General features: G+C 39.4%; 1 protein-coding gene across 1 annotated transcript; it reads left to right on the top strand.

Annotated features, from left to right (window-relative positions):
- The first annotated feature begins 25,153 nt into the window (after nt 1-25,153).
- On the top strand, nt 25,154-103,180 carry LOC103176418 (myosin light chain kinase, smooth muscle). The gene is made up of 32 exons (XM_007889937.2): nt 25,154-25,216; nt 33,925-34,104; nt 45,993-46,203; nt 49,256-49,304; nt 49,975-50,137; nt 50,664-50,829; nt 53,143-53,164; nt 53,299-54,125; nt 54,727-54,930; nt 56,032-56,172; nt 61,718-61,870; nt 67,856-67,993; nt 71,264-71,461; nt 72,758-73,004; nt 74,349-74,429; nt 74,778-75,562; nt 76,004-76,120; nt 76,719-76,808; nt 84,117-84,167; nt 84,755-84,882; nt 85,675-85,828; nt 90,944-91,243; nt 91,897-91,929; nt 92,024-92,117; nt 92,600-92,803; nt 93,888-94,105; nt 95,005-95,128; nt 97,587-97,739; nt 98,029-98,152; nt 98,415-98,544; nt 98,888-99,019; nt 100,059-103,180. The coding sequence occupies exons 2-32, from the start codon at nt 33,940-33,942 to the stop codon at nt 100,283-100,285; spliced, it is 5,829 nt and encodes a 1,942-aa protein (XP_007888128.2). The 5' UTR covers nt 25,154-25,216; nt 33,925-33,939; the 3' UTR covers nt 100,286-103,180.
- The last annotated feature ends 10,951 nt before the right edge of the window (nt 103,181-114,131 follow it).

Here is a 114,131-nt window from a genome sequence, read left to right on the forward strand (position 1 = left end):
TGAAATAAAAGAAGTGAGGGAGAGGTTTCTGTCCGACGAGAACTTTAGCAGGGAATTGTTCGAAACAAAGTGACTGTGACCTGAAAGAATCTTGAGAAAATGATGTCTTTAATCTGAAAACTATATCTCGGTTTCTGTACAGAGAGAGAGGGAGAACAGGAAGAAGCACTGAACTGTAGCATGATTTTACATTTTATTGCGATTACTCATTGGAAGTTATCTGATCTCCAAGCTATTTGCAAAACAAGATTGCTGTGTTTACAAAATGCAGTTGGAAATTTCCTCCAAAGCAGTACAGTGATCAGTCGAGGGCTGTACTTAGTTGTCTAAACCACCTTTTCCATTGGTTTGTCTAATATATAGCTCTGAAACGCTTCTTTAGGAAGATCCACAAAGCAGCATTAAAAAAATACAAGGACTTGCATTTATATCGCGCCCTTCACACAGAGCTTCACATTGCCAGAGCTTGACGCCAAGCCGAGGGGCGGGAGGAGTGACTGTCATCTAAACCATCAAACAGGATCTCTACTGCTCTGTATTTTTGGTGGAAGCTGCTTTCTCGTACCCACCACTCGCTGAGAATTTTTAAATCTCTACTCCTTTACAGATTAACTGTGATTTTTTTTCACATTTTAAGACTATGACTTGCAACTTTGCTCTTATGGTGAATGTTACGTTGCCTGGTGACATTGCCCTTTGAGGTTACCTGAAGGTGCATATTGTATAATTTGGCTTCTTTGTTAATCTAGTGTATATAACCTAAATAAAACATAACCAAAGCTCACCTTCATAACACCTCTAATGGTGAGGAAAATTCCACGTGGAATGTTATTCGCAAAGGAATGCTGTTTTCTGTTGTAAGTACAATCATTGTTTACCTGTCCAGGTGTAAATCATGAAAGAGAAAATTGAACGTAGCACATTCTGTTGAACTTTTTTATGACCAGAGAGAAACCAAATCAAGTTTTAGGTTGTTTTAATTTGATGATTTAATAAATACAGATGCACTCATTTGCAGCATAATATAGAAAGAGTAATTGTGGACAATAAATTCTAATTATAAGTCCTTATACTTGTGGTTTTCTTGCCTTGCCAAGACTTACGGCCATAGAGCCATCCATCTATTCATAGTTTTGTGCATCTAGTACACACATAGGGATCAACAGATGGTTAAATGAAGAGAAAGGCACAATTACCTTAACACAGCTAAAATAAGCCTTAGGAAAACATGTCACTTGGAATAGATGGAGAAAATTATGAGGTTTGGAGAGCCAGAACTAATATTTGGCCCTGGATTACACAGAGCTGCCCATCCTTCTGACAATCTACTTAAAACCTTCCAAATATGAGCATTCAGGACTCCAGTGTTCAAGCTTGACTGAAACATTTTGTACTCGTGGATTTCCATTTTTAAAAAAAAAAAAAAATCCATATAAAGACAATGGAATAAACATTGCCATTAAGAAATCGCTTGCTGCAAATTTCACCCTAGAAAAGGTGCATTTAATATTTATATTAAAAAAAACTGATTGAAAGTTAATTATTGAGTTCACTGTCCTTTATTTGACCTTTACAGTCAGCAAATTCCAGAATATTGTCCTTAACATCACAGGTTCACAGAAAAAATCTATATTAACACAGAAAAATATTTTCCCATCTGCCTTGTGTTAATGACGCAGAATAAATATTATGATGCGGTAAGAATGCTTTTGTAGTTAATCTGTGAGGACTTGAAAAGAGATTTGTAGGCTATGATCAAATGATTTTTAATTGCATTTAAAAGATGGATATTATAATTAGCCCATTGGAAACATTTTTCGCAGCACATCGCAAAGGTTAATATCCCTTGAGTTACATTCGCCATTGCAGCAAGCCAGGGCAAGAAATGGCTCATTTCCTAGAGGAGATTGTTGCTTTTGCTCTCTTGTTCCATCCCACAAATCTAAGGTTTGTTTGACCAACATAGCCTCACTCTCTCTGCCAATCCATGATAGGATCTGCATTTGAGATGTTGTGAACCAACAAAATGCTTTGCCTGGGAAACCTTCCAAATACTGATCCAAGGCTTTAAGATGGATCTCATCATCCATATCCTTTCAAACCCAAATGGGCTTTCTTTTATAATGCATTTCTGTTGGCTTTATAATATTGTTGCTTGAATACTAACATAATTGGGTGAGTGGGATGAACGACTAACTGAACCTAAAAAGTGTGGACTAGCAGAACCAACACTCCTTTACGTTGTATTACCAAATAAATGAGCTCAATGCATCATTTGAACATTGTAATGAATCAATTTAGGGATTAAAGGGGAGGGGTGGGGGTGGGGAGAAGATTCTGGTGATGTCTCCCTTTGCAGGACTTCCCTCAAACCTTCCTCAAAAGCTGCCAGATGTTTTGAAAATTGTCAAGTGTAGCTATGTAGACATTATAGCATGGAACTGCTCTAATGTATCTACGCCAATCCATGTGCTCAAAAGCGTGGCTGTCATTTCTCACTTAGCCTCTCCTTCAAATACTTATTTATTCCAAATTTTCACTGGCTGTTTGATTTAAGAAAAGGAGCTTCAGTTGGTCTGAATATATTATTACAGCGCAGAGGTTTCTCTTCGATAAAGAAATTAAGAATAAGTTTCTTTTTAAGAACAATTTCTTATCCACATTTCAGAAGCTCAGCATGATCTTGTTCACCTTGGGGTTCCTCAGAAGTTCTAGAGCGGCTGAATGGCCTACTCCTGTTCCTATACTTCCCCATCCTAAGAAGTGCAATTGTTGCATCCTACTCAACTGAGATAAGCTAAATCAATAAAGAATACGGATCAAACCTCTGTTCTTTCTTGTCTGTAGGACCGCACCACTTGGTGCATTTATCCACTGAGCCGTTGAGGCGATTTCTGCGAGATTCTTCACAACGAATTTGTTTGCACTTGTAGTTCAGTGAAAAACCACTTGATGTCCTCCTAAAAAAGCGTGTTGCAGAAGAGGACAAAGCATGATACACTATTCCCATCTCTCTCACTCTGCCTCTCTCTCTCATCCCTATCAAACTATCCTCTTTACTTCTATTTCTGGGATGCAATCTGAAAAGATGATTTTCGTTCACTTGCACAGTACATAATGTTTCTTTTTATCTCCAGATTGCCTTTATGATTACTTCCTTGTGGGTATAACAGTAGACAGAGCCTGTAAAACCTGCCTGTATTTGCTTTGGCAGGAGAGGTAGAATAAATCTATTTAAATTCAGAGGTAGAGAGAAAGATCAGACCAAAGCCAAGACGACAGATTGACTTTAAGCAATTCAATAAGAGCTCGATCTGGAATCTATTCCAGCCGGGTGCTAATCTTAATGGCGCTTCATTGCTTACTGTTTTCATATCCTCAACTTGTTGCTTGCTTTCACTGTACTAAACTCACCTGCAGCTGTACTATATATTTTATTTATTTCATTTGCGGTCTGTTCTCCTTGGCTATCTTTTCTATCTCACATTCTCTGAATCAGATTCCAGAAATTCCTGCTTTAAACATTTGAAACTGAGCAGATGTGCTCCTGAACAACTTTTTCCATACTTTTATTTGTTTTCATTCCATATTTGTGCCACTACCATTCAGATGATCGCGGCGATTTTTAAATTTAAAATTCCTTTGGTCAGGCAGGATCTGAAGGTGAAATTCCTCTTGGGAAAATTAATTCTTAGCAGCAAAATATGGCAGATCTTCAAATATACTGCATTTGATTTGGTGTTTTACCACTCAATTAGTTTATTTAGATTGAGAGGAAATTCTGAGCACAATCCTTTAACAAACATCTGGTCATTCCCCCTTGTCATTCTGTACTGTACTTGCGTTCAAATTAATTGATAAAACTTTTTTGTGAAGAACATCCATCCAGAAAAATACTGTATGCTGAAAAATGTGTTCCATATTTATGAAGAGAGCTGCAATCACCAATCAAAACCTCTTCAACTGCTCCAGGAGGGCTATAAACAAACTCCACTTTACAGTAAAATCCTGTGAAGCGTTGTGGGATGTCCTCCTGATGTGAAAGGTGGTATAACAAATGCAAGGATTATTAAGTGGACATTTAAATAGACTTTAAGAATCGCTTGGCTCTTTTTCTTGTGTGTAAGGACAGAGAAAAGTCTTGTATATTGTTTGTCATGATATAACTCATTGCATTTCAACATGCTTTCAAGTATAGTGTCGTGTGTTTAGTGAAGAAAGTTTTCATGAAGAGGGTGCCCTTTAAGTACACATGGAATATGTGCTGCAATAATAATAATAATCCTTGCATTTGATATAGCGCTTTTCACGTCGGGAGGACGTCCCAAAGCGCTTCACTGTAAAGTGAATTGACTGTATATTTGTGGGCAAACGCGGCAGCCAATTGCGCACAGCGATGTCCCACAAACAGTCGTAGATTGAAAATGACCAATTTATTATTGTTTTTTTTTTTGGAGGGATTATTATTAGGCTCTGTGTGGAGTAAGGAAACTTGCCCGAGGTTTCACCCTCTGCCTGGAATTGAACTCAGGTCTCTCGCTTGCAAAGCGAGTGCTCTAACCACTGAGCTACAGGACTCCACGAAGGCATATTCACTCCTGGGAAACTACACAGTACAATGTGATCATATTGTAGCTTGTGCCCTATGAATAATAAACCAAGCCATGTGTAGTGTGAATCTGGAATTTCCTTTCTATGTTATCTGGCTTAGACGGGAACTCCTTTATGGGAGAAACTTTCTGGGATTTCCTATGCTTCTGATTAACTTTATATTTGTTGTCATGTTGCCATCTGTGAAATGAATGGTTGCGAAAGGAAATGCTCTTCAACAATAATTTATTGATTAATAAAAAGTCAGACTGTTCCTCGTCTGATATCCAGTAAAATACAACAGTGACCCTATCTTGACTGTTCAGTATTGATCTATACGATCTGTTTTTCTGAGCTTGCCTCTTTCTTTCTGTTCTGTTTCTTTAGCTCTTATCTCATTTTGCCAGTGTCCACTCTCGGTGCAGTAACAATCTGCTTATCCCTTTCAGAATATTCATCAGCTCATTTGTTCTCTTTTTGATCTCCCAGCTCGTCTCTCCGCAGATCTCTCTCAATCTCCATGCCTCGTTGCCAGAGATTGCGTTGAAATGTGGAAGAAAATGGGGCCGTTCCTCAGTCACTGAGCCCAGGATGGTCCAACTGGCGGCTCGTGGCTGATTTCATCTGGCCCACTCATAACTCCTAAATGCTATGTTTCTGGAAGGGAAACACAACAATATTGTTTGTGTGGCTTATGGATGTTGCTCAAATAGGGCATCTGGTCCTCAGCAGTTAAAAGGTTGGACCACCCTGACTTAGCCAATTAAACTCCCATTCTTCTCCACTATGACAAACCAGAATTGTGAACAGTATACGTCTTACCCTTTTCAAAAGAAATAAATGAAAACCACTTGTAAACCAGTGATTCGAGTTTGTAATATTGAGTTTGTAACAGCAGTAAACTATCGAATGAACTTTGGGAATTTTTATTGTGGTTTATGAAGCCATTGGAAAGTATCTAAGCTCTTTTGAGGTTTTGTTCTGCGTCGAACATGGTTTCAGGTAATTATCGAGCGTGGAATCTATATGATTGGCTTCTTATTTTCCATCTGTGTTTTTAGCTGATTTCTTCAGATATATCCTGTAATTTTGTTTACTTTTTGGACCATGGCATAGGTGAGAGGTAGGGTGGGAGTATACACTGGCACGAGAATGTTTTCTTTTGATAGGGATAGATGCTTGTGCACACAGGCCTTCTGCAGGAGACGCTGGATAATAATCAACAACAACAAATTATATTTATACAGTGCCTTTCATGTCAGGAGGACGTCCCAAGGCGCTGGACAGTCAGGGATTTGGACCCGGACTGGGGGGGGGTGCGGAGTTGGGAATCGGGAAAGGGGTGGAGGGTACGGGGAAGGAGAGTGATCGAAGAGGAGGGTCGTGAGAGAAGTCATTCGTGCTTCAGGACATTGAGGTCAAGTCTGAGTGTTGCCACGCCTGAAATCAGTGAACTGAGCACGGGCCAAGGATAGTGATTCCCTATCTATGCGACTCGGCTAATTACCGATCAACTTGGCTGATCTACTGAGCAGCTTTTATTTTTTTTAAATATACAGATAAGTTAAACTGCTTACAATGTTTGTACTGCAGATAGCACATCGGTGGGAATAAAAACATACTTCAGACTCCAATATTTTGTAGTTCAGTTTCCAGAGCAGTGTGTTCCTCAAACATCCTGTAAAATGACCAAAAAATACAAGATTGCTCCTTTTGAAAGAAAACAAAAACCTTTATATTTTTGATGCACATTGCCTGATTTTTGTTTTCCTTTGCCTTTTTAGTCTGTGTGTCTCTCCTCCCCGGCCCACCCCACCCTCCCTCTGTGTTGTATACCATTTTCTGAGAGAAAGATGATCAATGCAGGCAGTCAGGAAATACTGAAAAGAGCTGGGCAGACCAAAAGGAGAGAATAAAGAACTTCACACAGGAGATAAGTGGAAAGGTTAGAGTTCAGTGAAGGAGTGGAGAGGTCGCTTGTACTCTGGAATACCAGGTTTGGCAAGTTTACTGATTGTGTCATGTCTTGCAAGCGCTGTGCTCTCATTTCTGCAGCACTACTCTGTTTTCTATGGTGTGTGTGTGTGCATGTTGATCAGTCTTCTGTTATCTTGATCTTTATCCACGATGTCAATTTTTAGTGGTTTACTTCAATGGCAAGTGACCTTTCGTCCATATTCTATAGTTAATTAAATTCTATAGTGAGTTAATCCTTCTTTAACCCTACCGTCCCGCCCGCTCACTTTGCTTCACATCCCCCACCCCCTCCTTTCAGCCTATCTGCTCCCTACTTTATGAAACTCCATACCAAAGTCCCTTTTCTCGCTTCCTTCAATGTCCATCTCAGGACCTTCCACTTTAACTGTGCTTTCAGTTGTCTTCCCTCCTCCCACCCCTGCAACCCTCTTGGCCGCAACCCTCCCACTAATCCAACCCCCGGTTCGGGAGTTGGATTCGATTAAATGATCCATTTAATCCATTCAGACAGACTTTAAAAATCCCCATGACACTATTCAAAAAGAGAAGGGAGTTTTTCCTTTGACACTTTCCCACTCCCCCCTACTATACTGGAGTGTCAGCCTGGACTATGCACTCAAGTGCCAGCGAGGGCTTGAACCCACAACCTTCAGATCAACAGGTGCAAGTGATAACAGTTCTGGCCAACAGACCTTCAGATTAATTGTTTATTCATCTCACGGTTGTTTGTGGCAATTTGTTAGTGTGAACGGTTACCGCATTTGCCATTAAAAACAATTGCTGCTGTTGACAGTAATTGTTGAGCACACCTCTTTGTGTTGAGGTGCTGTAAAAAAAAAAGTTGTTCATCCAGTTTTACTCTTGGAAAATTGTGTCTTCTCAGTCTCACGCATCAGGCTCGAATGTGTGTCTTATGATGCAATTTGTGATCATGTTTATTGTCAATAATCATTTGCACCGACTCTGAATGGATGGACGAACTTTGAAAGGATATTAGATGCAACAGTAGAGTTCTGTATTGTATTGTCTGTTTTGTACTGGGTGTACTGCTAATAATACGGTCTTACAAAGTAATTGGAGTTGCATGATCTTGATCAGTGTTCAGTATTGTAGTCCATGTTACATGGATTTGCTATCAATGCTGTGGATGTTGATTCCCTGGTTGAGTTCTGGCTGCTGCTCATGGTGTTCATCGTGGAGTCCTGTAGAGTATTGGTTAGAGCACGTGCCTCTGCGAACGAGAGAACATGAGCTCGATTCCTGGGCGGGGCGAAACCTTTGGCAAGTTTCCTTATTTCACACGCCTTTGTTTACCTAGTAGTAAGTGAGGAACCCAGTTGATTGGTGGATTGCTTTCTGAGGGTAATAATCCCTTCTAAATATATAAATAAAAATGACGATAATTTGGTCACTTCAATCCATGGCTGTTTGTGGGACACTGCAGTGTGCCATTGGCTGCCCGCAAAATACAGTCAATTAACTTTACCGTATACCGTCTGTGAAACACGAAGACGTCTCAACGACATGATAAGGCGTCGTATCAAATGCAAGGCTTACGATCCGTATTATCGTGAATAAATTGGGAGTTGCATGATCTTGCTGAACGTTCAGCGTTGTAGGGGTTTGCTCTCGGTGCTGCGGAGGTCATTCCCTGGTTGTGTTCTGGGTGCTGTGCATGGTGTTCAGTTGTCATGATGTGGGTGCTGTGGAGGGTGTCAGTGGTTGTGGTGTAGGGGTTGTACATGGTGTTGCACTCTGCAGTGTTCAGTGTTCTCCAGAGAAATCCAACCCTGTGTGGCTTCTGCCAAACTGCCCAGCGCCTGCTGATAGGACAGCACTTTGTTGTCAAATTTGTTTTAGTGTAAGCTGTTCTGAAAAGTTTCTCCAGGAAGATGAAAACATTTCCTAATAAGGTTGAGGGGAGTTTAAAAACTCAGAGGCAGTCCCAGAAACATGTGCCTGGTGCCACTTCTCATTAAGGTGCGATTCATCTTATTTATGTTGCATTTAAACTCGAAAATTTGGTTGATTCAGTTGATGCTTCCTTGTGACTCCAGCAAGAAATCAACAAAGTGTGAGGTTTCTTCACTTGAACTAATAGTGCTCTCTCTCTCTCTCTCTGTGTGTGAGTAGAAATCTCTTATTGGCTTCTAGTTTTGCAATAATAACAGTGTTTGGTTTCAGGGGTGGAAAAAATCTCACAATTTAGCAAATTATGGTAAATCATTTGATGATGATGATGACATTTTAAAATATTTCTTGCTATCTCTCAGGTCCACAAAGATCAGACAGGGTGGAGTGAGTGTGTGTGTTTGTGTCGTAATATAATTTGTGATTATGTTTCATTGTCAATGAATCATTCGCAATGATGGAGTGTGAGTGAGTGAGTGAATGAATGGAGGGGCTTTTTTTTCCCCTTACCTTTGAAAGACTGCTGTACAAACTCACAACAGACGCCAGGTTTAATCATTCCTAAAGTTTCTCTCGAGGGAGAGAAGTGTGTTGGAAAGTTGGGAGGTGGTGGTGTTGGGGGGAGAAGAGGGAACAAAGTTCTGTTCCAGATTCTTGCAACTCAGGGAAGTGAAAAATTTAGCCTGGTTTACACTGACATTTAGTGTTGTGTGTGTGTGTGTGTGAGTGCCTGGGGGGGGGGAAAGACATGAAAACTCCCAGTTCAGTCAGATCAAACCTTTTTATTTATTTTCTTTGCATTTATTGAATGTAATGTGGTGATAGTGGTGGTGCTTGGAATTAGTATCAGGCTGATTCCTCTAAGGTAACCAGTTGCAACTCCTCTCTCTCTCTCTCTCTCTCTCTCTCTATATATATATATATATATATATATATATATAAAAAAAGGAAGAACCAAACTATGCATCTTGTTCCATTCAGAATATTACTAGAGACCGAAAGGGAAGAGAAACTATCCAGTGGTAAACAGGAGGCGAACTGTATCACATTCCTTTAAGCACAAGTGGGTGGGAGCTGCTGCACTCTCGTTCTGCACTACTGCAGCTGATAACGTGTGCTCTTTGGAACACAGTTTTGGTGAAACACATTGGAGTTTTGTTTTTACAACGATGTGTGTGTATGTGTGTGTGTGTGTATATATACATATATGTGTGTGTGTGTTTCTGAGTGTTGCCCTCTCTCTCTCTCTCTGTGTGTGTAGGTGCTGAATATCAGCCACTTTTACTTCCCAGAGTTTTTATTGAAGGAAATCTGTGATTTGATTTGATTCTCCCTCTGTTGCTCCACTCACAACTCGACTCTTATAAGTTTCCCCCCCACCACCACCCCCTGTACTTACAACCTGCACTGAAAACTGGCGAGAGAGAGAGAGACAGAGAACTGCTGGATTCACTGACCACTGATTTTTTTTTCTTTCATTCCAGAAAGTTGGTGAATTTGGACAATGTTAACTGCACTTACTCACTCCCTTGGCTCCTGCTGCTCAGAAGAATAAACGTTCCAGTATTTGTGAGTCTCTCTTCAGGGAGATCTGCACTTGTGGTTTAAGCCTGGGTGAGTGTACCTACAGTAACTATTATTTATTAACTGTTATGTAGGAGTGCAAATCAATTCTGCTCTGTTGAGTACTTTTTTTTCATGTCACCACTTTTTTTNATATATAGTAGAGTTGAGGTGTTTTCTTAAGCTATTTGTTTTTTTATAACAAAAAAAATAAAATTTCTTCACAGGAGAAGTAAAGAGTCAAGTAATTTCTTTTCAATGTAGTGATAGGTGCAAACTTGAAGTCCTGGGTGTGATGTAACAGCATATCATCATCGCTTTGTAGAACTGTAAACACAACTTTTTCAGTCAATACTAATCCATGATTTCAGGATTATTCTTGCCTGTAATGTCCCTTTAAAAAGATTGCTTTATGTTTAGGGGGAATGTGATATTTGATCCAGCAGGCACTTAATCCAGCACAAACAAACCTGGCTTCACTTCTGATCAGCTAACTGTTGGTGTGTGTTATTTCCACTTGTACTGTACTGTCTGGGAAACAGAAGATACTGTGGGTGAATGGAAAAGCTCATTTGTCAACAGAACTGTTCCAGGTAGGTGAAGGGAAACCTTCAGCACTCGAGAGGTGGTGACTGTCTGCTTGAAAAACGATCTTAATAAGTGGATGAGTAACTGGATTAAGAGATTCTGTCAAGGGGTTGATGGAGCCAGGTGGGGCACTAAACTGTCTATCATTTTAATAATAATAATAATTAGAATCCTTGCATTTAATATAGCGCCTGATCAGGTCGTTGAGACGTCTCGGAGCACTTCACAGAATATACTTTAAAGTGCAGTGACTGTCGATTGCTCTCAGCAGTGACTCACAAACAGTTGCGGATTGAGTGACCAGTTTATTATTGTTTAAGCGTGCAATAATCACACATTCGAGTGGTTTTGAAAGGATGAGCTTCTGCATGAAACTAGAACAGTTGCAGTGACTGAACTCTCATTTTAGAATGTTTTCCCATTTTCCTCTCTCTCGTTTGCTTAAGCTCTAGCACATGCTGGGGTTTAATCCTGTGTGCATCAGCCATTCTCTGTTAACTGGCTTCCAAGTGGCCACGTGTTTAACCCAAACAGTGAGTGCTGCCAGGCTGGCTATTCCACTATGGGCAGTAGTAGCTCAGCCTGGTCCTAACCTCATCCAATGACCATCAATATTCTTTTCAGGAGTTTGAGTGCTTAGCAATTAGCCTCGGTTTGCATTTTTAAAGAACCTTTCGCATTTATAATAATAATAATAATTATCCTTGCGTTTGGTTATAATGATAATAATCCTTGCATTTGATATAGCGCCTCAGCAGGTCATTGAGACGTCGCAAAGTGCTTCACAGGAGTACACTGTTAAGCGAATTGACTGTATTTTGTGGGCAAAACGTGGCAGCCAATTGCACATAGCAGCGTCCACAAACAGTCGTGGATTGAGTGACCAATTTCTTTTTAGGTTTCACCTGATTCTGGCAGTCAGTACAGCCAAGTAAATACATCTCCAGCTTTTAATGCTTGCCTGCAGTTAGTGTATGGAAATGGAAAATAATAGTTTTGGATGTGTGCTTTCTCAAGCTATCATTTTTTTTGTTGGAAAAACTTCATTCCTGGCGTTGAGATCAGAAACTGGCTGTGTGGTGGTCTCATAGAACTGATGTGCACAAATGAGGAAGGTTTGAGGTTTCAACCCCTGGAGTTAGCTGATCCCAGCCTGAGAAAAGTAGAGGCTCAAGATAGTTTGTGTCTGGTCAAGGGAGGACAAAATCAGATGGGGCTTCCCTCGTGATTACCCAGTGATGCTTAATGGGAAGCAGCATGCCTATTATCAGATCCACACAGTATTTTGCAGTACCAGTCTTGCTCATTTGTATAATTAAGGCTCATTATGCCAATGGTGAATTAAAATGCATTTGTCTCAAGACCCTCTTCTTCGACCGCACTTTCAGTCATCCTCCTACCCCTGCCCTCCAACCTTCCTGATCCCAACCCCCAGCTCTGGTCCAAATCCTTGACTGTCCAGCGAATCGGGACTTCCTCCCGATGTGAAAGGCGCTGTGTAAAATCTAATTTGTTTTTGTTTCCACATTGGTAGCGTTAAATATCTATTTTCTTGAATTCAAAAGTGACACTGAGTGCTCAGTATGTAAAGAGATGTTTTGAATCATTCGAATTCTGTGCAGTTATTTTTTTCAGTGCTTTAGCTGCTCTGTCATTGTGGATTATATTCACATCTTCAGTTCTGCTTGGAACATATAGTACCTTGCCTTTAAAAGGATTTCAGTTCCACATTTCGGGTGAAACCACCTGAGCTCTCAATGAATTATCTAATTGAAGATGTCAAAATTATAGCCACAGCTCAATATTAAGGTCTTACCATTGTTGATGTTACCAAAGCATTCTGCTTTCTCTTTGGCTAGTGCACGTTTGAGCAAGCTCAAATCAGGAATTTCTCATACCACGATTGCCAGGAATGTGGCATTTCCTTGATGTAGGATAACGGCTACCTGGAAATGTTTTGACATGCGGGAACGAATTGAAGTACTGTTAATGATGTGATTGTGAAAATCTGTGTTTTTGGCAGACTCCTAATCATCATCTGAACTATCCCTTGATAAGTATGTGTTTTGGTGAGGAGCAATGGACAGTCTTGGAGGTATTGGTAAAATATCCACTAGACTGAATCATCCACCCCTCACACTTAGGCCGAAACTGTTTTGTGTCTAACTGATGAGATTAATGGGTTGATCCAGTGGGGGAACTTAGCCACATTATCCACTACAACTAAAACCTTCTGTTGTGTCTGACACTTAAGAACAAAAGTAGGTTCTAAAGATGACATCTATGCGTATGGGGAAACAGCAGGTGAATGTGACAGCAGCTCAAGTGGGAGAGATAATGTTACCACAGTAGACTGAATTGCTTTCCTCTTGTGCTGTAAACTTTCTCTGATTCCACGTCTGTAGGGTGGAACAAAAATGAAAAACGTATCTCCTTCACTTTCACAAATGCAAGAAGTTGCTTTCTATAGTACCTGGGGGTGGGACTTGCCAATCATACAGATGAGGATTGCTTTTCAAATCTGCCACTCCTTAGTTGAACAAAGATCAATGAGAGCTCAGGGCGCTGAGGTGGTTTTGATGATGTATAGACTGGCTTCCACCAAATACTCTGTGATAGTGAACATTTGACACAGGTTGGTTGGCTCATGGAGACTCAAATTGATTTTTACTTACCTTTCTTTTCACAGATAGCCTAACAGGAGTGTGTGTCTTTTGAACCTGATTTTTTTTTTCACGTATCTTTGAAACTGATCTTGAAAGTAGTGCTTCCTCTTGAAGTTTTGCTTTTGGTCAGTGTTTCTGCTTATCAGCAATGTGAAGTAGCACTGTACTCTCTTAGTTTCACATTCTAGATTGTTCTGACAAACGTACTGTAGCTTTAAACCACAGTTAAGTCTTTTTTGTTAACTGGATGCTTGTGGCTTGCTTTGTGCTGGGTAATTAATTTCCGCATACTATATGGCAAAGATTAGAGAGGGTTTAGAAATCCTGAGACTCAGCTGTGGTGTTATAGACAATAGTCATTGAATATTTATGGCTGAACATTTCTCCAAAATGTATTTCAATTCTTTTTGGTGTCAATTGCCCTCCTCGTCAGTCTCCCCAGCTCCACCATCCACAAAATCCGGTTTATCTGAAACTCCATCACCCACATGCTCACCTGCGCTAAACTCCGTACCCCTATCACGCCAATCCTCACGAGGCTCCACTGGCTCCCTATCACCAAACAGATCGATTGCAAGATCCTCACACTCATCTTCAAAAACTTCAGGATTTTCATCACTGTAGCAAAAAAAAATTGCAATCAAGAGGCTGCCCTTTAATCCCTAACTGGTCCTTCTACCAAACATATGTAACAGCACTTGATTTGACTATGGGAGAAAGGCACCTTTATACACAATACAGCTTCTCAGTTCCCATTATTTGGATTACCTGCTGGCAGGGAGCAGATTAGTTGGCTGTGTCTCAGTGAAAAATGACCCTCTGTTACTAAATTTCACTGACGTGTGTGGTGTCTGTCTTGTCTGTGGTGTTCCTTTATGAGATAAATGATGGGTAATTGGCTGTGCTGACCAGAATTAGCTGTTGCTGTTTCAGTATTTAACGCTCATTTCTAGTGATTTTATTGGCAACACAATTCACTAATAATTCTTCTTTGAGTTTCTGTGTCCAGATTTTTTGGTGGTTCTCTTGGTCCTTGTTCTGTGACAGTCTTTTCCTTTACCCTGCTCTTCATACTCTAGCTTAATGCTGCACTGCCAGTTTTCTTTATGAACTTTATATTCAGAAGATCTCAAATTCATCACACAGGCAAGGAGCCCAGATATAAGAACAATTGTCTTTAAATTCTCAACCTTGGCAGTAGACAATTATGTGTCCTAGTTCTGGGATTGGAACTAGGACACATACTTGTCTGCTGCCAAGACCTCTCGAAGACGTATTAAGGCTCTGTATCAAATGCAAGGATTATTATTTATATTATTATATTTGTGTAATTTAATTGAAACCAATTTCTCTTCAATTTCGGTGACTCCAGCCTGTCAATCACAATAGCCTTGCTCTGCACATCACGGTTTAGTATTATGGGCCAATACAGAATCTCAACAACTCCAGGCAAAAAAAAAAATCCAACCTTGTGAAATTGGATAGAAGATGAGTGTTTTGGCATTGGTTGTTGCAAAACTCTATCAAAGCAGAGCATTTAGTATCAGTTTCAATGAAAGTGAATGTTGTTCGACTTGTACTTAATAGTAGTACATCTCCTGCTGGTTACAACTCAGCTCTTAATCTGTCTTTCTAATTCACTGAAAAGCTTCTTGCATGCACCATGAACTGAATCTCTTATGTATAAGTGTTTCACCCACAAATATACAGTCAATTCACTTTACAGTATATTCTGTGAAGCACTTTCAGGGCTTATTATAAAGTGGCTTGGATTAGTGAAGTTGGGTAAGGGTTAAAACCTAAAGCTAAATAAAAGAACCTTTTTCAGCAGTTTTGGAGCTCAAGGTGTTTTAAACCTACAAATGGTTGTACGCTTGTATCCCAGATCCGATGGGCACAAATTATTGTTGTTTCTAGGGGTAAGTGTTTAATTTGAGGAATTAAGTTGAGGTATAGATCAGCCATGATATAACAGAATATAACAGGCTTGAGAGGCCTAATGGCCTACCTCTGTTTCTATATTCCTGTATTTGGATAGAATCAGATAGATCAAATGCCTCCTCTCCCAGAATTTTGAGTAATCATAAACTAGTCTGTTTCCAAAATGCTGTTAAGATGTGATAGAGCTCCACAAATAGAGCCAATAAAAATCTCTGAGCTGAGCAGCAGGGCACAAAACCTGTTTTTTCCAACTAAGAAAAAATCCTTTTTTGTTGTATTACTACAATTTCCATATCAGATCAAGCATGCAGAAACTGCTAGATCACCAATGGACAATTGGAAGAAATGGCCTGAAATTGGCTGATATATATTTGGAAACTTGATACTGCATACAGCTGAAAATTGTGTATGCTGGAAATAAAAAATAATAGTCTTCACGTTCATAAATGTACACTTGATGGATGGCATTAATACTTGCCTTGCTAAAGTCTTATTAAATGTACTGTGTCTGCACAGCAATAGAAATAGATTCACAGAACTAAAGATTGACATCTTAGGCATTCCTAACAGCAGGTTCCTGGAATGAGACTATAAACTGCCTCTTTCTATATTTCAAGCAATGACAGCAACTATTTAGCTCAATTCAGTAATGTCTTGGAAAAGGGAAATGTCTGAATTTTTTAAAAACTTTTTTTGCTGATTTATTTTTACTCAACCTAGTGATTTTTCAATTATTTAGCACATGCAAACTGCATTTGCAGGAACACTGATCAGAAAGCTACTTAGGTTTACAGTAATGGAGAAATTGTGACAGTGGGAACACAATTTAATTTACCTACTGAACACTAAACACGATGGGCAATTGTTTTCACATTGTTTGGCATTGATGCTATTCAGTGGCAATTAGACAGCGCCATATGGAGTCTCCAGTTAATGATGTTGAATGATTTCTATGCTTTCTGTATCAATTGTGGGGGTGGGGAGGCAGTGAAACATTCTTTGATGTGCCAGAAACAGCAGCTTTACTATTTTTGACAGCAAGCTGGTGGCACTGCAGTTAACATCATTTTTATAATTATTTTTCACCCACAAAATACAGTCAATCCACTTTGCGATAGATTCTGTGAAGCGCTTTGAGAAATCTCAACGATGTGATAAGGTCTACATCCTATGTTATTATTATTACCATTGCTGTTCTTTATTTTATTATATGCCTACAATTCAAATTGCCTGCTCTGTGCTGACACTTGACCTCATCCAGTGAGGTAGTGGCACTACTACCAATTGGCTTAAGCATTGTTATGCAAGGAGGGGATAAATGATATGAGGCAGCATTTGATGGATCCTGCCTTTATGTATGTGTGCCTCTTTTGAAAGGATCGGTCTTGCCTGTGATACCACCCCCCCCACTTCTCCTCCCTCCAACGCAAATGGTTCTTGCCCAGACATACACTTGGTGAATGGCTTCTTGTGGGTGAGGTCTAAGAGGTACCTGTGGATGCACATCCCAGTAAGAGATAGTGCTTTCCTTTCGGGGTGGGGTTAGGGGGGTGAAATAATACATTAAATTGTTCATTGAGATTTAATTCTCTCATATGGAATTGAGGCAATGGTTTTGACAAGACCATAATTATAAACATGCCTTATTGTAACACTAAACAAAAGTGACTCATATAAACAACAATAACAACAAATTACATTTGTATAGACCCCTTCATGTCAGGAGGACGCCACAAGGCACTGGACAGTTAGTAATTTTGGATAGGGATAAACAGGGGAAAAAAAAGCAAAACATAACCATTGAGGTTTCAAGACTGCAAATGCTATGAAATGGAGATTTAGGTAGGAGATCCTGTAATTGTACCTCCTGTTTAGGTGGAGAGAAGCATTTTCCTAGAGGTTTACCTAAACTTGCATTGCAGACAATAAAACTTTTTTTATTAAACCACACTTCAATTTGCTTTTTTTGTTTTGCCAAAGACACAGTAGGGGGTGTGCAAGAGGATTAGCCTTGCAAACCGTGAACAAGGTGAGCCATTGATTTCACTGTTTTTTAACTTCACAGCATTTAAAGGAATTACAGCACCATGGGAACATAAACACACCACAAACTAACCGTGTGCTTTTCATTTGAAGGACAGCACTCCAGCCTGTTATCTAACAATAATGCTGCAACAAGATTCAGGAGAGTATTAAAATCAGTCAGGAGCTCTTTGAAAACCACAAAAGCTTTTATTTAAGAATGCAATCTCACCAAGCAACAGGTGGAAAGATCAGCGGGAATAATTCATTTAATGCACTGTACTAATTTACACTGCGGGTATTTTATTGCATTAAATGGTGATGGAAGTAAATGCTAAAATATTATATTTGTAATTATGGGTAATCTGATATCTTTCTGTCATGGATTGGTTTCCCCCCTCCCCTCTTGTGAGAATGTGGGTGTAACTGCCAATATGTCTCTGTAGCCTAAGCCTTTCCTATGAAATTGGAAATGCTTGCTATTGTTATTGATGAACCATGCCAGAAAATCCAAGAGGCTCTTAAAGCAAAATACCCTTAGTTAAGAAATCTCTCGTTGCATCCCATCAGGTAGGTGGGAGCAAAAAAACCCATCTTTCTTAACAAATTTCTATCCCCAAATGAGAATGAACAAAAGGAACAGTTTTCCTCCCTTGGGATTATTTTCCAACCAAAGGGTTTCTGCTTGGAAAAACAACTATTTCTGTGGTACTTTGTTGGTAAGAACAAAGGATTAAACTTTGCAATTCCATTTCATTAGCATTTGGAGACTGAGGGCAAGCAAACACACTCACAAATTGAGGTTCTTTTCCACAATAAGTCTAAAAGCACTTAGCAGAATTTATAATGTAAAGTGTAGGGACCAGCTGTCCGAGATGCTATCCTGAATGAAGTAAGTTGTTCTTGAGTGTAGGTGATAGCAGCAGCTAATTTGTGAATAGTAATATAACCACAAATTTATCTAAGGGACCATTGGCCAGGTGATGAGTTCACTAATGAACAACTCCAGAATAAAGACTGGAAAAATCTTATGACTGTTTTAACACACACATAATAAACATGTTGTTTATTATGTAAAGAGCTGATGAAGCATATGCTTTGGGTGTGTGCGTGCTTTCTGATTGACTAACATTTGAGTGGTTCATTAAGCCACCACATTGAAGCTGATTGTTTCTTGTAATGTGCTTAATAATATAATCTAGTGTTTTTTTTAAAAACAATTTTACATTTAAGTGAGTTGAGGTATTTACTAGATTTGAAATGAACCCATTTAGGTGTAAAGATCTGTTACATGAGCAGAGGGGTGTTTGGAAGTTTCTTGATCGCCCACAGAGATATTCATCAGTTTAGTATAAGCACAAGTTTTCGAGAGGTGCATTTTGAAGGTTTGCTTTCAAGATCATAATACCTAGGCAAAAACTGTCAAATGATTAAACCCAGCTGTGTCTGGATTGAAGCAGGGAAATGTCATGGGTTCAATCTAATAAAGATGTGAAGATTTATACATTTGATGTGTTCCCAAAGCTTTCCTCACACATGAATGTATTTTTCCTTCGATTATGGGGATATGTGTTACCTGTGGAACCAGAGGATTGCGTTTTGATAGGTATACATACATATAGCCACAAACTGAATTCTACTGTACTGAAGATAAAGCTTATGATGTGAAATGATGTGGCATTGCTTCAGTTATGGTTATAGCTAGGACAGAATCTGATTGTTAGTACTTTACTAGTCTTTGAGATCTATGTGTGTGTATTTCTTGAGTAAGTGATTGAAATGCGTGACCTAAAATCACTGATGTATGAATTATGATGGGTCTGGTATTGGTTATGATTCTTGTAGACTAGTCAAGGTGGTGGTGGAAGCAAAAAGCCAATAATAAAAATAGCCAGAGCTCTAGATCCCTGTACATACACTCTTGCATAAAGGTGCACATGTGTAGATGTCTGAAGAGATTGAGGTTGTCTTCTCACCCCCCCCAGCACCTCTCATGGTTGAATAGATCATGAGACATTTTAGATGAAGATGTTTGTGTCATCTTATCCCAGCATTCAGGAAAACGAGTCAAAAACTTTGAAGTGGAAGGAAGAAAATCCTATTAGAAACCTCAGTTGAAGGAGGTGGAAAAAGGACATTACTTATCATAGAATCATGCATTGACATTTTCCTATGTATGGTATGAAGATTCGGGAAACATCTTTCGCTGTTATTTTCGAAAAGAGATTATTTGAAATAGTTTAATTAAAAATTGTGTCCATTTGATGACTACAGACATGGAAACATCGTTGTTCAAACGTAGTGAAATAATATTTCTTCAGGAGAACGTTTAGCAAATCAAACTGGAACAATGTGAGGCCATGAGATTTATTTTTGCAAGTGCTTATGCTTGGTTTAGATGACAATGTAGACTTGAGTGATTGGAGCTGGAATTGTTTGTGTTATTATCTGAATCCAGAGAGTTGGCAGCTACCAAGTGCACTCAGTCATCTGGTATTATTTAGAATGAGTGGTGGATATTGATTTTTTTCATTTAATATGGAGTTTTTGGGGATTTTTGTTGGCATCAGCTCATTTTTTTTATGTTGGTGGCTCTGAAGATGAAACATTACATGGTGCAAAACCCAACATTTTTCTCTTATTTCCACTTTGTTTTGATTCAATAACTCCTTTCAACGCATTGCCCGTGCGGGGGAGAGAGAAGATACCAGCGATTGTACATTGGTGTGGGGATGTATGTGTTGGTCTTGCCCCTCCAAAAGGAAGAAAATATGATTCTGAGTGGCCCTTAATTAAGATATTCATTCCTTGTTTTACATCTGACCTTTGTTCCAATTAAGAAGCTTTAGTTTTCTAGATTCTTCACTATTTTAAACAGAGTGCAAGAGAAATTTTGGCTTTGATCCACTGAGGTTGGCAGCAACATCTGAAAGTTCCTAAAGACCCTTACTTCAGGTTCACCGCTTGGTTTTATTCAGAATAAATTCGCCACTTTTAATAAATAATTAGAAATGTCCTTATTCTGGTTTGCCATTGGATCGAATAAGTTTGAGATTATTCTGATGTGATTCAGCACCTTGTTCTCATTACGCCCCATAATAGAAAGTCAAATTTTTTTAAAAAAAAATTGGTGTCAATTATTGTTTCTCTACAAATGAGAGGCACCTTCACTGCTGAAAGCGCTTCCTCAATTCTCGTGGGTCGTAAACCAAAAACTGGAGCAAATAACATGTTAAAAGAAATATTCTCAAGCATGTCTACTCTGTCATTTACAGTAGTTACAATCTCTCGCCACTATGTGTGGGTTTAAGTGCTCTGCCAACTCCACATTCCAACCGCTCAACACCAGCCATGATAATGACCTAAAAGTTTCCTCTTATTTAGAGATATATATATATTTGTAACTTTTTATTCTATATACAGATCAGTTAACAGAACCTCTATCAAGTTTCCCCCCCCCTTAGAAATGTAACAACAGGTCACTGAAATCTATACACTGCATGATGTCAATCGTAATTACATCATGGGGTGTGTGTGTGTGTGGGGGGGGGGGTTGCCTGCATGAGGTGGGGGGTGGGATATGGACTGTTTCTCTTCTGTTCTCGTTATTTACATTCGTAATTTATACCCTGTGCTTTTTCTCTCTTTCTGCATATCTCACGCCTTTCTTGTTTTATAGCTTATTGTTTGGTCTGATACCTCTTTCGGTTTTGTTCCAGACATTTATTTTTGTTCCATTGTTCTGCCTCCAGCTGCCTAATCCCTACATTTTCCATATTTTGGACCTTGTGTGGTTTAGGATGAATGTGAAACTTAGCACAAAACCCCACATTTGCTGGGGTTTGATCTTATTGCTCCTTTTAGCCAAATAACTTACAATTTTGCAATTTTTTGTTGAACATAACATAAACTGACACGTGTTCAGTTGGAATTCCACTTCTCTTATGAGATTACATTCCTGATGTGATTATCTCTGAAATCAACAATGTGATATCTTTGAAGTCACGCCGCTGATTAGGGTATAGAAAATTCACTTGGTTTGAAGAATAGTGATCCAAAAGTTGCTAACATATTGGCCATGTGTTTACTACTGTTGTTGAGTGGAAACTCCTGGAGTCATTGACCTGAATTGTTTATTGAGAATACCTCACCTCAGGATTACTACACTGGACACTCAGTCAATGGCATATGTCACTTGTGTTCCAATAACAGGACAGTAGTGAAGTCTTTTTGATCTGATCCAAATGTATTGTTTTATTGATTTGAAACACTGCAGCTTCAGTCTGTCAGTGAGTGACTAGAATGTACTGCTTGCAAACATTTTCTTTTGTGCAGCAACAAATTGTTGTGATGATGGTAAATGGGTATCAGCTGTAGAATCTGCAGTGTGGCACAAGCAATTACTCACAGAGTGAAGGCAGGAACGCTTTGTTTAAACTGTCACATCTGCTTTCCAAAGCATGTGAAATTTCTGCCCTAAACAACAGTAGCTACAGCAGAGATACAGGGAAAACTTCAGATGTTGGAAATCTGCAATGAGATGCAAACAATTGTGGAAACGTACTGTAGGGCGTTAGCATCTGAACAGCATGTTAATGTTTTGCTCTGACCTTTCATCAGAACTAATGTTGAATTTGCTATAGGTGTCCAGCAATAGCAGGATCGCTACCTCTGACATGAGCACAATAAAGCCCCAGGCGCACATGTGGCATTGGTGGTCACCTAGTTAACATCTGGTCCATTTTGGAGACCTCCAGGTTTGCTTGTGGGAAGAATAACAAATCTCATGCTTGAAACTAAAATGGGCACTTTCGAAAGTAATGCACGCAGGGTGTAAAGATCACTAATTCCCTGTCAGGCAGCATGTCTCACACAGCATCATAAGCAGCAACTAAACCCAGCAAAAATGGGTCGACTGGAAGAGCCCTTAGATAAAATAAGGCATGAACCTGTGATGACAAGTTGCACTTTCATGTAAGAAAATATTTGAAGCATTTTCAGAAATGGGGTGAGAGCTGAGCCGGGTGGAAGATTAGGAGGGAGGCTGACTGAAGGCAAAGTTTTTTACATTTATTTTTTTATATATATATATAAATAAAAAAATATATATAACAAATATAAAAAATGATGTTTTTGTTTGCGTTTTCAAAGGTTTAGACTTGATCAAGGTCTGGTTACAAGGCTTAAAGGCCTATGGGATACATAATCACCACACATTACAGTAAATGCTGTGAATTGCTTTCCCTGCCCAAAAGGCGCAATATCAAATGCAAGGATCATTACTATTAAAAGCATTAGCCCAAGAAATTAAGATTAAGAAATTAAAAATCAATAACTGTTCAGAAGGATAAGAATTAGGCCTTCAGTCGATTGCCGTTGGAAAGTTCCAGTGGCCGATTTTAGAACAGGACTCCTGGAATTTACATTTAAAAATGTAATCAAATATTTCATGATATTAAATCCATCATCTTTCTTCATGTTCTTTGATAGATTTTCTTTTCTTCCATCTCTAGCTTTCTCCTGTTCCCAAGCTTCAAGTGTCTGTTCATGTTGCTCTGAGTCACTCACTCATTTGCTTCAGGTTCTTTGATTCTAATTGATTGCTATTTGAAACCGGATAGCTGGCTTTGCACTGAAAGGCATGAATTGCATTATATTGGTTATTTCTTTGTTCGCAAAAGGCTGAGAGGATTGCAAAGCAATGGGATCTTTTTTTTAAAAAAAAACCCCAGTCAGCTCTGCACCACCTCTGTTTCCACTGCAGTGATTATCCTGGTGCAGAAGTTGTAAGCTTGATCCGTGAAGAGTATCTGCACACAAAGAGGAGAAATCGATTCATGTGGACAAAACGTAGCTGAATTAGTTTCAAACTGAGCCGATTGAGAGCATCTTCAACGCATGTTCCTGCAGCCTAAGCGACATCAAACAAACTACTTCTTTCAAAAGAAGTATTGCTCCTCAGACTGTTTTATTTTTTTTTGAAAAGAAACCCAAATAATTGAAACCCACGAATAAGGTGCAAAGTACTGAAAACATCTCCATAGAGATCTTTTATCTTGCGCGTTAAAAGGGAAAGCAGTGAATTAATTCCCACTTCTTTATATCACTTAAAAAGAAACATTCTTCCGCTTCTAGTGACCAGATTAGCTTTTATGATTTGATTGACAATCACCCTGGAGAAAGATGAGATTGACGAATGGTGTTCAGACTGGTACACTCTCAGATCTCAGTATTCCTGTTTCACGTAACCAGAACTGGTCTGTTTCAAAGAAAATGCATGTTTCGGGGTTTCCTTTCCCTCAATACCCCATTGTTTTTCTACCGCATTTGTCTTTCCAGTCAATAGATCAGACGCAACATCTGAAAAGCAAATTGAGATGCATTTCAATGAAGCATAGCTTGACTCTCGAACAGTCAGATTCTATAGATAATGCAACAATTCAGAAAGAACTAACCTATGACACTACCCCATTGCAGATGACTAGTGAAGTGATTTATTTAGCTCAGCCAGTTACATTGATTGAACAGCTATGTTGAAAACTTCTAAAGTTTTCTCCCAGAGAGCAGTGAGCTTAATTTGGATCTCCTGCAGTACAAATACCAGCATGTTTCTCAAAGTGCTCTCAATTCACTTGTAAATCAATGAACTGCTAGCCCTATGGGCCACCATAATCATTTTATCTTTAAGTACTTATGTTGTATTAATTGTGATTGATATTTAGCTGAATAAGGTTAATCCATTGCTACGTACCTTTATTGCTCCTGATAATTTTAAGATTGCAAAAAGTAATTAATTGGTTTTCCACAATCTCGAGTCCAAATTCAGATGATTTTTTTTACTTCAGCACTTATCTGTGGATAGTAATAATAATCCTTGCATTTGACATAGCATCTTATCACGTCTTCTAGACGTCTCAAAGAGCTTCACAGAATATACTGTAAAGTGAATTGACTGTATATTTTGTGGGTGAAACGCAGCAGCCAATTGTGCACAGCAGAGTCCCACAAACAGTCGTGGCCAATTTTATTTCTTTTTCTTGAGGGATTAATTGACCAAGTTATTATATATTTTTGAAGGAATTATTGCCCCTGGAAAAGTGATCCGCCAATCGACTAACAACCGGGTTCCTACTTACTACTAGGTAACCAGAGGTGTGTGGAGTAAGGAAACTTGCCCCACAAGGAAAAAGCAGCCAAAACTTGTTTATGTAGCGCTGTTTACATCAGGTAGCGCCCTAGAGCTTGCCCGCCAATGGTGTTGTGGATGTCGGCCTAGATTATAAATTCATGCACAAATTTCCTGACGGTTTATGAGCCCACATTGAGGGTATGATGCACTACATAATAATATTCTAAAAACTGTTCAACTTTCAACAGTTCAAAGAAAGAATAATGGTGTGTGAAATTTTTTTTCTCCTGGATGTACGATTTTGCAGCAAAGGTTTCAGTCACTGATCATAAAAATAAATCACCTGCCCCCCCCCACCTTGAACATAACTTCACTTTTTACTGTTGCTCACAGGACAAGAAAGCTTCGAATTAACAGCTGAGAAGATTACTGAAGACTATTATAAACTATGTGTTTCCTGTGATTTTTTTTCTCAATTACTTTTTCATAGAAAGGAAATCAGATTATCAATCGGCATGATGCCGCTTTGTTCCACAAGTATTTTTGTTGACAAGTGTGTGTGGTGTGGATGAGGTGTGTGTACCTATGTCAAGAAATTAGTGTTGAATTTCCCAGTGAAATATGACCAAGGCATTTTTCTCTACATACAGAAACTACATTGCCCACCTGCCACTCTCCAGAAATTGGCGACAGGACCTGTCTTTCTTTTGCTGCAATTTGTTCCGACGTGCCTTGTACAAAAGCAGACAATCTCCAGTAACTTCAACCTGTTGTGACTCCACGCTGCAAATAACAAAACCGACTAAAGCACAGCTGAAGCCTACTTCAGGTAAGCTCCTTTATATGCCGATCACTCTTTCTGAGGCTACTTTGCACAGCCTTGGGTCATGATAATTGATCTCAGTCTGTCTAGGTTTGGGAGGAGAAAATTAGCTGAGGTTCTGCTGATTGCTGACCAAAAACCCTGTGAGAAGATGCACAAGTGTGAACACTGGGCCAAGAGTTGGATTGTCAAAGAGCTCATTGTCAGAACTACTGTGTATCAATACCCCAACAGAAGGGAAAAATAGTCACTGCACTGTTAGTAGAGGAGTAACAATTGGCGAGGGGAAGAAAAAACATCTTGGAATCCTAATCCCCTTAGCTGTACACCCAGATTCTTGTTTGCTCTCCTATGTGTGGCAAGCATAATAGAATTACTCTATCCTACTATAGAGTGCGAGTGCAAGCAAATAGAACAGGGGTTCCACGTATATGGAAATAGATCTTCTATAATTTTTTGAAAGCATGTTATATGCTTTATCTCCACCAGATTCTCACGTCGGTTCACACCTGAAGTCTGTAGGAGAGTAGCAGATTTTGCTCCAGTTGTATGCACTCGATCCTGCACGCCGATTTACTGCTGCCAGGCACCAAAGTTAATTTCCTCCCCTCTCTCCAGTTGTGTCCTTGCCGAGAATCACATGCTTGTGTTTAATTTAAGGTGACCATATTTTGTAAACCAAATTTGGGGAAATGTATATTAAAACAAATTGCGCTCACTACAATTCCTAATGCTTGCAATACTGGAGAAGCTTGTTGGATTAATGGCTTTACAGTATTTCTCTTGAGTATCTATTTTAGAATGTTATTGTACTTGTTCAGCTTGTTGCTGGAATCAAGACACAGCAAATTTGGCCAGGGACTCAACTCCTCATCCAGGGAGTAACCCTAGAAATTGGAGATGTAGATAATAATAAACCTTGCATTTCATATAACGCCTTATGTCGTTGATGTCACAGCATCCTTCATCCAAGATATACTGTAAAGTGAATTGACATTTTGTGGGGGAAAACATTAGTTAATAATTAAAATAATTATGCTGGAGATATAATTACTGTGTACGTCTGCACTTGGAATGCAACTAATGTCTCACTGGATAGATTAGTTTGTTATGAAATGACTTGAGTTACCAAAATATTGAATGGAAGAATTCAGCTAGTGAAACACATTGCCAACAACAATTCAGCTGCACATATGGAATTAGCCCTGTATGCTAAAGTTCATAAGGTGTGCCCAGATTCAGAAGCGATTTAGCGGAGAATCTGTTTACGTGATCAAAGATGGAAGTCTCTGTTGAATATAAGACCCATTGAGAGACTAATGTGTAATAACTGAAATGAATCCTTTTTGATGTTGAAGATTGGAGGAGAGGTGCTCAGGAGATGGTCATCTCAAACAAATCTACTCAGAATTGAACCATGGCTCCAGGGAATCAGATATATCGCATTCGTAGGCTGATCAGCGCCTTGCGATGTCCTCTCGACATGAAAGGCGTTATACAAATGTAATTTATTGTTAATCTAAGATTGAGGAAAAGACCAACATTGATCATTCAGTTAATAGTTTCACTTTTTTTCTTTTGTCCCCGTGATATTAATAGTGAATGTGAGCACAAGCAAACTTCACTTGAGAGAAATTGGCTGCAATGAGAAGCATCCAGATGCTATGACTGAATATTGTACATTTTAGGTCTATAACAGCTACTGTTACTGTAACTCAATACAATACCTGTAATAAAAGAGCCACATAAAAGTAGAAACTGCTGCTAACCTCTGTACTAGCTGGAGGCTTAGTTGGACTGCATTAAAGCTTCATATTTTTCACTACATAATTTGTAATTGTACATCAAATATGAGTCTTGGCACAATCCTTAGAGTAGAGTGGTCTTATTAGAATGCTGTCCAACCAAGCCTATTTATTAGGTATTTATTTGACCAGGCTGGTCCAGTGTAATGTAATTAGTCTTGTTGGGGTCACCATATTCAATCATTTTATACAGAACGTGAAAGACAATTCTCCAATTGACTCGGGGGCACACAACTTCCACAGTCTCCATCCTTCCTTAAGTCACGTATTTATTTTGTAAGCGCTGTTGCCAATGAATCTGTTTCTAAAATGATTCTGTCAGCGTTGCTTTGTAAACATTGTCCCACTTCTAAGTCAATCAAGGTTGACTTTAAGAGGTGTGAGATGTAAGGTTTGAATGACCAACTTGCACTGTCAAAAAATCATATTTCAGGGAGTGAATGAAATCGTAGAACTACATTCTAAACTTCTATGCGGTGATAAAAGGTTATAAAATGCCTAGTTTTATGAAATGACGCAAGTGTGCCTGGATTAGTGTAACACACGAATGGGATTTGTTTACTATGCTGTTAATGTACTATGGCTGGGAGCCACCTATATATTGATGGTGTTGGTCTCTCTAATCAGATCTGTGTACAGCAGATAAGCTGCACAGGGCCCTTGTGGACTTTCCCAACAGCCAATTAGGGTGTGTGTCAAACTGTAATCTCATGGAGTCCTGTAGCTCAGTGGTTAGAGCACTTGCTTTGCAAACCAGAGACCTGGGTTCAATTCCAGGCAGGGCGAAACCTTGGGCAAGTTTCCTTACTACACACGCCTAATAATAATCCCTCCAAAACAATAATAAATTGGTCATTTTCAATCCACGACTGTTTGTGGGACATTGCTGTGCACAATTGGCTGCAGTGTTTCACCCACAAATATACGGTCAATTCACTTTACAGTCTATTCTGTGAAGCGCTTGTGAGACATCTAGAAGACATGAAAAGCGCTATATCAAATGCTATTATTATTATCTTAACAATGACGTGCAAACATTGCGGAGTAAGTTCTATCACTGCTGACCCTTGAACTTTGATCTCTGAGAACCAGACTTGTTTAGAACATAGATCATAGCTTAAATAAAGCTGTACAGCTATTTTGCTAATTATTATTGAGTTCTTATGTGCTGGAGTATATCATGTCGCACTTACAATTATTGCTCATTAAGCTTGAATGATTAGAGCTAACGCCCAGATATGTTTCAAGGGAATACCAAGCTAATTGCTGATTGAGGGTAATTTTCATTGTCTACATTTGACGAGTGTGAATTGATGACAAATGCAGGGTGAGTAAATTGGATGAGACCATAAAAAGAAAATCTTTACGATTCTAACATTTCTGCAAGTTTTCTATTGTAAATCTCTCTGAAGTTAATTTTTAAATATCCCTGATTAAGATTAATGAGTGGGGTGACTTTTTCCTCGGGCTCCTGCTAATGACTAGGAGCGAGGAGAGAACATCCCATGACACTGGACTGTTGAGGGTTTTCACCTGAGCTGCAACAACAAGATTCCATTTATAAAGCGCCTTTCACGTCAGGAGGACATCCCAAGGCGCTGCACAGTTGGGTCAGGACCCGAGCAGGGGGGAAATGGTCAGGGTGAGGGGAGGGAAGGGAGGGAGCGAGCAGGGGGGAAATGGTCAGGGTGAGGGGAGGGAAGGGAGGGAGCGAGGAGGGGGGAAAATGGTCAGGGTGAGGGGAGGGAAGGGAGGGAGCGAGGAGGGGGGGAAATGGTCAGGGTGAGGGGAGGGAAGGGAGGGAGCGAGGAGGGGGAAGAGAGTCGAGAGGGGAGCTGAAGGCTAGGGGTTGGTATCAAGAGAATAATTGAAGGCCTGATCAAAGCCTGTCTCAAGACCTTCCTCTTTGAAGGGGGAAAGGGAGGGTGCAACAGACTTGGATATCAACTGTTCCCAATTTAGCACTTGCAACCAACCCATAATTGCCTTGTGCTATTTCAAATGTCATCTCATTGTAACATAATGTGAGTAACAAAGACAATCTAATGGATCTGTTCACTACTGTATTTGTGCAGAAATGGATGATGTAATCAGCTTTCCATATATAGACTAACCAGCTGCAGAAGACTGTCTAATTTATAATAACCATTTCAATGTGTATCAACATCTGATGTATATTAAGGGATGACGTCTTCAACATTACCTCCAGAATGGCTTGTAGATCCTTGTGTTCCTGCAGTGTCTTATGAGATTATTAGAGATTGATCAGAACGAGGTTTGACTTTGTTTCCAGGACATGGAATAGCACCCTACTGATACCATCTTAAGAACATAAGAATTTTCTAGGCGAAAGAAGATCAAGGTCCATCCAGTTTGCCTTCCACCATCCTGGCAGTCGCATGACATAGAATCGTACAGCACAAAAAAAGGCCATTTGGCCCATCGAGTCTGTGCCGGCTCTTTGAAAAGAGCAATGTAACGTCAATCCCACTCCCCAGCCCTTTCCCCATAACCCTACAAGTCCGTCCTCCTCAAATACCCGTCCACCGCGTTTTTAAAAGTTGTTATTGAATTGGCCTCGACTGCCCTTTCAGGCAATGCATTCCAGATTCGAACAACTGCGTGAAAAAAATTCTTCTCACCTCCCCTCGGCTTCTTTTAGACACTATTTTAAATCTGTGACCTCGAGTCACCGACATACCCACCAGTGGAAACAGTTTTTCCCTTTCTAACCTATCAAATCCCCTCATGATTTTGAAGATCTCTATTAGGTCTCCTCGTAACCTTCTCTGCTCCAATGAAAATAATCCCGGCCTCTCCAGCCTCTCCTCATAATCACGGTCCCTCATTCCTGGTACCATCCTCGTAAATCTCCTCTGCAACCTTTCCAATGCCTTAACATCCTTCCTGTAGTGCGGTGCCCAGAACTGCAGCAGTATTCTAACTGAGGCCTAACCAGTGGGTTAATCATAACCTCCTGACTCTTGTACTCTATGCCCCTATTTATAAAGCATGTCGTGTCCCAAGCTATATATTGTATCCTGAGATATTATCTCCTAACAGAATTTGATCTTTGGAACAGATTCTGCATGGATTACGAGAATTCTGCACTATAGTTTGGTAAGAGTGATGCTAATTTGTCCTGTGTCCTTATTCTAACCTGTATGGAGCAAGAAATGCTAGGAAGAGTTATTTTCTCCCCCCCCCACCTCCCCGGCCCCCAAATATACACGCACTTGCATGTTTTAGCACCAGTATCCAGATGGCTCAATGCAGCAAAACAGTACCTTAAACCCACTTCTGTTCACTTACCTGCAATAAAAAAAACCTTTCATTAATATAGCACTTCACTTACAATAAGATCTCCGAGTACTTCACAAAGACAGTGTTGGATACCAAACAGCAGGGAAAGTGGAGCTAGCCACAGGCACAGTCAAAGAGCTGAGCAATTAGACTGGATTTAAAAGCATTTAGAGTAGAGGAAATGTAGAGGAAGGGAGATAGTGGTGCAGAGTGGTCAGCCATCACATAGTAGGACCAAATTAGTAAGTGGAAGGGGAAAGGAGAGAGGGAAGAGAAGATCACAATGGAAGGGAAGTGCGGGAACATGAAGGTGTTTATGGGCTGAAGCCCTTGAAGTTGATCGATTAGGAAACTAACTGGGGATTTGAGTAAAGTTAATAACAGGCACTGGGAGAAAGTGAAAAAGATTGTGTGATAACATGACTGAAAGATCATTTCTGCTGAAAATTATTCCAGGGTTGAATAGCTTTCAGCTTTCATCATTGCTGCAGAAAAGCTCTCTCTCTCTCAAAAAAAAAGTTCACAACGACTGGAAATATTTCTGATTGTGTTTGCCCAAAAAAGGAGAAGTTCTGACATGTTCTGGAACTGAAGCTGTTGGAGCCCAGTTGACATTCTGATGGAAAAAATATGGATGACCTCATATAACGGCTGAACAGTTCACTGACTCCTTGCTACCCTTTTCTGGAAGCTGTTTCAGAGAAACTAATCTTTGTGGTACAGAGTCTCCATCACCCCAGGCTTGGCTCCCAACAAACAAAGCAGAGAATGTTTAAAACTGCGAGCCCAAAGCAGCGTGCAAAGGATAGTGTGAAAGCATTGGCAGGGAAGAATGAGCTTGGATGCATTGATTGTAAACGGCATTGGCCATGATACATAAATAATCATTTATTGAGGTACTGTAGTACATGGCTTAGCATTCTGTCCTTTTCTTTTTTGGCAGCTGAGATCTGAATACAGTCCATGTTAATAGGATGAACGTCTCTTCTTTCAGATGTATTTTGTGCTTCTTTTTGTTTCCTCTCGTGGGATGAAAGCAGAGAAGCAGATTACTTCTAATTTGACACTATGTGGGACTAAATAGCGATCTCTCTCTGAGAGACCGCTATACTGTATGATCGAATGATTTGCAATTGGAGAAATATCATTGTTTTTATGTTCCATTAGGGATACAATGTATTCCTAAAGAGGGGGTTACAGATTACATGAATTCTTTCTGCTTACAATTATTTTCTTGTAACTCTTTTAGAAATCATTGGCAAGTGATGCTTAAAAAGGCATAGGAAGGAAGCAAGTGGCAACTTGCCTAACCTTACCCAGTGTCAATTTGAAGATATTTTGCCCAATCTAGAACTCCCAATTGTTTGTCAATCAGTTTTTATTTTTCAACTTCTGAGAAATCTTAATCCTGGGATGAACTGAGAACACCTCAAGCTATTGAAGTAAAGGTAAACCTCCTTTACTACTGACCAGGCAAACCTGATATGGTCATTGCTAACACGCGAACTATTGCATAGACTCTGAACAAGAAGTGGGATTCCAGTTTAACATACAATAACTTGCATTTATACAGTGCCCTTCACGCAGGGTAGTGTCTCGGATCTGTCAAACTAATTCCAGAGTAGAAGGTGGTACAAAAATATCACTGAACATGGGATTTAGGTGAATTGATAGGGATAATTATTTTGCATTGCTTCTGAAAATGGTACTGTAAATGAAAAACGGGTTAAAAATAATTGAAGAAATCTGCCTGTTCAGCCACTGATCCCATGCACTCTTCAAAAAGTGGAAGTGAATTTCTCCTGGTGTTCTGGTCCCGGTCAATAAATTAGATCATTCCCTTCATGGCTGTTTGTGGGACATTGCTGTGCCCACAATTGGCTGCTGTATTTGCCCACAAATACTCAGTCCCTCCAGCTCACACTGGAGTGTAAATCAAAGACTTCAATGGAGAGCTTGTCATCTGGTGCCTAAATTTACTTTAACGACTTCAACACATTTGTTTTGTTTCTCCTTTGCACCAGAGTTGTTTATTTACATGCGACTATTGATCATATGAGCTTCATTCCAAGCTTAGATCTGACTGCTTCCTTGGGTTCAGATCTTCTCCAGCTTTCAGTCCTCTTCTGAAGTTTGGCTTTTATGTGAATCTGCCATCACTCAGCTCGATATAACAGTGCTCAGAATTTCAACATTTCAAGCATTCTGTGGGGAAATAGCCAGACTCCATTCTGTGTACTTTGTATAATTAATGACCTCATTTGATTTGATAGCTTTGACACTGGCTAGACCATCATTTGTTTTCATCAGATGTATTTAGGATGCAGTCGGGAGCTCGCTTTTGACTTACGAGTTTCTGTTCAGGAATGAATGTTTGATTACCCAGCCAGCAAAATTCATCAGGGAAAATGGAACTAGATGTAATACAATTGAGATTTGAACCCGAATTCTGATCAGTGGCTGGTGAATGTCTGTAATTATGGAAAAAATAATTCAGATCCTTATCAATGAGATTTTCAGTGTACTGCCTTGGGTTCTATTTGGCCGGCTCTCAATAATATTTTGCAACATGGACCTACTTTCCAAATAAATGTGAAATGCCCTGAAGGAAGCAATATAACATTTCCCTTTTTTGTAAACTCATTCATCACAACAAAATGCCATGAATATGAGATGTTGTTGGACTGTCTGTCTATTGAGGAATAATGTTGAATGGTTTGATGGATGAAGGAATCAGGAAATCTGAATTCTCAGCTCAAATTGATGCATTGACTGCATTTATTTGATGAGAAAGTCAGAAACTCTGTAATTTCAAAGGTTCTGCATTTTGTGCATACCTTTACAACGAGATGTCGATCTCAAAAGATAAATACTTTGAAACAAATGTTCACCAAGAGATAAAGATAAACCTGGCTTGTTTTAGTTCAGTGAGTTGCTTTTGATAATAATCCTTGCATTTGATATAACGCCTTATCGTGTCTTCTCTTCTAGATGTCCCAAAGCACTTCACAGAATAGACTCTAAAGTGAATTGACTAAATATATTTGTGGGTGAAATGCAGCAGCCAATTGTGCACAGTAGCGTCTCCACAAACAGTCATGGATTGAAAATGACCAATTTATTATTTTATTCCTGAGGGATTATTATCAGGCATGTGGAGTAAGGAAACTTGCCCAAGGTTTCACCCTGCCGGGAATCGAACCCAGGTCTCTGATTTGCAAAGCGAGTGCTCTAATCAGTATACGTAATCTAATACAAGGCTGTATTACAAAGCAATAATGCATTTAAGGATTCAGATCTTAAAGATTCAGATCTGTAAAGCAATCAGCAAAATGTGGCCATTGACTGTATAAAACTTGGCCATTTGTCACCATCTGAATACACAGATTACTGCGTTAAATACTTTCTCATAGTTAAGAACCCTGGATGACTCCCTCTCGCAGGTACACCACACAACTTCCAGTATAAAATCACTTATGTTAATGAGTTTGAGCTTCATTTCTGACTAGAAGTCACAATTAACGCAACAAATCTGGTTTGCTAATTTGATAACTACTTCAAAGCTCACTGAATGCTTTCTCTCTCCTTTCCCTCACCCTCCTTCAGATTAGATAGCCAGTCATGGGAGATGTTCAGATTGCTTCCACCACAACTCGTATTTCCAAAACCACACTGACTTTGGAAAGGCCTCAAGCTAACACACTGCCACCTGAAGCGCCAGCATTCATACTACCTCCCAGGAATACTTGCGTGCCTTTGGGTGGAACAGCCAGATTTGATGGAAAGGTAAGAGATACTACTTAAAGCTATGAAGAGATGCAGTAAAATGCACGTAACTTGTGACACAGGACCACAACATTTGATATGATTCACACAATACTATTGACAAAGTATTATAAGCACACTGGAAGCATTGTGTTTAGCATTTACATGGCAGCTGGGGCACATTTGAGATAAATTATGATATTTGAAAATATGTTCGAGGTAAATATCCTGGCGTGTCGATTCCTGCTGGCTCTTCTCTTTCAACCTCCAGGTTATGTGCTTAAAGGTTAAACATTTCTTTCACTTACATACAGAAACGTGAAATGAACCGCAGACCTGAAGCCATTTGCCGGATGGTTTGGGAATCAGGGCTGTGCTGTGGCTTTGCATACAATCAAATAAGCATAACTTTATGAAGCAAATTTATTAGAATACAAATGTATTGAAGATCCATGATTGCAGTCTTGATACAGATATCAATTCTCCCAAATATATACTCAGTCTAAATATACATTGTTTTTGTTCATTTATACTTGCCTATTCTTGCTGCAGCATTACATGCACAGACACCAACACTGGTATTTTGAGTAACTTAATCCTTATCCAGCACAGAATCATAGTGGTACATTAAGCAAGATATTTTTACGCACCCTGTGTGAATCATGCAGGAGTTTAATCTTTTTCTACAGGAGACGCATGCTGTAGTTTAGATGGGAGATGTCTACTACCTGCACAGCTGCTGTACCTGTTTGAGAAATCAGAGGAAACGGATTTAAGCTAATTGGCAAAAGAACCAGAGGGGAGATGAGATTTTTTTTAAAAAATGCAGAGAATTGTTAAAAACTGCCAGAAAAGGTGATGGAAGCAGATTTTTATCGTAGCTTTCAAAAGCGAATCAGATAGGTACTTGAAAAGGGAAATTTTGCAGGACTATAGGGGTAAGAGCGGGGGAGTCGGACTGGTTGGTAGCTCTTTCAAAGAGTCAACACAAAGCCTGATGACCCGAATGGCCTCCTTTTGTGCTTTAAGATTCTATGATTGTCTGATAAGAAATGAGAACTGGGTCTTCAAGTATTCTGAAGTGTTTTGATAGACATAGAACTGATTACATTTTTAGTAAATAGAGCAATGAGACATGTACAAACCATACAATATGAGACATAAGCGAATTGTCGGCTTCTTGGTGTGAACTGCAACTGATGCCAGGCTAGATAGTTAGCCCAGATATTTAGTCTGCAAAACCTAATCTGCTTCCAGAGGAAATGCAGAAGTGTAGAAAAATACAGATTTTTTTTTGGAAGATAGCACAGTAAAGGATTATCCATGTACTCCACCGTACAACAACTTGTATTTATTTAGCACCCTTCACATGGATAGCATCTCTGAGTGCTTAACAGCAATATGGTTTGACCCCAAGCTGTAGAAAGAAGTGAAGAGAAAAGTGATTTAAAGACGGGGCAAGACGGAGAACATGTTGAGCCTAAAAAGTGTAATTAACAAGGACAAAAAACTGGAAACAATATATAATTGATAATACAGAATGTAAAACTACTCTCTGTACTAAAGCAGCCAGTATATGGGCAGGTGTTAAATTCTAAATTGCGCTCAATCTGAGGATTCACTGGGTCATGAAAGTTGTATTTCATTTCTGTGATGCAACTCCAAAGGTTGGTATTGTTCCAACTCACATTTCCAACTTGACATGTATGGCTGACAGGTCTATACACTGGAATTTATTATTGCTCCGAGTCCTGGAACATTTCTAAGAGCAAGGGCCATAAAAATGGGTTACAAGTTGGATTTTAGTACCACCTGATGATTTTTCTTTCCGTGATTTTTCAAAAAAAAGAGACCAAAATGTGGCCTGTAATACGATTGATTCATCGGGACTTGAGCCAGTGTCTCCTGTCAACGTGGCGGACTCTCAAAGCCTTAAAAACCTGCCAGGAGATGCGGCTGCTATTCAATGATTCCCCTAACTACTGTTTTATAACAGGGGTTCCACTGCATTTATTGGGTAAATGGACAAAACCGTAATATTTATAATAATAATCCTTGCATTTGATATAGTGCTTTTCACGTCTTCTCGACATCTCAAAGCGCTTCACAGAATACACTGTAAAGTGAATTGACTGTATATTTGTGGGCAAAACGCGGCAGCCAATTGCGCACAGCAGCGTCCCACAAACAGTCGTGGATTGAAAATAGCCAATTTATTATTGTTTTGGAGGGAGTATTATTTTAACTCCAGATTTGAATTTGGGATGATCCAGTTAGTAATGTAGTGTAGCATTGTTGGGAATTAATACACATCATAGAATGGCTGGAGTATGCTGGGATTCTGATCTCCTGCCTTGTTGCTGTGGAGGCTGCTGATGACAGGTCAACCAACCCTCTCTAGAAGGAGTTTTTCCCGAAACTTCCAACACATTTCGTAGTAGAACGAGAGGGAATCGAGGCAACCTGGAATTAGGAACTCCATTATCTTCTCCAGCACATGAGAACTTCAGCTGAAATATAACTTGACACAATTAGGTGCAACTGACACAAATTGCTTTTGCTAATACTGTACATCAGAGTCTAAAAGGTTTATTCACCTAGGTAGGAAAAAATAGAAAAACCGATTATTTTCTAGAGGGGGAGAGATAAATAGTGTCAGTGTTCAGGGGGATTTGGGTGTCCTTGTATACCAGTTTCAAAAAGTTAGTTTGCGGGTACAGCAGCAACTAAAAAGGCGAACGGTACGTGAGTGTTCATTGCAAAAAGTTTAGAGTACAAGAGTAGGGAAAAGTCTTGCTGCAACTGTATAGGGCCTTGGTGAGACCGGACTAGAGTATTGTGTGCAGTTTTGGTCTCATTTTAAAAAAGGACATACTTGTCCTAGAGGGCGTGCAGCGTAGATTCACTCGGTTAGTTCCTCGGATGAGGGGTCTGACCTATGAGGATAGGCTGAATAAACTGGGGCTGTATTCTCTAGAGTGCAGAAGAATTAGGAAACATAAGATTCTTAAAGGGCTGATAAAATAGACACAGAGGGACTGTTTTCCCTGGTAGGAGAATCTATAACCAGGGTTCACAGTCTTAAAATTTAGGGTCAGCCTTTTAGAACCGAGTTGAGGAAACATCTCTTCACTCAGAGGGTAGTGAATTTATGGAATTCACTACCCCGGAAGGCTGTAGATGCTCAGTCCTTGAACATCTTCAAGGACTGATAGATTTTTTTTAAAAATAGAGGGATTAGGGGATATGGGGATAGGGCAGGTAATTAGAGTTGGGTCTGAAGATCAGCCAGGATCTTATTGAATGGCGGGGCACAGGCTCGAGGGTCTGAATGGCCTACTCCTGCTCCTAATTCTTATGTTCTTATGAATGGGTAAATCTTGCACATAGCTTGTGGATTTCTCTCTGGAAGTCTGTAGACTCAATATCCGGATTGTGGTCTCAGCCACCACAGCGATAAGCGTCTGAGAGTTTGCAAAAGGATTTGTAAATAGCAACTCTGGAACAATGCTCCATGTTAAAATTCATTATCTCCTGAAGTAGGCTGTTGACATTTTTCCTTATCCCTTGCTGAGGCAAGGAACCATTTGTTGTGGATTGCAGTGTACGCCCCCAACGAGGGACTCAATTACCTTCTCCAGCACAGTCAGGGGAGCCCAAGTGTACAACGAGGATTTTGCAAGATTGTGCACGTGTTGGAAGTTGAATATACAAGACACCAAAAGAATAAACCTATGCATTGAAACTGTTTGACATTCCAAAAGTTCTCTCAGTAATGGAATTTAACTCAGTAAAGTTCTCTCAGTCTTATGTTGGCCGGGATTTGAAGCTGGTGGAATATTCTCATGAGACAAGGTCGGAAGTCAATAATCAACCTCATGACTGGGTATTCTGTTTGAATTCAGCAACACAATTGACTGAAGTTGATGATGATAATATGCTTGCATTTGACAAAGCGCATTATCACATCACAGAGACATCTATAGTGCTTCACAGAATATATTGTTAAGTGGATTGACTTTTGTGGGGAAAACGTGGCAGCCATGCTGATAGTAATAATAATAATAAAGCCATTTTGGGGCCTGGGTATTGCTCAGACCTGGGTATTGCAAATTGAGAAAATGTTTCAACAAGGCCACTTGTTCTTCTGGGTCAATGCTAACGGATACAGACTGAGTTCTTCAGTTATCCCAGTTATCAGACATGTGCGCACAACTGTAGATAGGAATTTTGATGGTAAAGTTGGTGTCAGAGAAAGAACATTCAAAATCAAGAATATAAACGTGGCACATCTCGGTCAGTACTTCTCTGATAATACCAGTCCATTCACCCCTAGTGTAGACCATCTTCAAATTACACGGCATTGCCTTCTCTTGATCCTTTTCCTTTCATCTCCTTTTCACTCTCCTCATTACTGCAGAGATTCTCCCTCACTGGGAGATTGTGCAGAAGGTATTCAATTATTCCAACAGCAGTAATGATGTCTCTTTTGAATTGCTTGTATACCAGAGATTTGGCAGACTTGGTAATGTGATTAAGATCTGCTCTGTGATAATTGGGTGCTTCTGGTTCATAGGCTATCATCATCAGAAAATGCAAGTGAATAAAATAGTAATTAAACCCCCAGTACCACTGGAAAGCTTGCTGGGCAGTGCTCTCAATGGCAAGCTTTCTGGTTTCAGCTGGTTAGACTCCAGCAATTACCCCAACGCACGCTCTGGGATCCCCAAGCCCTAGCTTTAGCCAACCGATCCCTAATACTTTCCAGAATTAGCTAAGGAGGATATGTCCCTCCAGGGAGAGAGTGAGCATTCCATTCCAACAAATATCTCTGGAATTTCCATGTATAGGTGGGATGCATGGAATTCTCAGTTTGGTTAGGATACCCTTGAACACGGTGATGGGTTTTCGCACGAGTCAGAGTTTTACAGGAATTTAACCATCGTCGATTAAAGGTCAATCTGTATCCAAGTTGTCACTCAATTCAAAGCGAAACATAGTTTAGGCCTGGAAACTGGACGGAAATAATGTTAAAGAGTTAAAAGCAAAGAATAGTTTCTCCGAGGAAGGTTCAGCTGAAGTTGCAGCTATTTGTCAGATTCTGACCTAGAAAGATCAAGAGGTTGGCTTTGCTTCAATACAGATATATTTTCTATTTTCAAGACTCCAACACAGATGTCTATGGTTGTTTTATTTAAAATCTGGCTTTGCAGGCAGTGAAATACAAACACAACCTTCAGCGGAAACCAGTTTTACCCTTTGTCTAGCCTTTATTATAATAAGTTCAAGAGCAACATCTCCTGTAGTTTTAAACTTGCCTACAGCACACACTCTCATCCCACTTTACAGTAAATCCCGTGAAGCACTTTGAGATGTCCTCCTGCCGTGAAAGGCACTCTATCAAATGCAAGGATTATTATTATAAACTGTTATAAAATTATGAAGTGAAATATTTATAAAATGACTAACAGATGTAATAGCATCCATGAATCACAGAATGAGTCAGTCCTACGTTTAAATTTAAAATGATGGTGTGTTTTTGTAATAACGTGTCGTGCGCAGCTTTGATTCGCAACATCGGTCCTCAGGAGAAAGACGAATGACGAGATAAGAGCTCCAATGTTGCTTAGAAATTCAGGTCAGAGAAGTCGTGTACAATAGAGGTCATTGTGCAAAAGATCGTAGTAAATCCTGAAGCTTTGCAAGACAAACCAGCAGTTCGACAGATGCGTTTTATTTTAGCCCCAAAGCACGTTTTTTCCAAAAAAAGGTTCATTGTGGTGTTGCGTTACTGGTGCATTGTGGATTCACCGTCAATGTTGCTGCATTATTATAATAAGAATAATCTTTGCATTTGATACAACGCCTTATCAGACCTCCGCAACGTCTCCAAGAGATTCACAGAATGTGCTGTAAAATAAATTGACTGTATTTTGTGTGTTCTTGCGTAAGCAGTACAAGCGTAAATTTGCTGCTTTTAAGTTTCTCCCTTTCTTCTTTGATTTAATACCGAGTTAAACCATGTTTTTCACCCCAGTTGTAGGATAAACAAAAGACTGCAAAAAAAAAAAAAAAAAAAAAAATCTTTCCACCCTGGATTTTGATGGTTTTGATGTTACCTTCTCAGAATAAGAGCTGAAATCTCTCAATTCAGCTTGAGGTCAGTGGGCCTTCTCCCACAGGGCTCAGTAAATCTAATAATGACTGAGTTATTGAGCTAGCTATTTGTATCAAAAGAGAAGTATGGATTAAAGAAGGTGTTTTGGCTCATATATCTCATTCTGTCGAAATACCCACATGATAGTGTTCCCGTTGTCAGTCCGGCCTGTATTTATGTTCACTCGAGTTCTACACTAGAAAATGTTTGACAGAAGTTGAGGGAAGACTATCATAACAATGCAACTTGAGTAAAACCACAAGACCATCTTGAAAATGTGCCAATTGGCTGCTTGAACCAGAGGACCACCGCAGAGATTAGATCCACGCATCCCAATAGATTGTCCAGAGAGATCAGATGCATGTAACTTTGAAGAAGAAAAGGTTGGCTTGTTGGTACAACTCATTCATGTAGAAAAGCTTTGCACTACAGAGAGGAAGGAAATGGATTATTCTGAGCAATGCGTTCCTGATATCTGCTGAGCTGAGTGAGATACTGTGCCAAACAGAATAACATTCCTGAGAGAAGGTTTGAAGCTCACTGGACAAGTCGATCTACTATTATTTTTGAACTATTTTAAGAAATATAAATATAGGCCATAACATTTGAATAAAAATATTATCGGAACCTTTAACCTCTCTGCCAATTTCTCTTTCCTTTCCAAAACCATTGTATTTTTTTTATAACATGCTGTGCGCAATTGGCTGCCCCGTTTCGCCCACGAAATGCATAATTAAGCCACTTGACAATATATTCTGTGCTGTATCGAATGCAAGGATTATTATTACTATTTGCTGAATAATGTTAGCTTCATCTAGACCAGAATATGTGCATTTCCACAAAAATATGTAGCTGTTTTTATTATCGCATACAACAGAGTTTAGGAATAAACAGAACTCAAGTCGTCAATCCAGATGCTTTGCTTCTGATGTTACAAAATCTGTTTGAAGAGATTGGTTCAGAGTGCTGCATGTTATTAGTTGGCTAGAAAGTATATGGAAAACATGATTTCAGTTTTAAGGTGCAAGTATGCAATAGACTCAGTGAGGACTCATCAAAAACAGATGATGCATCGGAATCTTGATACAGTTAAAATCCAAGCGTAACTGCTTTTTTGTTCTAACTCTCAAAGATTCATGTGATTAAACCATTTCAAATGGGGGTGAAGAAATCCTACCTTATGTTGAGTTCTTTTTATGTGCCTTCTTTTGAACTTTAATTCAAAACCAATTTAAAAGCCCTCCTCTTCCTCCTCCCATATCATGTAGCGCCATCCCATTCCCTGTGTGTTTAACACCCAGTGAGCACTTGAGCGCCCAGTGAGGAAGTGAGCACTTGATAAGGCCTGATGATAATCCCTCAAGAAAAAAAACAATAATAAAATTGGTCACTTCAATCCACAACTGTTTGTGGGACGCTGCTGTGCACAATTGGCTGCCGCATTTCGCCCGCAAATATAGTCAATTGACTTTACAGTCTATTCTGTGAAGCGCTTTGAGATGTTTAGAAGACGTGAAAAACGCTATATCAAATGCAAAGATTGTTATTACTATCACTCTGATGAATTCTCGCAATAGCCTGCCAGGAGACTGCTGGCATGAAGGCTATCTTAAAATAAATTTGGAAGTCCAGTGGATCTGCTGTAGATCATCCACCAGTAACTGGAGTTTGCTTGACCATTATATTTTGTACTAAGTCTTTATGCATGTTTTTCATTATACCTCTTGCAACTACAAGGAATATAGCCTACAACTATACTCTTGGATTCGGTGCTTTCCTTTATCTTACAACAAAGGGAGTCGTGGCAGAGTAATGGAGAAAAGGCAGGTCTGATTTTGCTTTCAAAGCGCCAGCAGACATTCTGCCTTGGTGCTGTGAAGTTCTATGATTTCGTGGGAACAGAAACTACCAGTGGGCAAAGGATTTCTGCATTATTAACCCAAAAAAACATTAAAAAATTTAATTTAGATTTGCAATATGGAAATAACAATAGTGGGAAAAGGCCAGGAGGAAGAAGGCACTTGATAATCAGGAACATCTATTATTATCACCTAACATTGTTTTGACAGCAGACTTTTCAAAAATAAACATCTTGTTTTTNCTTCTGCACCCAACACGCCTCCCAATGCCATCATGTTGCTCTTACAAAGATATCAAAGTTTTGCGTGTGAACATCCTATATTCCCTGATCCGGGAAGTGAACAGCCAAAAATGTGAAAGGTGCCTAAGGCATGAATCTGACTATAGTATTTGCCGTTGCTGGAGCCACGGTGATTAAAAACAGCATTAATGTTGCTTCCGAACTGGTGCCACAACTTATCTTTTGTTAAGCATGGTCCATCCATTGAGAAAGGATAGTAGCATTTAACCTGTGAAACTAGGTATCTAGGAAGCTGATAATATTTTACATTCCAATTATTATTTAGGGCTGATAGTACAACACAGAAGATGGTGATCAGGCTTATCGTGTCTATGCTGGCTGTTTTAAAGAGCAAGATAGATCGCTATAGACTGCTTTTTGTTTTCAGTTCTTGTATCTGAAATAAGCAGCTGAGAGTTCAGTTATGATGGACACTGAATGTGTGCAGCAATTCTTTCTGAGAGAATATCAGTTTGCGGGCATTTAAGTTTGTCACGTGCATGTGAGCTTCATCAATGTGTTTAGGGTACAAATGGATAAGAATGATTTCGTTTTGTTTCTATTGCACACGTATAACATCCTGATGTAATCAAAATAATGCGACTTACAAGTCGAGGCTGACGCTTCAATACAGTGCTGAGGCGTGAGGCTTTGTCGGAGGTGCCGTCCTTCGGATGAGACATTAAATTGAGGTCCTGTCTGTCTGTTCAGGTGAATATTAAAGAATCCGTGGTATTATTTGAGAAGAAATTTGGGGTTGGTTCTGTGACTTGTGGAGTCCTTGGGTAGATCATCCAGAACTCTGTAGACCGTGTCCTCTCTCGCACTAGGCTCTGTAACCCTATCACCCCCATCCTCGCCCAACTCCCATTGGCTTCCCATCACACAGAGGATACAGTTCAAGATCCTGGTCCTCACCTTCTAAACCCTCCATGGCCTTGCTCCCCCTTACCTCTGCGACCTCCTAACCCCGTACCACCCTGCTCACTCCCTCCACTCGACGGGCTCCAGCCTGCTTCACGTCCCCCGCCTCGCTCGCCTCACTATCAGCGGGCGGGCCTTCCGCCACTCTGCATCCACCCTCTGGAACTCCATCCTGCAGTCCCTCCGTCTCAAGACCCATCTCAAGACTCTCCTCTTCGACCGTGCTTTCGATCTCCCTGCTTCCCCTCCCTCAGCTCAGGTCTGTAACTGTCTGTCCAGCGCCTTGGGACGTCCTCCCGACGTGAAAGGCGCTATACAAATGTAATTTTGTTCTTGTTGGGTAGTGACTTTGAGAATGTACATTTATGGTAAAAGTTTCTTATGTTGCATCCGTGCTCCAGTGCACACGGCAATTTCGCAGTTGTCCGGAAATGTGTCAGCATTTGTTTCTAAAGCTTCGTTCATTTATATTACTGTGTACAGTGGTTAGTTTTATTAGGAGGAAGTGTTTACTGAGAAGACGCTTGTGCAAATCAGCAGTCAGCCAGTTCCAGTCTGTTTTTCAGGGAGGCTATTCAAGTGATCATCCTTTCCACAAATATTTTCTTGAACAAACCTACAACCTGGCACGTCCTCCCGATGTGAAAGGGGATGTACAAATGTCATTTTGTACAGTAACCTCAACAATGAATCAAAAGGGCCACAATAATTGTTGACATGACTCAGACACCTTTGCACCAATTGCTTACAACAGTCTTTTACTTGAATAGGCATATGTACTCTTTTACAAGTAGCTGAATAGAAATACAGAGATCAGAACACAATGAGTTTTCTTGTTCTAAAGGTAGTAATGCAGTCTCGAGTCTTAAATCAGCCAATGTGTAATCAGAGAGAGAGAGAATGGAAACATCTCTGGCTGTGTATTTGTTTGCTGTATGTAGCATAAGAACAGAAGACAGGAACTAGAAAAGGTCATTTGGTCCATGAAGTACATTCCTTTCACAGACCATATACAGTTTGCTCTGTTGTGCACTTTCCCTGATCCATTCTAAGGAAATGTTCTGCACCATTTCTCCCTGTCCTCGAAGGTAAATCAATCAAAACTCCAGAAGTATCAATCTAAACCTTACATCCTGCATTATTCAGCCTCGACTAATCATTGCCAAAAGAAATTCATACCAGGTTTTTTCTTTGGTCAGCCGAATGTCTGACATGTGGAAATCCATCGCCATGCTTAAGAGTATCCAGACCAGACTGATGGAAATACTTTTCCCTTTTCTTTCTTTCCCACCCTTTTCTTTCAAAATGGAACTAGATAAATACCTAAAAGGAAGGTAACTAAAGGGGTACGGGGAAAGGTCAGGTAAGTGGGACTGAAAAGGTTGCCCTTAAAGGAGCTGCCCTTAAAGGACAGACACGATGAGCTGAATGACCTTCTGTGCTGTAAGTTTCTTTGGTTCTATGTTACCTTCATTACATCATGTTTTTTTTTTGTTCCTGTCTTCTCAGCATCAGTGTTCAAAAATGACATGCTACATGTTGCCTGGGATTCCAGGTAGAAGCCCATCAGTGTGGGTCAGGTTGGGATGTTGAGTTCATCTCATCCGATCACTTCTCTACGCCTGACCTAAATGTCAAGCAATAATGAATCCAAGTTTTTAAATATGTTTTTCTAATAATTTACATCAATCCAGATGTCAAACAACTGTTTCACATCAGTCTTTCTCTGTCATGGCCTTGTCTTTAGTTAGCAAAACAAATCCTGGATGTTTGTTCCTGGGGTCAGAAGCTTGGCCTCATCTCAGAGGTTGTTTGAATGTACGGTGAGGATCTGATACAATAGAAATGCCTTCACCCACAACTGATTAAGCACTCCAAGATGCCACCTGGCGTGAAGGGTGCTATATAAATGCACGTTGTTGTTAAGAAAGGTGTTTTATAATGACGATTCACTTTGTTTTAAGAGAAGGAATTCAACGGATGATGGAATTAATTCCAGAAAAGAGGATTTGTTAGTAGAGGGGGGTGGGGGGGAAGAGAAGGGTGGAGCAAGTAGCTTCACACTGGAATTGATTAGTGAGATATTTCTGTTCCAGTGCTTTCTAAAATGCTCTCTGATTTATTTTGCTGGCAAAAGCCCATTCTGGTCGATTTCAAATCAATACTGTTTATTTTGATTAATTGTACCTGAAGGTGTAAAGCTGTAGATCTAAACCCCACACTTGCTTCCCAACACCTACAAGGTCTCCTCCATTCAATCATTTTTTTTGTTGGTGATTCACTGGAGCCACGGTTCACCCATAAAATACACAGTCAATTAAATTTACAATATATATTCTGTGAAGCGCTTTGAGACGTCTCAACGGCATGATAAGGTGCTATATAAAATGTGAGTATTATTATGTTTACTTTCCCTCTCTAGCCATTGGTAATAGAACAATTGTAAGGGACACTTATAAAGGTTTGGGACTTTCTAAGGTCAAGCCACGCTTTTAAAGATGTTCCGTAACAATTCTTGTATTCGCAATTTATTGCAGTTTATTCACCAGTATTACCAATACCCACAATGTAGAAGTGAGTGCAGGCTGACAAAGGTGAAATGACGTTGTCCATTTGTGTGAAAGGCTGAGAAGTCGATCTGAATGTGAACATGACAGAGATGGACTTGTCACTGTGCTTCGTTTGCAGGTGCGAGGACATCCAGAGCCCGGGGTTAGGTGGTATAAGAATGGCCGCCAGTCTGTACCAAATGGTGAACGCCACACAATGGAGCAAAGCGCCCGTGGGACATTCAGCTTCGTCATTACAGCAGTGCAGGTGGAAGACGCTGGAAAATACACGTGTGAAGTTGCTAACGCCAGTGGGGTTCGGCAAGTAACTGTGGAGTTAAGTGTTCAAGGTAAGTGTCTAATAATTCGTACAGAATCAAATGCAGAACCAAACCGCTTTGCAATCAATGACCTTCAACACAGTACAATATGACCGCTGGACTCTCTCCATCACGACCTATACCCTTCCTTACATTTGTCTGGAGATTTTTAAAATATATTTGTTTTGCTCAGTACACTGCACATTTGTCTCTTTATTTTTCCCTCAAACTATATTAGCTGCAACAGCCGCAGGGACTTTCTCTTTGAAGTCCGTACTTTCGTTTTTAATAAGATTGTTGAACAAATGACTCTTAGCACAATGTTGGCATCATTTGCACCTTCCTTATAACCCCAACTGTGATGGCATTCCAGGCAAATACCTGAGCAGTTCACTTGTATTCCATGTTACTTATCCATTTCCTTTGCATAATATGGTTTCCCTTTCTATCTAGTTACTGTTAATGTTAGAGCAATAAAGCTTCCCTAATGCTTAAGTTAGCTTTATCATTTTGCCCACAAAATATCCAGTCAATTCACTTTACAGCATATTCTGTGAAGGCTTTGAGACGTCTAGAAGACGTGTTAAGGTGCTATATCAAATGCAAGTATTATTATACCACTAACAAAGCTTTAATGGAGTTCTGTAGTGTAATGGTTTGAGCACTTGCCTTCAGAAGACCCAGATTCGAATCCTGGGTAGGGTGAAACCTTAGGCAAGTTTCCTTACTCCACACGCCTCTGTTTTCCTAGCAGTTGTTGGACGATTGGCGGATCGCTTTTCTGGGGGTAATAATCCCTTCAAAAAAATAATAATTTGGTTACTCAATCCATGACTCTTTCCGGGACACTGCTGTGTGCAATTTGCTGCTGCATTTGACCCACAAAATAGCCAGTCAATTTACTTTACAGTATATTCTGTGAAGCGCTTTGAACGATGTGATAAGGTGTTATATCAAATGGAAGGATTATTATTATTATTAGTGTCATTGTGCACACGCTGAAAACGTGAACTGGTTAACCCCAAGAGACCACAGTTTTTTGCCGAATAATCAACAGTTAAATGTTTACTTTGTAAAACAAAACACATTTGTTAGTGTTAGAACTTAAGCATCTGCTAACGGGATCACATTGATGTGTTCAGTGGTCCCCTTCTACGTGACTATTAAGGCATATTTGGCTATTGCTTCGTGTCTGGCTTGTATCTCATTGATCATATCTATTTAAGTTACAACAAGACCAAGTAGCTTGTAACCTGTTGGTCTTCACAATCAAAGGATGGAGAGGCTCCAAAAATACTGACCTTCTGGTTCTGCTTTAGTTCACAAATTCTACTAAATAAATTGGGTGTGATATGATCAAAGTCCATCTTGGGGCACAATGGCAAGGAGATCCACATGGTGTGCAGTTCACAAAGATTGAATCAGATTGTTTCATTGAAGGTCTAAGTATATTGCCTTGGATGTTTGATCATTATTATACCATATGTGCAGGACTGCATCCAGCGGACGGCAAGTCAAACCTGGCGGTTAGACTTGAATCTTATCACAAAAGTTTCAAACCAAGCAATTCATTCCAGTGACCTGGACAACTTTTGCTATATTAATGTTGATAATACCATATTCATATTTGGTGTACTATATTTGGCAGCAGTAACTCATTGGTAAATGGAAGTGTTCACACTGACGCATGGAAATGCAGGAATTAAGTTCTTTAGTTGACCGAATGAGTTGCGATTTGAAAATCCAGGTAGTCAATATGGCCTGGATTAGTAAATGTTTAACGCACTTTAAAAAAAATTGCGCTTTTGATGAGAAATGCCTTTGACGAGGTCAAAAGTCAGCGAATCTTACTATACGTGAGCAACTCACCTTCTCGTGCGACCTGGAGTGGTGTTTCATATGGTTGAGTTGTGGTAACCATTGTCCTACTTTGGTACAATGACTGAAATAGGCCTTAGGACATCTTGTAATCCTGATGTTGTCCCAAGTGTTATCACATTTGAGCTCTTGTTTACCACTTTTGTTTAAATTACTGGCTCGGTACTGTGTTACGATTGGTACAGTAATCTCTAGTCTATAGTGTAAATCGGACAAATTCCCAGTGTGGTGGGCTCGGGGTCAATTACTGCAGTACGTTGCGATGTAAACATGGCAAAAGAAGCATTGAAAACACCTCGTAGTGTGTGGTGGGACACCGCCTGCTGGGCACTGCTGGGTAAGAGGAGCCGTGTTACATCCAAATCTACGCGTCTTGCTTCAGGGGGAGAGTGACATGGATTGCTGATAAAGCATCAGTATTCAGAAACTGCCACGGCACTTTTATTCAGTGATATATTCTTATTGCTGCCCCCCACCCCCAGGCATTTAATTACTGAGACACAAAATTTGACCTGATCCTAACCCATGACATAATGTTGTTTTTATTTATTAAAAAAAAATACAAAGGATTGTGGAAACCGCTTACGTTTCATTTGGATTTTTAAGGAAACTGAGAGGAAATCCAGATTGAAATTGATTTGGAAGAATTTTTCTACAATTTGTAATTTTACACTTTAGACAAAATGGGCTTATAGGCTAAAATGAGATGGAATATTGATCGCTTTTATACTCTCTCTCCCCCCACCAATTGGCTGCCGTGTTTTGCCCACAAAATATACAGTCAATTCGCTTTACAGTATATTCTGTGAAGCGCTTTGAGACATCTTGAAGACGTGATCAGGCGCTGTATCAAATGCAAGGATTATTATTATTCAGCTTTGTGGTGCCCTCTGGTGGTTTGGTAACACAATTAGTTCAATTATTTCCTAAAATCCCCCCCAAAAATGACATCCTGAAATCCTGATTCTTGATTAAAGCTTCCCTCGCATTGTGGCTTTGGCAGTGTTTTGATGAGTTAGCAAGTTATTGAATTAATTTCTCCGTTTAAAAAAAAAAAAAATCAGGTGATTCACTGCCAGAAATCTACTTACTGCAGAAACACTGGGGTCTGATGGGGTCGTTGAAATCATCCGACTGAGAGAAATGCTTATCTTGTGTTTGCTTCTCAAATTTAGCTTTGCATATTTCTTTTATTTAATTACAGGAGACGGTGTGAAGAAATATGGGTTGTCAAGCAATTCCAAAACATCCGGGTAAGTGTCTTACTTAAACGAGCAAATCAGCAGATTGAGAGAAGACTCAGGTCCTGCTCTGTTGCTTCTGTTTATTAATAATAATAATCCTTGCACTTGACATAGAGCCTTATCACGTCATTGAGACGTCCCAAAGTGCTTCACCGAATATATTGTAAAATAGATTGACTGTGTATTTTGTGGGCGAAACACAACAGCCAATTATTATTTACAATCGCAATTAGAATCAAAATTAGAAGTCAAAACCCCTATTGCATTGACCTGGGATCAGACAATCCATGTCAGTTGGAAGGACTTGAATTTTATGGAAACTAAACTCTAGATTGAAGACTCGATCCCCAAATTATCTTTACTCATCAATCCTAATGCACTAATAGGCACTTAACTACTAATTGCTTCAACATAGCATTGTCTCCTCTCAACCGGCCTCAATTCAAATCAGTGCCTATGACTTCTGTTGACCCATCCCATCCATCTACCAGGCTCTCCTGTCCTGGAATCCGATTTTAACCAAATCTTTCAGATTTTCGACAGTTCCTTCTGCTTTCCCCCACAAAATATACAGTCAATGCACTTTACAGTATATTCTGTGAAGCGCTTTGAGATGTCGTGAAGCCGCGCAAGGCGCTACATGAAGTGCAAATTACATCCTTTCTTTCTGTGCCTGCAGTCGACTTTCTATTCCATCAATTGAAAACAGACCCAGCATCTGGGGCGAAAGCCCACCAAAGTTTGTCACCAGGCCAACAAGGCTGATTGTCAAAGAAGGACAGAACAGCAAATTCTCCTGTAAGATAACCGGCAGGCCTCATCCTCAAGTGACCTGGCTGAAGGTAACACACCGTTCTGTCTCGGATGCATTTTAATCTGTAGATTATCAAAAGACTGGTTTGACTCCAGGCCATTCATGAGTGAAGCCAATTAGTGCCCTGTCAACAGGCTATTCAACAGAGAGATTGCAGCCAAGCCTGATTTGTTCTTTCATTCAGCGTGTTCTTCTCTGGTAGAGGCTGGATAGCAATCACGAAAGACGTGAAGGGCGCTATCTAAATGCACGTGGTTGTAGTTGACTTGGTGTAGAGACAGCAGGGCGGGTATGAACAGTGTGTGCACCGCAGTAATGGACATTTTAAGGATGGTACATGTGACAGTACCTACAATAAGTGACAAAGAATAGCACAATTAACCGTGGGCACGTCGGAAGATCTGATTACAGAGGTGTAAAGCGAGCAACTTTGTCGCTTCACTGTCAGAAACCTTCGCATTAGAGACTTTTTGGAGAGTGGAAACCAATGAATTGATTAATAACAGTGCAGAAGAGACGTCCTTTGTACAACAACCATGTGTTCTTCTCCCCAGGGCGATTCAGAGCTGCAGCAAAGTGATCGCTTCAGTGTGGTTGAGAAGTCTGGTATTCACTACTTGGAGATCCGAGCTGTGAGGCTGGAGGATGCTGGAAGCTACACGTGTTCATTGATGAATAACTCAGGAAAAGCTTCCTCCTCTGCAGAACTCCTAGTTCAAAGTACAACACAATATTTTATCTTTTGTTTGTGTAAAAAAAAATACACTATTATGATCATGAGATTTGCGGTTCAACCTGGGCATTTATTAGATAATAATAGTAATTGAATTTGATATAGTGCCTTACCATGTCTTTGAGATGTCTCAAAGCCCAATATATTTATAGATTAAATATTCATATCAGTGTGATTTATTTGGGGGAATACTGATGAGCCATATGAGATCTGAGGTTAAAAAATAAAAGAATTTAGCAGCAATCAAAATAAAGAGGTCTTGCATTTACCCTCCCATGAGAGTCCGAATGTAGAATTATATGACTTGAGATTTCATTTCTCAGGATTTTATAGGCTTTATTCAGCCATCTCTTATTTCATTTTGGCTGCAATTTCAGATTATTTTTTTCTATCTGACCTCACGTCACCTTTCTTGATTCTTATCGGACTATTAATAATCGGTGGAAAGGCAGAGAACTTACATGTGACAGCACAAAATAAATCAGATGATGTAGTTCTACGCAGGAAGAATATCATATACCGGCACAGCATTTAATTTAATATCTTTTATACATAATTTAGGTTAGGATTTTAAGTGAAATGTACAAGTAAGATGCTCAAAACAATTCAAACTCTTCCAATTAATTTATGCCCTGTTCTGGTTTCTATTTTCTTTGCATCTGTTCTTTCTACTTTCTCTCTCTTTCAGCTTTTCTGGTTCCAATCGTTTCGATTTTTATGAATATGTTTTACATTTTCTCTGTAATTACTTCCGTGCCCGAGAATTATTTGATGCTATGTTTATGGTGAAAACATTGACATTTCTGAAAGATTATTATTTGCTTGGCAACCGCTGTGCTGTTAGAATCCGGACTGATGTAGACCAGTTGTATGACTCTCGTTGGCGCGGTGTAGACTTTAAAGCGAAACAGTAATAGGCAGCAGAACACAGAGCTAAACAATGCTTTACCTCTGGGCTCAGTGCAAGGAAAACTGAACTCTCCATGTGTGGATTCGCAGCACATCTGCACGGCTCTGCTAACCAAACACTGAATGGTGTTTATAGTTTGGCATGAAACAGCTGGCGGTCTGTGGCAGGATAATGATGCTGAATTGAGTGATAGGTTCGACCAGGGCTATTTAAACAGTACTGGGTTGCATTGAAGAAAAGTCAGAAACTGGGCATGAACTCAGGAAGAGTTGGGCAGATAAATTGATGGACAGCTTTTGTTTGTTATTTAACAAAGGTTAAGCCAGTCAACGAAATCTTAGAGTTCCTCCTCGGTCAATCCCAAGCTTGTCATCAAAAACAGAAGTCGCTGGGAACACTCAGCAGGTCAGGCAGCATCTATGGAGAAAGGAAAGTGAGTCAACGTTTCGGGTCTATGACCCTTCGTCAGAACTGGAGAAACTCCCAAGTTTGTCAAATTGTTCCACCAACTCTTTAGTAACATTTGAACCCAAACTGAATCACACTGGAGACACCTCTGCTGAAACGAAGGGTTTCAATGACATTTTGATTCATGCCACAACAGTATCAATGCATCCAGGAACGGGTTTAAATTGAAACGTTTGCTTTACGGTGGCTTCATTAGACTCTAGAGTCCAGGTTTCTGCTGCACTTTGCTCTACTACTAGAAAGTGACCAATCTCTGCTTTCATGAGACTGGAGACAGAATTAATGAAGTAGTGAGTTGTTCAGGCGGCTTTGGGTGTCATCTCCCAGATCACTAGGGCTGTTCCTGTCTGATCTGAAGTTGGGTGGGCAAATTTTCAAACTAGTTGAGATTTGGAAATCACACTAATCCCTGGTGGCTGGTGATTATGAATACAGTGACATACGCATCCTCAGGGGATGTGGGGGTCTGTGTGGGTGATTGTTTTGAGATCCTTACACTGGAACAGCTCCAGTTGATGATAAAAGGATTGTCTTTCCAGATTTGGCAAAATACATAAGGTGATGCCCTTAAAAAAAATTAATAAATACTAACAATAATAATTGGTTACTTAATCCATGACTCTTTGTGGGACACTGCTGTGTTCCATGTTTTGCCTATGACATATGCAGTCAGTTTACTTTACAGTGTATCCTGTGAAGCGCTTTGAGAAGTCGCGAAGATGTGATAAGACGCTATGTCAAATGCAAGGATTATTATTATATCAGCCATGGTCCCTTTGTTTCTCTACACAGTAATTGCAACAAACATTTACAAGCACAGATCAGGAATAAATATAACATATGCATATCTTTTAAGCAAAGTTTATATCATTATATTTTTTAAGTGTATTATGTTTAAGAGAATCTCATTTTTCTTTTCTAGGTACAAGTTCAACATCAGAAATGTGAGTATGTGATCCAAACTGCAATTCTAAATTCAATTCTGAATCAAATTACTTTTTAAAAAAAAATGTTTAAAAATGGCGGTGATTTAAAGACTGATCGAATTTTATACAAAATGTTTTTATTAAACAAATAGTACATCAATGGAGGCAAGAAGGTGCGAGGCCAGAATTGCCGAACCTTTGCAAAGCAAGATCACAGCTACAAATGGCGTTCATCAGACAAAGAGAGTGTCCAGCTCAGTCACCATTCAACCCAAAGAAAGCGAGGGAATAATGAGAGGGATTGCAGGAACCTCCGACAAACCAAAGGACAAGAAGAATGAAGAGAGGACAGCAATAGTACTCCAAGAGAATAAATCTGGTCAAGAATTGAAAACCGAAGTGAACAAAGACCAACAGCTCAGAGTGCAAAGTACAGTAAGCCTCCAGCAGCCAAAATTGGAGATGAAGCAAACCAGGAGCACTATAATGCACATGCAGCCGAAATCCTCATGTGACGTAACCACTGACGTGCAATCAAAACGTGTACACAGTGTAACGAGCTCCACGCAACAGAGACCCCAAAGTACTGTAACGACTGACGTGCAGAAGAAGTCCTCGCAAAATGTAACCACCGACGCACAACTGAAGCACTCTCAAAATGTGACAACATCCACCCAGCAGAAAACGCTCAACACCATCACACTTCAGCCACACAGGGTTCGGGAACCCAGCGACAAAAAAGATGTTCCAGGGGAACAGACAGATGCGTGTAAGACTGTTGCTCCTCAGTGGACCTCAGAGCGTGGTGGGGTTGGGCAGCACTCGCACGCCGAGACAGGGAAACCTTCAGTGCAATTGGAAAGCAGGAAGATCGCCAGAGAGCAAATATCAGTGACCAGAGGATCTCCTCCTGACTTTGTTCTGCGTCCGCAGAGTCAGACAGCTGCCGAAGGTGAAGAGGTCAAATTCAAGTGTAAAAGTAAGTCAGTTACCAATGGAAACACGGATGTCATTGTTGTCATGTAAATGGTTAAATGGTTTTTTTTTAAAAACGAAAATACCATTGTAAATTAATGTTCCTATTTAAAAAAAATCTAGACATTTACTCTTCACTACTCATCTAATCTACTTAAGTCACCCAGCTCTACGCTTTAGGGTATTGGTTTAAGCAGGGAAGAGACTTAATTGCACCTCTTCACACACACTGACCAACCCCCTGGGGGTGGGATTAGATTACCGTAACCTCTCACAGAAAAGGTGAACTGGATTATCCGAGCTGAAGAAATTGCCTCTAAAAATTTATTTTACTTTTAGAACATTTCCACCATTGTTTGCCTTGTATCTCAATCCATAACTGCACAATGTCTTCATAATATCATGAAAACATTGTACAAATCTTTTTATTTCAAGTTGGTCCGCTATAAATATCGATATGATCACAGAAACATTGGGATTCAACTTGTCTTAATGAATAGAAATGTTACGAAATAGAATAGACGCCCGTCAGTTCTGGCGCATAAAATGCATAGAATCTGCGTATAATTTATACTGTATTCTTAATGTTCCTTTGTGTTGTGTAGCTATAGGCAGTCCGAAACCAGAGGTGGAGTGGACTAAAGATGGAGTTTTACTGACAGGAAATGCAGGTGTTGAAGTGTATGAGGAAAGCTGCATTCATCACCTTCGCCTTAAACACGTACATGTGTCAGACCGTGGCTCCTACAGCTGCACAGCCACAAACAGCAGAGGTCAAGTCTCCACGCGATGGACGCTGACTGTCAGGGGTAAGGACGCAGGCTCGTGAAGCTATTCCATGGATCAGTATTTCAGAAGGACAGTTAGTAAGTGAAGGGACAGGCATTATTTCCAAGAGCGACTTGGAGAATGTATTTTTGCCATCCATAGTTGAAGGGGAAAAAATCCCGATTAGCACGTTGTAAATCCTTTGAGATATTTATACTTCATCAAGGGTCGACGTCCGTGCAAGTTGTTGCTGTCATGTCATCTGGAAGGCATTTGTAACAGTTCCAGTTCACTGCACGATCTGACAATCCCTTAATTTTCATTCCTTTTGCGGGTTTGGGAACTGTTGATTAACGGAGTGGATTTGGATAAAAAATGGTTCAAGTTTTTTTTATTGTGGGTTGGACATTCTGCTCTCCTCACACTAGGGCCCCTTCTTCTCTACGCTCGACTGAGTCTCATTTCCTCCAGAGAGGAAATTGGTACAGTTACTTTGATTCCTCGAGTATCATGAATATCTTCAGTAATTTGTAACCTTCCTCCTTCGACAAATTGGAAAGACAATCACACCTGCATTAAAAATGAGCAAACCTCAGGCGTTTTGCACAGAGTTGGAAATATGCAAGAATTGCATTCACAATGTGGCTCGAACAGTGAGGCATCAGCTTCTTGTGTCCGAATAATTAAGTAATTAGTCTTCACTGGAAAGTCTCCCAAATAGCTTGAGTGAATTTGGCATTAGTTTAAACCATTAAATCAGCACCATTTCTGTTAGTAGTTTGGCAGGTGGAGATGTGGTGTGGTTCTTATATGCTGTGCCTTAGAGAAAGAGAGAGCAAATTCATGCCTCCAGATGTGAAACATACTTTCAGACTGCTATCCGTCTTCCCCAAATGGTTCTGCACCTTCACTTCCAGGCCCTGCTTCTACCACCCCCAAAACAAGCACATTTGTAGGTACTTTGCAAAGATTATAATAAGAGTAATTTATTTGAATGTACAACAAACAAATTACATTTGTATAGCGTCTTTCACGTCGGGAGGATGTCCCAATGAATGAAGTATGTTGTTATATTTGACTTGTTTGTTCAAAATCTGTTAGCGCAAACCAGTGATGGATTCTTCTTGGTTCATCCCATTAAGGCTCCAAAGTTGATGCTCCATTGTTGGCACCGTTGTTCACTAGCGTACTGAAGGAATGCACAGTGAGCGAGGGACAAGATTTTGTATTGCAGTGCGCTGTGAAGGGCACACCCATGCCCCACGTTACTTGGCTTGTGAATGGTAAGAAAAATGTTCTCTTCACCATTTCTCAACTGGATTCCTGAACAATGGCTCGTGTATGGACCAGATCTTGGAGTTCTGTGTGGTTTTTTTTATCACCCGGGTGTCTGACACACACGGAAACCCATCACCGTGGCTTAAAATTGTCCAAACCAAGATGAGAATTCCATGCATCCCACCTACACATGGAAATCCCAGAGAGAGATTGCTGGAATGGAATGCGCTCTCTCTCTCTCTCTCGCTCTCTCCCCTGGAGGGATGCACACAGCTTACCTAATTCCGCACAGTATTAGGCGCAGGCTGGCAAGAGTCAAGCTAAGAAGTATAAAGGCTTGGAATTAACAATTATTGATTTTAATAATGCAGGTTGACTTTGATGGCCTATTATTTTATGTTCAATATTTTATATTTTCCGTAAATAACTACTGTTCAAATACTACCGAATTTAACATTAGAGCAGCTCTTATTTGCTCCTACAGTCATTAAAAAATAAATTAATATCTCAACCATATTCAAGCTGAACCTGTGGGTAATTTTAAATCCAGCGCCATCCTAAAATGAGCTTTGCTTAGAAGTGTTTTTTTTTAATCAATTCCCTCTGCTTGCGGATAAATACCCATTCATGGAAAGTAAAAAGTATGGATAGTCAGAAAGTCATAAGGACTTTCTTCCTTTGTGTGTTTAATTTAATTTGACTTTCTTCCTTTGAAGTTTTCTGCAAAGTGTGTTTAAATTTAATTTGCATTTTGCTCTAAAAACAGTCAATCCACTTTACGATAAGTTTTGCAAAGGACTTTGAGACGTCTTAACGATGTGATGAGGCACTATATCAAATGCGAGGGTTACTATTATTTCATCCCCTGTTGAACGGCTGATTCTGATCTGTCCTTCACGGTGCAGTTCTGAAGCAATTCCAGAAGGCGTCTCTACTCTATTGAAGTATTGGCCACTTTGCAGGCTTTCACGATGTAGTCTTGGAACACGCAGCCATTTTACAGCTGACCTCCAGCTCACCTTGCGAATTTATAAATTTTACAGTGTGCCACGTTGCAGTTCAGTAGAAAGCTTTTTTATTTTTATCAGCTCTTTGCTCATCGTGGTTTTTATATTGCTTCTATTTTTTTTTTACTTCTTCCTGCCTCGGGCCCCAAGACTAAGAAAAACGGTGGGGGATTTTTATTTAAATTGGGAAGAAAGCCTAATGTAAACGGTGCGAATCAAAGGATGTGAATTTTAATTTTCCCAACGTTTTAGTAGATTTTCGAGGGTTTGGAAATATGTATTCCATCGCTGAAGACGCGCTTCCAAGAGAATATTGGGCTGTGTGTTTAGCGAGGAGAGTCGATCCACTCCAGCCTGCAAATCTCAGCTTGCTGTGTGGAGGAATTGCGCGCGTTCCTATGAGTAAACTCTTAAAACAATTTTGCAAGCGAGTTAGGCAGATTTTAAACGTAGCCTTCAATTTTGCCTTTGTGCACAGTATTTGGAATTTTATAGAAGTGCTGTAAAATTATTCAACAATCCCAATGGATTATATTTGGGTTGCACCTTTGGAAGGACGTCCCGAGCCACTTTATTATTATTATTATTCATGCTAATTCTGTAACACTAATTAGCCACCCGACACACGCAACTAATTATTCGCAGCTGTATTTTAACCCTTTAATCCCACATTCATCTTGTATTTCGGTAAAATGTTTTTTTCCGTGTGTTGGCAATCAAAAAATAAATAATATCCCCCAAAAGACCAAGGTAATCGATTTCCTCTCAAAGGGTAATAATCACAGCAAGCTATTGAACTGATTTAGTAGGGCAGTATAACAATTTCACCTAATCTTATTCTTACTGCCCTATTCTTAAGATGTTAGCTGAGTCTAAATTCCTACCGTAACTGAATCCATCCAATGTTTTAAATCTATTGTTATCTTTAAATAAACATAGCTACCTTGGGTAATATGCCTTTAATGTCCTGTCAAATACAGATTGGAGCTGTGCTGCATTTCTTTATCCCTAAATTCTTAATGGATCATATTATCTCTGTTTTGGCTATCAGGTTTTCGGTTGAATGACTTGAATTAATAATAACCACTTTACACTTAAGAAGACTTATTTCACATTTCAACACATTATGCATAAATTCTCGGATTCTAAGAACCATTTCCTTTCACGTCTTTCTGTGTTGTCGTTAAATCATTTTTTGGCATGATTCGACAACTAAATACAGATTGAGAGAGGTAACAAAGATTCCTGTCACATTATGCCTGACAGATATACAACGGGTACGGGCTAAGCAGCTATGACATTCACAACCAAATAAAGGAAAGACTTGCATTTCAGCTGCCGAAATATTTCGCAGGTTAGTGCAGACTTGGCACGAGTTAATGGAGCTTTCGTAACCAATGAAGAGAGTTAAGGAACCTTTGTGGGCTGATCTAGATGAATCCTGCATATAAACACTTAAGTTAGCTGATTTTCTTTTTAGCACTGTTAGAATTAAAGTTACTGTGAACATAATCCAGTTTTTGGGGGATGAACATTTGCTCTTTGAGCTATTATTGGGTGTTGAGCTTTGGTCAACCTCTTCCAAGCTCCCCTTTGTAAACCAATAGAGAAACAACTTGCGAGTGTTTACATAAGTATCCATGTTCTTTATGTGGCAACTGTAAATTAATTGTTCAGTAATTTGTGCAAAGCCATCACGGTATTCACCATGTCACTCTGCTTGCACTGTAATAAACATGTCCTACTTGCAAATGGATTACATTCCTTGCAACCAACCTCCCTCCAACACTGTTCACTGGCTATGTCAGTCTGATAGATGAGCCCAGTTGTTGTTTAAATGGTGTTAATAACTACATCAGAAAATAATTACTTAGCACTTTTAGGAATTCCTTTACAAAAGAGGCGCTCTATAAATCCATGATTTTGTTGATAGTCGGATCACATGAGAGAACATGAAACGAGAAAAGTCCATTTAACCTATAAAAACAAGCCCATTTCTTTCACAGACTGTGCACAATGTGACCCTTTCCTCAGAGTATCTACCTTTTTGTTGGGAAAGTTCTGCAGTTTGTCACTTTTTTGCACAGTAACGGTGAAAACAGGAATTGCAAATCGGGTTAATTGCAACTGAAAATAATTAACTTCACTCAACACAAGTCTGAGGAACCAGATTAGCTGGAAACCTCCCAACCACTTTGCATAGATTGATAGGTAATTAAGTTCAACAATGCTAAAGTTTCTATTCTCCGGTGCAAAGTCCAGTATAGAAGAGTAAAATATCACTCATCATAAGCACTTACGATGCAGTAATCTTACATATTGCTGCACATTCACTGTTCTGTTCCATACATGGAAATAAAATCATTCCTTCTTTCATACCAAATTTGTCTGAGAAATGTTCACTCATAGTTTAATATTTTATACCCAAAGCCTTGATTCGATATGTGCAGTACTGAGTCTGTTTCCATTCAAATCAAAGCTTGCTTTCCTTGACCTCCTTTTGACACAGTCACAATTCGCAGAGTATATGAATTCAAATAAACTAGTTAGAGAGGATATATTTATTCTAATAAATTAGTGGAAATGCTGTGATGCCAGTACTGGATATCCGACAGCTCGTGCTAGTTGCATTTGGAGTCAATTGTTGGGTGTTCAATACAGATCAGGTATAATTCGTAGTATTTCTTAACAGAATTCCTTAATAAAGAATCTGAGCTGTGCAAATGGGGACTCCTTCAGGTAACCAGATGTGGGTCACGTGAGCTTCTCGAGCAGAATTTCCACACATTGATGAGAAAAGGGAATTCCATTAGAAGAATCCTGCCAGAATAAACCTCGGCTTACTTGCAGTCTGCTTCGTTTTTCCCTGGCCATATAAACAGAGGATCACAAGTTCAATATTGAGAAAAGCGTAAGAACGCAATCGCCAAAATAATGACATTTCCCTTTCACGTCAGGAGAATTTAATTTGTTATTGTTGATTTATGGACAAATCTTGAAACCCGCCCTAAATATTCTGGCTTAAACAAACGCAAGTTAAATTTATATAGTGATCATTCTTGTGGTTTGTCTCACCCTTAAAGCTTACACTCCTAAACCACATCTTTCTATTTTATCTCTTCAAATTTAGTCTTGGGGGTTTGTTCCTCAAACACTTGGCTTAGAAAAACATGCATCCTGTGTGGTTTCTGCAGACCGTACACATTATAAATACATTTACCATTTTCGGTTGCGCTCCCTTTTATTTTATCTGATTCAAAGCAGTCTGTCTTTTCTCTACAAACTGACAAACACCCTAAAATAATTCCTCTTTCAGACTGCATTTAGCGCTCTCCCCAATTGTGAAATTTTAGCATGAATATTTCATCCATCGCAGATCTGATCGGACACTAACTCTTCGAAAATCAGCTTTGAAAATTATTTCAGTTTGATCTGTTTTTGGTTCTGAAGATTCCTTCCCTTCCGGCTGCGTAGAGAAGCATTTCCTGTTAGTTTAGATCCCGTGAAGCTGTTTGTTCTGTTTGCGGAGCCTGCCAAAACGCGAATAGGATCGTTCTGCTATTCAAAGTGAGAATATTTGTGAAGTTTATGGCAGGTGATGAGCTTTTACTGGACTTTGAAGAATTGCCAGGACAGACAGGAATTCCGAATAGCAGATGGCTACATGTAGTGGACGTGGGTGGAGGGGAAACACATCAAATATGGAATTAGGGATATATGAGAACAGGAGGAGGCCATTCAGCCTGTTCCATCAGTTTATCAGATCTTTCACCCACAAAATATACAGTCAATCCACTTTACAATATATTCTGTGAAGCGCTTTGAGACGTCTCGAAGACGTGATAAGGCGCTGTATCGAATGCAAGGATTATTATTATAATTATTATCTTGGCCCCATTTTTTTTGTGCGAATTTACTTGCTCTTCTCTTAAAATAAAACGATTGTGTGCGGAATGCCCGCTGTTGAGATATTGTTTGCAAGTAGTGAGCGGGCAGATTTATTTCGACATTAACAGCTTCAAATGCTTTATTACTATTTTAATTTGAATTGTTTGTTGTGAGTGCGGTTCACCAACGCCTTGCTTGGCTGGCAGTCACTGCACGCTTAGAAGTTCTCTCGAGCCAAACCATGTGATCAGATTTCACTGTGGTCCATTTCTTTGAAAATAGTTTTGTTTAGTTTTTTTTATTACACATGGTTCATCATCTTTGAGAAGATCTGTGTGGTATTTCCACTTCAAAAAGTCTCTATTGTTGGGTAAAAGGAGTCCCAAATTTATTTTTTCAGTGTATTGATTCCTTACTATACGCACACACCCTCATATTCTTGCTCACAAAGATAGAAAATCCAACATCTACGGTATTGACAATGTCCTCGGCTGTTTCCTAGGTTGGCAACACTTCCGACCCAATTTTGGGAGCTCAAGGTTTCTTCTGCACTCAACTTCTCCTGTTGAGGAAAACTGTAGAATCAGAGGAGGCAGCAAAATACTGTTAAGATATTTTAAGATTCATTTCAAGTTATTCTGTGTCCCGTCAACAGAAAAACCCATCCAGTATGCTCATAGCACATTTGAAAATGGTGTTGCAAAGTTATCCGTACAAGATGCTCTGCCAGAAGATGATGGCATTTATACCTGTGTCGCAGAAAACAGCTCTGGAAGGGTATCCTGCAGTGCTAAGGTGTCCGTGCAAGGTAAGACCATCATTCGTACTTTATTTGCTAAATCAAGTGGACAAAAAGATAATCCAGTGGGACTGCAAAATGTAAGCATCACTTATTGATAATCTCTCAGTGAATTATGGCTGTATGTTGTAGCCCCAGTGCATTGCATCGCCAGCTGTCCATTAATTTATTACAGCCCTTTCCTCTTGTTCTTCCCTGTTTACACATTAATCTAAACCTATAAATATGTTCCGAAGTCCCTGCACAGCATTGATGGTCCATGCAGATTTAGATTGCTCCCAGCCTTTACCGAGAGCCATATTTAGAATTGTTTGTATGCTTCGAAACTCAAACAGAGCCGTTAACCTACGTACACCTTTGTGCAAACGTTCACAAACAGAGATGGTGATTGAGTCCTAGACTGTAAACTTTTTATAGCTGGGATGAGAGAGAAGCCACCTTGTTTATCATTCTGATATCCTTTTAAAGCTTATTTATAGCTGTAAGCTGCTGGCAGCCTCGCTCTGCTGCACAGAGTATTTTTTTGAGAATGCCAACACTTTCCCACAGTGTTCCCAGCTTTTCCTTTTATGTATCTATTCCATGTGTCCAGCAACTCTTTTATCTCTCCTCGTGTCTCCTCTTTGTTAAATGCAATATATATTCTCAAAGTGAAATATTCTGGCAGTGTGTATCACGATTGATTCAGTTTTACCAAATTTGCCAAAAAATAGCCTAAAACACAGAAATCACAAATCTCTACATATCCCAAAATAATTTATTAAGATTACATATTTAAGTGAGCTATTTACTCTGAGTTTCATTGAGATTTTTTTTTTAAGAAGTTGTGATATTTATGGATCTCTAAGTTTTATTTATTAAATACATTATGAACATAAGAGTTTACTGGTTTTAAAAAGACCAAGGTCCATCCTGTTCGTCTTACATCATCCTGGCAGTCGCTTGACAACTATATAATATATCCCAAGATATTATTTCCTAACAGAAATCTATCTAATTTGTTCTTGAATGAATCAACGCTTTCTGCTTCCACCATCTCCCTAAGGGAACCTGTTTTACAATTACAAAACAATGATCATTAATCACGACTAAAGCTAGCGAACCTTTGCTTTTCAGGAAACAGCGATACAGTTGAGAACTATTAATTCAGCAAAAAAATCTTATAATGTAAGGAACACCAAAAAAATGACCAAGCTAGTAGTGATGCATATGAATAGAACTGTATAATGACTAGAACTGTCTGCTCTTTTAGGTTCTGTCTAATTCTAAGCATTTTGCTGACGAGTACAAAAAAAGTAATAGCTACCCTGAATTTTATTTGCACAGTAAACCCCATTTAATATTTTCTCAGTTGCCTGCATGGAATGTAGAGATTAAAATGTGCCAAATGCATATAATGTTTTTTCCATGGTGGCACTCGGCCCATTCATATAGCAGACCATTACCATGCAATTCAGGGCATGTGTGTGCATTAGCTGCGGCTCTTTATGTTCTTATGTGATGTGCGGCCTTGGCTCATGCCATGTGCAACTCCTACATATGCCCACCGCTGGGATCTCTGCTTCCCCATATGTTCTTGACCTTTTTACTGCCCCAGTTTTGTGCAGTTTCACATGCAACACATTTTGGCTGTTTTCATACCAGGCTGTTCACATGGATTCCATTCTAACCCCACATCTCCTGAACGTGATTTGTAACATTGCAGTTGAATATGGCACTTTTAGTGTCTAGATTCAATGTGAAATATGTCTGTCGTTTATCAGCCTATCACCAGTTACACAAGAAGTATGAAGGTACCAGTTTAAATGGGAATAACATTACCAAAGATTTACTTCACTCACACACATTTGTTAGTTCTCAGAGAGCATTTGTAGTTAGGTGGGAGTTAAACGAGATTCTTAATTTTCCAGTGTAGCATTTATTTTAACTTCAGGCCACAGCATTAAACACCTAAAGAAAATGGTAGGAGTTCTGAAGTATTAGAGTCCACTTTGAAGCATGAAGAAAACAGCTTTATTCAAATCCATTGATATAACTAGCTCATTGCTTTGCTGAAAAACACTGAACTAGTTCAGTTTCTGTGCTGAAGCTTGTTTAACATTAGTCTTGAACTCTAATTAAACGTCAAAGGATGGCTTTTCTCTTTCTGTACAGTAGTATAATTTGCATCAAGTGGCAACTTGGAAAATTCCCAGCAAAACCTGAAAGGTAATGTTTGAGGAACAATAATCCAGAGATCTGTATTGAAATATTTAGATATTAATCTTTGAAAGGGATGCTCTTCTGGACAGGAAAATACCTTCGGAGTTAAAGCCTTATGCTTGCCACGTAATGTGTATTGTCCTTGGTGCCAGCACTCAATTGAAATACCATAAATGGTAGTTAGTAACTGCTGTGCAAGCGTGATCTTGTGTCTTTCTGCCACAGCTTCTTCTCCAGCAATAGAACAACCTTCCCTTCGAATTGTCAGCTCATGCCATTGACCAATAGACAATATATTAAAAAGAAAATGTCTTCAGATTTATCGTTGCAGGGAGAACTTTCCATAAACACCAGACTTTTTTTTCATTGACAATTCAGAGTACTGTAGCATGACCACTGACAATGCTTGTCCTGTGTTGCAATTCTATTTATTCCTGATTTTGTTTGCCAAAGGCACTGTACTGGCTCCATTCTAAATGAAAGGGTGTGTTGTAAATGATTGGAAAGGGAATGAATAAGCCAGTGATTGGAAAAGAACTGAATAAGCCATTGTTAGGGAATACTGTACCTTTTAGATGCAACATAAGTTATCTTTTTTTCTTATGCTGGTGGGGAGGACATGTTTGTGCTCCTCTAAACAAGAGATGTCAACACTGCTTTCTTCCATCTCACTTTCTGTAGCTGTTGTTGGTGTTAAACCGTTCAATTCAAAACAGTTGAAACAAATTGCAGAACAGACCCAGCACTTGCTTCAGATCAATAGACAACAGAAGCCTTGCATGCAATCAACTGGGTGAATTCTGTTTCTTTTCTCTTTTTCTCTAACCCTCCTCCGCCCTCTTTCCCCCCCCCCTCCCCTCACACACACTGATGTGCACTGAAGCCAATGCCTTTTGCATTACTGGCTTGTATCAAATGTAGGACACAGATAGAAGAGATCTGGGTCTGAAATAACAATCTCATTAGATTGTGCAACAAACTCACTCGTTTTTTTTATGAGCAGAGAAAAAATGTTCTAAACGGACTAACCCTAATGCTGTGACTTTTGAAGCATACTTTGACCTGGAATCCAATGCTGACTGACCACAATCTAAAGTACAAATTGCTGGAGAGATGAAATCTGATTATGAACGTCAGCAAGACAGTAACTTTACAGTTCTCTTGGAATACTTAACTGGTTGGCAAATATCTTTTTATTAACTGCTTCGAACATCAGCTGGAAGAAGCTGTCTTGGTTTGATAGCCTATTCCTGCGCGTCTCTGTGTGACTGTAGAACACATCTGCCTCGCAGCCCAACAGGAAAAGGGGAGCTTTGAGACGACAATCTCGCCTTCAGGAAAGTCCTTCCGACTGAGTTGCACCGTTAGTTGCAGCTGTGACAAAATCTGCATGAAAGATTTATGCAAATATGATTTTTTTTTTACGCAAATACGCAAATACAGATCAGCCATGATCCAATAGAATAGCAGAACAGGCTCGAGGGGCTGAATGGCCTGCTCCTGTTCCTATGGTTGCACACTCTGGCTGATTCTTCTCTCCCTCTGGATTTTTCAAACTGATTTCATCTAACCCCGTTTCATTTGTTTATGATATTCATAAAAGCTAAACCGCCAACAGTGATCAACTATTTTTATCTTTTGAGATCCCTTCTGCAATGTACACAAAGTATAGATGCCTATATCATGCCCTTATAAGCAAACATTCTATATTCATTCACTCAGAACTTTAATACTGTATTAAATCGATCAATGTAAAAGCTTTAGCTCCAGGCCTTTTTAAACGTTAAATCGTGTGACACTGAGATTAATTTTTCTCAGCCCCATGTGTTCTCATTGAGTTTCCTGTGTGTGTTGATTGCATCTTCCATGCGAGATATATGGTTCCCATTCCCTTTGTGAATGACTGACTGCACAGCAAAGCTCCTCGGAGTCTGAAACAAATGAACCAGCAGCACGTGAGGAAAGTGTATTTTCTAACGTTTTACAAAGCTAAATTTCTGGGGAGATTGACTGGGACGAGAAGACTGATGTGGTTGGGCTCAAAGAAACTCCTTGCCTTCAATGCATAAATACTCACTACGTCTTTGAAAGCAACTATTTCCGTCAGGAGATTTTTCAAAGCCTCACAATTTTTACATGAACTGTAAGGAAGTGATTGCCAGTGATGTAGTTTGTAAACCTTCATTTTAAAGACGAGAAGAAATAGACGTTATTGTGAGTAAAAATAGGCGTGAATGTATTGGCTGGACTTCTTATTCTCTCCCAGTTGTATGTTTGCTGCAGATCTGGAGTTGGGCATTTCCATCCCCACTTTAGTGTGCTGCATGCGGTCATGGTCCAGAGGGATGCTGGGATTTGGCAGTGGTCAGCACGAGCCTTCCAGACCTTGTGATCAAGGAACTTTCCAAAGTTGTTTAATTTTCCTTCATTGAGATTTAGCATTTTTTTGAAAGCGAATGTTTGTTTTGTTTTTTTCATTTCCAGCCAAGGCAATAAACTCTGCAGGAGAATAAGATTACCTCTGATCCATTCGTGTTCTCCCCCCCCCCACACCCCCCACCCCGTCTTGGCAGTTTGCTTGATGAGCTGCAGCATTTGGGAGAGTGCACCTAGATGCTGTGAGAATGAAAAGCATTGCGCAATTGGTTGCCGCGTTTCGCCCACAAAATACAGTCACGACACTTAACTGTGAAGCGCTTTGAGATGTCTTGAAGTCGTGATGAGGTGCTCTATCAAATGCAAGGATTATTATTATTGAGTCAATCTTTTCACACGGTTGTAATGGTTAACTATTGCTGATCGGAAGATGAATGTGGGCTGACTAGTGATTTATCACTGACATCAAATACAGTAAACTAAGAGTTTTCAGGATTGATATGAATTGTCCAGATGTGCAGAAAATGGATTCTTTCCTCCATCCCAACACTGTCCTGAATCCTTACATTAGTATCCAAACATTGGGAAAATAAACTGTCTCTTTAGATGTTCTGCCAACACTCAAACACTAAACAGAACCAAAAAGAAGCTGAGTTATTTCTGAAAATATCAAAATAATCCAATTACTAAGAAAAAGATGTGGAAAGGAATCAAAGCATGTCCAAGAACTCATCTGAAAATAATAGATATGAAAGAATCATGATTGCCTTTCATTTTTCCTATAAAATGTTCCCATTCTTCAAGAGGCTCAGTTGGCAGTTGACTGCTGCGTTCTTCCCCCTCCGCAGTCTTGACTGACACTCCAGTGCAGAGCTGAGGGAGTGCTGTTATCAGAGCTGCTGTGCTCTGGTTGAGGTATTCAACTGACCTCCCATCTGCCTGTTCAGGTGGACGTTCAAGATTCCATGAAATGGTTTGAAAAGAGAAGAAAGGTTCTCTCCGTGTCCTGGTCAACAATCCCTCAGATACAATTGCTTATTCATTTCGTGGCTGTCTGTGGGATATTGCTGTGGGGAACTTGGCTGCTGTGTTCGCCTACAAAATATACAGAATTGTCCTGAATAATTTATTCATTGAAAATGTGTTTTGTGAAGCCTAATTTAAAAATGAACAACACCTTTTGCTGTGTTTAGCCTATCACCACACCGGCAAATTGAAGTCACAGAGCATTAAAAGTATCTGCCTTCCTATCTTTTCTTCTCTGCCTGGCATCGATGGGAAGAAAGGTACAGTTCCATTTGTGTTAGTGTTATTTTCTTTTCCAAGAAAAATCACAGGCCCAATTTGTCTTAAAATGAACCAATGTATAATTACTACCAGTTATAAACCTAAAGATTTCTGTTTCCTTACAAACAGAAAGGAAGACGAGCAGGAAGACAGCGAGAAAGAGTACTGAAGACGCCAAAAAGACTTTTGCCCCCAGGATCCTGAAAGATCTAACTGACCTGCAAGTTATGGACGGCAGTCAAGTGAGAATGACCATACAAGTGGAGGGTAAGTGGCAGCACGTAACCCTGAGCAAAGTGCTTTCAATCAAGTGATACTCATTTTAAACACGAGTGGTAGAGGTATCATAATCCATTTAATTTGTAATTGACAGCCACTTCAGAGCGAGGGCCTTCCATCCAGGCACAAGGATTGAGCCACCTGTTTACATTGCAGTCAGGAGAACTCGTGTTATTTTATGAACTGCCTTTATGAAGTGGGATCCGATTACTTTCCTCAGAGGAATTGCGCTATGGAGAGTGTAAACATACAGTTTGCTGGGAAATTGGAGAAGTAATGTAAATGCTGTCTGGCACAGAGCTTCCTCTGGCTGTGAAGTGGGCAGTGAGGTCTGAAATGCAACCTTCACATGTTGGTGCAGGGTGAGGCTGGCTGGCAATTGAAAATATATTTGTACATTTTGCCTTCTATTTGTGTTTATCTGGAATTCAAACTGGTAATGAAACCAACCTTTCTAATGGGATGATTACATAAATTGTTCAGTGGCCTCTTGAATCTGAATATGCGTGTTAGCCATTGAATTTGGGTAGGATATGGGCTTGCTGCATGTATCTAATAATAATAATCTTTGCATTTGATATAGCACCTTATCACTTCGTTGAGACGTCTCAAAGTGCTTCATAGAATATATCGTGAAGTGAATTGACTGTCCATTTGAGAGGGAAACAAATACGTATATAATTTAAAAAATATGTACGCCTATATTGCCAAGTCTTAGCCTTTGCTTTACTGTTTAAGCTGTTTAGATAGATTGCTCTTAAGTTTGCATGTTCAGGCTTCTCCAATAAGCCTGCAATAACACAGATGAGGTGGTAGATAAGCATTTGCACACTGGATCTATTAATAGTGGATCCACACGAAGGTCCGATGTCTACTTTGCAAGTCAAACACTTCTGTTGAAAGAATGTCCCATATTGTGGTGATTTACTGGGGAGCTGGTGTGCACAGGCATCTTCCTGAGAGAGCCACAGCATCACTGGCGAACGACACATTATTCGATCCTATCGATGTGATCCGAATTTGTCAAAAGTGACTTTGAGATCCTGGACACCATCTTCACTATTCCTATTCCCCTTGATATTGTAAAAAACACAGAGGACAAACTCCTAACTAAATCTGGAGATTATTACATGCTCTCTCCTGTGATCGTGATGTATAATTAGCCATTCTAGCTATTGGAGCCAATTCCGAGGCTTTAAATGTCACAAGGCTAATTTGCCTGAACCTACAAAGCGTGTTCCTTTCCAAGACAGGAGACGCTCTCTTATGTTAGGATGTTGGCACTGGTTACAAGTTCCAATGCAGTGCATGCAAACAGCACAGACTTTCATTACAGACTATATTAAACGATATTTGCAAATCAGAAGTCATTGCGTGTGACTTCCTGTTGGTGAATGTCATTTGGGCGATAGATGGTGAAATCTGTTACTTGAGTTATATTTAACTGCTTATTTTTGGACATTGCGACTTGGGAATTTACCATTCACAAATCTCACAATACAAATGTTGCAAAAGATTTCTTTTGTAAATACTATATCATATTTTTGGCCCCATTATATCAACAACAAATTACATTTACGCAACAGCTTTCACGTCAGGAGGACGTCCCAAGGTGCTGGACAGTCAGGAATTTGGACCTGAGTTGGGGGTCGGAATTAGGAGGGGTGGAGTGCAGGGAGGGTGGGGGGTAGGAGGGTGACCGAAAGCGCGGTTGAAGAGGAGGGTCTTGGAGATGTGCCTTGATTGAAGAAACCCATGGACTGTTGGGAGTGGAGGGCAAGATGGGGCCAACAAGTTCTGTCTGCATGTTTAAACACTGACACGAGTGAGTGGCATCCAATGCCAATACATTTCATAAACAACATCAATGGTGGGATCAGTGGTGCAGCCCTCTTATGTTCACAGCAGCTACATTGATATCTGAGTTTCTGCAGGACAAAATGTACCATTTCGAGGTGATCTCACAAACCAATGCCATTTTCCTGGTCAGTTAACGTTTCAGCAGCGTTACAGCCCAATTTTAGTCCTGGCTTGAGACGAACTCGACACAAGATGACACAAATGCAAAATATGCAGTAATTGTGGTGTTGATCAATTGCATGGTGACCAGAAAAAACATGCGAGGCCATAAGCCCAAACAATCTTTCCAAAACAAATCTCTCTTCCCAGAAAGCAGGCGCTTACCTAATTAGGGGTATTTTTTAAAAAAATGTGCCATGGTTTGTTTAGAATGCAACATCCCAATCTGGGAATTAAAAGCCAGAAAAGTACATTGATGGCTTAGATATAACCACTGGAACATGGGATGATGCTTTAATAATTTCCTCCTTTTCATCTTTGTTTACTGAACCGTATTTATTGCCACTGTTATGCACAATTTCAGCAACCAGGTTTGGTTCTGGTTACTCAACAAAGCACTGTGGCTCCACCGGCAGTTTTTAAAACAATGTTTAAAAAAAATTCTAGGAGAGGAAATGTTCTGAAATGAATGTCTCGAAGACGTGATACAGTGCTATATCAAAGGCAAGGATTATGATTATTATTATAAATGGTCCACTCGATGCATGAGGTGTTTATAATAATCCTCACATTTGATACAGCGCCTTATCACGTCATGGAGACGTCTCAAAGCGCGTCACAGAATATACTGTAAAATGAATTGACTATTTTGTGGGCAAAACACGGCAACCATTTGCGCACAGCTCTGCATTGGAGATCATGTAAGGGAAAGGTTTATTTCTGAGAAAAGAGAAGTGGCTTCTGTGAGGGGCTTCTGGTAGAATTGCAAGAAGAAAGAAGACCGAGGTCCATCCAGTTTGCTTTCCACCATCTTGGCAGTCACATGCACATGTCATGTCCCAAATTATATACTGTATCACCAGTTAAACCGGACACAAGCCCTGGTCTTCACACCTTAGTTTCACTCAAGGCAACACCGTTTATCTATTGAGTTGTAACAATGCATTCAATGGAATTTCACAAATAATGTGAATCTTACAAGTGTCGTTCCTGATTAAGTAAATTGTTCCTCAGCCACAAAATCCAGCTTTAAGATATTTCTGGAGTTTGAAATTGGCCAGACCTTAACATGGCTGAATTCTGCTTTGACACTATTCAGACCTGATTACCATCTCTGAGTAATATTTTCCACATAGTTGGAAAATTCTGATCTGAAAATCGCTTCTTAATTCTTTTAGTTTCTGTCACTTGTTTTCTAGAACTAACACAAGTGTGTTGATTTTTTTTTTAATATATCAGCTAATCCAACTCCCGAAATTATCTGGCTCCACAATGGGAAAGAAATCCAGGAATCCGAGGACTTTCAATTTGAGAAAAATGGAAATGAATACAGTCTTTTTATTCAAGAGGTCTTTCCTGAAGATACAGGAAAATACATGTGCGAAGCTTGGAATGATATTGGAGAAGTGCAGACTCAGGCAATGCTAACTGTGCAAGGTAAGCTTTCAGTCATGTCTAATAATAATAATCCTTGCATTTGATGTAGTGCCTTATCGCGTCCAACACGTCTCAAAGTGCCTCACAGGATATACTGTTCCACGCACAGATTAATCGGCAGCTCATTTCTCAGTGCTCCATGTAATCTGGGTCAGACAATGAAATCATATGTGAAACTTTCCCTAATTTGGTTTGAATTGCAGTGATGGTTTTCTATGTGTGTCAGATACCAAACCCATCGAAACAAAATCAACAAATCTCATTTGAAATCACCATCAATTATAGACGCTGGCGGTAACATTAAAATGATTGAAGTGTGCTCGGAGTTGGTACTAGTGGTGCTATTGATGACGGTTTGGGTTGTTCCTATATTTTTTTTCTCCACTTTCCTCTCAGCAAGATGACAACCTCCCAATAAATATTAAGTGCTTGTAAATTTACACCACAATATCAAGGTTTAAATAGGCTGTAAAGAGTCTCAAGAGATGGGGAAATTCATGTGGAAAATAATTGTTCATTATTGTAGTTCCAGCCAATAATAACACCCACTTTTTTTTAAGAGGCTGTTTATTTTGTCAAATAAGGCTCTTCTTGTAAATTATGTTCTGCCCGAGGCTCTGTTTTTAATATTGTTGAGTTCTTTTTCTAACGCATTTGATTTGCTTTCATGAACTTCAAAAGTACTTAGTCTGTGAAGATGGATTACTTGTGCGGTGCCAATACAAGAATAACGTCACCTAATTCTCTGAAGTTATTAGGGCCTCATCATGAGATATTCCTCCACTCTCTGAATTATGTTATGCTCTGTCTTTGAATATTAAAGTTAACATTGATAATCACATTCACATGATTTTCAATGACACTTGTACTGAAATGACATCAAAGGGTAAGGAAACATACTATTGTAATTTGCCGATGCAAGGCCTTAGTCAGTTGTAATGAGCTACAAATGCTTTTACATCAACAATAATATTTAATAATCCTTGCATTTGAGATAGCACCTTATCATGTCAATGAGACGTCTCAAAGTGCTTCACAGTATATATTGTAAAGTAGATTGACTTGTGTATTTTGTGGGCGAAATGCGGCAGCCAATTGCGCACAGCAGTGTCCAACAAACAGTCGTGGGTTGCGTGACCAAATTGATTTATTTTGTTTGGGAGATGATTGCCCCCAGAAAGCGATCTGCCAATCCACAAACAACCGGGTTCCTATTTACTGCTGAGTAAACAGAGGCGTGTGGAGTGAGGAAACTTATCGATTTCTTAATATTAATGAATATTTCTTGCACTGTAGAGCCTCAGGATGGGATACAACCCTGGTTCATCAGCAAACCCAAAGCAGTGACGTCGACTGTGGGGGCTCATGCTCTAATTTCCTGCGCAATCGCTGGGGACCCATTCCCACAGGTGCAGTGGATAAAAGATGGGCAAGCAATTGCCATCGGTGAAGATTGTGAAGTGCTGCAGAACGAGGATGTGTTCACACTGCTGATCAGGAACGTTCAACTTCACCAGGCTGGACAATACGAAATAATGCTCAAGTAAGTTTGCATGACCATTTGCACAAAGGCATGGTATTGTATTCCTAAGCCGTGTATATTAAATCTGACTGCAAGTGCAAATGACTATTATTTAAAAAATATACACTATTTGGGCTTATATGAAGGTCCACATAACTATTTAATATAAGGCAAGTCAGATAGTCCACTGCATTAAGTTACTCTTCCAGATAGTCAATTATCTAAGTCGACAATTTGACCCTTTTCTGTCAAAGTCCACTATTCAGCCTTCAGCGACGGAAAAACGGTCTGTTTGGAGAACTTGGGCTGGCAATTGCTGCTGGTAAATGGGGTTGAACACTGAATTGTCACTAAACTCGGAGCTGGTCAAAATTGGTCCAATTCAGATTTGTGCATAAGAATGCAACTTGGCTCATTTCAGACAAATTTGAATTAATGTTGTTTGGAATGGGTAGTTGTTGGAGCATGGATTTTCTGTAAAGCACATGTCCCTCTAACCACATTCAGTCTCATTTTCTGGCAAATGTTTAAGTGGCAGATGTTAGCAATCAAATCAGATAGCCTTCAGATTACCATTGTCCAGCTGACACACTACCTTGGTCAAGTGTTGGGAGTGTTGCAACACTGTTGGAAGGATTCCTCACCTTGAGCGAGGGTAGAGTTAAGGGGAGAACATTTAAGAGGAATAAAAATGTTTCAAGCAGAAAGTATTTAGTACAATATTTAATCAAATAAATGCTTTGAAGACCTTTGGCACATTTGTTGGCAAATGAAATGGTGACACTTTCATTCAAATGTGACTTTTGATGGTTCCCCTTAGGAGACTGAACTGAGCAATTGTTTTGATAATAAATAATAACATTCCTTCCATTTGGTATACTGCCTTACGCTTTTATATCTGAGCAGTACTGAAACCAGCTGCGAATGTAAGCCTAAACCCAATGTGAACTCGATCAATGACTAAAATCAGAAAGGATCATAAGTCTGTTAAAGCAACACGAATGTGCTGGAGTTCATTTCTTCAGCTGAGAAAGAGTTAACAGCTTGATTATAGTTCAATCCACAAATCTGATCCCTCTGATTACAATCAGCTTGTTTTTAAACTTCCTTCCATGATAAGCAGTTCACTGTATGTGGACCCAAGCTGCTTTTTCTCAGTTGTTTGCTCATACTGTGATGCCCAAGATAACAAATCTGCTTCAACGGCAGCGCCCGAATTAATAGGATTACATTTTTCTTTGGTAAATTTCAAATGCATCTTCAAACACCTTTTAATAGTCATTGTTTTATCCCTATATTTTTTTCCCCCTCTCGTCTTAACTATATATTCTTCCTCTTTTGCTTTCAAAAAAAAAAACCCGTCAGGAATCAAGTTGGCAAATGCAGCTGCCATGTGTCTTTGGTGGTCATAGAGGGCTCGTTTCCTCAAGATGAAGCCCACATCGAGTAAGTATGATTCCCAGGGACTACAAAAGAGATCTTCTATTTTTGTGCTGCTGTTTCCAAAGACTGTCAGATCCAATCTGGAAGAGGTTCAAAATTAATCCCCAAAAGTGACCAAGCAAATTGTTTACATCACACAGCTGTGCTGTAGTACAGGGCCAGAGAAGTTGGTCTCTCTTTTATTCATGCCCTTATATGGTTACTGAAGTCATCAGTGATGCAGTACAGTAATGGATTGTGTTCCAGTAATCAGCCTTCCCTTCTATAAACATTCTTGTATCAAGCCCCAGATTCTGTCCAGCTTTTAAACCAGCCTCCCTTCTAATACCTTCCTTCCTCTGCTGGTAACAGTAACAAGGAGTCAAAGGCCGGCCTCCTTCAAGACGAAGAGGAAGGTGGTGGTAATGGCATAAGGAAGTTTGGCACAAAGAAGACAGTAGAAACAACAGCCAGCCCCGAGGAGCAGAAAGCATTCGGTCGAGTGCTGAGGAGAAAAGTTGAAACCAAAGAACGGTCTGAAGAGCAATTGAAGCAGCTCGAAGCTGAACAGAAAGATTTCCGCAGCGTGCTGTGCAAGAAAGTGATCACCAAAAGCCTTTCCGAAGAAGAACTGAAGGAACGAACGGCAGAGCAAATGAGCTTCCGAAAGTCCCTTTCCCCACATGTTAAACCAAAGGAACAGTTCGAAGATGGAAAGAAATTTTTAGGGCCCCAACAGGTGGATTTTCGGGCAGTCCTGGGAAAGAAGACTATTCCCAAGATACCACAGGAAGCAAAAATTACATCCAAGCCAGCCCAGCCCGACTTCAGGAGTGTCCTAGCATCAAAGAAGAAAGGTTCTGCTGAAAAGGAGACCAACAATGATACTGAAAACATCCAACCTGCAAAAGAGGACTTGAATGATAATGTGGCTTGTGACCATGGATGCCTGTGTGTGGATGGTGAGGTTAATGAGAAACCCAAAGGTCCTAGCAGCGCACCAGTCTTAAAGGAAGCGTTAAAGGATGTTCAGGTAGCAGATGGTGCACGTTTGGTGCTGCAATGTCAGGTTGTGGCTGAACAATCCCCAGTGATCACCTGGACTGTAGATGGAAAGGCCGTCAAGTCATCCAAGTTCATGAGTATATCTCGAGAAGGTAACTATCTCCAAGGAATAGATTTAAATCAAAGTCTTAATTATCGTCCCACTAGCACACTAGGTTTACGTTAACATTTTAAAACCTTGCAGGTGCTGTAATTTAGAGTAATATTTGTTTCAATGTTACATTGGCAAAACTTCAGTCTCTATTTTATCTTTCAAAGTTTAAGGGATGATTAGAATTTTTTTTCTTCACTGGATATTTAGCATGCAATTGATCATTATTAATTTCGCTCTTAAAATATTAAAATAGTGTCCGGTTTATAGCTCTGATTTCTAATATTCATTTTGATTGCAGTAGATGTCCGGAAACTTTTGAAGTTTATGACTTTGTAGGTTGATAATTTCTAATTTTGTTGACTGATTTGAAGGTTGTGTTTGAATCTTTGCTCAAAATCCCTGCGGACATTGGTCTTTCACAAGCTTTTATTTGTGCCAGGATCACTGTGTACATTGAATATTGAGGCAGTTCTTCCTGAAGATGAAGGCCAGTACAAATGCATAGCTGAGAATTCTGCAGGGAGAGTGGAGTGTGCTTGTTTGGTTTCTGTGACTGGTAAGACTATTTAGCAGCATGGGAACTCTCTGAAGCTTCGTTCCCTTGCATTTAACCCTGTTTCTCCTTTTTCCTGTTATTAAGCCGTAACATTAAGTACTGAATTCCTTCCTCTAGTCTGCCAACAGAAACAATAACCGACTGAACATTAAACCTGATTTTCTCGTAGCCTAGTTATGTAAATGATGCAAAAGTAAATAACCAATGCATTTTCTGATCTGAGAAAATTAAAAGTAAGAGCGGGTAGATAATAAAAATTAACTGTTTGATAACTGAATATACGCAGATGGAGGTTTCGTTATTTTACACGAGCCCAAACAAAATATTTTATAATGATGATGATTGGGTTTGGGCAAAGTACTGATATCCAGAGAAAATCCTCCCAATCTATATAATCTTCTCTGTGAATCTATAAACAACACAAAGAGTTAAGCTGGTATACTCAAGATAGACTGAGTGAATTTATTATGTAATTTGTAATGTACCTTTCGAACGAGCGCATTTTAAAGCAAGCTGTGTAATCCCCATACATCAGAGGTTCAGTGATATTAGACTCATCAGTCAACCCAATTTATTTATTTCTGTCATTGTTTTTCAGACCCAACCACACCTAAGACACCCAAAGCTACTGAGAAAAAATTGAAAAAGGTCAAATCGAATATCATCCCCACTTTAGATACTGACTGTGGTGAGTTTAAGTCATTTATTCAACCGGTTTCCAAATAAGGAATGGCTTGGGTTTCCAGCTATTTTCTCATTAGTTAAAGCCTTTTCACTGAAGAAACTGCCATATGTGCTACAAAAACACTGTGTTATTTTAACCTCTGGCACAGGACATGTGAATTTCTCCTTTGACAAAACTATGCTATGAATGTTGACTCTAAAACTTTTTAATATAAAAAGTCTGCTGCTTTCTATGTTAACACAATGTTCCTCGATTATAAATCTGGGCTTTCATCTCATTTTAAAAAAAAAACAATAAATAAACAAAATGGGATCTTTGAAAACCATGTTTTCAAGAAGGAAAACCCTTTTAGGCAATATTTGGTGAAACATAACCTATATTGCTGCAAGCATGTTTTAATTGACTTATTAATGGAGAAGTCATTCTAGAGAAAACACTTATTAGGCATTTCGTTTTATGCCAACAGCAAAATTCAAGAAGGCCATTACTCTCCGTAGAGGATTCACTTCATTTACACTGACTATAGAATGTAACTATCAGAATTCTTGCTGAAATATATTGTGGTGTATATGATCTTGTGCCAATGAGACCAAGGGTACTGATAGTCTACGTAATAATAATCCTTGCATTTGATATATTGCTTTATCACATCTTTGAGACGTCTCAAAGCGCTTCACAGAATATACTGTAAAGTGTATTGACGGTATTTTGTGAGCGAAACATTGATCGACACTGACTGGTACTTCTTGTTCAGAAATGGGCCCTGAAATGGAATAACAGCCATCCTTTAAAACTTACAATCTACATTATATTATGCAGGTACTTAAAAAAAAGTGATTTCAAGGCTGTAGTGGTATCTTGGAACTCAGATTATGGTTAATTTCACTTGACAATTGAAGTCTGATGTTTTATCATATTGTGGATTACATTTTCAATCTTCACTTTTGCAGTAACTGTCTAGACTAAATCCCTTGTTGAGATTGGTACCTTGTATAATCATTGCCAGCCCTCCACTCTTCTCCATATAAACACAGCCTTTAAAGTGAATAATTCTGCCAGGGAGCTGAGGTTTTGCTCATTGTCTGGGAGTGAACCAGATAATGAACAAAACATTCACATCCTGCGAAGTGTCATGATGTTAACCATGTGTACAGAAACGTTCACAGTCTTTACTGTTGGTGCTCTTCATCAATTTCACCAGATGCTTGTGTTTCCATGTGGCCCACTCTAGGCTACAAGAATTAAGTCGCTAGTCATAAAATGGATGAATCTGTTTAGAACCTGACTAAATTGGCAAATACAGGTCACCGAGGTGAAGGATACTTTTGGTCTTGTTTATCAAACAACTTAGCTATTCTTCTTATGCTCCTTTGCTTTTCTTTTGCTGCAGTTAAAATATAACGAAAACATATTGCATTTACACGGCGCTTCTCATGGCAGGAGGATGTCTCAAGGTGCTGGGCAGTCAGGGATTTGGACCTGAGCAGGAGGTTGGGATCGGGAGGGGTGGAGGGTAGGGAGGGAAGGGGCAGGAGGGTGACCGAAGAACGCAGTCAAAGAGGAGTGTCTTGAGACGTGCCTTGAAGGGAGGCAGGGAAGGGAGCGAGACAAAGAGATTGTGGGATGCAGTTTCAGACGGTGGGGGCAGAGAAAAGAAAGCCTCTACTTTTCTTTTAACATAACAGGCATGATGTTTTCCTGGAAAAGACATTTGTCTGGGTTTTACTGTTCCATTAGTTCCATTTATGCAGGTCACGTTACATGTGTCAGGATATCAACACCTAATAAAGACCTAACCTCAAGCATGGTCAGATGGTGTTTTAAGCAAAACAGGACAATGATGGAGACTTTGTGCAAGGGAAGTTTGCACATATATCTTATATATTTATGACTTTTCCCTGAGAATCTGTTATTTCACCAACAAAAACAACAACTTGCCTTTATGTAGCGCCCTTCATGTGGGTCAGTGTCCCGGAGCTCCTATTTCCCGAAGTCACAAAAAATAAACTTTGCATTGAATGTTTTTTAAATAGCCGACAGACGTCCCGTATATACTGGAGTGAATGCTCCTATCACAGGGCTGGTTCTCCTACTCATGACTAGAGGACTAACGCTCAAGTCCACGATGCCAAATCCAACAATTCCCCAACTGCAACTGTGAGCCAAGTGCTAAGTGACAGTAAAATTTTATTGCAGCAGAATGCTGCTCTCTGAACAGGCAGTACTTTTAGACTTTCCGTCTCATGCATTCCTTCACCAGCAGGTTATAAAAGTGCTTACCATTTGTCAGGGAGGGTACTCAGTCAGGTGGGGAGTCTAAGATGGTTGGGGAGCTGTTAACATTGAGTGTTGCTGGAAGAAAGTAAATAATCTGCGGGGGTGGGGGTGGGGGGAATTTGTTAAAACATTGAACAGTATGTTACTGGGGTGGGGGGATGGGGAGGAGAACTCCACTTTGAGGAACAGTTAGAGACAATTTAATCACTTGTAGAATCACATGCAGATCGTGCAGTTTGCTGATGTCTTCTCATTTATTTGGCCAAAATATGATGAAATCTAAACACAATGCTCTATCTCTGCTCTAATCTATGCTGCTCTGGTACTAATAAATGAGTAATAAATCATTTTTCTTAATCACAGAGTTGTAGCACTTTTCCTCTCCACTGGCATTGCTTCAAATTTGCAAGGATGAAGTCCAAAGGCTCGGTTTACTGAATAAAAATGAACTGGGAGGTCGTTTCGAGAAAAAAAAGATTTCCCGAACAAGAGAGAACATTTGATTATCTTTAATGGCAAATCTATTTCATGAAGATACCATGTTGTTATTTGCACATTGTTCCTTTGAAATGGGTTTGGTATCTCTGGATAGCTCTGCCAGTAAAGGTCCTAATGGGTCAATCCAGTTCCTGAAATTCAAAGAGATAAAAAAGATTTCTAGCATTTGCTGTTCTCTTTATCTCTTTTGAAAATCGTTTTATCTCCGAAGTTGATACAATTCCAAATAAGGAAAATTCAGATCATTTTCGATGCTTCCAGTTGGGTGCAGATGCAGATGGTTCAGGGTATTAGATGATGTTATTGGCTGCTTTAAGTCAACACAGCGCCAGGATTTTTGAATTGCAGGGATCGAAGCTCCAAACTCCAGGAGTTAATAAGATCAAAGAAATACACTTATAATAATAATAATTATCATCCTTGCATTTAATATAGCGCCTTATTGCGTCGGAAGGACATCTCAAAGCGTTTCACAGGATATGCTGTAAAGTGCAGTGACTGTGTGTTTTGTGGGTGAAGTGTGAAAGCTCACCAATCTGAATTACATAACCAATTACTCATCTATGTATGTGCAAAAAAATTGGCAAAAGTTTAAAGAAAATAATGTGTAGGTTTTAATGTATACAAAGTGGCGAAGTTGATGATCATCATTTTGACTTGTAGACCCAGTTGGAACACCGCAGTTTTTGCTCTGGATTTTGCATGCAGCTTAATTTTTTTTTATTACTGGTCATTGCATTGTCATCTGCGTCCGTGAGTTTTCCAATTGCAAACGGAATCTGTCTCCACTTACTTCACCTTGGAATAAGTTGCTTTGTCTCCACTGAGCGCACATACACCATACATGGTACTTGGCAGCCTTGCACCTTTTACTTTGCTGCTGTCAATGCATTGCATCTGAAGGGAATCTTGAGCACTTTCTCCTGGTTATGGCTTATATTAATATAAACTGACACGAGTCGTTTGTGTCAGAGAAATTTGTAGGTTGTCAGTAAGTTAGGGAAAACTTGATAAACAAACCTCACAGGTGGTCACAGCCACTAGTATGCGCCTGTTTTAGCAAATAAAACATTCTAGAGCATATGAAATGTTTCAAATTGTTTTATTATAAGAGCATTTTGTGTTGAACAAGCTCAGAAGGACTCATTGACACAGGCAAATTGCACATCAAGAACCGTAAATAGAATAGAAGCTAGGGTGGTCTTTTGACTTATTCGTTTTGATGATAGTCAGTCAAGAAACCACCTTAGGTTTACATGAATTGTCTAACTCTCCGAAGAAATGAACTGTTTTATTTTAAAAGAGATAAATATTTTATACGGTATTTTTGCAGTAATTAAAAAAAACTGTTTGGGATGTTTCGGTAACTGGTGACATAGGAACAGGAGGAGGCCATTCAGCCCCTCATGCTTGTTTCGCCATTCTATTAGATCATGGCTGATACTTCAAGTTCAATTACAAAACGTCTTCCAGGGTAAGTGTCTAGAAGGGAGCAGCAAGACTTCAATACAACCGGGTTATTTCAGTGGAAGTGAAGTATTGCAGTGCAACTCGTGCATTATTTTGTTATATGAACTCACAGCTTACTGCTCTTGAAATGAAGATTTGAATGAAAAGGATTTGGGTTGGAGAGAATAGAGTTTATCTTAAGAAGACTATAATTTAATTGAGGGGTTGTGGTTAAGCTAGCTTTGAAAGGATAATATCACCCATTTGAAATCCTTTATAAAGGGTTTTGAAAAAATATCTCGCTGTTGTTTTAACATGGTAACTGATGGGAACGCTTTTCACTTGCTTGATATCATTGCGATGTTTCTTATAAAAGAATCGAATCAGCCTGGATAGCTGTGATTGAAGGGGATATCTTCTGTTGTCTGTGAGTGAATTTGGAAAGTCTCGACCTGGTTCCCATTGAACATGAGCTATGCACAAACTGCCCAAAAGCTACGCAAATTGGCGCTGAACTTGCAGTTTCACTCGATGAGGCCACAGTCATAAAAGGTGTGTGAAATGAAAAAAAGTCACATGTTTTAGTTCCCACTCTTTGAAGCAATATTAAGCTGATGGCACTGGGTCTGGCTGGGATAGATGGAGTTTGTTTTGTTAACGAGCAATTTAGAGAAATATTTTAAATGAGTGTGGGAGTTGCCAGCGATGATTACTCAAATCAAGACATAATCCATCAAGCATTCTTTCCTTTTTCTCAGCATACAGTACAGAAATTGCTGTTACTCAGCTCCTTTTGCGAAGGACCTTACATTGGATTAAATAAGTGTACATGAGTTACTGAAGACACAAAGATACCTAGAATATACCTTGTACGTAGACTGAAATGAATAACTACAATATGTCGATCAGTGATCTAAATGGAATCATAAAATGGGCTACGGTCATTTATCTCTTATGCTTAGGATAGTGCAATTGGTGTGTTATAAATTATCTGCAGGTGGAACAAGACGTGGCACCTGGAATAATGGCTGTTTCAAATTCAGACATACTCCAATATTTCCTCCTCCCTCCAATGTTCTTCCATTCTAAAAGTGCTGCCTTTTGCTGTACTCTGGGTCTATAGGTGCTGATCCTTATTTGTGTATTAACCTAGATAATAAGGATAGATAGACCATGCAGGTATGGTATCCATCAGTTTCTGTTGAATCTGACCTCGCCTGACATTCACACAGATGCACTTTCCAGCAGTAGTTATTGTTTGTTGAGCACAAACAGGAAATTTACTTGATTTCTTTTCTTTCTCTCTCTCTCTATGCTAGCCCACAACCCTAAAATACCAACCAATTAGCATTCCAGTGAGATTAGTACAGGCAAAAGATTTGAATTTCCTGAACTGCTTAAGATGAGCTCTATCTGAAAGGACAGATGAGCATTTATGGACTTTCCTTGATCTCCTTCAAGACCGGTCTACCTTCCTCTTTAACTGAACCTTCGGTCATTCTCCCATTCCCACACCCCTTGTCCTCTACCCCTCTTGATTCCAACCCCCAGCTTGGGTGTAAAGCCTTGATTAACCAGTGTCTTGGGACATCCTCCCAACATCAAGGATGGGATATAAATGCAAGTTGTTGTTGCTGTAGTTTGAGGTTAGCAGGTTACTGTCTGAAGTAGAGGTTAATTTCAGATGCCATCCATGTTCAATAAAATGTTCCTATTGAAAGCTTTTCTCTGACATTTTACCAGCCATAGTTTTACAGTGTTAACCTAATTGAAATGTTATCAAATAGTTAAATATCTAGGTTACTCAAAGTAAAAAAAAAAAGTATTTTCTTTTTACTTTTCTCATTGTATAAGTTGAAGTTAAGATACTGGTATATCCTGAGAACCGATTGTGGCGTCAGTCACAGAATGCAAGTTAAGTATCGCTCGTTGATGCCTTTCTGTAATCGTTTATGATGAGAGCTTAAGAAATGGTACATTTGAACAGTTTCCTTGGCAGTTTGAGTTTGCTATTTTTAGTTTTACCATAAAAGGGCATCTCCCATGGATTCACGCTCTAGCCTTTACATGCTCCCCACAAAGTGTGAGCGAACAACAGACGCTAGTTAATCAAAATATTCCAAAAGCGAGTCCACTGCCCACCAGTAAATGTCTTGAACTGTTGAAATGGAAGATGAACTTTCAGTTAAATATTTTAAGTTAGATACATAATACATGCAAAATACAATGCTTTAGTGGTGCAGTGTATGGGAGGATTACCCTTGACTTTGACATCAGCAGGAAGTTTTCTGTCTGTCTTTACTTTCTGCCAGATGTTTTGGCTCAAGTTTCATCTGTTTAGTGAAAAAAGCCACATATTCAGGATTGAGCTACTATTTCGGGCCTGATTCTGCAAGAAAAGTCCTCGAATTTTTCTGCCAAGTGAAAACTGCTGGAAAATAACAGACTGGCAAAAGCTTTGAGAAATCGAGACGATACATTTCTAAATCCTACTTCATGTCCGTCAATTTGTTTCACCTTTTCCCTCGCAGAATTCTGGAATTGACGTATTGCTTTGAAAGGAGCAAACGGGAACTGAGAACCAAGCGTGTGTCAGTTTAAGGACGAGTTGTGCTGTTTTAAGACAAATGAACGTGGGCCAAATAATATTTCCACTCCAAAAAAGTGACAATAAATGCCCTTAAAAGTATGCCAGTGATGAAATATGCCAGTAATGACAGGACAGGAATCTGAAACACTTTAACCATTTTGTGGTTGAGATAGTTGTCTACCACAGGGTACACACTTAACTTAGCATCTCTTTGTTTTTGTTGTAATAATAATAATAATCCTCGCATTTGATACAGCGCCTTATCACATCTTGGAGATGTCTCAAAGCGCTTCACAGAAAAAACTGTAAAGTGAAGTGACTCTATAATTGGCGTTTTTTTCTCATCCCTTCCCCCCCCTCCCTGCTTGAGTGAGTAAAGAGTACAGTTATGAATTCACAAAATGAAAAAAGAGGCCAAGTTCTACTTTTGATAGTTTTGAAGATTTAAACGAAAATTTCCAAATTCTTCAAAATGTACCTTTATATTTTTACTTTAGCGGAGGCCACAATAAAGAAGAAACCAACACCGAAAACGACTCCCAAACCAGGTAAGGTAATCCTTATCGAGAGTAAATGTAACTTTTCCTCTGGTTATTTTCTATGCACTGTTGCTCTAACTTGCAACCAGTGAAATTTGATCATTATAATCTTGGTCCGTACAGACGTTTTAATGGAAAATTACCCTATCTCCATTTCTGTCAGTAGCTCCAAAAAAATCAACACTTGATAAAGAATTTCTTCATAGTGTTTCATAGTATTAGTCATCAGATTGATGGAAACTGCTCCTGGGGCCATCTGGGATATTTGTTAAACACCATCTGCCATTAGCTTTTGAGTTTAAAGGAATAAAGCAAATCATATAATAATAATAATAATAATAATCCTTTTGCATTTGACATAGCTCTGTATCATGTTGTTGAGACATCCCAAAGCGCTTCGCAGAATATATTGTCAAGTGAGTTGACTGGTATCTGTTGGAACTCATCCACCACTTGTGTAAGATGAATACGGTTCCCACTTCCTCACAAATGCTTTCAATGTGTGTTTTTTTTTTTTTTTGAACTCTCCAGTATGTAAAGGTGAATCGGCGAGAGCGAGATTGCTATGTCTTAACAACTTGTTTTGTTTTCAAAAGCTGCTGTCCCGCACGTACTGCAGTGTCCTGGAGATGTGAAAGTGCGTTCTGGGGAATCTGTGGAGCTGTTATGTAAATTCTCTGGAACGCAACCATTCAGCTATACTTGGTCAAAATTTAAACGAACGGTAATGTTTATACCTTTGGCTTCATACTTTCATAATTGCTGCAAGAAATGGGTTGTAAGTTGGCTTAGTATAAAATTAATGTGTGCCCCCTGTCCAGTTCTTGATAATAATAATCCTTTCATTTGACACAGTGCCTTATCACGTGATGTACAGAGTGCTGCAATTTGTCCTGCTTACAAAGTATAAACTTTGCGAATCTGCAGTGATTCAGCAAGTAATAAACATGATTAGGACTTGATTGAGCGGAATGAATAAATCAATTATAAAACCACAGATAGATTTCTTAATTCCTGAGTTCACCAGCCAGGAGAAATACCTATTCGACTGTAACTGCCTTGGGTCGAAGCCATTGCAATTTGGCAGCAGATAGGGCTGAAAGTCAGTAGTTTCCAAAGGAAAATGACCCAGAATAGTCGGGCAAAGGTGAAATGTCTTAAACTGGTTTGGTTGATTTGAGGGATCATATTATTATGTAGAGTACAAGAAGTCAGGCTTCCTTGGGCAATTGGGAAGGATTGTAACTTAGAAGTCTTTCAACGCATTCCTAAAATGAATTTGCCTTCTCTTCTGAAAGAGATCTTATTTGTGGGCAGGTAGACTGAGAATCATATTGATCAGACAGGGGACATTTTGAAAGCTGTAATCTGCTGTTATTGTGGGCTATTCTTGAGAAGAGTGCATGATAGCAATTCTTCTGAGAAGACAAGTAAGGGGTGGGGTCAGTAACTTGCCTGATTTTACTTGCCTGAAAGCAATTTGATTTCTTAAATATGTCCTTTATCCTCATTACAGATTGTAGAAAATGCTCATATAAAAATAGAAAACACTGACACCAGCAGCAAACTCATCATCCTCTCATCTAAGCCCGATAACTCTGGCTGTTACACTTTACTGGTAGAAAATAAGATCGGAAACAAACAAGTTCCTGTGAACGTCACAGTTGTTGGTAAGTCAACAAAGCCTAAATTTGTTTTTACAGCGTTATGTATATAGAATACTTCTGCTTAATACGATTTAAATACTTAATAGATATGAATAGACATTGCAAAATGTCTGATACATTAGCATTTGCATCAAATGCTTTGACTGAAGCCTTGAAGCGACCTTGAAGCTTTCACAAAGCAACACCCTGGTATTGATTTTTGTGCAATCATCCAGTTAGAAGCAGAAACGACAAATTAAATCGTCATAGTTTCTTTTTCCCCAAGACGAGAAATTAAATCCTTGTTACATGAGCTGAATAACTCGACCAGAAAAAAACGGGCTTTGGTTCTTGCCAACATTTACCTAATACTGATTGGATTTGGTAAGCAGGGTCCAGAGATAGAGTGCACTCCATTCCAGGTAAAGAAATAATAATAGCGCCTTATTGCGTCTTCGAGACGTCTCAAAGCACTTCACAGAATATATTGTAAAGTGAATTGACTGTATATTTTGTGGGCGAAACATGGCAGCCAATTGCACTCAGCAGTGTCTCCACATATGGCATACATATATGGAATGCTGTATAGTTTGTGATAGGTTTCTGCATTTGTCAGACCCCAATCTGGCTGAAAGCAGTCACTGGAGAGCTTTCACTGAGATAAGGACAAGTTAAGCCAGAAAGGGAGCAGATCCAAATGTTGTGGACCATTTAATCAATGTTTCCCACTGTTTTTCTTCCAAAGATACATAATATTACACCAAATCTATCTAAATATATTTAAGCCAAACCACTGATGTCTATGATGAAACAAGTTTCACTTTATTTTCCTCGTACACTCAAGTGACTAAACTACTATTTTATACTTCTGTTTGTTCATTAACACATTTGGAGAGTCCTGCTCTGATCTGTGAGATACAACTTTTAGAGGTCACAAACTAATGTAAGGTGTCTGTCTACTCTTGGAACTCTGTCTCTCATGAGGAAAATAAGAGAAACCGAATGAAAGGTACAGTATCGTGGCACTAAACTTGACATCAAATCCATGTCTTTCATAGGCAATTGATAAGCACAATTGTGGAGTGGTTGTTTAAATAAGTGGATAGCCAGGAGTGTGTTACGAGGCAGTAACACAGTTAAGGACTTCAAAATTATGTCATAAACCACAAGAGCTTCACTTTCACAGTTTATACAGTTTTCCGAAACCTGAGATGACGTGACTGCTTTGAACAAACCAGCATTTCGTATTTATTTTTAATAAGTTTTTTTTTTGAACTTTTTACTCTTTACGCTCAGTCACACTGCAATTTCAACATCCAGTGCAGTGAATGACTTGCTTTGCTGGAGTGTGGTAGCAAGTGTGTGGACTCGTCTCCAGCTTGTCCCTCGTGTCCTCCGTTCCACCGTCGGTGGTCGCACTTTCAGCCACTGCGCCCCGAAACTCTGGAGCACCCTCTCTCTATCCATCCACCTTGCCCCCTTCCTTCCCAATCTTCAGGTTGCGCCTTCCTCTTTGACCGTGTCTACGGTCACCGCCCCTCTACCCCCTCCCCTCCCCACGCCCCGGCACGGTTTGGTGCTTTGCCACTGTCAAGCGCTCCTGGGCGCTACCCTACATGAGGGGCGCTAAATAAATGCAAGTTGTTGTTGCTGTAGTGGTGGTACATTGACGGACTGAAGCAAGATCCCAATTTTGTACATCTGTGTTTCAGAAACCCAGCTGAGTCCTTGTTGGAATCTTCAGGCATTTTTTCAGGGTTATGTTTGCAGTTAAAATAACAAGAGATTTTTCCACTAAGGGACTGTCCTATAAAAAGAAAAGCGCTTAGAACAATCTTGCAGCGAGCAGTAAAAGTTTTAGGTAGCTGCGTCGGCTGAGAGGCAGATTTCAGTTATAGCCTTTTATGGCTTGTTTCTTCAAGTTGATTTATTTCTAAAGCGGGGTGCTGCCAATAGTGGCAGGATGGATTTTGTCCAAGTTGGCCTGTTGATTGCTAAGTGGCTTTCTGTGGCTCCAAAGCCCAGAGAAAGAAATTGTATTGGTTAACTGGTGTCTGCTCTTTATCTGTCACTCAAGCATCTAAACATCTAATCGTGTTTATGCATAAAAGGTTTCCTCGTGAAAGCGCAGGATTCCTAGCCTGTAATCCAAAATATTTCAACAAGTAATTACCTTAGTGAAATATCGAACTTGAATACCTTCATATAAAAAAAAAATACCTTTTTCTTTTACTTATTCTTGGAATGTGTTAGGGCCAGCGATTCCTGTCTGCCCCTAGTTCCCCAAAGGCCTCTTTAAAGTACTGTAGACCTTGTCTGTTTGGGGCTCCCACACTGTTGATGGTGTTAGTCAAGGAGTTTTGATCCAGCATCAAAATATGTCCAAGTTGGCATGTGGTGTGACTTGAATGGAAACTTGGAGGTGTTGGTGTTCCCAGGATGACACGGCTGTTTTTTTTTTTTCCTCTGGGTGGTGGCGGTCTTTGGGCTGGGAAAGTGCCACCAAGCTATATTTTTGGGTTACTGTACAGTAACACAGCAGCCATAAAGCATAGCGGTCAACATTCCATCACCATCTTGACTTGAACCTTGTAGATCTCTCAGAGAGTACCCAGTACCCGCTGACCCAGGATGTTGATGGAGGTTATGCTATTGGAATTCGAGGCAGGGGAGGGATCAAGGTGGCTGAGCTGCCTTGTTGGAGCAAGTCACTGCCAGACAATTATGTGACACAGATGTTAGCTGGATAGCGCCCAAGCCTGGGTGGTATTCAGACCTTACTGTGGCTTGGAGATGCTTCATTCTTCGTGTGTTGGGAATGGAGCAAAGAGTGCGTGGAATTGATGAATGGAAGGAATGTCATTGATGAAGCAGGTGAAGCTGGTCCTGCTCTGCAGGAGCCACCAAACCTGGCTATTTATTTATTTATTTATTTTGGTCGTCCGGGTGTCTGACACACGCAGAAATCCATCACCGTTGCTTAAGAGTCTTCAAACCAAACTGAGAATTCCAGTCATCCCACCTACACTATTAACTTGATTCCACAGCTTCCTTGGCTGAAAGAGGAAATAAAATGTGAAGGTAGGAGATAAAAATGAATGAGAAAATATACACACGTTTTAAAGAAAATCGAATTAAAGCAATAGTTTTATAGACTGGATTGGAATGGAAAACTTTCCTTACAGAATGACAGTCTGCTAAAGTGGAAAAAAGATCAATTCTCTAATATTTATGCAAAGGATAAACAATATGTTTTGCAAGAATTGTACTTACCACAAGTTTGGACACACTGAATCCTTTAAAATGGGTTAGACTTCGGATGCCAAATGATGGATCCAAATGTATTGCTTCATCCCACATGTCCAGTCGAATAGCAAACCACAGGCTAACCACTTTAACCACTGTAACCACAGAGGAGTAAACAGTTGAAAAAATAAATTCTAGATGAACAGAAAACATGTACATTTTTCTTTGCGTTAAGTTCTGATTGGGTTTGTTAAAACCTGATGCCTTGTCACTTTGATCATATTCCACAGATCACCCGATAACCAATAAAACATAATCCTCATATCTTGGTTATAGTTTATAATATAATCAGTGATGCATCGCTATCACATCATTGCCAAACTCTTGTTTACTAACCTGGCAACCTGCAATAATTTCACCCGACGATCGTGCTGTTTTGAGGCTGTTGTCTTGTACAAATTTGCGACAACACATTTTTTATCCCAGTTAGAGGCGATTTAACTTGTCCTGTGTCATTTTCATGCGACTTTTCTTAATATCTTTCTGTATCTTAATAAGAAATAGGCAATTATTGGAATTTATAAAACACCGTTGAAAATATTCATCAGCCTGTTCAATATTTTAGAGGTTTGATGTGATCTGATAAGAAATAAGTTGGACTACAACTCGATCACATGCCAAGTATCCAAACCTTCTCAATTACAGTGCAAAAAAAATAGTCCTTACTATTGCCAACAAATCACTCTCAAATCAGCATCCAGACTGTGTTGAGCAACATGGTTTCTGTGCTGAAATGGAGTTCACCAAGTTTTCTTGGCACTGGTCAGACAACAAGGCTTTCTAAGTGTTTCACGAGGAAAGTACTGATAGTATATTTTGATATAATTGATTGTGTATCCTGTGCCATATACTGGAGCAATTAGAAGAGTTTGTGCCAGGCTCAGTTGAGAGACCTTGAGAAATAATTTCTTATTCATTCACTGGAATTTTTCTCTACAAGGTTGTTTTTAAATTCAACGTTTTTTTTTGTCCTGGTTTTATCTCCTTCTAGGATTTATTCTGCTTTCCCCTGCATGCAAGCATGATAAATTGTGTTTAAAAATGCCTGACATGATGCAGGTGACCTTTTTAGGCTGCGTTCTGCGAATCAGCAAATTGTGGAATCGCAAACTTACTTACGACTGTGATACAATATCGTGGAAAGTCTTTTGTCTGAAATATTAAGCCGCGATGTTTGTTCTTGTAGCGCTTTTAAATCCCTGTCTTGCAAATTGCCAAAGAAAAAGTCTTCCACTGCATCTTAGGGAGACACAGTAATCTTCAAGGAATTTGTCTGTGGTTCATTTCCAAAGCAGTAAAATTGATGTGGGTAAACTGACTGATTTGATGTAAAAGTATTTTCATAAAGTCTCAGTGTCATTTCATTTCAAAACAGAAGTTGACTAAATCAGTATCAAAAAACCTTATTCAGGCTGAGAGACAATATTTTGGACACAACATGAATCAACTTATTAGTAAACACAGATGACATGATGATTATTTCAGTCAAATGCAAATATCAATTTCCCTTTACTTCCCCTTCCCTCAGAAAGGCAGATTACTCACCATCATTCTATGGATTCAGGAATATTGCAGATGTGATGGGTGATGTAGCCTCATCAAATGAAAAAATATGTTTGCCCCACGCATTAAGTTGGAAAGAAAAATCATTGGGTGTGGTCTGATGGAACATAAGGTTCCCCTCAGTTTCCTTCACCAGTGAATAAACTGATTAAAGCAACTCTATCTATCCGTTACAGTGTATTCTGTGACGTGCTTTGCGATGTCCCGAAGACGCGATAAGACGCCATATTGAACGCAAGGATTATTATTATTTCCCTTTCATGTTTACAGACAGGCCCGACCCACCCTCTGGAAAGCCTTGTTCATCGGATGTGCGCAGTTCTACGCTGACGCTGTCGTGGTACGGTCCCACGTATGACGGGGGAAGTGTTGTTCAATCCTACGTGGTGGAAGTTTGGAATTCAGTGGAGCAACAATGGACAGACCTAACCACTTGTCGCAGCACAGCTTTCTGTGTGAGTGACCTCAGCCCGGACAAAGAGTACAAATTTCGGGTCCGAGCTGTTAATGTTTATGGGACCAGCGAGCCTAGCCAAGAATCTGATTTGGTGAGAGTGGGAGAGAAAGAAGGTTTGTACTACTTCTAAGAAATTGAAGAGAATAAAATCGCCCCTTAAGTGATCTTCCCCGATAAGTACATCCTGTACGTGTTGTTTTCATTACCCACTGCTGTTTTAAGATCTGGGTTTCTTTTTACATTTGTTCCGTGTTTCCAGATAAAGACTGGACACAAGAAAGCTTTAAATTATCTCATACATTGGCTGCTTAATGAGCTTGAGAGGAAGTCCTGCTTTCTCACCAAAAAAAGTCTTTTGATTTTAATCGTGCGCTGCTGCTTACTTGTTATTCTGGCATTGGATTAGTCGATCGGTCATCAATGGATCATTTGATGCTTAAAAATACATCAATTGAAACTGAAGTTTATGTGCTTGGATGATACAGTAATCCTGTTTTGCCCCCTGTGAGTTAATAAAACTGAGCACATTTTTTTTCTGGAAAACGATTCAGTGGATTTTATACGTTAAATTGATTTCCCAATTGCCCCTTGTTCTTTTAACTCGATTTGCTCTTGTGTAAATGGTTTATTATGAACGGAAGTAACCATTTTGCCCCCAAAATACCAACAATCCACTTTACAGTATATCTATTAAGTGTTTTGAGACGCGATAAGTCACCAGATCAAATGCAATGATTCTTATTGTTGTGTTTTGTTTTCACTTAAGAACACAAGGAAGAGGCTGACCTGTCCGATGATGGTAACTATGCTTTTTTGCAGTGCTGCTAAATCTATCAATTTCTGTGTGATTTATTTCATTTTTTAACAACTTTTTTAAAAAAATTGCATTACAGATGAGAAGGAGAGCGAGCCAGATTATCGGGATGTAACAGTCAACACAACCGAGAAAGTCGCTGATTATTACAATATATTAGAGAAAATAGGAACGTGAGTGTGACAGTTACAACACTCATCCTCAGTTGATCTCTTTATCTGTTAGTTTGCTTTTACTGTGCTACTCATCAGGGTATTTTTCTAAAGAATTGACACTGGTGGGACCTGAATTTCAAGGGACACTTTTATCCAGAATTATTAAACGCAGATTTCTATCGGCTGAGCATTGCTGTTGTTTCAAACCTTTGTATGATTAAAGTAATATGAAAGCAGAAATATAACAAGTAATAATCATACAATGTCGTTAACTATCAAATAATATTCTGTAAAATGTGTCTAAAATTCTGTAAGAATATCTAAATAGTAATCGCTTGGTGATTGCCGACAGAATTGCCATTAATATTATTATTATGAAAGGACAATTTACTGGTGGGGAATTTTGAAAACTGCATGAAACTCCTTATCCACACCATTCTATATGTTTTTAAAAAAATCCCTTGGCTTATATGTGTGTCAAACATTTGTTTTGCTTTTAGGGGGAAATTCGGACAGGTTTACAGACTTTCTGAAAAGAAAACTGGAAAGGTTTGGGCGGGGAAATTTTTCAAAGCTTTCTCCGCAAAGGATAAAGAGAATGTGCGTCTAGAAATCAGCATCATGAATTGTCTGCACCATCAAAAGCTTGTTCAATGCATCGATGCCTTTGAGTCGAAGTCAGACATAGTCATGGTGTTGGAAATGTAAGTGTTTTATTAGATTATAAGCATCTCCACTGTCTACCACAGAGCAATTTTGAAGATGTTACTGAGAATTTAATTATAAAATCTCTGGGAACTGAGTGGTCAAGTAGCTTAGCACAACTTCCTGTAGTCTGCGGGTTCTTTCTGCGTGAAATGAGTTTGGATGTTGTCAACCCAGTGTTTGGTGACGATGTTTACAGTGTACTGCTTGCCAGCCTTTTACTTCATCACACACTATCTAGTGCATCCAGGATCCCACAGCTCTGCATCTTACAGATCAGCCTGTACAAATCTTCCTATTTTCCAACCTTCCACACTATGTTTGTGGGCCCATCATCCTGACCCCTACCTCCCTCCCTATCCCTCCACTATAACTCCAGCCTGCTTCATGCCCCCACCTCCTCCATTCCGCCATCGGTGGACAAGCTTTCACCCACTTTGCTCTGTCCTAAGGAATTCTCTCCCCAAATCCTTCCCTCTTTCCCTCTCACCCCTTCCCTTGGCTTTCAAATCCCACCTGAATACTTTTGTATAGTTCAATAGAAGTGAAAATTGTTGTTGCCAATAATAGAACTGAGCATAATACTGGCTCCAGTCTAGGAACGTTTTAGTGAGCTGTCAACATAACCTTTTATAAGACACAAGCTATGTTGCAATCAGTGGTTTTGGAATCTAAAATTCATTCCATATTTAGAAAAGAAGGTCTTTCATTTCGTTATTCTGACTGAACGAGTTTATTGTCTCTAACATTTCAGCAATATTAATATACAAAGTCTGACATACTTTGTATAAATGGGAGGACATTTTCTCCCTCTTATCTTTTTTCCTAAGAATAAAGACCTGCTTATATTTCCCTGTAGCCTGCTGATGGGTGGTACCTGAGTACCTTTCTGCCATAAGCAGTTTTCTTCTTGTTATCACTTTGTTTGACACACTCAGAGCTTTCTGTGTGATGAGCTGCAAGAATTTGCAAGTTTCTTGCTTCCAACTGTCCCTTAACGTCACAATAGAGATCTAGTGAATTCAACTACCAAGCTGTGCCGTCTCACCAGAGACTGGGATAACATGTTGTGTTGTCCCACAGAGTTTCAGGAGGAGAACTGTTTGAAAGAATAATCGCTGAGGATTTTGAGTTGACTGAGAGAGAATGTATCACGTACATGCTGCAGATCAATGAAGGGGTTCAGTACATCCACAAGCAGGAAATAGTACATCTGGACTTAAAGCCTGAAAACATCATGTGCGTCAATAAGACTGGAGCCAGAATCAAGCTCATTGACTTCGGACTTGCCAGAAAATTAGGTAATGAGCTTGCTCGAGTGTTAACTGATGACTTGAATATTAACTGAATGTCTTCACCAATGTGTATGATGCAGATTTCAGTTGGTTTCATATGGTTTGCATTTTTACATACGATCTTCCTTTAAATTCTCACACAACCCATCCTTCCAATTTGCCACAGTGTCTTAGTACAGTTGCTGAGTTTCATTTGAACTGATTGGGGGTAGCATAATATTTGAAAAGTGTGGAAAAGATATTGTCCCAATTGGCACTTGTACAGGGACTTAGCTAGAAAACATTTCCGAACCCCCTTGCCTTATAGTATTTGATTAAAGAACATGCAAGCCTCTTTGTTGAAGGTTCACCAGTGGAACCTTGTCAAAAGCTTTCTAAGAATTCAAGTGCCCGAGTGCGTAAATCTTTTCAGGTTTGTGGACGGCATTAGCACGTAAATATGCGGTAACTTTGTTGAAATGGTTGTGGTAAAAGGAGGAATTGTGAAGATTGGATTAGGCTCTTGGCAAATGAGGGGATAAAGGCGCGTTCATTGAAACTGTTGCGACACAGTCTACCTATCCCGAGAAGCTGCTTTTGGACACTTGATCCTGCCAATTGCTGTCTTCATGTTCATTACCCACTAACAGGCTACATCTGTATTTAAGCTTTAAAATGAATTGTGTTGCTTATCGGAATTGGCTGCCGTTTTTCGCCCACAAAACGTACAGTCAATTCACTTTACGGTATATTCTGTGAAGCCCTTTGAGATATCTGAATAACACAATAAGGCGCTGTATCACATGTAACACTTATGATTTATTATTATTATTTTAAACAGACCATAAAAATGTTGAAAGTTCACACCACGAGACGCCTCATAGACATCTCAGTCTCAAACGTAACTTAACCATTGTTTCTTGCAGAAAGTACATCCTCTCTGAAGGTACTGTTCGGGACACCTGAATTTGTGGCTCCCGAAGTGATCAACTATGAGCCAATTGGATACCCTACAGATATGTGGAGCATAGGGGTCATCTGCTACATCTTGTAAGTTATGTCCTGTTGTACCACAATTTGTGGGGTTGTGTGTGTGTTTTTTTTTAATTTTCTTTTAATCCTTCTACTCGTGCTTCCCACAATTGTTAATGTTTTGGACTATTGTGGGGGAGTGTCCCCAGAGAGGTGGACAGTGGCGCGGAGCATGGCGCGAGATTACTTGTTCCAAATGTATCCTTTACTTTCGGGTTCGGTCAGATCGACATCGGTGATCTTTTCCGGTCTTGTGCATTCCTGTGCCTCCATTCTGAAACAAACGAGTTCCAAAGAATTCAGAGTAATGTCGTGGGTGGCTCATGGTTTGCACCCAGTGCCAGCTACTCCCTTGACAGTCTAAAGATAACTCATTTTATTTTTGCATTCCGGATAGAAAATTGTTTCCATGGTATGTAGGCTCCACTCCTTCCAGTTATTCACTTTAAAAGGATATAAAAGAAAAAGCAACGCTGTTTCCAAATTTATACACTCAGTGTTCAAGCAGATTTAATCTTCCTGATAAAATATAAGCGGTTTAGCTGTACAAAGAGACTGCTTCATGGAAGGGCAACTTTTAATTGAAGCTATCAATTTTGACACTCTTCATTCGCAAACAGGTTTGTAAATACAGTAAATAAAGCATCCCATATCCACATTAATTGTGATTGACTCAATCATGGATATGGAAACAATGCAGATAATGTGTCTGTCCGTGTGTGAGACACTCTCTCTCTCTCTTTCTCTCTCTCCCTCTAATCTTGGACTTACCGAGCTCCATTAAAGTCCTGAATACCTTGTGTGCGTGCATGCATGCAACTTTAAAAAAAAAATAATAATTCCTGACATTGCCGACCGATTCCATTGGACCCGGACCGGACATTGATGCTGATCTTGCACCAATCGCATACCAATAACAAGAATGTAATACATTGTTTGAAACTCAGATCGGCATCTCGAGTTCTTTTTTGAGAGATATGTGCAGGATTCGCTAATTACTGTTCCTTTTGCAGATCTTACAATTTAGATCCCAATCTACTGAGTTTAAAAACTCAAAGTGGCTTTACGTACCACATAATCAGAAAAGGTTCTAACTAGGTCAAATAAACTGTTGACTTATAGAGGAAACTACAGTAACAGCAAATTGCATTTGTAGTGCCTCTCACGTCAGGAACATATCCAAGGCATGTTATCTATGTGCTCTTCCACTGTGAGACTCTCCCATTAAAGGCTCCAAAAGGCATATAGAGAAAATGTGCTATTTCATCCCTCAGAACCTAATTAGGTTCTGATTGAGTTTACTTCAGAGTCGAAGCAGAGATGCCTGGGATGAAGTGTTGTACTTTCGGGCAGTACAGAGATACGTAGATGGAGGTGTTGCACTTTTTGTCAGTATAGTGATTCACTGGTCAACTTGCTACACCTCCAGATACCAAGAGGATTTGATAATTGTCAGTCATTTGCAAATCCAATTGCTAACGCTATTAGATTTTTGATCTTCAGTGTTTTGCCTTTCCAATTACAAAACCTTCTGCTACTTTGTCCCCAAGGGATACCAGTTTATTTTTACTTTGGAAACTCTGGGTATTAAGATGCAAGTAGATTTCAAATTTAAACACGCGAAATCAGTCCACAGTCGGAAAATATTTATATAAAAATAACCACAGCACATAGTTGTCTGCATTCTGGACATACCAGCAGCAACCTATTGCAGAACTAAATTGTTTACTATTGCGCAGACTCGAGAGTAATGAATCTCTCTCTCTTCACTCACAGAAGAGCGCACACATGAGGAAATGTTTTTTTCTTATACTTGAATCATTAAGAATATTACCAAAACATTTTATTTAACACTGAACCGCTGACAACTACATTGTTATGAGTGTTTTGAACACGATGATTATATTTGTTTTTAAGCAGCAGTCGGATAAATGAGTCCTTGCCTTGTTCTACGTTAAGTTGCTACACATACGGTTTAAAGTAGTTGAATTGGCTGGAATAGATCCAGTGCTTTTTGTTTCCATGTCACCTCCCGTGACAAAATTTTACATTTGAGTGGAATCATTCAAGAATGAGTTCGTACAAAATGCTTTTCCCTGAAAGCATTTTAATTTTTGTTAATGAGATACAATTCGAATCATGGAGATTGTTATTCTACAGCACCAGATGGCTCGTATTGTAAAACTGAGCCAGTCTGTAAGATAGGACATGCTTTGTTAGAGGCTAATCAACTGATGGAAACAGCTACCAGGAAGGGTGGTTGATGCTGGATTAATTAAACCACACGCACACACACACACACACTTGGTGCTGTAATAGAAGACTGAGGTGTTAGTACCTTATTTTGGAAGGATAAAATCAAATGAGCCTTATCTAAATCAATCTTGGGAAATGCTTTTAAGTGAATATGCACTCAGTTTTAATGAATTGCTACTTTATGGCATGATTTGGTCTGATTCTCGTCTCTGTGTTCCAGAGTCAGTGGACTTTCTCCATTCATGGGAGACAATGACAATGAAACACTCGCCAATGTAACCTCTGCGACCTGGGATTTTGATGATGAAGCTTTTGATGAAATATCTGAAGATGCCAAAGACTTCATTAGTGGCCTATTGGAAAAAGACATGAAGTAATGTTTTCTATTTGCATTATCGTGCTTGTAGTTTTTACTTTTTGCTAAGGAATCAATGGACAATAGAGATTTTGTACTAATACAGTAAAAATGTCACTGAAATAAACTGCATTGCTGTATTTATACATAAAATAAATTGATATATTATACATTATATTTATATATTACATAAAATACATTGATATCACACTTTACAATATATTCTGTGAAGCACTTTGAGACGTCTCAACGACGTGATAAGACACTATATGAAATGGAAGAATTATTATTGTTCTTGCCTTTGCAGGAAGCGCATGAACTGTGAACAGTGTCTCGAGCACAAGTGGCTGAAGAAAGACATAAAGAACATGTCAGCGAAGAAGCTTTCGAAAGAAAGAATGAAGAAATACATGGCCAGGAGGAAATGGCAGGTAATGCCTGATGATCTCCATGATCAAGTGCTATAAGACTCTGCCCCAAGTGAAGGGGCTATATACAAATGCAAATTGTGTTGATCTGAATTTTAATATTATTGCCTTTGAAATGAGTGATTCCCTCCAATTTGAATTTCTCAGAAAACATCGATCACTGACTGCGATGTCGGGAAATGTGTATTGTGCCGACTCTTTTTCGGCAATTATTAGTGTAAAATAATTCTTATCTGTACTATTCGCTTTGTGTGTGTATTTACAGAAAACTGGGCACGCAGTTCGGGCAATTGGACGACTGTCCTCCATGGCAAATATCGCTGGACTTAATGCCAGAAAATCCTCCGTTGGAAACTCACCCACCAGCCCGACTGGTGACAGGCCAGAAACCGAAGGCAATCAAACATTTCTCGTCTCTAGGTTTTCTTTTGTAGAGTCCTGCATATTTACATTAAGATGCACTGCAGATGAAAGCATGTTTGCAGGATATCACAAGATTGGTTTAGTAGAAAGAGATTTGGCCCATCCAAACACCCACCCTGAAATTACCCTTTGCAACTCTAAACTTATGTCTTTTTGTTCTGACTTGGTGAATCCTAAAGTAGACTATAAACTGATCAAAGAGAGGTGTTACCCTCGCTCCAGATGGAAGGAGAACTCTGAGCTCTTTAAGACCTCCTGCATGTAGTTAGATCAGGATATTTCCACCTAACATGTTGTTGTGCTTCTCTCCCTCAGATGAGGACACCAAGGTGTTTCTTGAGGAGGTTAACGAAGAAAAAGCAAGTTGTAAACCATTTTTCTCCAAGACTTTCGTAGATGTGGAAGTTGTTGAAGGCAGCGCAGCTCGATTTGACTGTAGGATTGAAGGTAAAAGTCTGGACATTAATCCGTTTACACTGCATTCTTTAGTATTCCCCTCCTGCCGTCAAAGGCATGATACCAAATGCAAGGATTATTATCATTATTACATATAAGCAATATCTTTCACTGAAAAATCTATTACAGTTTATCTTGCTTGATAGAGAAGTGAAAAATTGATTAATAAATCGGCTTTTTCGGAAAAATCTGTCAAGTCTGTTCCTGTTCAGTTGCAAACTGATTTCAGTTCATATCATTCAATAACTTTTTCAGGCGATATTGTACCAGCCAATGGGTTAAAAAGCCTAATGTTTGTTCACAAGCCATCGGACGGAGCCTTTGACGATAAAGCCTCTGTTCACGTTGGAACGGAGCTACAGCCGGAAATAGACCATGAGATTATAATTTAGGAAGAAGGTTTTATGGCATTCATAAACTTCAAAACATTGATGGAATTTATGTGGGATATATAATATCACTATGTTGAAACCTCTACCTATAAAAATAATAATAATCCTTGCATTTTGATATAGCGCCTTCTCACGTCTTCAAGATGTCTCAAAGCGTTTCACAGAACACACTGAAGTGAATTGACTGTATATTTTGCGGGCGAAATATGGACAATTATTCACAAATAAGAATCATTACGGATTCTAAAATCCCGTTGAAGGGACAATCTAGTATTTGGAACGACGATCTATTCATTCAGACGCAGTTACAGAATTTGCATACGAGTCGATATAAATATTTTCCCAAATACAATCCTTATTCGGGCCTTCAGCCTCTCTGCCCCCACCCCTTGGAACTCCATCCCACAGTTGCTTTGCCTCACTCCCTCCCTGGCCTCCTTCAAGGCACATCTCGAGACCCTAGTCTTCGACCACACCTTCTGCCACCCTCCTCCCACTACCCTCCTGCCCTCCACCCCTTTCCTGATCCCAACCCCCAGCTCGGGTCCTGACCCCTGACTGTCCAGCGCCTTGGGATGTCCTCCTGACATGAGAGGCACTGTGTAAGTGTAATTTGCAGCTGTTATTGTACATTGCAGGCTACCCTGACCCTGAGGTGATGTGGTTCAAGGATGAACAGCCAATCAGGGAATCCCGACACTACCAGATTGAATACGACGAAGAAGGAAACTGCTCCCTGATCATCTCCGATGTGACCGCTGACGACGACGGTAAATATACCTGCAAGGCCGCCAACCCCCTGGGAGAGGTGACCTGGATGTCCGAGCTCCTTGTGGAAATGATGGAAGAAAGCGAGGACGAGTGACGTGGAATTGAAGAGAGTGGACGTGCCTTTTGATAAGATTGAGTTGTTTTCAAACCTGTGTGTGTGTGTGTGTAAAAAAACAAAAAAAAACTCAGTTTGACGATGCGAAAATCCCCATTCATTTTCAAGGTGTTGAAGATCCTTATGGGCATCACAGAAATTCTCACAGAGTATAGCACAAATATCTCTGCCGTTTAGGATTAGAACACTCTCACATACCTAATGACAGTTATATTTCTATTTCAGCGTATCTACTATATACTTATGGTTCAGTTTCACCCACATTTAACACTCAACAACAATAATCCTCTTTTCCTTCACAAGACTTTAGGAAGACTATAGACATGATGTTTCCCAACCAGTTATTTTCAAAGCTGCCAATCTAAAGCTATTGGTTTCTTGCCTCAGCCTTTCGAACATCCCCTTTTACTCGATGTACGGCAGACTGGTGACGACTAGCGTAGGATTTTCATTGAGTTTCCGACTTGCGGATGTAACGGAACTTGCTATCGACCTAAGGATATCGTTTTAAACACTTTATTTTGTTTACATTACACCGCACCATTATATTGTTACATTTTCACATTGCTTTGTGACAGTTCAGCTTATGTTATTATCGACAATAAATACAGTTGGTGCTTCAACTGGTTATCTAACAATCATCCTGGCCAGGAGTTCTAGAACACAATTCCTTCTTGTTTAAGCTGCTATTCATAATTATTTTTAAGCTTGGTTTGCAATTTATACGAGAAAACTAACAGTGGAAACCCAGTTGTTTGAAGACGAAACGCAGGAAGGTGTTTTCTTATTATGCTATGCACAACATGTATTTTGCACCTTAGCACTAAAATAGTTAGGAAAACTCACAAGTGATTGAATCTGTGTGAACTGAATATAATGAGGGTACTACAAAAACTATAGCCACGGGCTGGTTGCATAATTAAGAGTCAAAGTTGTATTGAGAGAAAGGAGTTTCTTGCCCACATTCGCACCGCTTTACAATACATTATAACCTGTGAAGCATTTTGAGATGTCTTGACAATGTGATAAGACGCTATTTCAAATGCAAGGATTATTATTATTGAAGAGGATAAACTGGTACATATTTTCAAATACGTATTAACTGCATACTAAACTTAAAATAAAATATGCTGTTGAGGGGCAGAATATGAAGACATGAGATTTAAGACAGTGGAGCTATTAAGCAAGTCAACTTTTTCTAACCATGGACCAGCTGTAGATGATCACAATAACTAGCGTTCTCTCTTACACACCGCTCATCCCGTGTGTAATGGTGAGCAGCAGGCACATGTAAGAGCGAAGCAGATCTAATATAAGTTAGAAATAGGCAGCAGCAGTCCAAATGGAAGAGCTTTTTATTTGAGAATGTAAAATCTCGAGAGGGCCGGTTTGGCCACCGGTCCTTTCATTTGGCTGTTATCCTGGTTTCCAGTCAATGTTAGTGCAATAAAGAAACAGCTTCAGATTGTAGTGGAATGATTTGTATTCCTTGAAATTCCAAAACGATAAAAATGTTTGATGCAGTCATTCAATCACATTAATCATGAGCATCACAGAGCGAATTAACTTGTACCAAAGAACCAATCTATATCCACCATTTCTGCTGCACAAACAATTTTGAGTCCCAATCACATATATGACGAGAACTGGTACCATATTTTATCCTAACCTCTCTTAGAAGATTAAGTGTCGAATGGGTGGCAAATACCCTGTTGTTTTTATTTTAATGTGTTTAAATATATTTATTTACTTGAATGTCTTAAACATTTGAGTTGTTTTATGTTGAGCTATATGATCCATCGTGTATCATCCTCAAAATCCAAAGCCTGTGCTTTAAATGCATGCATTGTTAGAATCTTTAGAGCTGTTGCTTTTAAGAGATATCTTAATAGTAAGATTTTATCACATAACTCAGTAACATACTATCCGGAGAGGTGAATCTGAATTAAATTGAACTGGGGAAGGTATTCTAAAACTTAATATCTTATCTCTCCAATCCACGATATTTCTCGAAATGGTCTTACAAAAAAGGACCGATTTTGAATGTTTTACTAGTAGATGTGTATTGTGATTTTATTTAGCACACTTCACCTGAGTAAGTAGTTTGTTGCTTTCAATACAGAACTCATCATTGCCAGAAATCCAAAGCAGACATTATTACTATAGTGCAGGTTTCCAGCTTTTTATTTCATTTTTAAAAAGAATAAACACCGCTTCAGCAATTAAAAGAGCCAACGATTCCTAGAATAAACATCAACTTTGCATTTACAAATGTATGCGGCATGTGCCATCCTGACTATCACTTTTATGTGTGTCTGTGTGTGTGTGTTTGTGTTTTGTCTCAACTTTGTGCAGATTTTACAGTAAATAATTTTGTCTAAGTATTGATCACACAGCAAGTGTACTCTTAAGTTAAATAAAACTGCATTGTAGGTTTGTAATTGCACTTTGCAGACGTCAAAAGCCTTTGTTGTTGAATTAACGAGAGGAGACATCAAACCACGGAGGGAGAATTTCCTTAACCCTTTCATTGGAGTGTATCGGGCTTCAATTTGAATTTGGATAAAATTCTCTGCTGCATAATATACTGCTGTCATCGTACTTTTGTATAATAGTTGCAAGAATGAATTTAAAAGTTTGTGGCTCATTCTCTAAAGCTAAAACCAATACAGTTAAACAAAAAAGCATCAAATTTCTAAACCATGAACTGAAGTGATTTTTAACCACTATTTTAAATGTTGCTATCTCAGCATTTCTGTAAGCGTGGTACCTAATGAAAGGGTTAAAGACCGCTTGGTGATGTTATTGATTGCTGACGATATCCAAATATCTGTATTTTGTAACAAAATTAATAAAACAATATTTTATACAACATCTCACTATTTGTTGTCACTGGCTCCAAAGTTGACCGATACATAAACAAGACTAATCTAATTCTGTTTGGGTGCTGATTTCAAGCTGTAGTGCTTAAAGAATAATATATAGTGCTATATCAAATGCAAGGATTAATTATATTATTTAAGGTCCATCTTGGGTTTGAAATACCAGCCTTCTATCACTAGAGGTCTTCAGTGAGCTATAGGAATAATGGCAGGAAAGATTGATGGAGCATTTCAAAACACCACATGACCTGGGGACCATTTCTCAGTGAATTATTCATTCAATTATTACAGTCACTTGCTTAAAAGTTCTGTACGTTTGCTCTGTACATAAACAGGACTGGTCAGAAAAAAAACTAATTTAATCAGTAGGAATGCATTCACATCAGAGTTTTGTAGCTGAGATTACCAGGTTGTAAATTGAGGAACTGATTAACAACAAACAACTTACATTTATACAGTGCTCCTCACCCAGAGAGCTTGATTAACAGAAAACCGGGTTCATCAAACTCCTTGTTTAAGGTCTTCAATTAAATTCAGTTTGAAATTATGACATCTGCGTAGTGGGCATTGGCATTAATAGATCTGTCAAGATATAGCGAACTGGTGAACCAGGCTCGATGGGCTGAATGACCTCCTCCTGTTATCCTATTCTATTGATTGGTAATTTAATAATTGCAAGCGCTTTTTTTGTGCTTAATTTGCATACAAATTCCTTAAGCAAATCGAGTGTCTTTCACGTTTGGATCAGCCTCGATCCACAAGGAAAGCTGAACTTGCCCAACCTTAATCATTTTCACTGTTGGCTATCACCTTTCTAGCTTTATTAGAGGATCATAGACAATGGCACAATTTCCGACTGGAACGTAGGAAATTCCCTAAGGCTTACAGACGCCGATCTGTTCAAAGTGTGGTACAGCAACATTCCACCAGTCTGTACAAGTAAACAATCTAGACTGTGTTAACTTCGAAACTGTTTTGAAATAAATAGTCTACATTCAGGAATGCTTAGGGGGAGGCTGACACATTCGTGCCAAAAAAATTAATGTTTTGTTCATAATTATAGAATATTCTCCCTTTCGTGTTATGCAAAAGCTTGTTTCACGTGAATGTTAAGCCAGTGAACGCAAGTCCCAAGGCGTACCTAATAAACACATTTAATTACGAATGACCAGAACACTCTTGGATTTTTTCCACTAAAGTGTATACAGAAATAAGTTGGACAGTTTGGGATATTTACTTGGCAATGGATCAGGTCAAGAGAAGACATGCAAAAGAGTTATTGAAGTTTAACAGCAATTTTTGTTTACCAAACATAATAGTGAACCAAATGCATCTAAGGGTGCCACAGATTGATTGTATAAAGCTTTCTTGAATAAGAAGTATCTGTTGGAAGGAATTGTTTGATGAAATGCAGGCTTGCTTCTGTGTCCTGTTGACTATTTTGTGTAATTAATCCTCCCGCCCTTCCTGTCACAGATAAACAAACACCGATCTTAGGACACTTGAGTTGCACTGTTCCCTCAGACACATGTAACTTGTAGGCACAGAATGGTCGATGAACAATGTAAAGGTTTACAGGTTTTTAATTAGTGTCAATGAATACATACAATCTCTTTTCATCATAATAATAATGGTGTTTAATGATAGCCATGGGCATGATACATGGCTTAATATAACGATCCATATAAAATACTACTATATTGTATTGCAACTTTAAACTGTTATCCATCTTTGTTTCATAACACAATTTGAGCAATGGATTCCCATCTAGTTAGAGCAATCGGAGAAGGAGCTTGTTAATTCTGTGACATTTACTCAGTCAGCTGGTAGTTCTGCCTGATCATCTTAATCTGAATGAGGCTGCCAGATGGTTGGATGAATTATAATTCAATTCATATTCGCATCATTGTTAGTTCTCTCTGAAACGTCCTAGCTGCATGTTACAAGCTGCATGTTAATTGTGTGTATGAGCTTCAATTCAACACTACATTACACTGGTGGTAATTAGTATAACTTCTGTACACTTGAAAGAATAATTATCATTATTTCAGGGAAGGAAAATGAGCTCAGTGTCCTTTATAATAATAACTTTCCTATCTTATCTCAGCACAAGCAATGGAGAATCAAAATCAAACTTGGGAACTACAGTATATGAGACTTTTCCATGGAAAGATCTTTCATTGCGTGAATAGCCTTGCAACAAGTTAACATTGTCGGATTCCTCCATGGCAAAGCTCAATGTAGAATTAAACTAAACAGATTCATTGGTTTGATACTGAGTTTGTTTAGTCAGAGAGCGATGGTGGTTCAACACGTTTGAAGACAAAATACACAGTCACCACACTTTACAGTGAATCCTGTGAAGCGCTTTAGAGATGCTCCCAATGTTAAAGGCGCTATATTGAATATAAGAATTATTACTTTATTTGTTCCCTGACTTTTGGGTGGAGGTAGAAAATCAGCCGTGGGTTCCCACTCCTGTTTGCTATCCAGTGATTTTTGGGTGTGTGTAGGTGTGTTCCAGTCAAATAGTTTGCTGATGTTTGTAGTCCAGACTCACACATGAAGAGTCATCACTTGAATGAGAGCAGTTGGTGCCTGTGGACCTGTACACTACAGAGTCAGCATCTTCAGGAGACAAGTGGTGAAAATTTGCGGAGGATTTAAACAAAAAGAAAGTTACTATCTCATGGGTTATTGATATACATAAAAGTTTCACCACTTTGTGTGAGCGACAATCCTCTATTTTAACCTTAAATATTTGTAATGTACGTTTGCAAAAAAGGCTAAACTGTGATTTGACTTATTTAAAAGCACATCATGGTTTTTTTACTTAAAGATGGAAATTGATATTGTTCAGCCCTGATTATAAATAAATAAATACTGTCTGTGTTTAGTGTCTAATCACTGCTTCTCTTCCTGAGAGATAAAGTAGTTAACGTCTCACACAAATAATAATAATGTTTTACATTATACTATCAGCATTCTGTATAAAAATAATGAGTTACAAAAGCAAATTTGTCTGGTTAAAGAGTGAACTATCCTAAACCTCAACCATAAAAAAATTAAAATATACAACATGTCAAACAAAGAATAAAATGTAGACAGGAAGACTTAATGTGAACTTTTAAAAATCTTAATAAATGTTTGGATTTTTCTTTAAACAGGCGAGCAAAAGATTTTCTATAAACAAACAAATGCGCATTTTTTTGTTTATTTCCTTCTTGTTGTTTTGAAATTTTCTTCCTCGTTTCAATTTATTTTTGCGTGACCTGGACAGGTACAAATTGGTGTGTAATCTGCGCTAATCCAGAACCATCTGAATCCAGGACAAGTTGATTGAATCCAATTGCCTCGTAAACCTACAACCGACTCATATACTCAGACATCGCTGAATGAGGCCTTGTTGAACTTGACCTCAGTGAGTACAAACACACAGAGAAAAACACCGCCTTAAGCCAAGCTGTTCAGCTCGTCCCTCAGGCTCATTTTCCATGTGTTTCTACTTCGCTTGTGTGAAACGTATGAACCAGAACTGGCTATATTCCCACGTGGGACCCAGATTACAAAGTCCACACGCAGCAGCTGCGATGCAGGAAAGTGCGCAGATGTGACGTTTCCAAGTGGAGGAACACTCTGGAGCCTGCGACCACCCAAAAACAGAGTCTCCTAATGTAATAATACATTAAGAGCCCGAATTAATAAGTTATCCTTGAATCATTTCAGGTCATCAGATACATTTCTTTTTCTCATGCCGAAACACGGCAGAGAATTAGCTGGAACACAAGAGCAAAAAAGGCAATCCGGCAGAAATTTCTAAACGGCAGAATATTCCAAGGATTGTAAAATCCAATTGAAATCTGCACAATAGGATTAATAATAAAAATCATAATAATAATAATAATAATCCTTGCATTTGATATAGCGCCTTATCACGTCTTCTAGATGTCTCAAAGCCCTTCGCAGAATATACTGTAAAGTGAATTGACTGTAGATTTGTAGGTGAAACGCAGCAGCCAATTACACACAGCAGCGTCCCCACAAACAGTCGTGGATTGAAGTGACCAATTTTTTTTTTTTTTCTTGAGGGATTATTATCAGGCGTGTGTGGAGTAAGGAAACTTGCCCAATGTTTCGCCCCGCCTGGAATCGAACCCAGTTCTCTCGCTTGCGAGACGAGTGCTCTAACCACTGAGCTACAGGTCTCCACACAGGATTCTTTCTGCATGCGAAAAAGAACTGTACCTGATGACCTGAAACCATGCTGCATTTTTCAGGATAACTTATTCATTCGGGCTCTTAATGTGTTATTACACCAAGCCAGATCAGAGACGAACAACAGCAACTTGCATTTAAATAGCGCCCTTCGCTTTGCATCTCAGAGTACCAAAATGCAGAGACTGAGGGCAAAACCACAAACAAACATTATCTTGCTTAAAATTAGTTTGGAGAGAGTTATGGAGAAGGCAGGATGACTCACTCGAGGCGGTACAGTTCTTTTTCTCATGCAGAAAGAATCCTGTGTGGAGACCTGCAGCTCAGTGGTTAGAGCACTCGTCTCGCAAGCGAGAGAACTGGGTTCGAATAATCCTTCAAGAAAAAAAAATTGGTCACTTCAATCCACGACTGTTTGTGGGACGCTGCTGTGTGTAATTGGCTGCCGCGTTTCACCCATCGTTAAACTATAGTTCAACATTCAATATTGAAATCAATCGGTGCTATAATTTGATCTGAGCAGTCGCTTCACGAATGAGACCATTTTATCCATTGGGAATCCACTAGATGTCCTCATAACACTTTTGCAGTTTTCTCCTTCACAAGAGCAGGCACAGACTTAGTTGTAGCCCATCTCTGGAACTGTAAAATCCACCGATGTTCCTCAACGTACACGCCAACCTGATCTAAACTATTTTTAACCCATGTTTTTACATTTTCTCACTGTCAGGCATTTTCCCCACCCACTCATTGCATGCAGCAAAACTAATAAATCACTGACTGAGGCCACATTTAGGATATTTGGATCTTATTTGGCATCTTTGCTAAAGGAGTGGGAAGCTTTACTTGAATGGATCTGTTCTGAGATGTACGGTTGGGGATGGCAATTTGCATTTGGAGCCATTGGAAATGTCTGGAGAAGTGAAATAAGCCAACTGAACGAGAGGCAACAGGAGGAACGGCTTTGTGAGGACAGTGGAACGGTTTGGCTTCAAAGCTTAAAGCCTGTGGAGTTTTCCTATGTTCGTCCGTACACTATACCCAGTCATGAAGGCAATAACCAAAATGTGAAGCCAAGTTATTAATGTCAATTCTGCATTTTTATTCCTGCATTTTTATTCCATTGCTCCTTCAAAACTATTTGACTCCATCTATTTGACTCCCATCTACTCCACGTTTATCAAGGCAAAGCAGAGGACAATTGACATTGTTGGGTACGACACTGATATATTATTTCTAAAAACAGAGCGACTGTTGTTGTCTGTGTTAAATAAACACAAAACTCACCTGCAATTTGTTGATGGTAGCTTTTCCCACGGGAATACACTTGTTGCTGTGGTGGAAATGTGAAATGACTTTGATACATAATAAAATAATAATAAGCCCTGCATTTGACACTGCGCCTTATCACGTCTTCGAGACGTCTCAATGCGCTTCACAGAATATACTATAAAGTGAATTGATTGTGTATTTTGTGGACAAAATTACTTTAGCATTGATGATAATTAACACCTCACATCAGTGTAAGTTTTGCAGGCAAAACAAGGCTAAGATTAGAGGAAAGAATTTTCTTCAGTGCTGTAAATTTCCATGGTTCTATGGGTGGCCCTCCATCTAGTGGCTTCACAAAGAACAGGTGAAAATAAGTCAATTGAAGCAATTGAGCCCAAGTTTCAGCAGGAAAGTACACTATTCGAAGGAAAGGAAGCTGATGTGAATAGTTACGGTGAGAAATTCCTTGCGCACTAAGAACTGAATACCATATTGACAATTTGTACCGACGATAGGATTTTTCCACTGTAAGTTTCAAAATAATTGTTCAGCATTGCAATTCTTTCTTCCTGCAGCCCACCTCTGCATCCCTAGCATGGCATGCTCCAAACCAAATATCAGATGTATTACAGCTTTGACCTTGACTTGTTGGAATTGGATTAAATTGAATTTATGCGGTCTTAAGATATGAGAACTTTTTTTAATTAAAGCTGAACACATTAATTCTTTAATTGTAGCCACTCTGGTGTATCTATTCCCAAGGAAGCTGGTTTCTCCCAATGTGTTTAACAAAAAAAGTCTCTACATGTGACAGTAATTACTGTGAAGGGCTTTGAGATGTTTTGATGCGATCAGGGACTAAAAAAATGCAAGTTCTTTTCCAATCTGGGTTTTGCACTAAAATTAGGGTTTTAGTAAAACGAAATGGGTATAAGTTGGTCAAAACAGACAAAAACAGTTCGATTTGTATTGTAAACTAAATGCTTTTTCACCTCAGCAGGCTTTCCACGTTACCTTTTTTGCTGTGGGTTCTGCCCGGCATAGCAAACGGGTAAAAAAAAAATCATATCTTAGCAGCCTTAGGATATACTTCAGAACCAGTTCTAGCTGAACTGCTATCTGGTTACGTAAACAGAGCCTTACAAACCTGAGATGGTCTTTGTTTCTAGTCAACCACATGGTGTTCCAGTTTTTCACAAGCTTCAGTGACCTGTTATCTTCCTATTATGTATTCTCAATGGGTTGGAATATTTGACTGGTCCTATATTCTCCTTCCTCACCAACCTATAAAGTGGTTTCTCCAGGCCAATACAGCACTTTATCATGTCACCAGACTTTTCTGTAAAGTGTAACGACTTTCTGTGGGACACTGCCGTGCGCAATTGGCTGTCGTCTTTTCGCCCACAAAATACACAGTCACTACACTTTACATCCTGTGAAGCGCTTTGAGACATCTCGAAGACGTAATAAGGCGCTATATCAAATTCAAGGATCCCCATTCAGAATAGCTGGACAAAGGGTAGATTTTGAAAGGTCTATGATGGGAGTGGGGCTCGATGGGCTAAATAGGCTTTTCATGTTTTTGGTTTCCAAGGTTAAGCGATAGGTCTGATCAAGATGAAAATCTCTGAGAAATTTAACACCTCTGTTACCTGTTACTTTTAAAAGCTAATGAAGCTTAGAAAATTGAGCCCCTGGTAGATTGTTTGTGGCAAGGTTGGGTATTGAGAGTGTCAAGCTATTTAATCAATCATTTAAAGAGTCAATGGAGCGTTTAATTGCATAACAAATCAGTTGACAAAGCCCTGCTGATGTCTGTAGTTTGTTCATGTTTAGTTTAGAGTGCTCCACAAAGAAAGAAGCAAAAGAATGTTCGATGATTGCCCTACGCCCTTCACAGTTTATTCACACCTTGACCATTGGAGAAATGAGCGCATTGGTTTTAACAACTCAACATCAACCTCATTGATTGCTTTGAGGAGGTGACATTCCCAGTTGACAACGTTATATACCTGGCAACTCCAGATCCATTAGCCTGATTCCCAATAATCAGAAAACTAATGGAACCAATCATGATAAGCAAAACAGAGGGTTACCTGTATGTAAAATACAATAATAAATGACAGCTAACGCTGGTTCAGAAGGAGTCAATCATGCCTGAATAACCACATTGACCTTCTGAGGAGGTGACATTATAATTTAACAGCTCTTGAACATTGAAAGGAGACATCTATCTCTACGGGGACTTCATAGGGATATATTAGACACAGTGAGTGTGAGCTCAGAGATGATTCTTTATCAAGTAGAGACAGGATCCAGCTGATGAAACCCAGACAAGTCGCAAGATGGGGATAAAAAAAATGGAACTTGGAACCACACTTTCAGATGCGGAAAAACAGCTGGTCAAGTACTGGGGAGTGCTGAGTAACTGGAGAACTGAAGGCACACCAAGCTCTTCCTTTTCCAGGTGTAAATAGCTTACTACTAATAATAATGATAATCCTTGGATTTGATGTAGCACCTTATCACGTCGCTACATCTCAAAGCGCTTCACAGAATATAATGCAAAGTGAATTGATAGTGTATGTTGTGGGTGAAATGTCCAAATGAAATGAAAGTGGTGTGTGTATGGGAGAGGCGGAAGAGTTGTGTGACTAAGGTCAGGATTGTGAAAGGAAAGTTTAAGAGAGGGATCCAGAAGTAATTCTATTTACAGCGGATAATTGACAGCTGGAATGGGTTACCAGGAAGTGTAATTGAGGCCAGGAAACCAGACTCATTTTAAGAAGCAATTTGATGATGTAATGGGAAGAGATGGTAAGGTCGTTAATTATGGAAAGATGAGCCAAAGAACTTTCTTCATTAGAAAACTCTTGATATTAAAGTTCTTATTTTTTCTTATGATTTTGAGTTGGGTTGCTCTTTTAATTCCGTAATGTCTTTGCTCATTTTAAATGAATATTATTAATAATATGAATTCTTAATGTATATTGTAAAATGTTAATTTGCAGCTACAGCAACTAAAATATTCCACAAACAAAATGAGTGAAAGATCTGTTCCTATCTGTTATATTCCAAATAAAACATTGTGCTTTTGTAATTATATCCAGTTCTCATATTATCATTTGTGTTGCAATTGAGTTATATTCAACCGAGTTTACCAATACCATTGGAAACAATGTATTTTTCCTTAACACATGACAACTGTTGTTTGGGTTAGTTATCTGATGGTCACATTAAGTTTCTTTACAGTCTTATTCAAGTTCCTCGTTTATCTATTCTTGGTGTTCTGAACACTGGGTTAAAGATTGTGCAATTGTCACAGACTGTGATGTACAGTAAGGGGTGTATGAAATGCAAACTACAATTTTTCCACTGTTATTCTCACAGTAGTAGGGCATAGCAGACATCAAAGATCCCAAATAACCCCCTTGGAAGCAGAAGAGATGTTAAACAATGCAAAACAAATGGCGGAATCATGGAAAGTGAACCTGGTGGGAAGGATTTCAATAAGACACCAGGGACTGCATGATGGAGTGATAGAAAAAGATCCTTTGCTATGGAGATTTGTTACCACAGAGGAGATTCAAAGGAAATACATTTTCTGTATGAAAGAGACATTGAAGACTTGGACAAAATGTAGGGTATAAAGGAGAAAACCTGAAAAGAAGAGCAATAATGGGGGAATATCAAGTGATATCAAATGAATGTGGGAGAAGATGAAACAGAACTTGGTCAACAGACGTCACGGAATCTGGCAAATGTACTACAGTGGGGTTGGAGAAAACAGAGAAAGAAAAAATACAAGGGTTGTTAAAAAAAAATCTCTATAGGGCTTGGTGATAGGAGTTGAGAAAAACAATAGAAGCAGATGGAAGAAATGTCAGGAAATAAAGAAACTATTCAGGGATCTAATAATAATAACCCCTTGCACTTGATATAGCACCTTATCATGTCATTGAGACGTCTCAAAGCGGTTTCGCAGGATTTACTGTACAGTGGATTGACTATTTATGTGGGTGAAATTTGCATTATTTCTTAAATTCCCAATGAAATCAGCACTGAAACTAGATCGGGTCAAAGTGGAGTCCCCCTTGCTAGTATGATGTACTTCAGATTACCAGAAGGAGTCTCTATCTGCACACCTTAAGATTTCTTCTTAAGGATTTCCATTAGAAATATAGTACCACAAATTAGACTGTAATATCTATATTGCCTAATTCAACACCGTGAGCAGAGTGATACCTAATAATAACCCTTGCATTTGATGTAGCGCCTTAGCACGTCATTGAGAGCTTCACAGGATTTATTGTCAAGTGGAGTGACGATTTTGTTGGAGAAAGACACCAGGTTACTTGAAAAGTCACGCTCAAAGACAAATATAACTTTGGAAAATAGAGAGGAGACTTCATCAATGATGAAGACATTTGGGAAAACAGGCAAAGAATCACCATTGAAAGATGAGATTTTAGGGCAGAGTCAGCAACTGGAGAATTGGAAGCATGACATGTTCTTTATTGACAGGGGTGACTGGAAAGATAGAAAACAGCAGCAGTTTTGAAATGCACGGATGTTTTATTCCCCCACGAATCGGTGGCCACCACAACTCAACGCTCCCATTTTATCTGACAATCCCGAGCTCTTTCAGGGAGCCATCTTGCCCCTGCCTTTACTTCGCTTATCGTTGCCGTGGGCTTGGTGGTTTTACCTGGTTTTGGGGTTGTTGAATTATGTCACAAAGAATAAGACACTTAATCTGAAGGTTTGGCGATTACCTGAACCAACTGTCTTGTGTTAAATATTGTACAGCATTCGTTAAGGAGAGTGACTCCCAAATGCTACGTAGTGACGAGGATTGGGGGTGGGGGGGGAACACGTTCGTTATTGTCTTCGATAATTTTGAATTCAGAGGTAAGCCATTTGGGATAACCAATTAAACCAAGACCCACTGCTTTGCAAGGATTTACAACATGGGTGCTCATGGAGTAAGCAGCTGCCTGGTCTATTTAGATGTATTGTTGTATGCTAATTAACCGTCCAAGAGCATTCAAATATCTCAGCCAGCTGTCTACTGCATCCACAAACTAACCTAAAGCTCATGCTGTGCGTGCGCACAATCACCAAATGCTCTCTGGAATGTTTAGACCAACAAGGTAAGAATTACCAAAGAATTTCAAAAGGCCACAAAGCACTTCAGGCCAGGAGTACTTTGGCTAAGACTAGAGCATCTGAAGGCTGCCGCATTATATATTCAACATTCTGCTAGAGTTCAAAGATGCAAGTCCAAGGAATTCTGTATCCAAATGTTAGCACTTGAGACTAAATACACATTTCAGCTCACACACAGCTTTAAGGCATGTTTTGCCTATGGATTCAATTCAACTTGGTTTCGTGTTTTCAATTATAATCCAATTTAAAAGATGTGCACCGTAAGCAGTAATGAACACTTTGCTTGT

This window comes from Callorhinchus milii, unplaced genomic scaffold (assembly GCF_018977255.1).
Source record: "Callorhinchus milii isolate IMCB2004 unplaced genomic scaffold, IMCB_Cmil_1.0 Scaffold6, whole genome shotgun sequence".
In the NCBI taxonomy this organism is placed as follows: domain Eukaryota; kingdom Metazoa; phylum Chordata; class Chondrichthyes; order Chimaeriformes; family Callorhinchidae; genus Callorhinchus; species Callorhinchus milii.

What these genes read in the sequence shown, in the direction of transcription:
- LOC103176418 (XM_007889937.2), top strand. Translation starts at nt 33,940, where the DNA reads ATGGGAGATGTTCAGATTGCTTCCACCACAACTCGTATTTCCAAAACC. An exon ending in ATGGACGCTGACTGTCAGGG is followed by an intron (nt 54,931 to 56,031) that starts GTAAGGACGCAG and finishes CATCCCATTAAG; the next exon opens with GCTCCAAAGTTGATGCTCCA. An exon ending in GGCAATGCTAACTGTGCAAG is followed by an intron (nt 71,462 to 72,757) that starts GTAAGCTTTCAG and finishes CTTGCACTGTAG; the next exon opens with AGCCTCAGGATGGGATACAA.